Source organism: Hemiscyllium ocellatum, chromosome 39, assembly GCF_020745735.1.
Source record: "Hemiscyllium ocellatum isolate sHemOce1 chromosome 39, sHemOce1.pat.X.cur, whole genome shotgun sequence".
In the NCBI taxonomy this organism is placed as follows: Eukaryota; Metazoa; Chordata; class Chondrichthyes; order Orectolobiformes; family Hemiscylliidae; genus Hemiscyllium; species Hemiscyllium ocellatum.
This window is the reverse complement of record NC_083439.1, coordinates 1,114,185-1,247,500: the sequence shown is the minus strand read 5'-3', so window position 1 is coordinate 1,247,500 and position 133,316 is coordinate 1,114,185. Positions and strand designations below refer to the sequence as shown.

The following is a 133,316-nucleotide window of genomic DNA, read 5'->3' as shown; positions in this document are numbered from 1 at the left end:
CACCCCACCACACCCCCACCCACACACACCCCACCACACCCCCACCCACACACCCCCACCACACCCCCCCCCACACACATACCCCACCACACCCCCACCCACACACACCCCCCCCCCACACCCCCACCCACACACACCCTACACACACACACCCCTCACACACCCCCCCACACACACCCCACACACCCCCACCCCTCCCCACACACACCCCCCACCACACCCCCACCCACACACACCCCCACCACACCCCCACCCACACACCCCCCCACCACACCCCTCCCCACACACACCCCCCTCCACACCCCCACCCACACACACCCCACCACACCCCTCCCCACACACCCCCCCCCACACCCCCACCCACACACACCCCACACCACACCCCCACCCACACACCCCCCCCACCACACCCCCACCCACACACACCCCCACCACACCCCCCACACACACCCCCCCCACACACACACCCCTCACACACTCCCCCCCCACACACACACCCCACACACACCCCCCACCCCCCCCCACCCCACCCCCCCCCCCACACCCCCCCCACACACCCCACACACACACCCCACACACACACCCCACCACACCCCCCCCACCCCCACACACCCACCCACCACACCCCCACCCACACACCCCCCCACCCACACACACACCCCACACACACACACCCCACACACCCCACACCCCCCCACACCACCCCCCACCCCCCCCCACCCACACCCCCACCCCACACCCCCCCCCACCACACCCCCACACACACCCCCCCCCACACACACACACCCCACCCCTCCCCCACCCCACCCCCAGCCCCACACACACACACTCCCCCACCTCCACATTCACACCCACCACCCCCACCCCCACACTCATCCCACCCCCACACTCATCCCATCCCCACATTCACCAACACCCCCAACCCCATCCCACCCTCCACCCCACCCCCACCACCACACTCATCCCCACCCCACACTCACCCCACCCTCCACCCACTCAAATCCCCCACACACACCAACACCCCCACCCCCACCCCACCTTTCACCCCACACCCACACCCACATTCATCCCACTCCTACACTCACCAACACACCAACACCCCCACCCCCACCCCACACTCACCCCACCCTTCACCTCACCCCCATACTCACCAACACCCTCACCCCCACGCCACCTGCACCCCACCCTTCACCCCACCAACACCCCCACACTCACCAACACCCCCATGCTCACCCTATTCCCTCCCACACCCCCACACCCATACTCACCCCACCCCCAGGCACACCCCATCCCCACACTCACCCCAAATCCACCCCCACATTTCATGTACCTCATCTTTATTCCATTCAATTGGTTTTAATTTTCTTTTTAGTTTTAACTGTTTTTGTATTTTTGCTTATGCAAGTTGTAACCAATATATTAACAAGATTCAGATACAGCAAATGCCTTATGAGCCAATCAAATCACAGCCCTCCTGCGACAGCACTTTTCACTGTCCCCCTCAGAATCAGAAACTCTTTCCTTACTCTCCAGACTGCTCTATATTTGCTCCCACTCAGCTTCGTTCCCAATGTGCCTGACCCTGCCCCACACTCAGATCCTGACCCCAGCTCCACCTGACCCAATGCCCACTCTCTTTCGCCAAGGGCTACTATTGTGTCAGTAATGGCGGACAGTCTGCTCAAAATGCTTCCTTCACTTCAAATCCCTTCAATCAGATTAATCAGGATTCTGTTAAATGCAGCCAAGCTCACAATCATAAGAGTAAAATAGCAGCTGGGTAAACAGAGAGCTTGGTTGGTGTTGCTGTTTCTGAGAGCTCCCTCCTGGCCAGTGCCTGAGATAAACTCTGACTCTGCACACACTCTGACCTGGGTCCTGGGTTAATCTCTGCTGCTGGCCATTCCTCCTGAAAACATGATCGGACTGAAGAAGGCCATTCAGATTTTTTTTAATTTTCAAAAATATACTTTATTCATAAAATTATTTGGATCTCTGTACAATTGGTCATGCCATTCTTGTGCTTTACATACCGACATCAAAATTTATTTTTCCTCTATACAAGTCTTTACATTTACTATCCAGCTCTTCTGCTGAGGTGTCAGCGGAGCCCAAATGAGTGGGCCCACCGTGCCTTGGCGGCAGCAGCCCCAAGCTTCAGTGCGTCCCTCAACACGTAGACCTGGACCTTGGAACATGAAGACCTGAAGAAGGGCTTATGCCCGAAACGTCAAATCTCCTGTTCCTTGGATGCTGCCTGACCTGCTGCGCTTTTCCAGCAACACATTTTTAGCTCTGATCTTCAGCATCTGCAGTCCTCACTTTCTCCTTGGAATGTGCCCGTCTGCAACACTCAGTCGTGGTCAACTCCTTCAGCTGGAAGATCAACAGGTTTCGGACTACCTAGAGAGCGTCCTTTACCGAGTTGATGATCCTCCAGGCCATTCAGATCACTTATCTGAACCGTGTGAACCCAGCCAATTGATCCCACTCTACAACTCTTTCTGTATTTTACGCAAACATGTTTCTCTTGGAATGTCACTAATTCTCTTTTGAAAACACAACCACCCCAAGCAAAACTTTCCTGATCACAGCAACTGGAGCCAGGACAAGAACGAGATTACGAGAGCAGAGAGTAGATGATTTTAGTGCCCTCTCCTTGGCTCACGGGTCTGTCAATGAATACCTCCCACTACCTCATCTGGGATAGTATGGATATTATGGGAGATTGTGGATATTATGGAATATTATGGATAGTTTTTGGGAGGCACTATAATCCATGAGAGTCCCATAAAATCCTGGATGCAGTAGTATATTCCAGAGACAGGGATATCTCTTCTCCAGCAGTTCATTTATGGCACGAATTGACTTCCCACTGCTGGTCGCATGTTTCAAATTGACCTTAGGGTAGATGGTGCTAATTAAACTCAATAAAAACTGTAATCTAATGATGACCATATCATGATAGTCAACAAAACCCATCTGATTCACTAAGATGGACGTGTCTATGACTCTATATTCTGGGTATCTTTTCTCTCCATACTAAACATTTACACCACATAGAATCAGAGTCATGGAGATATACAGCATGGAAACAGACCCTTCAGTCCAACCCATCCATGCCGACCAGATATCCCAACCCAATCTAGTCCCACCTGCCAACACCCGGTCCATATCCTTCCAAACCCTTCCTATTCATATACCCATCCAAATGCCTTTTTAATGTTGCAATTGTACCAGCCTCCATCAAATCATCTGGCAGCTCATTCCATACACGTACCACCCTCTGTGTGAAAACGTTGCCCCTTAGGTCTCTTTTATATCTTTTCCCTCTCACCCTAAACCTATGCCCTCTAGTTCTGGACTCCCCGACCCCAGGGAAAAGTCTTTGTATATTTACCCTATCCATGCCCCTCATAATTTTGTAAACATGTATAAGGTCACCCCTCAGCCTCCGACACTCCAGGGAAAACAGCCCCAGCCTGTTCAGTCTCTCCCTATAGCTCAAATCCTCCAACCCTGACAACATCCTTGTAAATCTCCTGTACTCAGTACTCTGACCAATAAAGGAAAGCATACCAAACACCACCTTCACTATCCTATCTACCTGCGACTCCACTTTCAAGGAGCTATGAACTTGCACTCCAAGGTCTCTTTGTTCAGCAACACTCCCTAGGACCTTACCATTAAGTGTATAAGTCCTGCTAAGATTTGCTTTCCCAAAATGCAGCACCTTATATTTATCTGAATTAAACTCCATCTGCCATTTCTCAGCCCATTGGCCCATCTGATCATGATCCCATTGTAATCTGAGGTAACCTTCTTCACTGTCCACTACATCTCCAATTTTGGTGTCATCTGCAAACTTACTAACTGTACCTCTTATGCTCACATCTAAATCATTTATATAAATGATGAAAAGTAGAGGGCCCAGCACCAATCCTTGTGGCACTCCACTGGTCACAGGCCTCCAGTCTGAAAACCAACCATCCACGACCACCAGCTGTTTTCTACCTTTGAGCCAGTTCTGTATCCAAATGGCTAGTTCTCCCTGTATTCTGTGAGATCTAACCTTGCTAATCAGTCTCCCATAGGGAACCTTGTTGAATGCCTTACTGAAGTCCATATAGATCACATCTACCACTCTGTCCTCATTAATCCCCTTTGTTACTTCTTCAAAAAACTCAATCAAGTTTGTGAGACATGATTTCCCACGCAGAAAGCCATGTTGACTATCCCTAATCAGTCCTTGTCTTTCCAAATACATGTACATCCTGTCCCTCAGGATTCCCTCCAACAATTTGCCCACCACCGACGTCAGGCTCACTGGTCTATAGTTCCCTGGCTTGTCCTTACCACCCTTCTTAAACAGTGGCATCACTAGATGTACCTACCAGAGAAGGTGCAAAACTTGACCTACTCTTGGGAAGTAAGGCAGGGCAGTTGATTGAGGTGTCAATGGGGGAGCATTTTGGGGCCAGCGACCATAATTCTATTAGTTTTAAAATAGAAAGGCCAATTTTGATGGTATTAGGCAAGAACTTTCAAAAACTGACTGGGTGCAAACGTTCGCAGGTAAAGAGACGGCTGGAAAATGGGAAGTCTTCAGAAATGAGATAACAAGGATCCAGTGAAAGTATATTCCTGTCAGGATGAAAGGGAAGGCTGGTAGAGATAGGGAATGCTGGATGACTAAAGAAATTGAGGGTTTGGTTAAGAAAAAGAAGGAAGTATATGTCAGGTATAGACAGGATAGATCGAGTGAATCTTTAGAAGAGTATAAAGGCATTAGAAGTTTACTTAAGAGGGAAATCAGGAGGGCAAAAAGGGGACATGAGATAGCTTTGGCAAATAGAGTTAAGGAGAATCCAAAGGGTTTTTACAAATGCGTTAAGGACTAAAGGGTATCTAGGGAGAGAATAGGGCCCCTCAAAGATCAGCAAGGTGGCCTTTGTGTGGAGCCACAGGACATGGGAGAGATACTAAATGAGTATTTTGCATCAGTAGTTACTGTGGAAAAGGATATGGGAGATATGGAATGTAGGGAAATAGATTGTGACATCTTGCAAAATGTCCATATTACAGAGGAGGAAGTGGTGGATGTCTCTTTATATAGATAAAATGCAGAGCTGGGCTGAGAAGTGGCAAATGGTGTTTAATGTGGAACAGTGTGAGGTAGTTCACTTCACAAGAAGGGTTGTTAAGAAGGCATACGGTGTGTTGGCGTTTATTGTTGGGCCAATGGGGTTTCCAAGCCCCAAGGTCATGTTTCAGCTGTATAAGGTATGAGTAAGGCCGCACCTGGAGTATTGCATGCAGTTCTGGTCACTGCGTAATAGGAAGGATGTGGAAGATTTGGAAAGGGTTCTGAGGAGATTTACTAGGATGTTGCCTGGTATGGAGGGAAGGTCTTATGGGGAAAGGCTGAGCGAACTGAGGCTGATTTCGTTGGAGAGAAGAAGGTTGAGAGGTGACTTAATTGAGATGTATATGATAATCAGAGGGTTAGGTAGGGTGGACAGTAAGAGCCTTTATCCTCAGATGGTGAGGGCTAACACGATGGGACATAGCTTTAATTTGAGGGGTGATGGATTTAGGACAGAAAACAGGGGTAGTTTCTTTACTCAGAGAGTAATAGGGGCATAGAACGGCCTGCCTGCAACAGTAGTAGACTCGCCGACATTAAGGGCATTTAAATGGGTATTGGACATACATATGGACAATAATGGAATGGTGTAGGTTAGACGGGCATCAGATTAATTTCACAGGTTGGCACAACAACAAGGGCTGAAGGGCCTGTACTGCACTGTAGTGTTGTATGTTCTTTAAAGGTGAAGTTTTAATTTCACCACTGCAGAATCATTCTGCAAAAATTAATCAACTTCACACATAAAACATTTCTTAACTTGCCTGACTACTACTTGTCCTAACAAATGTCATTTTGATTCAATCTCATAGAATGGAATCAAGGTATACTCTCTATTAATCCCATTTACTAACACTTTGATTTTCATTGAACACTCTAAAAGGAAAAGTTTCTCCAGCAATAGAATGTCCCTTTGCACAGTTATGGACTTGGTTACATTGTTTAAAGAAAAAGGGGTTATTTCCCCTTTAGACAAAATCCTTTATAACTCTCACCAACCCTTTATATTTCATCCGCATGCAAGCAACGTCTACCTGCAGTCTCTTAGTTTTAATTAATGCTGCAGTTTGATCAAATGACATTTTCTTTTTGAATTCCTTTTTCAGATTTATTCTTACAGTGACCAATAATTCACACAAATTTCCCATTTAAACTCTAGTATTGCGGCATTCCCATTGTAATGCAGAGTGGGGAGGGGGTGAGTGCTTCTATTGGTTTTGAAGTTTTGAGGGTGATGGAAAAACGCCTAGTTTTATGGATTCGCTGACAATCACCAGCTGTTTCTGCTGCCTGTCTAGCAATTGCAACTCTTTGATCCTCAACATTGGTTGTTATATGGAAGAGGGTGAGTTTTTAAATTGCTGTAAGAGAATAATCTCTCTGGGGATGTCATATTTGATTTCAGCCTGCAATGTTTATATCCATCTGTCAAAGATTGCTGTGCTTAAACATTTCAAATTCAGTGCAGGTTTGCAAAAGTTAATTCATTAAATCCTGAAACCTTTTGCCTTTACACCTCAGACACCAACTCATATTCAGTCGGTATAACTCTTTTTACAGCATCATAATCCCTGGAAACAGTGAAGTATAAAATTCCTGTGCTTTACCTGTCAACTTCAGCTGCATACTCTGATAATGATTCTACTGTTGCTATTGACAACTCCTCTCGATCATATTTTTATAATTGGTTTCTCCTTTTGCTGAGCACCATTATCCTTTGGTCAGTTCATCCGTCCTCCTTTCCCAGAGTCTTTCACTCAGCTTTCCTTCTGGTCTTGCTCTACTTTCCTGGTCACTTGTTTAGAAATTGTTGCATTTCCAATGATTTCTAATTCTAAGGTATCATTGACTCAGACATAATTAATCCCATTTCTCCCTTCCCCACCTCCTAATGTAATTGCAGATTTACAGCACCTCTATTATTTGCTTTCATTTGCAGTCATGACCGGAAGCCAAAGTGACATTTGGAGAATTTGAAATTTCACAAACAAGTAAAACATTGTCAGCTTTCAGGAAACGTTCTGCATTCAGAGCGAATTCTCAAACTAGGCAACCAGGCAATGACCCTAATGTTCAGGGACAAATTTGATTTTTCATCCTAATCATAATCAGATACTTGCAGGCAAAAAAAAAAGAAAGAGTTAGGACAGCATTAACCTTACCCTGAATGCAACATCAGCTGCTACCAAATCCTTGGCATATCTAATTCTCCAAGGCTAGAAGGAATCCCTGACTGTTATACTCAGTAATCCTCCAGCAATTCAAAATATTACAATATACCCAGGGTCTGCAACCCCTCAGCCTCTGAAAGAAGGTTTCAATGCCATTGGACATATCAACATGTGTCAGCACAAAATATTTATAAAGTTCACCTTTGCATTAAAAATATCACGATACTGGCACATACTGGGACCAGATTCATAAAATTAATTTTGTATTTCTTACTAGTTGCAATCTGTTGTTTAAACATTGTATTCCTGTCTATCCAATAGATTAATGATCAATCTAGAATTGGAACTCACTGAAGTTAACTGATTTTCTTTGCAGAACCAAGTTGCTAACAGAAAGAAAAATGTTTGTAAATCTGTTGGAAGTGTTTGCCTGTAGCACCAGAACATAATGGAGGGAATAAACTCAGGGCACAGAATTCAGGCAATGGCATTCCCTGGCCGAGAAGTTGGTAAAAGGGAAGAAGTGTCTGAATGATGTCCACGGTCATTAACTTACAAATTGTTCAACAACTGGAGAAATCCTGTGGATTGCAAAACACCTCAATTTGAAAAACATTTCCTGCTTCTGTGGGTTTCTCAAAGTTATTGCATTAATTTGTCAATTGAAACAACACGACGGTTGGAGGAAGAGCGCCTCATCTTCCGCTTGGGAACCCTCAAACCACAAGGGATGAACTCAGATTTCTCCAGTTTCCTCATTTCCCCTCCCCCCACCTTGTCTCAGTCGATTCCCTTGAACTCAGCACCGCCCTCTAACCTACAATTTTCTTCCTGAACTCTCCGACCCCACCCCACTCCGGCCTATCACCCTCACCTTGACCTCCTTCCACCTATCACATCTCCATCGCCCCTCCCCCAAATCCCTCCTCCCTACCTTTTATCTTAGCCTGCTGGACACTCTCCTCATTCCTGATGAAGGGCTTGTGCCCGAAACGCAAATTTCCTGTTCCTTGGATGCTGCCTGACCTGCTGCGCTTTAACCAGCAACACATTTTCAGCTCTGATCTCCAGCATCTGCAGTCCTCACTTTTTACTTTTAATTGAAATACTATACCTAGTACATAATTGCAGAAGTACACTGAGAATCACAGCATAATTTTTGACACTTCTTATTTCACTCCTGGGATGTGGGTGTCACTGCTTGATCAGCATTTATTGCCTATCTCTATCTGCCGTTGAGAAGGTGGGCGTGGTTCCTCCCTGAACCACTGCAGTCCATTTGGTGTAGCAACACCAACAATGTTGTTAGGGAGGGACCTAGTGAAGGAACAGCAATATATTTCCAAGTCAAGATGGTGAGTGCTTTGGAGGGGAACTTTCAGGCTGTGGTGTTTCCATGTATCTGCTGCCCTTGTCTTTCTAGATGGAAGTGATCATGGGTTTGGAAGGTGCTGTCTCAGGAATCTTGGGGAATTTCTGAAATGAATCTTGTAGATAGTACACACTACTGCTACGAAGCTTTGGTGGTGGTAGGAATGGATGTTTACGGATGTGGTGCCAGTCAAGTGGGCTGCTTTGTGCTGGATGGTGTCAAGCTTCTTGAGAGTTGTTGGGGCTGCACTCATTCAAATGGGGAGTATTCCATCCCACCCCTGACTCGTGCCTTATAGATGGTGGACGGGCTGTAGAGAGTCTCAAATGGAGTTACTCATTGCAGTATTCCTCGCAACTGACCTGCTCTTGTAGCCATTGCATTTGTATGGTGAGTCCAGTTGAATAGTAATCCCCAGGATGTTGATAGTGGGGGATTCAGTGATGCTAATACTATTGAATCTCAAGCGGTGATGGCTATATTGTCCCTTGTAGGAGATGGTCATTGCCTGTGTAATCTTGCCTGATATTGTTACTTGTCAGCCAAAATGTGGATATTGTCCAGGTCATAGACTCATAGAGTTATAGAGATGTACAGCATGGAAACAGGCCCTCTGGTCCAACTTATTCATGCCAACCAGATATCCCAACCCAATCTAGTCCCACTTACCAGCACCCAGCCCATATCCCTCCAAACCCACCTATTCATACACCCATCAAAATGACTTTTAAATGTTGCAATTGTACCAGCCTCCACCACATCCTCTGGCAGCTCATTCCATACACATACCACCCTCTACGTGAAAAAGTTGCCCCTTAGGTCTCTCCTATATCTTTCCCCTCTCACCCTAAATCTATGCCCTCTAATTCTGGACTCCCCCACCCCAGGGAAGAGACTTTGTCTATCTATCTTGTCCCACAATCACCTGATGAAGGAGCAGCGCTCCAAAAGCTAGTGCTTCCAATTAAACCTGTTGGACTATAACCTGGTGTTGCGTGATTTTTAACTATGATTTTATAAACCTGTATAAGGTCACCCCTCAACCTCCGATGAAGGAAAACAGCCCCAGCCTGTTCAGCCTCTCCCTGTAGCTCAAATCCTTCAACCCTGGCAACATCCTTGTAAATCTTTTCTGAACCCTTTCAAGTTTCACAACATCTTTCTGATAGGAAGGAGACCAGAATTGCATGCAATATTCCAACAGTGGCTTAACCAATGTCCTGTACTGATCTATATGGACTTCAGTAAGGCGTCCTCAGATGCTGCCTGACCTCTTGTGCTTTTCCAGCACCACACTCTCGTCGGAGGCTGAGGGGGGACCTTATAGAGGTTTATAAAATCATGAGGGGCATGGATAGGGTAAATAGACAAAGTCTTTTCCCTGGAGTGTGGCAGTCCAGAACTAAAGGGCATAGGTTTAGGGTGAGAGGGGAAAAATGTAAAAGAGACCTGTGGGACAACGTTCTCACGCAGAGGGTGATATGTGTATGGAATGAGCTGCCAGAGGAAGTGGTGGAGGCTGGTATAATTGCAACATTTAAGAGGCATTTGGATGGGTATATGAATAGGAAGGGTTTGGAGGGATATGGGCTGGGTGCTGGCAGGTGGGACTAGATTGGGTTTGGATATCTGGTCGGCATGGACAGGTTGGACCGAAGGGTCTGTTTCCATGCTGTACATCTCTATGACTGTATGATTCTATAAAAGTAACCTCCCATGTCGTGATTGTATTTCATGCAGTTATTTATAAATAAATATTAATGTATGAATTTCACTGAGTACTTTACCATTAAGTGTGTATGTCCTGCTAAGATTTACTTTCCCAAAATGCAGCATCTTGCATTTATCTAAATTAAACTATTTAAAATGTGATCACTATTAGTCATAGTTCAGTTACCAATATTTGAAGCTCCTTGAAAGTGGAGTTGCAGGTAGATAGGATAGTGAAGGTGGTGTTTGGTATGCTTTCCTTCATTGGTCAGCATATTGAGTACAGTAGTTGGGAGGTCATGTGGCGGCTGTACAGGACATTGGTTAGGCCACTGTTGGAATATTGCGTGCAATTCTGGTCTCCTTCCTGTCGGAAAGATGTTATGAAACTTGTGAGGGTTCAGGAAAGTGGCCTAACCAACGTCCTGTACAGCGGCAACATGACCTCCCAATTCCTGTACTCAATACTCTGACCAATAAAGGAAAGCATACCAAACGCCACCTTCACTATCCTATCTACCTGCGACTCCACTTTCAAGGAGCTATGAACCTGCACTCCAAGGTCTCTTTGTTCAGCAACACTCCCTAGGACCTTACCATTAAGTGTATAAGTCCTGCTAAGGTTCACTTTCCCAAAATGCAGCACCTCACATTTATCTGAATTAAACTCCATCTGCCACTTCTCAGCCCATTGGCCCATCTGGTCCAGATCCTGTTGTAATCTGAGATAACCTTCTTTGCTATCCACTACACCTCCAATTTTGGTGTCATCTGCAAACTTACTAACTGTATCTCTTATGCTCGGATCAAAATCATTTATATAAAAGATGAAAAGTCGTGGACCCAGCACCAATCCTTGTGGCACTCCACTGGTCACAGGCCTCCAGTCTGAAAAACAACCCTCCACCACCACCCTCTGTCTTCTATCTTTGAGCCAGTCCTGTATCCAGATGGCTAATTCTCCCTGTATTCCACGAGATCTAACCTTGCTAACCAGTCTCCCATGGGGAACCTTGTCGAATGCCTTACTGAAGTGGGCGGCATGGTGGCACAGTGGTTAGCACTGCTGCCTCACAGGCGACTGACTATGTGGAGTTTGCACATTCTCCCCGTGTCTGTGTGGGTTTCCTTCGGGTGGTCCGGTTTCCTCCCACAGTCCAAAAATGTGCAGGTCAGGTGAATTGGCCATGCTAAATTGCCCGTAGTGTTAGGTAAGGGGTAAATGTAGGAGTATGGGTCTGAGTGGTGTACGCTTCGGTGGGTCGGTGTGGACTTGTTGGGCCGAAGGGCCTGTTTCCACACTGTAAGTAATCTAATCTAAAGTCCGTATAGATCACATCTACTGCTCTGCCCTCATCAATCTTCTTTGTTACTTCTTCAAAAAACTCAGTCAAGTTTGTGAGACATAATTTCCCATGTTGACTATCCTTAATCAGTCCTTGCCTTTCCAAATACATGTATATCCTATCCCTCAGGACTCCCTCCAACAACTTGCCCACCACCGTCGTCAGGCTCACTGGTCTATAGTTCCCTGGCTTGTCCTTACCGCCCTTCTTAAACAGTGGCACCCCGTTAGCCAACCTCCAGTCTTCAGCACCTCACCTGTGACTATTGATGATACAAATATCTCAGTAATATAGTAGCTTGGTAATAGATCAGCAAGGACAAAAATTTTAAACAAACAAAAATTTCTGCTTTCTACCACCTTCTGCAAGGTCTGCAGACTTGTAAATAAACAAACATATTACATAAATAACAATTACATTAAAAGTTTAGATTTTAAAATAGAAATTCACACCTTTATACTGAAACCTTATGCAATATTATATTCATGGTACTGTGATTCAGCACATTCTCAAGACCAGTAAGATATGGTATCTAAACAATAGCAGGGTGGAAATTAGTTTCCAACCCCCATTGGAGAACATTAGATAACCATCACAATGAATCTTTATTCACAAAATGAATGCCTAGTTTCTCCAGAGTTGTTCATGGCACGACTTTTGCCCAGAGCTGAAAATGTGTTGCTGGAAAAGCGCAGCATTTGCCCACCCACTATCTATTTTCAGTCATAATTTACTTGGAGAAATTTTGTTAGTCCTTTTCCTTCTGGGAATAGGCATTTTTGGAATGTAGGAATTACTGGGAAGAGGACCAAGGCCCATCCAGTTTGTTTTTCCCCAGTTTTCCTGACAGTATAATAAACATGCAGTTGATGACTGATCATAACAATAAATTTTGATCATCAAATCCAGATAAGAGGTGAAAAAAATGCTCCAGTAATAGAAGGCAGCAGATTCAACAAATAGCAGTGTACCATTTGTAGGATGAGGGCATCACTAGCTTGGGCAATTATCGCTTGTCCCTAATTGCCCTGGGACCTTAACAGTCAACCACATTGCTGAGGATCTGGAGTCACACAGATCAGCCAAGGATGGCAGTTACCCTCCCTAAAAGATACTTAGTGAACCAGATGTAGTTTTCCTGATAATGGATTCACAGTCAAACTTTTTTATAGAATCCAAATTCTACCATCTGCCATGGTGGGAGTTGAACCCAGGAACCAGAGCATTGCTGGGGGTCTCTGGATTTACAGTCCAGTCATAATACCAATAGGTCATTGCCTCCTTCAAATGATTTCAACCGATTAGGGATAATGTAGGCCCAGGATGCTAGGAAGAATGACAGTACACTGCTCTTCAAAATATTGCATTTTTAAACTTGGAATGCAAATGAGGTCTCAGTCTAATAGCTGATCAGCTTCCAACAATGCAGAGCTCCCTTAATACTGCATTAGCTGTTAGCCTAGATTTTGTGCTCAACTCAGGACTTGAACTTTCAATCCTTTATTCTGAAATGAATAGTGCTACTAACTGTACCATGCCAATGTCTTCATTTGATGTAAACTAGTTTATTCATGTAAGAAATGTTTATTCCTGTGCTTTGTCAAACTATTAGAAAAAAAATCACACTTTCTCCAATAGAACACTGATTAGCTTCATAACATTGCATTCGGGTTCGCTGATGCCCCAGTGCAATATGAGTAAAACAGGTGCAAAGATTCTGGGAAATTCAATCCAGAGCAATGAAACAGCAGTACGACAAAAACGAACCTTAATCTTGAACATCAGTGACAACTGAATGAGAAGCACAAATGCTGCAAAAAGATTATGCTTCTTGCAACAAATTATACAAACAGTAGTTCCAACACATTCCTAGCATTACAAATGGGGTGACAGCTTTACAATGCAAAAACGTCCAGATTTTTAAGAAAAAACATGGACTATAAAGTTAAACTTTGCAAGTGAACTAAGCTCTACTCGTACCCACCTTCTCAATTACACCCTGTTTTATAGACCTTGGACCCTTAAACAGCATCTTAAGTTGAAACAAACAGGGCCAAAAAAAGCAATGTCAGACAAATAATCTGAACCAAGAGGATCGGAGGGGTGCAGGGGAAAATACTAATTGAACAGCTTTTAATTGAAGAGATTTGGTTGGTTTATAGAATTATTCTCAAGAGCTATTCATTTTAGAAAAGATTTAGAAGGGGAACTGTTGTATTTTAGTATTCGATATTTCACTGTCACCTGGACAGTGGGATGCAGAGCTTTGCACAGCATTCAAGCACAAATGCAAAGGTCCCTTTTGTACCCCAATGAGATGGGGAAGCCTCACAAACAGTATTCGCAAATATCAGGGAGAAAATCCACAAGAGTACCGAAACCAAACCATTTCATAGCTGCCAGGCATGACTGATGTATTACAGAGCAAAAACTAAATGAGAGGGACTCTGAAATATTAACCAATCTTTCTGTTTCCTTTCATAAGTTGATGGGCCCCACTTACATATACATATTTCAAATTTAAGATTTTCAACACTTGAAGCATTTATCTCGTGTTATGAATTCCACTCTCACAATTTGACATTGAAACTCTGTCCTGCCTCTGCCCCACTCATAAAATGGGAACAATCCTTTTACTTGTTAACTCCCCTCCCCCTGCATGTTTATCGCTCCTCGCTACGTTATTCACACGTTGCAGGGTTATTCATTCACTTTGCTCTCTCACTGTTTATTTATACGCCCTCTCTCAACTGATTTTAGCTCCACCTGGTGGGTAAATTGTCTTCTCCTCCCCCCCCGCGCCCCCCCCCCCCCCCCAAGATGCTGGTTTAATTGAGATCGATCTCTCAGCTGGAGGCCTTGCTACGTTTGAACACACACTGCACTGCTTCTGTGTCTGAGAAGTCATGAATAGTGCTGAACATTGTGCAATCATTGGCAAACATCCCCATTTCTAACCTTGTGAAGAAGCTGAAGGTGTCTGGGCCTTGGACCCAAACCTGAGGAACTCCTGCAGAGATGTCCTGGAGCTGAGATGACTGACTTCAAACAAACACAATCATTTTCCTCTATGCCAGGTATGGCTCCAACCAGCAGAGAGTTTGACCCCGATACTCATTGATTCCAGTTTTGCCAGGGCTCCTTGATGCCACACTTGGTCGAATGCAGCCTTGACGTCAAGGACTCTCACTCTCCCCTCCCCTCTGGAATTCAGCTCTTTTGTCCATGTTTGAACCAAGGCTGTAATGAGGCCAGGAGCTGGGTGGCCCTGGCAGAACCTAAACTGGGCGTCACTGAGCAGGTTATTGCTGAGCAAGTGCTGCTTGATAGCACTGTCAGTGACCCCTTCCATCACTTTACTGATGATCGTGAATAGACTGATGGGACAGTAATTGGTCGGGTTGGATTTGTCCTGTTTTTTTGTGTGAAGGACATACCTGGACAATTTTCCACATTGTTGGGCAGATGCCAGTGTTGTAACTATATGGGAACAGCTTGGCTAGTAGCAGGTTCTGGAGCACATGTCTTATTGCTGGAATGTGCTATTGCTGGAATCTTATCAGGGCCAGTAGCCTTTGCAGTATCCAGTGTCTCCAACCCTTTCCTTGATATCACTTGGACTGAACCAAACTTACTGCGATCTGTCAACTGTGACGCTGGGGACCATTTGAGAAAGCCAGGATGGATCATCGACTCGGCACTGCTGGCTGAAGATTGCTGCGAAAGCTTCAGCCTCACCTTTTGCACTGACATGTTGGGCTCTTCCATCATTGAGGATGGGGATATTTGTGGAGCCTCCTCCTCCATTGAGATGTTTAATTGTCCATCACCATTCACGATTGGATGTGGCAGGACTGCAGGGCTTAGATCTGATCCGTTGTTTGTGGGATTGCTTAGCTTGGTCTATCCCTTGCTGCTTATGCTGTTTTCTAGGAGAAAGTGAGGACTGCAGATGCTGGAGATCAGAGCTGAAAATGTGTTGCTGGAAAAGCGCAGCAGGTCAGGCAGCATCCAAGGAGCAGAAGAATCGACGTTTCAGGCATGAGCTCTTCTTCAGGAATGAGGACGGTGTGCCAAGCAGGCTAAGATAAAAGGTAGGGAGGAGGGACTTGGGGGAGGGGCTTTGGAAATGCATTAGGTGGAAGGAGGTTAAGGTGAGGGTGAGAGGCCGGAGTGGGGTGGGGGCGGAGAGGTCAGGAAGAAGATTGCAGGTTAGGAAGGTGGTGCTGAGTTCGACAGTTGGGACTGAGACAAAGTGGGGGAGGGGAAATGAGGAAACTGGAGAAATCTGTGTTCATCCCTTGTGGTTGGAGGGTTCCTAGATGGAAGATGAGGCGCTCTTCCTCCAGCCGTTGTGTTGCTATGGTCTGGCGATGGAAGAGTCCAAGGACTTGCATGTCTTTGGTGGAGTGGGAGGGGGAGTTGAAGTGTTGAGCCACGGGGTGGTTGGGTTGGTTGGTCCGGGTGTCCCAGAGGTGTTCTCTGAAACGTTCCGCAAGTAAGCGGCCTGTCTCCCCAATATAGAGGAGGCCACATCGGGTGCAGCGGATGCAGTAAATGATGTGTGTGGAGGTGCAGGTGAATTTGTGGCAGATATAGAAGGATCCCTTGGGGCCTTGGAGGGAAGTGAGGGGGGAGGTGTCCCCTGCAACCGCAAGAAAGACCACTCCCTCTGTGACTCCCTCGCCAGGTCCACACCCCCCACCAACCCAACCTCCACTCCCGGCACCTTCCCCTGCAACCACAAGAAATGCAAACCTTGCACCCACACCTCCCCCTTACTTCCCTCCAAGGCCCCAAGGGATCCTTCCATATCCGCCACAAATTCACCTGCACCTCCACACACACCATTTACTGCACCCGCTGCACCCGATGTGGCCTCCTCTATATTGGGGAGACAGGCCGCCTACTTGCGGAACGTTTCAGAGAACACCTCTGGGACACCCGGACCAACCAACCCAACCACCCCGTGGCTCAACACTTCAACTCCCCCTCTCACTCCACCGAGGACATGCAGGTCCTTGGACTCCTCCATCGCCAGACCATAGCAACACGACGGCTGGAGGAAGAGCACCTCATCTTCCGCCTAGGAACCCTCCAACCACAAGGGATGAACACAGATTTCTCCAGTTTCCTCATTTCCCCTCCCCACACCTTGTCTCAGTCCCAACCCTTGAACTCAGCACCACCTTCCTAACCTGCAATCTTCTTCCTGACCTCTCCACCCCCACCCCAATCCGGCCTATCACCCTCACCTTGACCTCCTTCCACCTGTAGCATTTCTAAAGCCCCCCCCCCAAGTCCCTCCTCCCTACCTTTTATCTTAGCCTGCTTGGCACACTCTCCTCATTCCTGAAGAAGGGCTCATGCCCGAAACGTCGATTCTCCTGCTCCTTGGATGCTGCCTGACCTGCTTATGCTGTTTGCCATGCAAGTAGTCCTGTTTGGAGGCTTCACCAGGTTGACATCTTATCTTCAAGTATGGCTGGTGCTGCTCCCAGCATATCCTCCTGCACTCTCCAATGAACCAGGGTTGATCCCCTAGTTTGATGATAATGGTTGAGTGGGGGATATGCTGGGCTGTGAGGTTACAGATTGGGCTGGAGTACAATTTTGCTGTTGATGGCCCGCAGTGCCTCATGGATGCCCAATCTTGAGTTGCTTGATCTGTTCAAAGTCTGTCTCACTTAGCATGGCGATACTGCCACATAACACGATGGAGATTATACTCAGTGTGAAGTTGGGACTTTGTTTCTGCAACGACCTTGCAGTGGATGCTCTTACCAGAACTGTCATGGACAGATGCATCTATGTTTCCCTTATCTCCTACTGCAGACCCAGTCTAACAGCTATGTCCTTTAGGACCTGACCAGCTCAGTCAGTAGACCTGCTGCTGAGTCACTGTTGGAAATGGATATTGAAATTCCCCACCCAGGGTACATTTTGCACCCTTCCATTTTCAGAACTTCCTCTAAGTGTTTAATGTGGAAGAATATTGATTCATCAGCTGAGGGAGGACGGTACACGGTAATCAGCAGGAGGTTTCCCTGCCCATGTTTAACCTGAAGCCATGAGACTTCATGGGATCCAGATTCAATGTTGAGGACTCCCAGGACAACTCCCTCCACTTTGTATCCCACTGTACTGCCACCTCTGCTGGGTCTGTCCTGCTGGTGGGACAGGACATATCCAGGGATGGTGATAATGGGGTCTGGGACATTGTCTGTAAGGTATAATTCCATGAGGATGACTATGTCAGGCTTGACCAGTCTGTGAGACAACTCGCCCAATGTTGGCACTCGACCCCAGATGTTAGTGAGGACGTTGCAGGGTCGACAGGGCTGTTTCTGTCGTTGTCTTTTCCAGGGCCCAGGTCGATGCCAGGCGATCTGTCCAGTTTCATTTCCTTGAGACTATAGTGACTGATACAACTCAATGGTTTCATGTTCATGCTGGCTAGACTGGGTAAGGATGGCAAATTTCCTTCCCAAAAAGGCTTGAATTAATCAGCTGGGTTTTTCCTGAAAATTGACAATGATTTCAGGATCCTTATTAAATTGTAATTCCAGATTTTAATTGAACTCAAGTTCCATCATCTGCTATGGAAGAATTTGAACCAGCGTCCCCAGAATATTACATGTAGTGATCTTACCATGAGGTCATCATCTCCCGTAACTGATCTCTTGAATGACCTCATTCTAGCTCAAAAAGTGAAGAAATAATAGTGTAGAGTCTCTTTCCTTTCTTTTTCTTCAACTTTCTATTTCTTTCAGTTTCTTTTCTCTCATAACCCAGTTTACTTCTCTCTCCTTATGTAGTTGGTTTAACATTCATACACACCTTCTCAGCTTTTCCTCCATTCATTTCTCAAAACTTATACTCTGCGTCAGCAGAAACAATGTTTCCATGTTCTCCAAAGTCCTAGTGGGATTGTACTATAGGCCCTAATGGTTCACAGGAAATTGAGAAGCATATTTATAACGAGCGCTCAGATTTATATAAGAATAAAAGGGAGTTAATGGTAGGGGATTTTAATTTTCTCAACATAGACTGTGACTGCCCATAGTGTTAAGGCTTGGATGGACAGAAACTTGTTAAATGCATGCAAGAAAATGTTGTCATTCAGTACATGGATGCAGCTACGGGAGAAGCTGCAAAACTTGACCTTCTCTTGGGCAAAAGGCAGGACAAGTGACCCAGGCATCAGTGGGGGAGAACTTTGGGGCCAGAGACCATCATTCTATTAATTTTAAAATAGCGATTAGATTAGATTCTCTACAGTGTGGAAACAGGCCATTTGGCCCAACAAGTCCACACCGACCCTCCGAAGAGTAACCCACCCAGACCCACTTCCCTCTGACTAATGCACCTAACACTATGGGCAATTTAGCATGGCCAGTTCACCTGACCTGCACATCTTTGCGACTATGGGAGGAAACCCACACAAATACGGGGAGAATATACAAAATCCATACAGTCACCAAGGCTGGAATTGAACCCAGGGCCCCTGGCACTTTGAGGCAGTAGGACTAGCCACTGTACCACCCATAACAACAGAGAAGGATAAACCGGATCTAAAAGTTAGGAGAAAGTGAGGGCTGCAGATGCTGGAGATCAGAGCTGAAAATGTGTTGCTGGAGAAGCGCAGCAGGTCAGGCAGCATCCAAGGAGCAGGAGAATCGATGTTTCGGGCATGAGCCCTTCTTCATCATAACTGAAAGTTAAATTTCCAGACTGAAGGAAGGCAAATTTTGACGATGTTAGGTAAGAACTTTCAAAAGTTGATTGGGGGCAGATATTCACAGGTAAAGGGACAACTGGTAAATAGAAAACCTTTAAAAATGCGATAGCAAGAGTCCAAAGACAGTATGTTCGTGTTACGGTGAAGGGAAAGGCTGGTAGGTGTAGGGAATACTGGATGACTGAAGAAATTAAGGTTTTAGTCAAGAAAAAGAAGGAAGTATATGTGAGGTGTAGACAGGAGAGATTGAGTTAATCCTTAGAAGAGTATAAAGGAAGTAGGAGTATACTTAAGAGGGAAATCAGGAGGGCAAAAACAGGGACATGAGATAGCGTCGGCAAATAGAGTTAAGGAGAATCCAAAGGGTTCTTACAAATATATCAAGGACAAAAGGATAACTAGGGAGAGAATAGGGCCCCTCAAAGATCAGCAAAGTGGCCTTTGTGTGGAGCCGCAGGAGAAGGGGAGATATTGAATGAGTATTTTACATCAGTATTTACTGTGGAGAGGTATATGGAAGATAGAGAACTTGGGGAAATAAATATTGAAAACGTGAAAAGTGTTTATATTACAGAGGAGGAGGTGCCCCTCTGTAATATAAATGCATAGAGGTGGATAACTCCCCAGGACCTGATCAGGTGTACCCCAGAACTATGGGGGAAGCTATGGAAGTGATTGCTGGGCCCCTTGCTGAGATATTTGTATTATCGATAGTTACAGGTGAGGTGCTGGGAGACTGGAAGTTGGCTAATGTGGTGCCACTATTTAAGAAAGGTGGTAGGGACAAGGCAGAGAACTATAGGTCAGTGAACCTGATGTCAGTGATGGGCTAATTAGATTAGATTACTTACAGTGTGGAAACAGGCCCTTCGGCCCAACAAGTCCACACCAACCCTCCGAAGCACAACGCACCCATACCCCTACATTTACCCCTTACCTAACACTACGGGCAATTTAGCATGGCCAATTCACCTGACCCGCACATCTTTGGGCTGTGGGAGGAAACCGGAGCACCTGGAGGAAACCCACGTAGACACAGGGAGAACATGCAAACGCCACACAGTCAGTCACCTGAGGCAGGAATTGAACCCGGGTCTCTAGTGCTGTGAGGCAGCAGTGCTAACCACTGAGCCACCGTGCCACCCAATTGTTGGAGGGGATTCTGAGGGACAGGATTTACATGTATTTGGAAAGGCAAGGACTGATTAGAGATAGTCAACATGGCTTTGTGTGTGGGAAATCATGTCTCACAAACTTGATTGAGTTTTTGAAGAAGTAATGAAGAGGATTGACGAGGGCAGAGTGGTGGATGTGATCTATATGGACTTCAGTAAGGCGTTCAACAAGGGTCCCCATGGTAGACTGGTTAACAAAGTTAGTACAGATGTGATACAGGGAGAACTAGCCATGTGGATACAGAACTACCTTCGAAGGTAGAGACAGAGGGTGGAGGGTTGCTTTTCATACTGAAAGCTTGTAACCGGCAGTGTTACACAAGGATCGGTGCTGGGCTCACTACTTTTCATCATTCATACAAATGATTTGGATGTGAACGCTTCAGAAATGGTTAGTAGTTTGCAGATGACACCAAAATCAGAGGTGTAGTGGACAGCGAAGAAGGCTATCTCAGAGTACAACAGAATCCAGGTGGGCTAATGGGTTGACGAGTGGCAGATGGAGTTTAATTTCAATCAATGTGAGATGCTGCATTCTGGACAGGCAAATCAGGACTGGACTTTAATTTTTGGTAAGATCCTGGGGAGTGTTTCTGAACAAAGAGATCTTAGATTGCAGGAAAGTCATGCAAGTCAACAATGTGCGAAATTACGATGAGAAACCATTTAACAGTCATGATACGTGGAGTCACAGGTAGACAGGATAGTAAAGAAAGCATTTGGCATGTTTGCCTTTATTGGTCAGAGCACTGAGTACAGGAGTTGGGAGCTCATGTAGTGGCTGTACTGGACATTGGTTAGGCCACTTTGGAATATTGTGTGTAATTCTGGTCTCCCTCCTATAGGAAGGATGTTGTGAAACTTGAAAGGGTTCAGAAAAGATTTACAAGAATGTTGTCAGGGTTGGAGGGTTTGAGCTCCAGAGAGAGGCTGAACAGGCTGGGGCTGTTTTCTCTGGAGCATCGGAGGCTGAGGGGTGACCTTATAGAGGATTATAAAATCATGAGGGGTATGGATAGGATAAATAGGCAAAGTCTTTTCTCTGGGGCTGGGAAGTCCAGAACTAGAGGGCATAGGTATAGAGTGAGAGGTAAAAGATATAAAAGGAACCGAAAGGGCAACTTTTTCATGCAGAGGGTAGGATGTATATAGAATGAGCTGCCAGAGGAAGTGGTGGAGGCTGGTACAATTACAGCATTTAAAAGGCATCTGGATGGGTATATGAGAGGAAGGGTTTAGAGGGATGTGGATCAAGTGCTGGCTGATGGGACTAGATTAATTTGGGAAATCTGGTCTGCATAGGTGAGTCGAGCAGTTCCATCATATAGATCTCTATGACTGTATGAACTATTACTTTAGACGTAAGTGACTGCAGCAAAATACGTCTTGAGTTGAAGGATGCAGGAGGATAGTCAATTCACCACAAGGGCCAGAGATGTCCTAATTTGACAAATTCTGATCTATTAGATGTTAACTGTCCTCCTTTCTCAAACATTTGGTTTACTGAATGCAGTAATCTATTTTTTCCAACTTATCTTGGGCAGTAGCCAGGACTTTAGACTAACACTGGGTGGGGAGTGTTCAAGAAAGACAGTCTTTCTAAAGAGAAAGATGAAGGTTGTTGTAATTTGGCCAAAATCATGCAACTGTCAGTAGAACAGAATTTAGTGAAGGTAATAGGCTTTTGTAATTAAGCTAACATCCTGGACAAACTGTAAAAAGTTTAAATTAAAAGTGTTATAACTGCATGTGCAAAGCTTTTACAATAAGATAAATGAGCAGCACCAACACAATTGGTCACTATTAAGGGGACATAGTTGCAGAATAAGTTTTCAATCAAATCACAGATTCACCAAATTGTTACAGTATAGGAGGAGGCCATTCAGTCCATCGTGCCTGGTGTGGCTCAGTAAATGAGCATTATTACCAATTCCAATATTCCAAGGTAGGAAAGGGAGACAAAATGGAAAAGCTGTGGGGGAGGAGGAGAGAACAAGGATGGTATGAATAAAGAAGAAAGAAAAGATCTTATTTCCGAAAATCAGAACATGGAGCGAGCTCACATGGAGCTAAGAAATAACAAAATATAGAACATGTGAGTGGTATAGTTTATAGACCCCACTACAATAGCAATGTATTGATATAGATGGAGAAAATAAAATATTAGAGAAAATTAGAAAATCATATCAAAACAGATCATAAAATCTCCTCCAAGTCAGTGGAAGAAAATAAATAACAAAAGTTAACATGAGTGATTAAGAGAAAGAAATTCTAGTCAAGAAGAAGGACAAAGATATCAAATAAAATATTTTATAATGCTCAAAAAAAGACACAATTATTCCTGAGATTTTTATGGCTGAAGACATCAGGATAATTCACAAGAAATGCCAAAGGAAAGAATTAACACATTTTCTAAAATATATGAAAAGGAAAGCTGTTTATTGGCAAATGATTTTTTTCTCTCAATTCTCAAGTTCTTTACCACAATTTTTAAAAAGTATCTCTTTTCACAGTGGGAGACACAATAATCATACCATAAATAGTTAGGAACCAATCAGAATTGAGAAAGAAATTAGTACTAGAGAAATGAATGGGATAAAAGCCACAAACTCCTCCAAACTGAACTCTAGATTTTAGAATACTCCACATGGATTGTAAGATAAAAATATATCTTGCTGTCCATCAGACAAGTGTGAGAAATTAGAGGTTAGTTACCCTGCCATCAATAGTAGAGAAATGTCAAGAGTTTATTTCTAGGGACACTGTAACAGGGCACTCAGAAAATCTTAGTGTGATAAGGCAGAGTCAACAAAGATTTCTACAGGAAAGTTTGTTCAGCAAATCTTTTAGAAATGTTGTTGAGGGTGTAATTAACATGTTGAGTAAGGAGGTATCAGTGAATAGAATATATTTGGATTTCCAAAGGTTATTTGATAAGGTTTCATTGAAAGTTAGAGATCACGGTACTCAGAGTAACATACTCACTTAAAAAATGTTTACTAGTGGAGTGCTACAAAAATCAGGACTGGGTCTCAGCTGTTTACAAACCTCAACAATGATTTGAATGAGGATAATGTAACCAGACCTGCCATTGAAGCAAAGCATGGAGAGGAATGTAAGCTGTGTTGAGGACACAAAAAGCTGAATCTGATAGTGATCTAAATGACGTCAGTTATAGTGACAAGTATGGCAGAATAGTGAGACATAACTCAACATTGGAAACAACTTACTGCATCTTTTAACCAAGTTCTGAGTGTTGAGGTAAGATTCTCACTAGGCAGCAGCAAGTTGCATATAAGTGGTTGTTAATGACTTTATCTTGTACATGTTGCCTCATTAATAAGTAGCTTTCCTGAGCAAACTAGACAATAAGAATTCTCCAAGCGGTTGCCTGGTGATTTTAGTTCATTGCTGACTGCAAAGACCCTTCATGTTGGCCACTACTCAGCAGCATCTCAGGGCATAGCCCTTGGCACCAGCCACACAAACCCCTCATTCACAGATACTACCATCCAGCATTCACCAATCTTTCTTGACCATCAGAGCACCTTTCCCATAAGCTTACAGGCAGGGCACATTGAAAAGCTACAGCAAAGGCACTATATGCACATAGATACAGGCCTACCTCACTGATTGGACCAGGCTGCATTTCAGGGCTGCTCACTTGCTGTCAGTACCCATGCCCTGTTTACATTAGCAATGTCACACACCCAGGCAGCTTGCCTTTCTAGTCAAGCAAGAGTCCTCTGTCAAGGGATAATACATCTTGCTGTAGGCGTGTGTGCTGTATAAATCTCACACCTGCACCATATGCCAGCAGCTTACACAACAAACATACTCTACATGCAGCAAACGGACAGCCATCTTGTAAAGCCTTCGTATGAAGGCATCCAGTAGGCAGGGGGCTCACGCACATTTAGTCAAGGGCAGTCTCTCAGATCAGTCCAGGGGATTGGCCATTGTTAGACATCCAGTCAGGGTGCTCTTAGACAAGTAGTTGGTGTCCCTGCCATCTAAGGAGTGGGTCACAGTTGGTCCTGTGGATCCATACCTGCTAGTCCAAGGGTGCGCTATCGTGGTCAAGGAGATGCTACAGCTACTACTGAAGGGTCTAGATGCTTCCTGCCTGGGGCTGACAAGTTGGGTTGCTCAAGGTGGTGGGTCATGGTCAGTTTGTTGGTTTCATCCACAGAAACTAAGGGGAAAGGAGGGATGGGGGATAATGGGAAGAATGGGGGATGCAGCTGATTGACTGAGATTGGGGGCAGCAGGCAAGGGGGAAGGGCTTGATAATTGGGAAATGGTATTTGTGAGGGTGTGGAATGTGGTAAACATGGATGGGAATGGCATAAAATGGTAGGAAGTTTGCTGCATTCAAAATCACCTTGGCATGGGGGGGGGGGACAGCATCTGATATGGTGATCTCACGGGTTTGTGGGGAGAGAAAGGTGGGCAGGTGGAGACTCATGTTGGGTGGGAACCTGGCAAGGTGTGAAATCTGTGGGGTTCATAAGAAAGCCAATCAGGATAGAGGGTGCTGAGTGTTTAGGGCCTCAACTGGCAGAGGCTGAAAACCACGTTCTGAGGAGTGTTCATTGTCACCTTCCATTATGCTGGAAATCAAAACTCTGCAATGTGAAGAAAATTATTGCGACTGGACCTGGAGTATACATAGTAAGTGTCTTAACCTCTGAGGGAGAGGATTGCACAACCCACTGACATGAGGCCCTTTAGAAGGCAAGAATATTACACCTAGACTATACACTGTTTGGGAGGAAGACATGTGGGTTCCCTTATCCCTAATGTGTTCCCTTTGTGCTGCACATCTCCCTGCACCACATGTTTCTGACCACTTCATTCGGGACCAACACTATTACACACACAGACTAAAGAAGGAGCAGGGAGGAGAGCCAATAGGAATTGCAGCAGCCACTCAGCACTGCCCTGGTCCGTGGGGCATTCTGTGTGGACTGGCTAGTACAGGTACAGCTGGGGTTACACAGAGAATCAGACAAGCAAACAGAACTATTTCAAAGCTGTTAGCCTTTATCGAAACATGATTATTGTTATAGAATACAATGTTTCCTATGCCACTAACATGCGTCTTTTTGTCTCCCACCAAGTCTCAGTGTGGTCCCTGGTTCTGGGCTGGAGGGGCCTTGCTCAGTATTGGAGCCCTAGGCTTTGGAGGTTTGGTAAAAACAATGACTGCAGATGCTGGAAACCAGATTCTGGATCAGTGGTGCTGGAAGAGCACAGCAGTTCAGGCAGCATCCGAGGAGCAGCAAAATCGACGTTTCAGGCAAAAGCCCTTCATCAGGAATAAAGGCAGTGAGCCTGAAGCGTGGAGAGATAAGCTGGAGGAGGGTGGGGGTGGGGAGAAAGTAGCATAGAGTACAATGGGTGAGTGGGGGAGGGGATGAAGGTGATAGATCAGGGAGGAGAGGGTGGAGTGGATAGGTGGAAAAGGAGCTAGGCAGGTAGGACAAGTCCGGACAAGTCATGGGGACAGTGCTGAGCTGGAAGTTTGAAACTAGGATGAGGTGGGGGAAGGGGAAATGAGGAAACTGTTGAAGTCTACATTGATGCCCTGGAGTTGAAGTGTTCCGAGGCGGAAGATGAGGCGTTCTTCCTCCAGGCGTCTGGTGGTGAGGGAGCAGCGGTGAAGGAGGCCCAGGACCTCCATGTCCTTGGCAGAGTGGGAGGGGGAGTTGAAATGTTGGGCCACAGGGCGGTGTGGTTGATTGGTGCGGGTATCTCAGAGATGTTCCCTAAAGCGCTCTGCTACGAGGCGCCCAGTCTCCCCAATGTAGAGGAAATAGCATCGGAGGTTTGGTCATGTGACTCAGGGTCACTTGTTTCTGGGTGGCCCAGAGATGCAGAGGGTCTGCGTGTGAGGGGCAGGAATGTCTCCTTGGAGTGGGTGAGCACCATGACGTCAGCATCACCCCCCGCCTCCAGATCATTTCATTCAGCAGGATCTCCAGGGACATATCAGAGAATCACAGACGGTTTTCCTTTCTCCAAATTCTCGGAATCACTGTCCTTTGAATAGGCCGGCTTCAGAATGCCAGTGTTTGACAAAAAATGTTGTAGGTGCCAGAATCCTGGTCTTTCATTGGCTATTGGCTGGGTGGCAATTTCTTCTGGGAATGCTGGGTGGTAAATTGGTGAGAAGGGTACCATAGAGTTAGGGTGTGTACTTAATGAAGAGGGTTTAATAATATATGGTGAGAAATCTCACTCAACCTCACAGAGAGAAGCCTTTTGTGAAACTCAGTCAAGAAAAATTAAAATTCAGCTCAAAGAGTTCTCAGAGGGATACAGACAGATTAAATAAGTGGGAAAGGAGGTATCAGACAGTTTGAGATTATTCACCTGGATAGGAAGAATAAAACCACAGAATAATTTTTAAAAGTTGAAAGATCAGGTGGTATGCAGTTTGATCTGAGTGAATCAGAGAGAGTTACCTCACAGATGGAAGGAGAAGTTAGGAAGTCAAGTGTTACATAAATATTTATTCAAAGGATTGGAGTATTAGATTCAGTCATTCACAGCACTTACTGTTAGGTCATACCTGAAGAACTTTACACATTTGGTTCTAACTAAAGAATATTTCAGAGAGAGTCACCTGATTGATTCTGTAGATGGAAAGAATGCTGTGGAAGGAGAGGTTGAGGGCTAGAGCTTATTGTTTGAGTTTAGATAGATGAGGTGAACTCCTTGAAAGTATAAAATGAGAGAGATTTTGACAGGTTCAACACAGAAGACCACTCTGTTGCTCCCTCCTTCACATCCCTTGCTGGAATCCTCAACATGATGCATTGTTGTGGTATAATGGGGTGGCTTTGTCCTGAAGATGTGTCGATTCAAATGTGTTGGTCTGGTGACCTCCAGGGCAGGTGGAAGTCAGGACTGTTTCTGGGTGTCAGGGTCACTCCCTGGTGATATTCCTGGGACAGCTAATTTATTGTTCAGGGGCCAGTCAGAGGCTGTCCAATTTGAAAGGAGCAGCATACTACAATGAGAAGGGTCCATCTTCTAAATCTTTTATTCAGCAGTAGGCTGTGTAGTATAATGACTGTAGATTACTCTTCAACTGTGCATGCACCGTGAGATGTCTCTGCACTTCCCTTGGATACTGCCACACCCTGGCTGCTGTCAGTTACTTGCCTCCAGGCAGCGAAACTGACCCATGTCCATGTGAACCTGGTAGATGATCGTAAAGTTCAGTTTGGTGCCAATTTGCCTACATTAAGTTCTTAATGATCCTGATTGGCTATCTGCTGCATAATTGATCTATGTTCAGATGGAAATGTGAAATTGGCATGTGTAGCGGGTCCTTGTTCCTGCTTTACTCCGCGCTGAGTCGGTATCTGACAGGGTGGCCACCTGCACGTGTCTCGCACCAGCTGGTTCTAGGAACCGGGGAAATCCCACACTATGGGATTCCCTCTGGGGCGAGTGCTGAGTCAAAACTGCTGCAGGCTGCACAGCAAGTCTGACCCTTATATCACCCAGGTAACCCACTGCCACCAATACTCAGGCGATTCTCCCTTCCGTCAGTGGTTTAATGGCCACCCCGTTGTCTACCCACTCGGGCAGTTTCCCCGGAAGAGAGAAAAGGACTGGGCTGTTTATGCCTGACCAGACCCAGTCCTGAGTGGACGGCTTCGAGGTGTCCCAGGAAAAACCCTAGATTCTTGACTCCGGAATTATGGCAAGGCCTTTTGAAACACCGTGACTTTACCAGAGGTCCGTGGTGAGGGTGCAATGGAGCAAACAAGACGCAGAGCGACAGTCCAACACCATTTTATTCTCAACACCCACCAGAACCCGTAAGAAAGACAAACATTAGACACTATACAGTTTACTATGACTATGGGAACAAGATGCTAACGCACACAACGTAAGGCCTTACTTTACACAAGTTACCAATGCTTATAACTATGACAGTGGAGAACCCCCTTTCCCACAAAGCCTCAACCACTGATATGGTTCTAGGAAAACGCCACGCTTCTGGGTAAGAAACTTACAGCCAGGCTTGAAATTGAGTCGAGGGTGAACAGCAGACCTGTCCCAGCAGCCAGCGAAGAGAGAGGGAGAGAGAGATCTGTCCCAGCAGTCCGGAGAGCCCCCACAAGAGAGGCCAGGTACCTCTGCAGTTATAGTCTGGAAATGCCCCCAGGGCACTGGCCATGTCCGATGTGTTTTACACCTCCCTACTGTGCAGGTGAAATGACCTCCGTGGCTGTGTCCATTGTTTCATAATCTCTCCGTTTGCTAACATGGAGGTGCTAATGGCTCTCTTCTGTTGTCCTGAGCCAAGCCCAGACATCGTGACTCCAGGCTTTGTTGGCTTATCAGGCCTGTATAGTGGCCACTTCCCCCCTCCAATACACTTAGGTGTCTGGCCGATTCCTGCCAGAACACCTTGGGGGCTGGGCTCTCTTTTGTACAGGCACAGAGATAGCAGCCAGATGAGCCTGCTGGGAAATCATGTCAAGCTTTCAGAAAAAGGTGGCTGCTCTGTCCATTTTAGCTGCTTTTCCACTGCTTGCTCCCTGCTTCTGTGTTGCCCGAAATTGCTACACATGTTAGCTGGCAAAGCTAACTTTAGCTCCCACCTTCTGAATCTGGTCTCAATCCAGTAGGAAATGCAGATCACTGTGTTTATTAAAATGTCAGATCAAATGACTTTTAGATCCTAAAGGAATTGAGGGAATAGGACTGAGGTGAAATTGAAGTGAATGGTTGCTGTAACCTATTGAATGGCCTCCCGTTTCTCATTTCCTTCATTAACTTATTTTTCTAATCAACTTGTTAGAAATGTTATTACACACCCCTGAAGCAGGTGGGGCTTGAACCTAAGCTTTCTTGGTCCAGGGCAGTGTACAAAGTGAGGACTGCATATGCTGGAGATCAGAGTTGAAAAGTGTGGTGCTGGAAAAGCACAGCAGGTCAGGCAGCATCTGAGGAGCAGGAGAGTCGATGTTTCAGGCACAAGCCCTTCATCAGGAATGTGGGCTAGGCTGGATCTCAGGCAGGGACACTACCATTGTACCATGAGAGGGCTCTATTTCTTTATTGTCACATGTACCTAGGTACAGTGAAAAGTTTTGTTTTGCGAGCAGTATAGGAAGCCTATAACATGCAAAGTTTATAGGGTGATTGAACAGAGCGAGGAATACAATGTTAGAGCTGCAGAGAAGGTGCACAAAGCTACCAACATTCAATTTGAAATTTGAAAGCTCTATTCCACAGTCTAATACCAGCTGGAAAGAAACTGTTCTCAAACCTGTTGGTGATAGGTTTAAACTTCTGTCTCTTTTGCCTGATGGCAGAAAGTGGCAGGGATTATAACTGGGGGAGGGGATTATAACTGGGGGGGATTATAACTGGGGAGGGGAGATTATAACTGGGGGGGGGATTATAACTGGGGGGGATTATAACTGGGGAGGGGAGATTATAACTGGGGGGGGATTATAACTGGGGTGGGGGGTATTATAACTTGGCGGGGGGGGGTGGATTTAGATTAGATTCCCTACAGTGTGGAGCCAGGTCATTTGGCCCAACAAGTCCCCACCAACCCTCTGAAGAGTAACCCACCCAGATACATTCCCCTACATTTACCTCCGATGAATGGACCTAACACTACGGGCAATTTAGCGCGGCAAATTCACCTAACTTGCACATTTTGGACTGTAGGAGGAAACCGGAGCACCCGGAGGAAACCCACACAGACACGGGGAGAATATGCAAACTCCACACAGACAGTTGCCTGAGATGGGAATTGAACCCAGCTCTCTGGCGCTGTGAGGCAGCAGTGCTAACCATTGAGCCACCGTGCTGCCCTAATTTGATGATTTTGACTGCTTTTTCTATTTCTTATTCAGAACACATAATACACAACAACTTTAACAAGCATTTTGTTAACTCATCACATTTCAATCTGCTCACTGAGATAATGAGGTGATTGACGAGTCATCAACCACCTGACCAGTTTCTGAGGTTATGCAAAGATTTTCAAACTGAGGTTGGAACCATAGGGATTTAACCCTCTGTCAATTCCATTTCTTTTCGTCAATGGTTGGGGAACAACAACTGGATCCAACAACATTCCAAAAAAATTAAAATGATTACGTGAAGGTCATTTACTCTCCATTTTCTTCCTGCCTACAAGGTGAAATCTCTAGGTTGCTGTCAGTGCTGGCGACGTGATCAGCACAACTGGATCTTCCTTATTCCTCTTGATCATGTCTTTCAACAATCTCCTTCTTTATAATGTCCAGGCACACAAATACACATAGTGCCTGTGGGTGCTGTGCTCTAAATATCTTGATGTTCTCTAAGTGACTACATATAGAGTCACAGAGATGTACAGCACGGAAACGGACCCTTCGGTCCAACTATCCCAAACTTAATCTAGTCCCATTTGCCAGCACCTGGCCCATATCCCCCTAAACCCTTCCTATTCATATACCCATCCAGATGCCTTTTAAATATTGCAATTGTACCAGCCTCCACCACATCCTCTGGCAGCTCATTCCATACATGTACCACTCTCTGCATGAAAAAGTTGCCCCTTAGGTCTCTTTTATATCTTTCCCCTCTCACCCTAAACCTATGCCCTCTAGTTCTGGACTCCCCGACCCCAGGGAAAAGACTTTGCCTATTTATCGTATCCATGCTCCTCATAATTAAGGTCACCCCTCAACCTCTGACACTCCAGGGAAAACAGCCCCAGCCTGTTCAGCCTCTCCCTGTAGCTCAGATCCTCCAACCCTGGCAACATCCTTGTAAATAGTTTCTGAACGCTCTCAAGTTTCACAACATCTTTCCGATAGGAAGAAGACTAGAATTGCACACAATATTCCAACAGTGGCCTAACCAATGTCCTGTACAGCCGCAACATGATCTCCCAACTCCTACACTGAATACTCTGACCAATAAAGGAAAGCATACCAAATGCCACCTTCACTATCCTATCTACCTGCGACTCCACTTTCAAGGAGCTATGAACCTGCACTCCAAGGTCTCTTTGTTCAGCAACACTCCCAAGGACCTTACCATTAAGTGTATAAGTCCTGCTAAGATTTGCTTTCCCAAAATGCAGAACCTCACATTTATCCAAATTAAACTCCATCTGCCACTTCTCAGTCCATTGGCCCATCTGGTCAAGATCCTGTTGTAATCTGAGGTAACCCTCTTCGCTGTCCACTACACCTCCAATTTTGGTGTCATCTGCAAACTTACTAACTGTATCTCTTATGCTCACATCCAAATCATTTATGTAAATGACAAAAAGTAGAGGACCCAGCACCGATCCTTGTGGCACTCCACTGGTCACAGGCCTCCAGTCTGAAAAATAACCCTCCACCACCACCCTCTGTCTTCTGCCTTTGAGCCAGTTCTGTCTCCAAATGGCTAGTTCTCCCTGTACTCCGTGAGATCTAACCTTGCTAATCAGTCTCCCATGGGGAGCCTTTTCGAACGCCTTACTGAAGTCTATATGGCTCACATCTACTGCTCTGCCTTCATCAATCTTCTTTGTTACTTCTTCAAAAAACTCAATCAAGTTTGTGAGACATGGTTTCCCACGCACAAAGCCATGCTGACGATCCCGAATTAGTCTTTGCCTTTCCAAATACCTTTATATCCTGTCCCTCAGGATTCCCTCCAACAACTTGCCACCACCGAGGTCAGGCTCACTGGTCTATAGTTCCCTGGCTTGTCTTTACCGCCCTTCTTAAACAGTGTCACCATGTTTGCAATCTCCAGTGTTCCGACACCTCACCTGTGACTATCGATGATACAAATATCTCAGCAAGAGGCCCAGCAATCACTTCTCTAGCTTCCCACAGAGTTCTCGGGTACACCTGATCAAGTCCTGGGGATTTATCCACCTTTAACCGTTTCAAGACATCCAACACTTCCTTCTCTGTAATCTGGATATTTTGCAAAATGTCACCATCTATTTCCCGACAGTCTATATCTTCCATATCCTTTTCCACAGTAAATACTGATGCAAAATATTCATTTAGTATCTCCCCCATTTTCTGTGGCTCCACACAAAGGCTGCCTTGCTGATCTTTGAGGGGGCCCTTTTCTCTCCCTAGTTACCCTTTTGTCCTTAATATGTTTGTAAAACCTCTTTGGATTCTCCTTAATTCTATTTGCCAAAGCTATCTCATGTCCTCTTTTTCCCCTCCTGATTTCCCTCTTAAGTATACTCCTACTGCCTTTATACTCTTCGAAGGATGCACTCGATCTATCCTGTCTGTACCTGACATATGCTTCCTTCTTTTTCTTAGCCAAATCCTCAATTTCTTTAGTCATCCAGCATTCCCTATAGTTACCAGCCTTCCCTTTCACCCTGATAGGAATATACTTTCTCTGGATTCTTGTTATCTCATTTTTGAAGGCTTCCCATTTTCCAGCCATCCCTTTACCTGCGATCATCTGCCTCCAATCAGCTTTCGAAAGTTCTTGCCTAATACTGTCAAAATTGGCCTTTCTCCAATTTAGAACTTCAACCTTTAGATCTGGTCTATCCTTTTCAATCACTATTTTAAATCTAATGGAATTATGGTCGCTGGCCCCAAAGTGCTCCCCCACTGACACCTCAGGCACCTGCCCTGCCTTATTTCCCAAGAGTAGGTCAAGTTTTGCACTTTCTCTAGTAGGTACATCCACATACTGAATCAGAAAATTGTCTTGTACACACTTAAAAAATTCCTCTCCATCTAAATCCTTAACACCATGGCAGTCCCAGTCGATGTTTGGAAAGTTAAAATCCCCTACCATAACCACCCTATTATTCTTACAGATAGATGAGATCTCCTTACAAGATTGTTTCTCAATTTCCCTCTGACTATTGGGGGGTCTATAATATAATCTCAATAAGGTGATCATCCCTTTCTTATTTCTCAGTTCCACCCAAATAACTTCCCTGGATGTATTTCCAGGAATATCCTCCCTTAGCACAGCTGTAATGCTATCCCTTATCAAAAATGCTACTCCCCCTCCTCTTTTGCCTCCCTTTCTATCCTTCCTGTAGCATTTGTATCCTGGAACATTAAGCTGCCAGTCCTGCCTATCCCTGAGCCATGTTTCTGAAATTGCTATGATATCCCATTCCCATGTTCCTAACCATGACCTGAGTTCATCTGCCTTCCCTGTTAGGCCCCTTGCATTGAAATAAATGCAGTTAAATGTATTAGTCATACCTTGTCCCTGCCTGTCCTGACTGTTTGACTCACTTCTGCTCTCAGCGGTACCCGTCTCAAATCGATCTCTTTCCTCACTATCTCCCTGGATTTCCCCACCCTCCCCACCTTACTAGTTTAAATCCTCCCAAGCAGCTAGAGCAAATTTCCCTGCCAGTATTAGTCCCCTTCCAATTTAGGTGCAATCCGTCCTTCTTGTACAGGTCACTTCTGCCCCAAAAGAGATTCCAATGATCCAAAAATGTGAATCCTTCTCCCATACACCAGCCCCTCAGCCATGCATTCATCTGCTCTATCCTCCTATTCCTGCCCTCACTAGCTCGTAGCACCGGGAGTAATCCAGATATTACTACCCTTGAGGACCTCCTTTTTAAAATTCTACCTAACTCTCTGTAATCTCCCTTCAGAGTCTCAACCTTTTCCCTTCCAATGTCGTTGGTTCCAATGTGGACAATTACCTCCTGCTGGCCCCTCTCCCCCGTGAGAACATTCCGCACCCTCTCTGAGACAGCCTTGATCCTGGCACCAGGGAAACAACACAACATTCTGCGTTTTCTCTGCTGGCCACAGCAACGTCTGTCTGTACCTCTGACTACAGAATCCCCTAATACAATTGATCTCTTGGAACCCGACGTACCCCTTGTTGCATTAGAGCCAGTCTCAATACCAGAAACTTGGCTGTTCATGCTACACTCCCCTGAGAATCCATCACCCCCCTACATTTTCCAAAACAGCATACCTGTTTGAAATGGGTATATCCAGAAAAGACTCCTGCTCTAGGTGCCGACCTCTCTCACCCTTCCTGAGTTAACCCATCTCTGTGACAGTATCTGAGACTTCCCCCCTTCCTATAACTGCCATCCATCACATAATGTTGCTGTTGCAATTTCTTCATCGCTTCTATTTGTCTCTCCAACTGATCCACTCGATTCGATAAGATTCGCATCCAACAGCATTTATGGCAGATATAATCCGCAGTAACCCTTAAACTCTCTTTAAACTCCCACATCTGACATCTCCCACATATCACTGCAAAGGCCATTTTTGCTCCTTCATAATCTACAGACCCAGAAAATAACACCGTCTTCTTCCATTACAAACACTGCCCCAGGTTAAACTAATATCTATGGCTTATATTTTAAGTTTAATTAAGAGACTTATCTCCAAAAACATACAATCAAGAAAGAATCCACTGTACTCACTACTGCAGCCTTTCTCTTGGACAGACGTAAACAACAATTAACTTCTCTGATTTTGTGCTGTGAACTTCGCCCAACAGTTCCTCCAAGATTAGTTGTGAATTTCACTGTTTGCTCATTTTCCCAGATGCATTCCGATGTCCCAGCGATACATGAATTCAAACAGCAAAGGCAGTAACTGTGCAGGTTCTCTCTCTCTCCCTCCTGCACTGTCCTCACCATGTGCTTCCTTTGTCTGCTCTTCTCCCTTTTAAACTGCTGTTGATTTGACTTTTTTTCCCAAAGTTCCAAAACAAACAGTAATTGCTGCTCCTGGAATTTGAGGAAATCACCTCCAACACCTAAAATACCTCAATAAAAAGGAGCAGCTCTTACAGCCAGAAATTTTTCCCATCCTCCATCTTGGATTACCCAGATCCTCCTCACATTTCACCCTGCCGCCCAGCTTAGTATCATCAGCAAATTTGCTAATGTTATTACTAATACCATCTTCGATATCATTAATATACATTGTAAAAAGCTGCAGTCCCAGTACTGATCCCTGCGGTACCCCACTGGTCACTGCCTGTCATTCCGAAATGGAGCCGTTTATCACTACTCTTCATTTCCTATCAGCCAATCAACTTTCAATCCAAGTTAGTACTTTGCCCCCAATACCATGCGCCCTAATTTTGCTCACTAACCTCCTATGTGGGACTTTATCAAAAGCTTTCTGAAAGTCCAGGTACACTGCATCTACTGGATCTCCCTCGTCCATCTTCAGAGTTACATCCTCAAAAAATTCCAGAAGATTAGTCAAGTATGATTTCCCCTGCATAAATCCATGCTGACTCTGACCTATCCTGTTACTACTATCCAGATGTGTCGTAATTTCATCCTTTATAATAGACTCCAGCATCTTTCCCACCACTGAGGTCAGTCTAACTGGTCTATAATTTCCTGCTTTCTCTCTCCCACCTTTCTTAAAAAGTGGTATAACATTAGCCACCCTCCAATCCGCAGGAACTGATCCCAAATCTATTGAATTCTGGAAAATAATCACCAACGCATCCACGATTTCCCGAGCCACCTCCTTCAGTACCCTGGGATGTAGACCATCAGGCCCTGGGGACTTATCAGCCTTCAGACCTAACAGTCTCTCCAACACCAATTCCTGGCAAATATAAATTCCCTTCAGTTCAGGTCCTTCAGCCACTGTTACCTCAGGGAGATTGCTTGTGTCTTCCCCAGTGAACACAGATCTGAAGTACCAATTCAATTCTTCTGCCATTTCTTTGTTCCCCGTAATATATTCCCCTGTTTCTATCTTCAAGGGCCCAATTTTAGTCTTAACCATTTTTTTGCCTTTCACATATCTAAAAAAGCTTTTACTATCCTCCTTTATATTTTTGGCCAGTTTACCTTCGTACCTCATTTTTTCTCTGCGTATTTCCTTCTTAGTAATCCTCTGTTGTTCTTGAAAAGCTTCCCAGTCCTCCGTTTTCCCACTTATCTTTGCTATGTTATACTTTATCTCTTTTAACTTTATATGTTTCTTAACTTCCCTCGTCAGCCACGGCCACCCATGCCTCCTCCTAGGATCTTTCTTCCTTTTTGGAATGAACTGTTCTTGCAACTTCTGCATTACACACAGAAATATCCATCATTGTTCTTCCACTATCATCCCTGCTAAGGTATTGCACCATTGAACTTTGGCCAGCTCCTCCCTCATAGCTCCATAGTTCCTTTTATTCAATAGAAATATTGTCACTTCCGATTGTACCCTCTCCCTCTCAAATTGCAGATTGAAGCTTATTGTATTATGGTCACTACTTCCCAATGGCTCCTTCACTTCGAGGTCCCTGACCAATTCTGGTTCGTTGCACAACACCAGATCCAGAATTGCCTTCTCCCTGGTCGGCTCCAGCACCAGATGTTCTAAGAATCCCTCTCAGAGGCACTCTACAAAGTCTCTTTCTTGAGGTCCAATACCATCCTGATTCTCCTAATCTACCTGCATGTTGAAATTCCCCATAACAACTGTATTAATATCTTTGCGACAGGCCAATTTCAGCTCCTGACTTAACTTACATCCGACATCCAGACTACGTTTTGGGGGTCTGTAGATAACTCCCAGGAGGGTCTTTTTACCCTTAGAATTTCTCAGCTCTATCCACACTGACTCTACATGCCCTGATTCTAGGTCCTCCAGCGCAAGGGACTGAACATCTTCCCTTACCAACATGGCCACCCCACCCCCTCTGCCCGTCAGTCTGTCCTTACAATAGCACATGTAGCCTTGAATATTCATTTCCCAGGCCCTGTCCACTTGAAGCCATGTCTCAGTTATCCCCACAATATCGTATCTGCCAATTTCCAAAAAAGCCTCAAGTTCATCCACCTTATTTCTAATGCTTCGTGCATTCATATACAGTATTTTTAATTTGTTACTGCCCTCACCCTTCCCATCAACTCCTATTTCACTCAACCTTCCAGCATGATCCCTTTTTGAGTTTTCTGCCTCATTGATACAGTTGTCTTTCTTGATTTCACTTATCATTAAGTGTATAAGTCCTGCTAAGATTTGCTTTCCCAAAATGCAGCACCTCGCATTTATCTAAACTAAACTCCATCTTCCATGACTCAGACCATTGGCCCATCTGATCAAGATGCTGTTGTAATCTGAGGTAACCCTCTTCGCTGTCCACTACACCTCCAATTTTGGTGTCATGTGCAAACTTACTAACTATACCTCTTATGCTCACATCCAAATCATTTATATAAATGATGAAAAGCAGTGGACTCAGCACCAATCCATGTGGCACTCCACTGGTCACAGGCCTGCAGTCTGAAAAACAACTCTCCAACAGCACTATCTGTCTTCTACCTTCAGTAACCAAATGGCTAATCCTCCCTGTATTCCATGACATCTAACCTTGCGAATCAGTCTCCTGTGGGCAACTTGTCAAATGTCTCACTGAAGTGATAAAGAAAGGTATGTATTTATAAAATACATTTCAACTCCTAAAAAACTAAATACATGTTGGAGTGTCAGTATTTTTTAGGAACAGAAAAACCTAGTCCAAGGACCTCCTGATGCTGCCTGCCTTACTGTGTTCCCTCTCCCTCCTGATGCTGCCTGCCTTGCTGTGTCCCTCTCCCTCCTGATGCTGCCTGCCTTGCTGTGTTCCCCTCCCTCCAGATGCTGCCTGCCTCGCTGTGTCCCTCTCCCTCCTGATCCTGCCTGCCTTGCTGTGTCCCTCTCCCTCCTGATGCTGCCTGCCTTGCTGTGTTCCCCTCCCTCCAGATGCTGCCTGCCTTGCTGTGTCCCTCTCCCTCCTGTTCCTGCCTGCCTTGCTGTGTCCCTCTCCCTCCTGATACTGCCTGCCTTGCTGTGTTCCTTCTCCCTCCTGATGCTGCCTGCCTCGCTGTGTCCCTCTCCCTCCTGATCCTGCCTGCCTTGCTGTGTCCCTCTCCCTCCTGATGCTGCCTGCCTTGCTGTGTCCCTCTCCCTCCTGTTCCTGCCTGCCTTGCTGTGTTCCTTCTCCCTCCTGATGCTGCCTGCCTCGCTGTGTCCCTCTCCCTCCTGATCCTGCCTGCCTTGCTGTGTCCCTCTCCCTCCAGATGCTGCCTGCCTTGCTGTGTCCCCCTCCCTCCTGATCCTGCCTGCCTTGCTGTGTCCCTCTCCCTCCTGATACTGCCTGCCTTGCTGTGTCCCTCTCCCTCCTGTTCCTGCCTGCCTTGCTGTGTTCCTTCTCCCTCCTGATGCTGCCTGCCTCGCTGTGTCCCTCTCCCTCCTGATCCTGCCTGCCTTGCTGTGTCCCTCTCCCTCCAGATGCTGCCTGCCTTGCTGTGTCCCCCTCCCTCCTGATCCTGCCTGCCTTGCTGTGTCCCTCTCCCTCCTGATCCTGCCTGCCTTGCTGTGTCCCCCTCCCTCCTGATCCTGCCTGCCTTGCTGTGTCCCTCTCCCTCCTGATCCTGCCTGCCTTGCTGTGTCCCCCTCCCTCCTGATCCTGCCTGCCTTGCTGTGTCCCCCTCCCTCCTGATCCTGCCTGCCTTGCTGTGTCCCTCTCCCTCCAGATGCTGCCTGCCTTGCTGTGTCCCCCTCCCTCCTGATCCTGCCTGCCTTGCTGTGTCCCCCTCCCTCCTGATCCTGCCTGCCTTGCTGTGTCCCCCTCCCTCCTGATCCTGCCTGCCTTGCTGTGTCCCCCCCCTCCTGATCCTGCCTGCCTTGCTGTGTCCCTCTCCCTCCTGATCCTGCCTGCCTTGCTGTGTCCCCCTCCCTCCTGATCCTGCCTGCCTTGCTGTGTCCCCCTCCCTCCTGATCCTGCCTACCTTGCTGTGTCCCCCTCCCTCCTGATGCTGCCTGCCTTGCTGTGTCCCCCTCCCTCCTGATCCTGCCTGCCTTGCTGTGTCCCCCTCCCTCCTGATGCTGCCTGCCTCGCTGTGTCCCCCTCCCTCCTGATGCTGCCTGCCTTGCTGTGTCCCCCTCCCTCCTGATCCTGCCTGCCTTGCTGTGTCCCCCTCCCTCCTGATGCTGCCTGCCTTGCTGTGTCCCCCTCCCTCCTGACCCTGCCTGCCTTGCTGTGTCCCCCTCCCTCCTGATGCTGCCTGCCTTGCTGTGTCCCCCTCCCTCCTGACGCTGCCTGCCTTGCTGTGTCCCCCTCCCTCCTGACCCTGCCTGCCTTGCTGTGTCCCCCTCCCTCCTGACCCTGCCTGCCTGCTGCAGGCCTCTCACTGTCACCCTCTGAAGCAGGAGCATGACCCCCTGTAACTGCTCGCCCAGACAGTGACGCTCACATCCCGTAAAGCAAAAAAAAATCCAGATCTCTGCAAGAAGATGTAACAAAGGAATCAGTACAAAGATAAACTATATTTGGAAGAGAGTGTTTACTAACTGTAAACCGACAGAACTCAAAAAGTGACATGGAAAGATCTCGCTGATGAATATCATTATGAATGGATTTGAGATTTAGATCTTTCAGAAGGAGGGGGTCCACGGTGTTAAGGAGCAGTTTGTGAGTCTGGAGGAGAATATCCAAGGAGAGGGAACGAACATCCCAATGAGGAAAAGGCAGATTGTCGGCAGCACACACCCAGAGTCCTTCCTGATGAAGGGCTGATGCCCAGAAACGTCCACTCTCCTGCTCCTCAGATGTGACCTGAACTGCTGTGCTCTCCCAGGACCACACTATCAGGTCTCCGGCCTCTGCAGTCCTCACTTTCTCCAGCCTTACCCCGGGGAAGGTCTGACAGACACGGGGAAGAGAGTATGGATGTGCAAGTTCTGGGCGAATAAAAGAAATAGTCGAGGCGAAGCCAGATTTTGGAAAGACGGTGAGTTCTCCGGGGATGCTGGGGCAGAGACCCAGCCGGGTTTTTCCTTGGACCATCTGAGGAAGTCCAGCAGCTCGGGTAAAGATCACATTAAAAGACCCAGCTCCTGCTACCATGGTTTGAAGTGGAACTCGAGTCTTTAAGCTCGGGACTAGATTCTGTCTTAGTGCAGACCTGAGGCAGGCACTACATTGTCTGCAATGGAAGTGACCCAGAGTCAGGTTGTGGGTTCAATCCCCGCCTCCCCCCTCAGCACACTGGCCCCTGGCTGTTTAACTGCATTTTGGACTGAGCGTAATTTTCAATTTCCCAACGTTTGGATCGAAAGTGCAGTCATTCCAAAACAAAATTCGAGCATTTTCTAAGAGAAACAAGTGACAGAAGTCAGCACAGAGCTGCAGACTGAAGCTCAGCTGGTTGTCAGCCTGTGGAGGGAAATCTGTTCATATTTCAGGTTCAGCGACCCTTCCTCAGCGCTAGCTCCTTCAGTGTAGACTGGAGGACAGTCTCCAATCCCGAAGGAAATTCTAAAATGAGAGACCAGTGGCCCGAGCAGACACAGGATAAGGAACATTCTGGTGAGCTTCAGGGACCTGGTCCCAATAATGACCGCGGCAGCTGCTGCCGGAGACTTCCTGAGTCAGCACCATCTCATTCTCCAGAATGAACTCAGCTGTCCGTCTCCCATCATCACTGTCCTGGGGGTTTTGTTCGGACAGGCTGTTATCCATGTCCCTATGAGCGGGCAGTCCGCCCTCCTCTCACCCCCGGCACAAAGGGTCTCAGGTTTATCCTCTCTGAGCTCTGCAGATCGTTTCTTATTGCTCCTTCGATTTTCTTGTATATTTTTTCAATCCGAGAATTTGGGACATTTTCCTGGATGGAGCAGTATAATTATACAGCAAGATAAATTCTAGAGCTGAGTTATTTTCCAAAGATAGACACAACACTGCACCCAGAAGTTCCCAAGAACAGGAACAGACTGGGACACAGAGCGCGTCCGTTCCCGGCCAAAGGGTAGGAGCTGAATCTCAGGGAGTGGAGATTACCGTCAGAGAGCCACCCGTCCCAGAGGGGGTGGGGGTGGGGGAGATTCTGTCCCTAAACCTCTCCTTGTTCTTTCCCTCTGGCCTCTCATTTAAATTCTCGAGTACGACTTCCCGCCCAAATCCTCACTTTGGGATTGTAGATTGATGTGAATGGTTGGTTCCCAGGCGGCAGGCCTGACCGGATCAATACTTTTTTTAACCAAGTATTTGTTAGTGAGTTTGGATAGAGGTGAAATATAAAGCAGCCCTCCACCTCGGCATTACCCTTTAATGAGAAGGGCACTGCTTGTCACTGGCCACTCCTTCCTTCCAGGTAGCCCTTCCTTTGATGATAGCTGTCAGTCAGGAGGTGGAAGGAGAGAGGTTGATGAAATTACAATAAAACCTAGAAAAGTACAGCGGTGCCGAGGCTTAATCCTAATCTAAAATAAAATAACCTATGCACCCCTCAACTCACTGCTATCCAGGTGCATGTCCAGCAGTCACTTAAATGTCCCTAATGACTCTGCTTCCACCACCAGCGCTGGTAACGCATTCCACACATTCACAACTCACAGCGTAAAGAACCTACCTCTGACGTCTACTCTATACCTCCCTCCTAGTATCTTCAAACTGTGACTCCAGTCAATCCTGCCCTGGGGAAAAGTCTTTGGCTGCTGACTCTACCCATGCCTCTCATTACCTTGTACACCTCGATCAGGTCACCTCTCTTCCTCCTTCTCTCCAGAGAGAAAGGTCTGAGCTTATTCAACCCCTCTTCATAAGGCAAGCCCTCCAGTCCAGGCAGCATCCTGGTAAACCTTCTTTGCACCCCCTCCAAAGCCTCTGTATCTTTCCTATAGTAGGGCGACCAGAACTGGACACAGTATTCCAAGTGTAGTCTCACCAGGGACTTGTAGAGCTGCAGCAAAACCTCGCAGCTCTTAAACTTTATCCCCCTGTTAATGAAAGCCAAAACACCATATGCTTTCTTAACAACCCTACCCACTTGGGTGGCAACTTTGAGAGATCTATGTACTTGCACACCCAGATCCCGCTGATCCTCCACACTGCCAAGAATCCTGTCTTTAATCCTATATTCGAGTTCAGCCTTCCAAAATACATCACTTCGCATTTATCCAGGTTGAACTCCATCTGCCATTTTTCGGCCCAGCTCTGCATCCTGTCTATGTCGCGCTGTAGCCTGCAATAGTCCTCGATACTATCAACAACACCTCCAACCTTTGAGTCATCAGCAAATTTACGAACCCACCCTCAACCTCCTCATCTGAGTCATTTATAAAAACTACAAAGAGCAGAGGCCTAAGAACAGAGACCTGTGGGACCCCACTCAACACTGACCTCGATGCAGAATACTTTCCATCTACAACCACTCTCGGCCTTCTGTCAGCCAGCCAATTCTGAATCCAGAGAGTCAAATCTCCCTGTATCCCATACTTCCTGCCTTTATGAATGAGCCTACCATGGGGAACCTTATCAAATGCCTTGCTGAAGTCCATATAAAGTTTACTTTAGTGATGGAAAGGGATAGGTATACTCCACCGAGCAAGAGTTACAGCTGGGTGAAGGGAAATTACGATGCAATTAGGAAAGATTTAGGAAGCGTAGAATGGGGAAGGAAACTGCAGTGGATGAGCACATTAAAAATGTGGACCTTATTCAAGGAAAAGTTCCTGTGGGTCCTAGATAAGTATGTACCTGTCAGGCAGGGAGGAAGATATAGAACGCGTGAGCCGTGGTTGAAGAAAGAAGTGGAATCACTGGTCAGAAAGAAGAAGAAGGCTTATGTTAGGACAAAATGTGAAAACTCAGTTAGGCTGCTTGAGGGTTACAAGGAAGTCAGGAAAGACCTAAAAAGAGAGCTCAGAAGAGCCAGGAGGAGACATGAGAAATTGTTGGTGGATAGGATCAGGGTAAACCCTAAGGCTTTCCATAGGTATGTCAGGAATAAAAGAATGATGAGAGTTAAATTAGGGCCAATCAAGGATAGTAGTGGGAAGTTGTGTGTAGAGTCAGAGGAGCTAGGAAAAGCACTAAATGAATATTTTGCTACAGTGTTCATTTAGATTAGATTAGATTAGACTTACAGTGTGGAAACAGGCCCTTCGGCCCAACAAGTCCACACCGAACTGCCGAAGCGCAACCCACCCATACCCCTACATTTACCCCTTACCTAACACTACGGGCAATTTAGCATGGCCAATTCACTTGGCCCGCACATCTTTGGACTGTGGGAGGAAACCGGAGCACCCGGAGGAAACCCACGCAGACACGGGGAGAACGTGCAAACTCCACACAGTCAGTCGCCTGAGCCACTGTAGAAAATGAAAATGTTGGCGAGGAAGATACAGAGATACTTGCATCTGGGCTAGAAGAGATTGAGGTTCACAAGGAAGAGGTATTAGAAATACTTAAGAGTGTGAAAATAGACAAGTCCCCTGGGCTGGATGGGATCTATCCTAGGATCCTCTGGGAAGCAAGGGAAGAGATTGCCGAGACTTTGGCATTGATCTTCAAATCATCATTGTCTACAGGAATAGTGCCTGAGGACGGGAGGATAGCAAATGTGGTTCCCTTGTTCAAAAAGGGTAATAGAGACAACCCTGGTAATTACAGACCAGTGAGTCTCACTTCAGTTGTTGGTAAAGTGTTGGAAAAGGTTATAAGAGAGAGGATTTATAACCATCTAGAAAAGAATAATCTGATCAGGGACAGTCAGCACGGTTTTGTGAAGGCTAGGTCGTGCCTAATGAATCTTATTGACATTTTTGACAAAGTGACCAAACAGGTAGATGAGAGCAAACTGGTTGATGTGGTGTGTATGGATTTCAGCAAGGCGTTCGATAAGGTTCCCCACAGTAGGCTATTATACAAAATGCAGAGGAATAGAATTGTAGGAGACAATTTGGTAGGAGACAAATTTGCAATTTGGATCAGTAATTGTCTTGCTGAAAGAAAAAAACAGAGGGTTGTAGTTGATGGAACATGTTCATCTTGGTGTCCAGTTACTAGTGGCATACCAAAAGGTCAGTGTTGGGTCCACTGCTGTTTGTCACTTTTATAAATGACCTGGATAAGGGCTTAGAAGGGTGGGTTAGTAAATTTGCGGATGACACTAAGGTCGGTGGAGTTGTGGATAGTGACGAAGGATGTAGTACGTTGCAGAGAGACATAGATAGGATGTAGAGCTGGGCTGAGAGGTGGCAAATGGAGTTAATGTGGACAAGTGTGAGGTGATATACTTTGGATGGAGTAAGTGGAATGCAAAGTACTGGGCTAATGGTAAGAGAGTGGAGATGAGCAGAGAGATCTCGGTGTCCATGTACACAGATCCCTGAAAGTTGCCACCCAGATTGACAGGGTTGTTAAGAAGGCATACAGTGTTTTGGCCTTTATTAATAGAAGGATCGAGTTCCAGAACCATGAGGTTATACTATAGCTGTACAAAACTCTGGTGCAGCCGCACTTGGAGTATTGTGTACAGTTCTGGTCACCGCATTATAAGAAGGATGTGGAAGCTTTGGAAAGGGTGCAGAGGAGATTTACTAGGATGTTGTCTGGTATGGAGGGGAGGTCTTATGAGGAAAGGCTGAGGGCCTTGAGGCTGTTCTTGTCAGAGAGAAGAAGATTGAGAGGTGACTTAATAGAGACATATAAGAAAATCAGAGGGTTAGATAGAGTGGACAGGGAGAGCCTTTTTCCAAGTATGGGAACGGCAAACATGAGGGGACACAACTTTAAAGTGAGGGGAGATATGTATAAAACAGATTAGATTAGATTACTTACAGTGTGGAAACAGGCCCTTTGGCCCAACAAGTCCACACCGACCCGCCGAAGCACAACCCACCCATACCCCTACACTTACCCCTACCTAACACTACGGGCAATTTAGCATGGCCAATTCACCTGACCGGCACATCTTTGTGACTGTGGGAGGAAACCGGAGCACCCGGAGGAAACCCACGCAGACACGGGGAGAACGTGCAAACTCCACACAGTCAGTCGCCTGAGTCTGGAATTGAACCCGGGTCTCAGGCGCTGTGAGGCAGCAGTGCTAACCACTGTGCCACCGTGCCGCCCCAAATGCCAGAGGTAGTTTCTTTACTCAGAGAACAGTAAGGGTATGGAATGCTTTGCCTGCAACGGTAGTAGATTCACCAAGTTTAAGTACATTTAAGTCGTAATTGGACAGGCATGTGGACGTATATGGAATAGTGTAGGTGGGATGGGCTTCAGATCAGTATGACAGGGCAGCGCAACATCGAGGGCCGAAGGGCCTGTACTGTGCTGTAATGTTCTATGTTCTATGTTAAACCTGTATCATCACCTCATCAAAGAACTCAATAAGATTTGTGAGGCATGACCTGCCCCTTACAAAGCCATGTTGACTGCTTTTAATCACACTATGCTTTTCCAAATAGTCATAAATCCTATCCCTCAGAATTCTTTTCAAAATCTGGCTGGCCACATACCCAAGTCTGACTGGTCTGTAATTGCCAGGGATTTCCCTATTACCCTTCTTGAAAAGAGGAACAATATTCACCTCCTTCCAATCCTCTGGTACGGCTCCCGTGGAGAGTGAGGAGGCAAATATCCTTGCCAGCAGCTTAGCAACCTCCTGTCTCACTTCCCGGAGCAGCCTAGGATAAATCTGGTCTGGCCCTGGGGACCTATCAATCTTAATGTTTGTCAAAATTTCCAGCACATCAACCTCATCAATCTCGATCTGTTCAAGTCTGTTTCCCAGCTCCTCAAAGTTCTCATTCACAACAAGGTCCCTTTCCTTCGTGAAAGCAGAAGTAAAAAACTCATTTAGCACTTCCCTTACCTGTTCAGACTCCACGCACAAGTTCCCGACACTATCCTTGACTGGCCCTGCCTTCTCCCTGATCATTCTCTTATTCCTCATGTATGAGTAAAATGCCTTTGGGTTCTCCATAATCCTTCTTGCCAAGCCTTCCCATGCCCCCTCCTGGTTCTCCTCAGTCCATTTCTGAGCTCCTTTCTAGCATGCCTGTAATCCTCTAAAGCTGTGCTAGATCCTTGCTTCCTCCACCTTCCGTAAGCTGCCTTCTTCCTTTTGATGAGAAGCTCCTCTGGTCTCGTCATCCAAGGTTCCTTAATCTTACCCCTTCTTACCTGTCTCAGAGGAACAAATTTGTGCATCACTCGCAACAACTGCTCCTTAAACAATCTCCACATGCCTGCTGTGCCCTTTCTGTGGAACAATTGCTCCCAGTCTGTACTTCCCAACTGCTGCCTGATAGCGTCATAATTTCCTTTTCCCCAATTAAATACCTTCCCTCGGTAACTGCTCCTTCCCCTCTCCATGGCTATGGTAAATGTGAGGCAGTTGTGGTCACTGTCACCAAATTGCTCTCCCACCGCGAGATCTGACACCTGCCCTGGCTCGTTGCCGAACACCAAATCCAAAATGGCCTCTCCCCTCATCTGTCTGTTTACATACTGAATAAGGAAACCCTCCTGAACACACCTGACAAAAACGGCTCCAAACTATCTGTACTAAGGAGGTACCAGTCGATATTGGGAAAGTTGAAGTCACCCATAACAACAACCCTGCTACATCTGCGTTTTTCCAAAATCTGCCAGCCTATCAGTTCTTCAATCCCTCTACTGCTATTAAGTGGTCTGTAGAAAACCCCCAATGCAGTGACTGTTCCCTTGCTGTTCCTAACTTCCACCCATACTGACTCAGTAGACAAACCTTCCTCAACTACCTTCCTTTCTGTAGCTGTGATGCACTCTCTGATTGGCAATGCTACACCCCCTTCTCTTTTTCCACCCTCCCTGTTGGTTTTAAACATTCTAAACCCTGGATCATCAAGTAACCATTCCTACCCCTGTGAAACCCACATCTCCTTTATGGCCATAACATCGTAGCCCCAAGTACTGATCCATGCTCTAAGTTTGTCACTCTTATTCTGGGCACTCCCTGCATTAAAGCGGGCATGCTTTAACTGATCCCTTTGTTTCATCGCGTGAGAAACCTTCCTGATAGATTCACAACGTCCTGTCACTGCCCCATCTACAGCTACTCCCCTCTCAGACATGTAGCTCTGGTTCCCATCCCCCTGGGTATCTCCAGAGAATTGAGATGAAAAAACTAATGGGTCTAGATGAAAAGAAAACAGAACAATAGATGTTGGAAATCTGAAACAAAAACTCAGATTGCTTGAGAAACTCAGCAGGTCAGGCAGTATTTGTGGAGAGAAGGTAGACAAGCAGGAGGTTGGGAGAACACAGCAAGCCAGGCGGCATCAGGAGCTGGAGAAATCAACCCTGAAGGGTTACACCTGGAACATCAACGTCTCCACCTGATGCTGCCCGACTTTTTAGATTAGATTACATACAGTGTGGAAACAGGCCCTTCGGCCCAACAAGTCCACACCGACCCACCGAAGCGTAACCCACCCCAACCCATTCCCCTACATTTACCCCTTAACACTACGGGCCATTTAGCATGGCCAATTCACCTAACCTGCACATCTTTGGATTGTGGGAGGAAACCGGAGCACCCGGAAGAAACCCACGCAGACACGGGGAGAATGTGCAAACTCCACACAGTCAGCCGCCTGAGGCAGGAATTGAACCCAGGTCTCTGGCGCTGTGAGGCAGCAGTGCTAACCACTGTGCCACCGTGCCGCCCAACACTTGCTGTGTTCTCCCAGCTTCCCACTTGTCTACCTTGGATTCCAGCATCTGCAGGGTGTTTTTGGGTCTAGCTAAGTCTGTGGACAAAGTTAAAAATCACACAACACCAGGTTATAGTCAAACAGGTTTAATTGGAAGCACTAGCTTTTGGAGCGCTGCTCCTTCATCAAGTGGTTGTGGAGAGTAAGATCATGAGACACAGAATTTATGGCAAAAGATTACAGTGTCATGCAACTGAAATGATATATTGAACAAACCTAGACTTAACAACAATATATTAATACATCTATAATCCGAGCTCTATTCTTTCCCGTAAATATTTGGGGCCCTCCATGTGGTGGTGGATAAAACTACCTCCTCAGTCTACAAGGTTCTACTAGCCAGAGGAAATGTTGCAGGGTCCCATGTAAACCTGCTAAAAGCCTATGGCACACACACAGCCACTCTCGCCACCTCGGTATATGTATGGTCGATGAACTGCCCTAGAACAAAGGACAAGACCAAGAACACCCTCCTACACATCCTCACAGTCAGGCCGCACCCCTGATGGAGTCTATACCATTCCATCACTGCCACTGACTGCAGCTTCAACATCCAAGGGACTCCCCCCGAAGACTTTCAATGACTCAATGCCAGACTCTGTAACAACTTGAGATCTCTTGCTACTAACAATGTTAAACATCCCCCATGGTCTAAGCATGACAGGAGTCCACAATAACCCCCAGACAGAGAGGCTAACTGAGCATTCCGGACTTACTATAAGTCAAACCCCTAACGGCGTCCCCATCCCATGGACATGTGATACCATAAAGCATCTAGTATGGACTAAATGGACTAGCTCAGACTCCCAGAAGGTAATTCCAAATCTCTCCAATGGGAGGCATGACAGAACACAAACATGGGAACCTGGAGGATTCAATATAGCCACGCACCAGAGACAAAGGGTTTAGAACATATTGATAACTCCCTGTTGGGTGCCTACTTGACTAATGCACTTATCCAGTAATCCATGTGAGGAAACAGCTCCTGACACCCACCCGGTGCCACTGGGTCGGATTGTCCGAACTTGCATTCATCTCACACACATTCCAACTCTTATTCCTGTGCACACTGATAGGATTAACCAGGTTACAATTCTCAGGTTTCCTTCACTTTCATCTTCATTTCTGTTTAAATGATCTTTGGTGTCTTGAGATTGAGATATTAAAGAGTTAATTTGCTCTGCTGACCTGCAGGAAATTGGATATCCCGAGGGTAGGGTGATATGTCTCTGTTTTATTGGTAGAATGTAAGAAATTTACATTCAGTGCTATTTGCATCATCACCCAATTCAAAATCAATAAAAACATTGCGGTTGAAATTTTGACTACTCCCTGTAGTTTTAAAAAAAGACTCACAACAGAGTTGACCATTAAGGGACGATTTAAATTATATTGTTTCTGGAAATGATGTGGTCATTACATTGTGTCTTGAGTGGGGGAATGTGACAGAGGGGGCATGGCTGGGGGTTGTCTTGTGAGCATTACTGACTGCGATGTAAATATTTTGTATAAAGGAAGGCTGGTTTCCTTTGTTTGGAGAGGCCTCTGACAAACCCTGCGGAGTCTGTTAAAGGGTTTCTCCAAAAAGCTTGTACTGTAATGTGCTTAATCAAATTGTGGCTGTTCTCAGAAATTGATGCCTGCAATTGCATCAAGTGTGTAAGAATTTCAAGATAGAGGTTGTCATCATCTTCACTTAGATCCTTGTTTGTCATTGTTGTGGGGAAAATCACCAGTCTCGGAGTCAGAATCGGGATTCATCTACAGAGTTCATTGCACGGAGCTCCGGGGAGAGAGAGAGGGATAGCACGGTTCGTCCACACGCGGTCAGCTGTCAGCCTCCTCCCACTCTCGGAGCACGTGTCATGGTATTTTATATATTTTGTGGTAGGATAGTTCATGTATTGAGTCTTTGTTTGTACAGCAGAGTTTGTGACAGAAAACATGACAAAATCATTGTCAGCTTCAGTGATGGTGATGGTCCCTGCAGACCTGAACTACTATCACTTGTACACAAGCAGTCTCAGCTCGTTAACATTTCTATCGAAGGTAGTGGCTGCACTCAGACACTCAGGCGGCTAGTGGATGTTACTGATGTGTATTCTCTCCCCCCACCCACCTTACACTAATGATCTCTGCTCTGTGCCGAGTGAGCGGGAATCCTGTTAGCCTCAGGCGCTGTCTGTGTTGTTCCATGTTATGGCTCAGAGGCAATCTTGTGTCTGTGTGCCCCATGTCAACTCTCACTTCACTGCCCACTCTGTGGTCAAGGAGGCGGTTTGGAGATCTCCCGCAGACCACCCAACTCACATATTAAGGTCGGCCTTTGTAAAGGTCTCCCCACCCCGAGGGAGGGGTGCCAAGCGGTGTGTGTGTTTCGCTGGGGGCTCTCCTGTGGTGATAACTTGCTCCTGGCACAGCCCGCGTCAGGAGCACCTTCCGGCAAAGCTTTCAACAGCCGAGGCCTGGGCAGGGTACCCAGTCTGAGTGATAGAAGGAGAGCAACCCGGTGTGCCATCCCGGCCAGCTCCGTCCCGGTCAGCTCTGTCCCGGTCAGCTCCGTCCCGGTCAGCTCTGTCCCGGTCAGCTCTGTCCTGGCCAGCTCTGTCCCGGCCAGCTCCGTCCCGGTCAGCTCTGTCCCGGTCAGCTCTGTCCTGGCCAGCTCTGTCCCGGCCAGCTCCGTCCCGGTCAGCTCTGTCCTGGCCAGCTCTGTCCTGAAGTCATGCTCCCGAATGGTTTTGATCGCGTGTGTAATATTGTAAGGTGTGTCAATGTCACCAATGATTGTCCATCCCCCTCCCCCCTCTCTGGGTGAACAGGTCACCCACCGTGTAACGTGTCTGTTCAGCCGTTGATTGTCGGGTTGTTGGTGGATAGTTCCCGAGGATTGTCAGTCCACACACACAATGTCGTTGCCGTGTTTAGCCCCGGGAACCCCCGCTGCCCCTTCCATACCCCCCCTAACCCAATGATGCTCCCAGCGTGGTGGGGGTCTGCCACCCGGCTGATGGAGCGGGTCACTCTCCCCTGAACATGTCTCCCGCTGGGGGCAGGGTACAGTGCCGATCCCACCCTGAAAAGGTCTGGGTGGTTTGCTGTGTCAGCAGCAATTAATCCCCTTCAGTAAGAAAACGAATCCTTTCGCTGCACGGTCACACACAGGGTCCTGTTCCTGGGCTGTCTGTCTACCCACCTCGCCCTCCGACTCCCCGTTTGTTCCCCCCCCCCCCCCCCCTCACCCCCAGCCGGTCGGTATATCCCTGTGGCAGAGCTGAGGTGAGTGCCACTGCACTGTCCCCATATCACCCACCTTCCCGCCCGCCTGCTGGCTGCACCTGCAGGGAGGTTGCCCCCAGGAGACTGGACAAGCTGGTGGGTAGATTGTGTCTGCATGCAGGAACTGTTTCTAGGTGCCAGGTTTTAAACACATCCCCACCCCTGCCCCCCTGAAACAGAGCGGGTAATCAGCGATGTTTAAACAGGTCCTTCCCACCCCCTGGTGGACTGCCCGGCCCCAGGGGGGCTTGATCCATTCCACACACCGACCCTGTGATCCCCTTCTGTGTTTTCCGCTCGGTCCCTCACACTGCGCCCCTCAGGGATCTGTTGTGAAGTCGCGGAGGCTCCACACAGGGGTGACCGGTCCCTCCAGTGACTAACAGGCATTCAGGGGAGTTTTGTGAAAGAGGTTATCCACAAATCCCCACAGGATTTCCGTTATCGCAACATTTATAAACAGTAATACACACTCCAGCGTGTACATGATTAAAGTTACATGAGGTTAATAGTCAGTGTCCCTGTTTTGACCCTGGTCAGCAGTTTGATGCCGGTCTCTGGCTGGTTTGTTGGGTTGTAGTCTCGGTGCTCTCCCTCTCCCCTTGGTCTCTGTCTTGCTCACAGTTCGTGCCTGTGCCTGGGGGATGGTCAAACACGTTAGTTCACAGGAGGCCGTATATGGTTTGCTCCCACATGCCCCACCCATTCTATCTCCGTCCGGCCCATTCCATGTTGGGTCAAAGTCTGACTTGTCCGGCAGGGACACGGCTCCCAGCTGCTGGGACCTCACCGAAGGGTTCGAGTTCCCCTGCCTTGTCCTTCTGCTCCTGTCTCTCAGTTACCAGCTCAGGCAGCAACCGAGGAGCAGGAAAATTGACGTTCCGGGCAAAAGCCCTTCATCAGGAATAAAGGCAGAGAGCCTGAAGGGTGGAGAGATAAGCTAGAGGAGGGTGGGGGTGGGGAGAGAGTAGCATAGAGTACAATAGGTGAGTGGGGGAGGGAACTTTAGGGAACATCTCTGGGACACCCGCACCAATCAACCACACCGCCCTGTGGCCCAACATTTCAACTCCCCCTCCCACTCTGCCGAGGACATGGAGGTCCTGGGCCTCCTTCACCGCCGCTCCCTCACCACCAGATGCCTGGAGGAAGAACGCCTCATCTTCCGCCTCGGAACACTTCAACCCCAGGGCATCAATGTGGACTTCAACAGCTTCCTCATTTCCCCTTCCCACACCTCATCCTAGTTTCAAACTTCTAGCTCAGCACTGTCCCCAAGACTTGTCCAACCTGCCTAGCTCCTTTTCCACCTATCCACTCCACCCTCTCCTCCCTGACCTATCACCTTCATCCCCTCCCCCACTCACCTATTGTACTCCACCCCCCTCTAGCTTATCTCTCCATGCTTCAGGCTCACTGCCTGTATTCCTAATGAAGGGCTTTTGCCCGAAACATCAATTTTCCTGCTCCTCGGATGCTGCCTGAACTGCTGTGCTCTTCCAGCACCACTGATCCAGAAACTGGTTTCCAGCATCTGCAGTCATTGTTTTTACCTCGTTGATTTTAACCCGACTGCGAATCCTCTTGCAAGGATGCCTGCCTTGAAGAAGCTTTCCTCCTCTCTCTACAAGAATCTCAGGGAGTCCCTGTCCCACTGCAACTCCCAGGTCATTTCCTCTGCCCTGAAGCTCTTCAACCATGTCCTGAAACAAACTCGCTACCACAGCCACATTTGCTTCCTCAGTGCCTGCCTCCGTAACCAACTCATCCCACACGGACTCCGGACCACCTTTAAACCTGCATTCTGCTGACACCCCACCCCCCACAGATCCCACTGTCACTATCCCCACCCCCCAGAACCCTGAGGGGAACACCACCCCTGCTCATGACTCCACCCCCATTCCCCCACCACCAAACCCACTCCAGGTACTGGGTCCGACTCCACTCCCAGCCCCACACCCACACCAGATCCCAGCTCCCAGCCCTGCCGAGTTTTCACCATCCCCCCAGACCTCCCCCTCACTGAGGATGAAAGATCAGTCCTCAGCAAAGGACTCACCTTCACCCCTCTCCATCCACGCATCAATGAATTTAATACACACCGTGACGTCGAACAATTCTTCCGTCACCTCTTACTTTCACAATCAGGATTCCTGCCCACCTTCCGAGGACCCCTTCGCCCACCTCCAAGACACTGCATCCACCTGGACACCCCGTGCTGGTGTATTACTCACCCCGACCTCTTCATTTCCAACTGCCACTGGGACATTAACCACCTCAACCTGTCTACCCCCCTTCCCCACTCTAACCTCTCACCCTCACAACGCACAGCCCTCCAATCCCTCTGCTCCAATCCCAACCTCACCATCAAGCCAGCAGATAAAGGGGGTGCAGTGGTAGTCTGGCGCACTGACCTCTATACCGCTGAAGCCAAACGCCAACTCAAGGACACCACTTCCTACCGCCCCCTCGACCATGACCCCACCCCCCCATCACCAAACCATCATCTCCCAGACCATACAGAACCTCATCACCTCAGGAGATCTCCCACCCACAGCTTCCAACCTGATATTCTGGGAACCCCGCACCGCCCGGTTCTACCTCCTTCCCAAGATCCACAAGCCTGACCACCCTGGCCGACCCATTGTCTCAGCATGCTCCTGCCCCACTGAACTCATCTCTACCTACCTCGACACTGTCCTATTCCCCCCAGTCCAGGAACTCCCACATATATTCGAGACACCACCCACGCCCTCCACCTCCTCCAACACTTCCGTTTCCTCGGCCCCCAACACCTCATCTTCACCATGGATATCCAATCCCTCTACACCTCCATCCGCCATGACCAGGGCCTCCAAGCCCTCCGTTTTTTCCTCTCCTGACGTCCCCAACAGTACCCTTCCACCGACACTCTCATTCTCTGGCCGAACTGGTCCTTACTCTTAACAATTCTCCTTCGAATCCTCCGACTTCCTCCAGACCAAAGGGGTAGGCCATGGGCGCCCATATGGGCCCCAGCTATGCCTGTCTCTGTTGGCTACCTAGAACAGTTGATCTTCCGTAATTACACCGGCACCACTCCCCACCTCTCCCTCCTCCACATTGATGACTGCATTGGCGCCACCTCTTGCTCCCGCGAGGAGGCTGAGCAATTCTTCAACTTCACCAACACATTCCAGCACCACTAATCCAGAATCTGGTTTCCAGCATCTGCAGTCATTGTTTTACCTCTCTCAGTTACCAATTTACGCATCCCTTAATTCCAGCACGTATCTCCGAATTTTGTCTTTTAGCGAACCTACATTCGTCCCGCCCGTTATAATGGTCTCTGGTACTTGCATTGCTGGCCTGGTCATTAATTCGTCTGGTGTTAGCCCTTTGCGGCTCTTAACTTCATTAGTACGGCCCTTATCCTCCCTGATGTCTGTATGTCCTGAGATAAAGCCTTTGTAACGGTTCTGTTCATTCTCTTTCCCATCTCTGATCTCTGGGGATGATAGGGGATATGAATCTTTTGTTTTATCCCTAGTAGCTGCCTGTGAAATGTGTCCCTGGGTTGGAGTCGATCCGTCGGGGTACCCCCCACCTCAGGATCACCTCCGCTGCTAGAATCCTGGCCACAGTTGTAGCAGGACAGTTCTTGGTGGGGAATGCCTCTACCCACCGGGTGTACTGGCCTACGATGACCAGGCAGTATGTTTTCCCACGGGGAGGTGGTAGTGGCCCCGGGAAATCCATTTGGAGGTGTTCCCAGGGTCCCCTCGGCCATATCGCTTCCCATTCCCTTCCACCACCACACTCTCTCTCTCTCTCCCTTGAGTTGCTGTAGGAGTTTCCCTGTCTGTGTGTGAGTCGGTGGTGCAGCCAGAACAAGCTGTTTTGCCTGCTCCTGGTGCTCCCGCCTTGTCCGCCTTCCTGCAGACACCGTGCTCCCTGCATTCTCCATCTCTCTCTCTCTCTCTCTCTGTCTGCCTGTGGGGTGTCCTCCTGCAGCTGCTGAATGTGAATGACATCTTCCGCTAGATCAGCTGTTCCTATTGGACCCTCACGGACGGTTTCCTGCTGTCAGGCTGTCTGGGTTGCTCGGTTTGCCAGCCTGGGCGACCTGTCCCTGGCTCCTTTTGGGTGACTGTGATTTTTATTAGTGTCGCCTGTTTCGGCTGTTCACTGGAGCTTGGATTCTTGACTGGTGTTGGATGGGGGTCTCTCTCCTCCCCCATGGAACTATGTATCCCTGTACAACCCCAGAGGGATATTGGCTATCTGTATAAATGTTCACAATCCTCCCCTTGGACAGCTCAGCGTTACTGTCTCTGCTATTTGTGCAGACTGACGTCCGTCAATTCTTCCTGACATTAGTCACTAGTTTACTGTTTACAACAGCCCATCCTGGGCAGGGCGACCCTGCTGTATATTTCCATGTTGTGGATCAGAGTGATACTGGAAAAGCACAGCAGCTCAGGCAGCATCCGAGGAGCAGGAAAAATCAACGTTTCGGGCAAAGCCCTTCATCAGGAATCAGGCAGCGTGCCTGCAGGGTGGGGAGATGTCTTTACCGATATATTTCCATGACCCATCCATAAAGAGGGTCTAACCGGCTGTGTCTGGGGGGGGGGGGTATCCTTTACCCGACCCCATCTTCACCCCCATCCATGTGTCAGTAATTGTGTGGTTCCCCTGTGTCCCGGGTTTTCTCCCGGATCCCTAACTATTCCCAGGCACTGCCTTGGCCGGAGGACAGTGACCCCCCCCACTTTGCCCTCCTCATGTAGGAGACGGCCCCCATCTTCCCGGGGATTAACATTTCCAATTGGCTGTCTTTGGTCTGGGGGATGACATTCCCTGTCATTACTATGGGTTCACTGACCCTCACAGCCCAAGCAGCACAGTCTAAGGCCGCTCTGCATCTGGGCAGCCCGATTCCTGCTAGCCCTTGTGTGATACAGTGATACCCCGCAGGTTCTCCCCTGCCCCCGTGGTCCTGTGTGATCACTGCGGAGTGAAACCCTCCCTCATTATGACAGTGTATGTGGGGCAGTCTTTACTGGGAGCACAAGCCCGGGGCCGATATCAACAAGACATTGAGCTCAGTGGAAACCCCCTCCTGTCCTGGCCCCCAGCTCACGGCTTCCGAGACGGGTTTGCCCCTTGGATGAGTTTTTGAGTCGGTTCGGCCAATTTTGCCAACTCTGGTGTGAAGCCCCGGCTACAGTTCAGTAGCCCCAAGCCCTTTCTGACTCCCCTGAACAGTAACGGGGCGCGGCGTTTGCTGAATTGCCTTCTTTCGGTCTCTTGGCATTTTCTTGTGTCTCTGGGATAGTAGGTGTCCCAGGTATAGCACTGGTGCCTGTCCAACTTGTGCTTTTGTGGGGCTGACCTTTAACCCTGGGGCTGCCAGCTGGTGTAAAGCTTCCTGGTGTCCTGAGTCCGACTCCGAAGCAATCAGAATATCGTCCACGGATTAGGGACAGCAGTGCTCCCTTCTGGTAAATCTATTTTGTTGAGGGTGTCACTCATCACTCTGTGATAAATAATGGGGCTGTTGTGGAACCCCTCTGGCGTGTAGTCCCTGTCCCTTACTGTGAAGGTGATTTTATTCTGGGATCTAGGGTATAGTGGGATGGACCAGAATCTGTTGGCCATGTCTAACGCTGTGAAAATGTTGTGCTTGAGGGTCAATCTGTTTAGAATGGTGGAGGGGTCTGCTCCAATAGGATGCAATTTGGGGGTGATCTTGTTTAGCTCTGTATAGTCAATGGTGAATCTGGTACTGGCCATGTTGGGGTTGTGCTTGTGGTTTCTCTCAGGATTCCCTGTCTCACTGGTCCTTCCTTTAACCATCTCCACGACGGCTTCCTTTGCCTCAGGCTTGCTAGTGGCGCTTATGCTGTGGTCTGGACACCATTATAGGGTCTATCCTGACTAAACCTGTGTCTAACTTTGTCTCTGTCCATGCCTTGGGGATGCAGGTGCAGATGGCTCTGAATCCCCCCATTTCGAGGTTCCAGTTCCTCCTGGTGGCTGTAGCTACTTTAATCGTCTCAAGGTGACCTGTAAGTTTCCTGGTGTCGGTTTTTTGACCATCGTGTTTTGGTCAGATCAATTTTCCTTTTGCACAGTCAATCAAGACTTCATATTCCTTCATGAGATGGTTACCCATTATGATGCCTTCATTATTTTGGCGTACATAAAATCTCACAGGGAAATATATGTCATTCATTTCCACGAGGATAGTCTCGCTTAAGTAAGCGGGTGTCTTATCCCCTCCTACCCCGGTAAGGTGGATCATTTTGTTTGTGTGGGGTAAGGGTAAGTTGGTGATAGATATGGCCACTTCTGTGTCTACCAACCTCTCACACTTTCTACCTCCAACTGCAGTGGGCACGTAAACTCTCCCCTCTCCCTGACCCTTACAAACAGGAGCAGCTGGTTGTCAGCTGTGCGGATCTCAGGGGTCCTGTGTTTCTGCAGTATTCCGGATGTTGTTTGGAGGTCTCCCATGCTTTTGCCATCATCCTGCCTCTGTATGACCTGCTCTATTGCAGTGGCTGCAGTACTTTAGACTGTTTCTTGTCCTGTTCCATGCCTGTGGGGTCCTACAGTCTCTGGCAAAGTCTCCCTGTCAGTTGTGACAGGATAGTTTGGTTCTGCCTTCACCTCTGTTCTGATAGGCTGCTCTGTCAGGTCTTGTTTTTACTGCAAAAGCTTTTGCGTCCTGCACCCTGCAAGCCCCCTTTATCGGATTGTCATAACTTTAGGACATTATCATTCCTATTTTCAAGATGGATTGATGGACACGAGAGAGCCTGTCTCTAAAAGCCAGAATGACCGCCCGGTCCCCACAATCTGGGTTTGCTTGTCCTGAGCACTCCTGGTATACCCTAAATAATCGTTCCCCATACTCAGAGGCTCCTTCCCCTTTCAGCTGCTCCAATTCATGGGAGCATTTCCTAATATCCACTGGATCTCTTCTTTAAAATGGGTGAAGGGAGACTGTTGGGCATCTATCTCAGCTGCAAAGGCAATGGCATGTGTCCACCAACCAACCCCCCCCCCCCCCCCCCCCAATAGTCTCGGACTATGGATTTGGATTGGCCCAGGCTTGGAGGGCCAAAAGGCCTGTTCCTGGGCTGTAAATTTTCTTTATTCTTTGAACTATGTTCTTATGTCATCAATCTGTTCATATCACAGCATTTGGAAATTTAGTAAACATTGGGGAGGGTAACAACTGACTTCAGAAGGACACAGATTTTAGTGAAATACATGTACACAGCAGATGAAATGTTAATGCAGTGAAAAAGGAACAGACGCAGTACAGGTTTCTGCTACATTTAAACAAGAACCACACATATAAAATAGCAAAGTAAGTTCAGACAATTTAAAATTGTTGATGGCTTTATTAATTGAGGCAGAGAGCACTGAAGCAAGTGCATTTTACTAAAGTTACAGAAAAGACTGATGAGGCTTAGCTGACATTATCATGTTTAGCTCTTGGCCTCACACTTGAGGAAGGAGGTTGAGGTTTTGGAGTAGCATGAAGTTTGATGAGAATGGTTCTGGGATGAGAGACTCCAGTTCTGGGGAGAAGCCAGGATTGTTCTCTTTAAAGCTGAGAAGGTTAAAAGGAGACTAATGAAAATTGCTCTCCACTTCTTCCTGCATCATCCCCAACCCTCACCACCCTCCTCCACCTGGCCAAACTCAGCTTCACTCTGAACTAGTAAAAAATGAGGTCTGCAGATGCTGGAGATCACAGCTGAAAATGTGTTGCTGGTCAAAGCACAGCAGGCCAGGCAGCATCTCAGGAATAGAGAATTCGACATTTCATCAGAGCATTCCTGATGAAGGGCTTATGCTCGAAACGTCGAATTCTCTATTCCTGAGATGCTGCCTGGCCTGCTGTGCTTTGACCAGCAACACATTTTCAGCCTCACTCTGAACTACCTCTCTTTTAACTCCTATCACTTTTCTTTAGGTCAAAGGGCTAGGTCAAAGGGTTAAGCCCCAGTTATGCCTGTCCCTTCCCTTCTTTGACATTTGTTTCCACTTCTGGGAGTAGCCTGGCCACTATATCCAACACAAACCCATCGACCCCCACAGCTACCATAATTATACAGGGCAAAAGTGTAGACTGCAGATACTGGAGATTAGAGACAAGATTAGAGGAGTGCTGGAAAAGCACAGCAGGTCAGGCAGCATCCAAGGAGCACATCTTCACACCCTGCTTCTTGTAAAGACTCTATTCCATTCTTCCAGATCCTCCATCTCCATTGCAAATGTTCTGAGATTCCAACTTTGACAAGGGAGCATCTGAAATCTCCACCTTCTTCCTCAACCAAGGGTTCTTCAGCACCATTGCTGACCCTCAGCCAGATTAGTACCTCCTGTACTTTGGCCCTCACCCCCTCTCTTCCCTCCCACAACAGCAATAGGGTCCCCTTTGCCCTTACCTACCATCTCACCAGCAGCCACATCCACCTTCAGTGGGATGCCACCACCAGACACGCATTCCCACTCCTCCCTTGACAGCCTTCTGCAAGGACCATTCCCTCTGCATTGTCTTAGTCCACTCTGCCTCCACTGCCAATACGTCCCCACAGCACCCTGCCCTGCAATCACAGAATGTGGAACACCTGCCCAAGGTGCAAACCCACCTCTTGGGTGAAGCAGCAATTCACCTTCACTTCACTCAATCTAGAACACTGCATTTGCTGCTCACAGTGTGGTTTCCTGTACAATGGGGAAACAAAGCATAGACTGGGTAACTACTTTATATTCTGTTGCATTGTATTGGAACTTTGAGGGACAAAAGATCAAATCAATGGCACTTTAAAAAAGAGTAAGACGGACAAAGGCCACATTGTCAGGGAAAGAAACCTGTACAGTCTGACACAGCAGTGAATCGACACATTTTGAGTCCATGCATCTCTGGACATCGGAGTGTGGCAAGGGAAAATTAACAAACAGTGAAATTCACAGCTAACCTTGGGGAGAGTTCACAGCACAGGAACAGATAAGCGCACAGTTTTTAAGTGTAACCTTGTTGTAAATCTACAGTTGTGAGTAGAGTGGGTTCTTTCTTTATTATGTGTTTTTTTGAGATAAGACCATAAGACATAAGAGTGGAAGTAAGGCCATTCGGCTCATCGAGTCCACTCCGCCATTCAATCATGGCTGATGGGCATTTCAACTCCACTTACCCGCATTCTCCCCGTAGCCCTTAATTCCTCGTGACATCAAGAATCTATCAATCTCTGCCTTGAAGACATTTAGCGTCCCGGCCTCCACTGCTCTCTGCAGCAATGAATTCCACAGGCCCACCACTCTCTGGCTGAAGAAATGTCTCCGCATTTCTGTTCTGAATTGACCCCCTCTAATTCTAAGGCTGTGTTCACGGGTCCTAGTCTCCTCGCCTAACAGAAACAATTTCCTAGTGTCTACCCTTTCCAAGCCATGTATTATCTTGTAAGTTTCTATTAAGTCTCCCCTTAATCTTCTAAACTCCAATGAATACAATCCCAGGATACTCAGCCGTTCCTCGTATGTTAGACCAACCATTCCAGGGATCATCCGTGTGAATCTCCGCTGGACACGTTCCAGTGCCAGTATGTCCTTCCTCCAAATGGGGCCTAACCAGAGCTTTATAAAGTCTCAGTAGCACAACGGTGCTTTTATATTCCAACCCACTTGAGGTAAGTGATAACATTACATTCGCTTTCTTAATCATGGACACAACCTGCATGTTTACCTTTAGAGAATCCTCGACTAGCACTCCCAGATCCCTTTGCACTTTGGCTTTACGAATTTTCTCACCGTTTAGAAAGTAGTCCATGCTTGTATTCTTTTTTCCAAAATGCAAGACCTCGCATTTGCTCACGTTGAATTCCATCAGCCATTTCCTGGACCACTCTCCCAAACTGTCTAGATCCTTCTGCAGCCTCCCCACTTCCTCAGTACTACCTGCCTGTCCACCTAACTTCGCATCATTGGCAAACTTCGTTAGAATGCCCCCGGTCCCTTCATCCAGATCATTAATATATAACGTGAACAGCTGCAGCCCCAACACTGAACCCTGCGGGACACCGCTTGTCACCGGCTGCCATTCCGAAAAAGAACCTTTTATCCCAACTCGCTGCCTTCTGTCAGACAGCCAATTCTCAATCCATACCAGTAGCTCACCTCGAACACCATTGGCCCTCACCTTGTTCAGCAGCCTCCCGTGTGGCACCTTATCAAAGGCCTTTTGAAAGTTTAGATAGACCACATCCACTGGGTTTCCCTGGTCTAACCTACTTGTCACCTCTTCAAAGAATTCCAACAGGTTTGTCAGACATGACCTCCCCTTACTAAATCCATGATCTGTCTCTTGATTGAACTTTAAAACTATAAGCCATAAGTATTAAGTTAGCCTGGAGCAGTGTTTTGTAGAGCAATAAGATGATGTTATTTTCTGGGTCTATAGATTATGCATGAACAAAGATGGCTCTTAGTAGAGTGATGTACTCTTCCTGTTGGATGTGGGAGTTTATGGAGAGTTTCTATCCTACCCATTATTATATCTGCAGGAAGTGTCTTTGGTTGTGGATTCGATCAGATTGCATGGATCCGTTGGAGCAGCAGTTAGAGGCAATGAGGAATTTACAAAAATTAGGGGGTGTGATGGATTGCAGTTATAGGAAGGGAGAAATGTCACAGATAGATAGATCAGAAAAATAGGTTAACTCCAGGAAAGGTAGGAGGGCTAGGCAGGTAGTGCAGGAGTCTTCTGTGGCTATCTCCATCTCAAGCAAGTGTCCTGTTTTGGAAAATGTAGGGGGTGATGGACTCTCAGGGGAATGTAGCATGAACAGACAGGCTTCTGGTATCAACACAGGCTCAAATGTAATGAGGGGTAAGTCAGGTTCCAAGCGATCAATTGTGTTAGTGTTAATCTAGTCCAAAAGGTTTATTTAAAATCACAACTTTTTGACACGATTCCATGGGTCAGGTGAAGGGACAAAGGGGAAAGATTGTGATTTCAAAGAGACCTTCAGAACGGAATACTCTCTGGTTATTGATTATCAATCAGGAACTGATTGGAATGGATGGGATGAGGGGGTCTCATGCGGAACATTGAGCAACATGGAGCAGTGAAAAACGGGCCCTTCGGCCCAACAAGTCCACACCAACCCACCACCCACCCCTACACTTAAGACTATGGGTAATTTAACATGGCCAATTCACCTGACCTGCACATTTTGGACTGTGGGAGGAGAAACCCACGCAGACACGGGGAGAATGTGCAAACTCCACACAGACAGTCACCTGAGGCGGGAATTGAACCCGGGTCTCAGGCGCTGTGAGGCAGCAGTGCTAATCACTGTGCCAGCCATAAATTAAAGCAGGACGGTGCGGACTCTATTCAAATGCAGCCCTTGACAAGGGGAGCAGGTCAGTGAGGCTGTGGAAGATCTCTGGGCAAGATCTCCCCCTCCTCCCCCCACCCCCGGGGCAGGTCCGGGTGAACACACTGTCCCCCAGGGTCTCCCCCCCCCCCCCGGAGCCTCTCCCCACCCCCCACCCCCGTCTCTCCCCACCCAGAAGATCCCGCACCCCTCCCGGAGCGCACCGCCCCCCCCGGTCTCCCTCCCACCACCCCCGGGAGTTCTCCACCCCCCCCCCCGGGTCTCCCTCCCACCACCCCCGGGAGTTCTCCACCCCCCCCCCCCCCGGGTCTCCCTCCCACCACCCCCGGGAGTTCTCCACCCCCCGCGGTCTCCCCTCCCTGTTCCTCCCTCCCGGGAGGCTGGCCCTCGGTGCCCTGGGGGTGGGGAAGTCTCTCTCTCTCTCTCTGGGTTTGTACAAGTTCCCGATCCCGGCGGCTCCAGCTCCCCCGCCGCAATGCTCGCTCTCCTAGGCCTCCTGCTAGCCCTTGTGCTGAGTGGCCTCGTGGTGCGCTCCTGGTGCCCGTTCCTGGGCCACGACGTGCGGGTGTTTTGCCGGGCGGCGGGGCTGGCGCTGCGGACCTGGGGATACAGCAGGAGGCAGCCCCCGGTCACTCTGCTCGATGTGTTCCTGCAGAGAGTGAGGCAGCAGCCGGACAAGGCGCTGCTGCTGTTCCAGGGCCGGCCTTTCACCTACTCGGAGATGGACAGACACAGTAACCGGCTGGCCAGGGTCCTGCAGGGCCGGGCTCCCCTCCACCAGGGAGACTGTGTGGCGGTCCTCCTCAGTAACCAGCCCCTGTTTGTCTCTGTCTGGCTGGCTCTCGCTAAACTCGGCTGCTCCGTGGCTTTCCTGAACTTCAACATCAGGGCGAGGTCTCTGCTGCACTGCCTACAGTGCTGCACCCCGCGGGTGCTCATCGTCGGACAAGGTCAGTCAGCACCTTCTCAATCCTTTAGCCAGCTCCCAGCTCAGAGCAAACCCCCCCCAGGACAAAAAAACTCACACCATCTCTCTCTGTAGATTCACCGTCATGACCAGATTTAGTTTGGGGTATTCCAGGACAATCCGCGCTTGTCTGCCCCCCCCCCCCACCCCCCCAGGATCACAGTCACCACCCTCCTCCCCAGTTCGTACACAACCAACTGTCCACCACTCCCCCTACACACACCATCACAACAGCAACACGGAACAGACCCTGAGCGTGTTCACACCCAAGCACGGCAGGCATACTGGTATATTCCCCTCCCCCCAACACCAGCATCGCCCCCTCCCCCCAACACCAGCACCCCCCCAACACCAGCACCCCCTCCTCCCCCCAACACCAGCATCGCCCCCTCCCCCCCAACACCAGCACCCCCCTCCCCCTAACACCAGCATCCCCCCAACACCAGCACCCCCCTCCCCCCAACACCAGCATCGCCCCCTCCCCCCCAACACCAGCCCCCCTTCCCCCCAACATGAGCACCCCCTCCCCCCAACACCAGGATCTCCCCTTCCCCCCAACACCAGCATCTCCCCCTCCCCACCAACACCAGCAACTCCCCCTCCCACCAACACCAGCATCTGCACCTCCCCCACCAACACCAGCATCTCCCCCTCCCCCCAACACCAGCCCCCCTCCCCCCAACACCAGCTCCCCCTCCCCCAACACCAGCACCCACCTCCCCCCAACACCAGTATCAGCCCCTCCCACCAATACCAGCACGCCTTCCCCCAATACCAGCCCCCCTCCTCCCCCAACACCAGCCCCCACCCCCCAACACCAGCACCCCCTCCCCGCACCACCAGCACTAATTGCCTGTTCCCAGTTGCCCCTGAGACAGTGATGAGCTGCTTTTTGAACCGTTGCAGTCCATGTGGTGTGGATTGACCTACAGTGCCCTTCGGGAGGGAATTGCAAGATTGTAATCCAGCGACACTGAAGGAACAGTGATAAATTTCAAGGTCAGGATGGTAAGTGGACTAGAGGGGAACTTGCAGAGGGTGATCTTCTCATGTATCTGCTGCCTCAATCCTTCTAGATGGAAGTGGTCATAGATTTGGAAGGTGCTATCTGAGGATCTTTGGTGAAGTCCTGCACTGCATCATCTAAATAGTACTCGCTGAGTGTCAGTGGTGGAGTGAATGGGTTCTTGTGGATGTGGAGCCAATCCAGTGGGCTGCTTTGTCCTGGATGGTGTCAAGCTTCTTGAATGTTGTTGGAGTTGCACCCAGTTAGACATACACAGTGCATTCCATCATGGTCCTGGCTTGTGCCTTGTAGAAGGTGGACAGGATTTGGGAATCAGGGGGTGAGTTATTCTCCACAATATTCCTAGTGTTTGTCTTACTATCGTATCAACTGTGTTTGTATGACAAACTCAGTTAAGTCTCTGGTCAATGGTAACCCCAAGGATATTGCTAATGTGGGATTTGGTGATGGTAACACCATTGAATGTCAAGGGATGATGGGGAGACTAGCTCTTATTGGAGATGGTCATTGCCTGACATTTGTGTGGTGTGAGTGTTGCTTGCCACTTGTCAGTGCAAGCCTGGATATTGTTCAGATATTGTTGCATTTGGATAAAGATTGCGTCAGTTTCTGAGATAGTTGCGCATGGTGCTGAACATTGTGCAATCATCAGTGAACATCCTCATTTATAGGGTCGTAGAGATGTACAGCATGGAAACAGAACTTTCAGTCCGACTCATCCATGCTGACCAGTTATCCTAACCTAATCTAGTCCCATTTGCCAGCACTTTGCCCTTCCTATTCATATACCCATCCAGATGCCTTTTAAATGCTGTCGTTGTACCAACCTCCACCACTTCCTCTGGCCGTTCATTCCATACACATCCCACCCTCTGCATGAAAAAGTTACTCCTTAGGTCCCTTTTAATTTTTTCCCCTCTCACCCTAAACCTATAACCTCCAGCTTTGGACTTCTCCACTCCAGGGAAAATACTTTGTCTGTTTATGGTACCTATGCCCCTCATAATTTTATAAACCATCTATGAGGTCACCTCTCAACCTCTGACACTCCAGGGAAAACTTTCCCCTTGTATGTGATTTTTCAACATTACTTTGAATTTTTTTTTAAGAGAAAACTCTTTTAAACAACATACCTTGTTGTGATCTTTTCAATTGGTCACTAGAAATTCAAGCTTCTAAAAAAGGTTTTGGCATATACAGACATTTATAAGCTGTTATAAGATTGTGATGTGTACTCTCTGTCAGCATCATATTTCCCGTGTTACATTTGGAATAGGGTCATTATAGACAAACTGACCTGTACACAGTGAATGTTGATTTCTGTCTTTTGCAGACTTGAGATGCTTAGTGGAGGATGTGCTGCCCAGTCTAAGAGAAGAGAATGTCACTGTTTTAATTTTGGATGAAAAGTGTACCACAGAAAGCATTGGGAAAGATGAGATTCAAGCTGCATCTGACCAGCCATTACCTCTATCCCTCCGATCGCACGTTACCTTCAAAACCCCCTTTGTCTATATCTATACGTCTGGAACAACAGGTATCTCTACTTATTGTAAAATAGGCACATTTTCCCACTCTCTTATATTCTGTAATTATTACATTTTTATTAGGTATTTTGTGTCCTTATACCTGAGACAATTTTGCTACTGCAGGAAAATATGCCTGTTTTGAGTGATAATTTGATTTTGACTGCCTTACACTGACTGCTGTGACATACAAGAGGATAAATATCAAATCTTTTTAATGTCACAGTGTAATGGGTCTTCGAGATTGCCTTATGCTTCAGCTGTTTGTACTGAATTGGAGAATTTCAAATGATGGGTCTAATGTGATCCAACTCTTTTTTTTATTGTTTGGGTTTAAAGGTTTACCCAAAGCTGCAATCATCACTCACGCTCGGGTACACCGCATGGTCTCCTTCATTATAACTTGTGGCATCCAAAGCAATGATGTGATTTACACCACTCTGCCTCTTTACCACAGTGCTGGTTCTTTGATTGGAGTTTGTGGCAGCATTTACGCAGGTAGGTTCTCGAATTTAAATTTGCTCCTGTATGGTTTTCTACCCTGCTGCATGGCCTTGGGATGGTCTAAACTCCTTTGCTATTCTTTGTTCCCTCAGCTGTTTGAAATAAGGTTCTTGAAACTGCTGAGGAAAAGGTGACTGACTTTGGTTTAAAGTATAACATTTTATTAATAATCGACCTAGAGATCAGGATTAATGATTTCTCTTTATCTGTCCTCCCATTTGTTTATTTACCAGCCAATGGCTCTTTGGAATGTAGAACAAAAATCAATCTATTTGAATGATCTCATTAGAGTTGTTCTAGAAACAGTAAGAAATTCAGTAGAAAGGGTAGTGTGTGTGTGTGTGTGTGTGTGTGTGTGTGTGTGTGTGTGTGTGTGTGTGTGTGTGTGTGTGTGTGTGTGTGTGTGTGTGTGTGTGTGTGACGTCAAGAGGGACTTCAAGGAAGATGTTTAAAGAAGGGAGGAACTAGACAACTCGAACCACAGAGTGACAGGCAGTTCCAAGAGCAGAGAGGGAGAACGTGAAAAGATTTTCTTGTCTGAATTTAGAACATTCTGTGAAATGGCCATTAGGTTTCCCGAGTAATTTCAGCACTAGATTGGTGTAATCCTGGATATGAAAGGCTTAAAAAAAACTCTCCCAGTCTCTCATCTGCTAGAATGAGAGATGGCAGAATTCTCAAGGTGTTAACATTTTGAAAACTACCCTTTAATGCCAACTGCTTAAAATAATTTTGTAGTGGGCCTTGACATTTTTTAAAAAATCATACTGTCCTTTCATTTTACATTTTGCTTAAAAATCGTCTCCCGTATTCAGCAGAATTGAAGAAATGAGTCATGCTCCTGCAGTTCCCACCATGTTGAGTTGAGTTGAGTTGAGTTAAGGTCAAGAGCAGAACCTTCTGTTTCTGAAGGTGGTGGGAAGGGCACTTAATTCGACACAGTGTCGGTGGTGCATCCATTCCCTGCTGCCTTACAAACCTCCAACAGGACAGTCTGACTATTCCCTGTCACCACTTGAGACCCTAAAGTGTTTGATTAAGAAGCACTTACAGGCCTGAGCCTGCCCAGCTGGGGTTAAACAGCTGGGCAGGAGGGTCTGACACCGTGCAGCTTACCCAACAGTTGCTGCCCTCGGGGTAACTTGTCACCTTGTGCTGGGGTGGATGTCCCCTGACCTAAGGCAGTCAGTGATTTACCAACTGGACATTGTGTGTCAACTGGAAGCCAACTTTCTTCCCCTGTTCCTATGTTCCCTGCCCCCTTGCTCCTATGAACCCTACCCCTAACGCTGCCCTCAGTCCATGATGCTGGAGCTCTGGGGGCACACTGCCAGCAGGACCCACAGCTTCCTTGATGGTGGTCATTGATTTGCTGACTTCTGACTGATTGACAGCTATCACTGAGCAGGACTCTGCCCTGGGGCCATGACCCCAGCTGATGTTATTACTGGACGTGTTGAATCCCAGACTGAAGCCTGTTTGATCATGATCATATTTTGTTTTGGTTTGAGTTTAATGAAGTCAATTCTTACTGAAGTTGCACAATAAAACATAAGTTTGTAGAAATTAAGATAAAATAGAATAAATCAAATGATTGTCTCACAAATTTAAGAATGTAAAAGTATAATTCCATTAATCCCAAAATATACTGTTTTATGTTCCAAAGCAATCCCTGTACAATACAAAAAAGCGCCTTTTTACAGTACTCACACCAAAGAAAAAAATCCTAACATCTTGAGAGGCTTAAGGTAACTATTACCTTAACTCCTAAACATACCTAACTTCAAGTAAGCTCTTCAGGGCTTTTTCCCAACACTTCTGGTTTGGTACTATCACTAACTCTTCACTCTAAGGAATTTAGGTTTTTCTCTTTTCTCCCCTTCTCGGCAGCACTGCCCTATATAAACATCTCCATCGAGAGACGTTAGCGAACTGCCCAAAAGCAGAGTTAAAGCAACAAAAAAGCTCTGTCTCTCTATCTCTCTCTCTCTGTGGAAAAGTAACTCTCTCAAACTGTCTTAAAATAAATTACAATTTAATTAATTTCCAATCCACAGAAAATCCAACTGTGACTAACGCACAATCTAAAACAGACGCTTAAAATAAATGACTGTGTGAAGTTTGCATATTCTCCCCGTGTCTGCATGGGTTTCATCTGGGTGCTCCCGTTTCCTCCCACAATCCAAAAATGTGCAGGTTAGGTGAACTAGCCATGCTAAATTGCCCATAAGTGTTCAGGGATGTGTAGGTTATGTGCATTAGTCAGGGGTAAATGTAAAGTAATAGGGGAAGGGAATGGTCTGGGTGGGTTACCCTTTAGAGGTTCATTGTGGACTCTTGTAGAGCCAATGGCCTGTTTCTGCAGTGTTAGGATTCTATGAAAATATATTTAAATTAGACTGTTTGTGTCCCTCACTCAAAAGCCTATCAGAGACCTTGTGATTGATTGGGATGAGGGACAGTGGGTAATAAGATTCTGTGACAGAGATGGGCAGGGGCTTACACACCACGTTCTGCTTGAGACTGACGTCTTTAATCTTTGTTCATGTCCCTGTGGTTTAACTCATTGTTGGCCAGCCTCTGCTTGGTGTGGTCTGGAAACCCCACTGAGACTCTGCTCGGCCACTCTACAGCAATGCCCAGCATCCCGGAGGGAACTGCTACAATACATCCACCCCTAGGTCCTTGGAACCATTCCAGGAATGGGGATGGTGGCAGCATACTGCTCCAATCATGAGCTGGTAGGTGGTTGGTATATCAGCATATACAACAGTCGTAGCATTGAATAAACAGCTACTTTTGCTAGTGGGCAATAAATATTACTTACAATAATTGCTCCGATTTTATTGTGAGATAATCTGGGAACGCAGAAAATTGGAGAAGAATCTTGTTTCTATTTCATTCCTTTTCTCTGACAGGGGCAACTGTTGTCTTGCGCCAAAAGTTTTCTGCCAGCCAGTTCTGGGATGACTGCCGGAAGTATGATGTCACTGTTATCCAGTACATTGGGGAGGTGTTACGCTATCTCTGCAACAGTCCAAAGGTAAATGTAACCACAGATGTTGGTCATGTAACAGACCCCACACCTTCTGGTTGTCATTATCACTGGGAAAAATATTCCAGCAGCAAAGAGAATCCACGTGATTGGAGCAGGACATCCTTCCCCTCCACCATTGCTGTCATTGTGACCCTATCTGCACCAAGTGATTCCCAACCAAGAAATTCTGTTCTATGAAACCCCTTTACAATAAAGAATTGTTGGTGACTGTCATTATTTAATGTGGTGTTTCGAAGGCAGGACATTTTTAAAAAAAGACTTTTCCTCTTCTGTTCTAAGTCTTCAGTTAAAAGACTTCAGAATTTCTCTTGCTGTTTTTGGAGCTACTTTTGGACAACGGTGTCATCAAGTTTGAAAGGTTCAGAAAAGATTTACAAGGATGTTTCCAGGGGGTTGGAGGGTTTGAGCTTTAGGGAAAAGCTGAATAGGCTTGGGCTGTTTTCCCTGAAGCGTCGGAGGCTGAGGGGTGACCTTATAGAGTTTTCTCAAATCACGAGGGAACACAGAGAGGGTAAATAGACAAGGTGTTTTCCCCAGGCTCGGGGAGTCCAGAACTAGACAGTATAGATTTCAGGTGAGAGGGAAAAGATATAAAAGGGACCTAAGGGGCAACGTTTTCATGCAGAGGGTGGTGCCTGTATTGAGTGAGCTGCCAGAGCAAGTGGTGGATGCTGGTACAGTTACAACATTTAAAAGGCATCTGGATGGATACATGAATAGAATGGATTTAGATGGATATGGGCCAAATGCTTGCAAATGGGATTTGATTAATTTAAGATATCTGGCCAGCATGGATGAGTTGGATTGAAGGGTGAGTTTCCGTGTTGTACATCTCTGTGACTCTATAGTTTTGCACAATAGTCAGAAAGCCGAAGCTCTGGCAATGAGGCTGATGCTGAAATGAACGTATCATACAATTATAAAGAATGGAAAACAGACTCGTTGGTCCAACTCGTCCAGGCTGACCAAGTTTCCCCAAACTAAACTAGGAGAAAGTGAGGACTGCAGATGCTGGAGATCAGAGCTGAAAGTGTGTTGCTGGAAAAGCGCAGCAGGTCAGGCAGCATCCAAGGAGCAGGAGAGTCGATGTTTCGGGCATGAGCCCTTCTTTAGGAATCCTGAAGAAGGGATCATGCCCGTAACATCGACTCTCCTGCTCCTTGGATGCTGCCTGACCTGCTGTGCTTTTCCAAACTAAACTAATCCAACTCGCCTGCGTTTGGCCCATGTCCCTTTAAAGTTTCCTATTCATGTACCTGTCCAAATGTCTTTTAAAAATTGTAACTGTACCTGAATCTACCACCTCCTCGGGGAGTTTATTCCACATACAAACTATCCTCCTGTCCCTTTTAAATATTCTCCTCTCACCTTAAAAATCTGCCCTCTAGTTTTGAACTCCCCCACCCTAGGGAAAAGACCTTTGCTATTCACCTTAACCGTGCCCCTCATGATTTTATAAACATCTATAATGTTCTCCCTCAACCTCCTAAACTCCAGTGAATAAAGTTACAGCCTACCTAACGTCTCTTTATAACTCAAACCCTCCAGTACTGGCAACATTCTTGTAATTTTTTTCTAACCCTCTCCAATTTAATAATTTCCTTCCTATAGCAGGGCAACCAGAACTTGACACAGTGTTCCAGGAAAGGCCTTACCAACATCCTGTACAAGCTCAACATGATATCCCAACTCCAATACTCAATGGTCTGAGTTAAGTGTGCAGATAAGTTGGATAATGATCTAACTTATCCACTTTTTAAATTGAATTTGTTGGGTGCATTTAACACATTTCCCGGAGTCTGTGGCATCATCCTGTCAGGTGAAGACATGCACAAGTGGGGAATGTATCAGGATCTGGTCTGGTTATGATCTTTGAGGAGCACATTGTGGCTGGGAACTCCAGGTACGTTCCTGAGGAGCTGCCAGCCTGGAGTTTACTTCCTCCTCTTTTCAAAAGCGGGGTGGTGTTTGAGCGAAGCAAAAGGCTTCGTGTTCCAGGGCTATTTCACAGTTTGCAGCAATCCTGAAAGTAAATGGAATCAGCCTTTTATAAAAAGTACAAAGTGATGAATTTAAGTTTGTCCTTAATGTGGCTAGATGTTGCTGCTTCCCCCTCAGATGGGTGTGTGGAGTACAGGTGATAAATGTTGGCCACCCAGTGATGTCCACATTGTGCTAAAGAGTAGTTTTTTTTAAAGAGACCTAAAAATCTCAATCATTTTCCCTGGACTCTGTGGCAGCTCTGGAGAGTGAGCGAAGCAGAGACTTTTTTTTAGATTACTTACAGTGTGGAAACAGGCCCTTCGGCCCAACAAGTCCACACCGACCCGCCGAAGCGCAACCCACCCATACCCCTACATTTACCCCTTACCTAATACTACGGGCAACCTAGCATGGCCAATTCATCTGACCCGCACATCTTTGGACTGTGGGAGGAAACCGGAGCACCCGGAGGAAACCCACGCTGACACGGAGAGAACGTGCAAACTCCACACAGTCAGTTGCCTGAGTCGGGAATTGAACCCGGGTCTCAGGTGCTGTGAGGCAGCAGGGCTAACCACTGTGTCACCGTGCCGCCCACTTATCAAAGACTGCTGAATATTCAATTGTAATCGTCTATTTTTCTAGTCTATATTAAGAAGGTCTTTTAGTATTAACTATTCCCTTGTTTCTTTATCTTCCACTTATTCTATGAAGGTAACTTTAATTGTTTAACTCTGTTTCTCTTACTACTTTGTACCTGGATGTTTCTGTACCTATGGAACTCTGTATCTGAGATGGTGCTGTGTGTGGTGACATTACACACATTTCACTGTACTCTTGTCCTTGAGTATGTGTGACAATAAAATCTAAATGGGAAGCAGGTTTTCTGGAAGCTGTCAGGGGTGATTTGCCTGGAGTTGTACTGGCTACAGCACAGCTGGCCAGGCTGAATGGACCACCTCAGAAAATGCTCCCGAAGCTGCTGCCTGTTGCAGTCTCTCTGATTCATTAGAGCAAAGGCTCCTGACTCACACAAATGAACAAAAGACTGTCTGTCAGGACAGCTTCTGACTTAAAACTAAACTTGAAAATGTTCCCATAACATTACTGCTGTCCTTCTCATTACTGCAGATCATGGCACTAGAAAGAGGAACTTGCAAAATGTTCCAGCTTTCACAACCTACAATGTCACAAAGTGTTTGATGGCCAGTGCAGGTCTGTTACAATTGCAATGGGTAAAAAATGAGGTCTGCAGATGCTTGAAGGGCTTATGCCCGAAACGTCGAATTTCCTGTTCCTTGGATGCTGCCTAACCTGCTGTGCTTTAACCAGCAACACATTTTCAGCTGTTACAATCGCAATGTATGGAATGTGGCTCAAACAGGTTCCCCTTTTCACTGAATAGTGCTGGATTCTGGGTGAGCCAGTTACAGTTCCCTAGCTTTTGCAATTCCACATTTGAATGCAAAGTCTAGTTTTTCTTGTAAATTTTTTAAAAAATCTTTATTTGTTTTAATGATTGCAATTTGTTTGTAGAAAAGCAACGATAGGGATCACAAGGTGAGGATGGCTTTGGGGAATGGTGCACGGCCAGATGTCTGGAAAGAGTTTTTAAATCGTTTTGGAAATATCCAAGTTTGTGAGTTTTATGGTGCCACGGAAGGAAATGTTGGCTTTTTTAACAGTACGGGCAAAATCGGTGCGTCGGGGAGGATCAGCGTTTTGACCAGGGTAAGAAAACAAGTTATCCTTTTATCGAAATGTGTGGTTAATAGATACGCAGAAATTAGAAACAATTATTGGTGAAAATTAACATTTCCTGCGACTTAGTCCTTGTTTCATCAGCTATAGTTACACTGTTGAAGCGTGAAATGATTCTGTCACTCTCTGCAAGACCTCACTGGATCTAAGCCCCTCTTCAGTTCCGGACACAGTAGACCAAATGGCCTCCTCCTGTGCAGAAATTATTTTGAGAGTTCTCAGTCTTCGCAGGGCAACCTTCTTCCTTCCTTGTTTTGCATCCATTCTTCTGTCACTCATGCAGATCTCATCAGCACAACTTGAAAATGGTGCAGTGTTGCCTGTGTTCCTGTGGTAGGAGAGCTATTGGAAGGATGGTGCAGAGTAAAGCTCCTTCCATTCTCATCCACCAACTCTGCCTCGATTAAGTCCCATATTAATTGAATCGGGAGCAGAGTGTGCTGTAAAGTGCTCTTTGGCTGAGAAATTTGATTGCACCATTCCTATTTCACAGGCTTTAAACAGATACTAACAACAAACATAGAACATAAAACATTACAGCACAGTACGGGCCCTTTAGTCCTCAATGTTGTGCTGACCTGTGAAACCAATCTAAAGCTTCCCTCTAACACTGTGTATTGTTGTTCCCTTTGACGTTTGGCATTCTTCCATCTGTCCTGATGACTGCAAGGCAAAAAGCTTTGACATCTTGTCTCTTTTGTCATGCTGTGATTAAGAAACTCAGAAACTCAGTGTTGACACAGATCAAGGGCCTGGGGCAGTTGCATTCCTGAATCATTTTACTCCATTCGAATTGTGAATTCTGTGTGGTGCCCAGCACCATGTGAACAAGTACATGCTATACACCTGCCACTACCTCTCCCTCTCTCAATTACCCTTCCCCAAATCAGGCTTTTTCACCCTCACTGACTTGTGTGTTTGCCAAATCAAATTGCTCAGTATTGCATGGTCCTTAATCTCAGATTGACCCTCTGCTTCATCCATGTGGTATTTCCATTTGTCACAGTTAACCTTTGTGTATCTCAGTGACAGGCCATGTTGAGTTGTGGGCCCTCACTTTTCAAAGGCCAGGTTTTGGTGATTAGAGCTGAGCAAATTAATATTATGCAGTATGATACTTCGATCAGGCAGTTTGAGTTCTTTCCAAATCTTAATGGAATTTAGCAGTTATTTATTTATCTTTTTGGAAAAAGATTTTTATTTGTGATGGAAAAGATTATGCCTTGTACCCAGTGTCAAATGTTAATTGCATTTAATTGGGTATGAAATTATATCCTGTTGGAACTGTTTTAGGAATTGCCTGTGTTCAAAAGCAGGTTGTAAAAGGAAATGTTGATTGGAGGAGGACAATAAGTAATGGGTATCACTGAATAGAAGCTTCTAGGAAGAGTAGACTGAAATTTTAGGTTTATCCCTGGGGGTGAAGGGGTTTATCTGATGAAGGATGGGTAACAATTTCTGACCATGCCATGAGCAATATTTTAAACAGTTTTCTTGAACTGGAACATCAGCAACTTCCTGATTGACAGCGTGGACCATTTCCTGGGAATTTGGCCTCCTAAAAAAGTTATCCCTTTAAAAGCCATACCAAATTCATCTGACATTATCAACAATTTTATTCTTTATGGTTTTTCATACAAACCCATTCTTCAAATTCTTGTATTGACTCTTTATGTTGGAGTTCTGATTATCCTCTCAAATTTTAGTAAAAGCTATTGTGATTGGATGCTGAAGAATTAGGCTGGTTTTTGTGGTCATTGTACATTGTGTTTATGAGGGATGTTGATCCAATGATAAGTTCCAGTTAATAATTCACTGATATCCTACTGAAGTCTGATCTTTGTCCTAAACAATCTTGATTTTATCATGCAAGCTCTCCAGGATTCATGTCCAAAGTCTAAAGTCCTGCTGCTTCCATGTGTTTATCTGTGGGTGAAGAGGGGAACCAAAGAGAGAGGGAGGGGGGGGGGGGGGGGGTGGGGGGTAGGGGTGGGGTGCAGCATAGTGTGATGGGAATGTGGATAAGCCAGTGGGTCAATGTGGGTTGCTGTTCTGGGTCATCACAATCTGGAGGAGCCGGTGTTGGATTGGAGCCTACACAGTTAAAAATCACACAACACCAGGTTATAGTCCAACAGGTTTAATGGATGAAGGAGCAGTAGTCCGAAAGCTAATGTGCTTCCAAATAAACCTGTTGGACAGTAACCTGGCGTTGTGTGATTTTTAACTTTTTTCTGGATTGTGTAATCCTTCATGTGAGGGAAATGTTAATTTGTTTTGTAAAATCACCAATTCTGTCGTAAAATTTTCACTGCTTTTTGAGACTACCAAGATGTAAGAAATCTGTTGCGTTTCAGGGGCAGCTACAAGATCAATGCCCCCATCCCCTCATCCCTGATGAAGAGCTGCTTGACTGCTGTGCTTTTCCAGTGCCACACGTTTTGACTCAGTGCCCCCTCCCTCCACCAAGCTAACCAGGAGCTAAAAGGCACAGTTACACTTTGTCAGAAATATTAAACAATAACAGCTCCAACTTTCTCCACCAGATCATTTCCCACACTAGCCATCACTATGGGCTCAGGAAAGCGATTGGCCGTTTTATATTAGCTAAAGGGCCTTTAGTGCTGGATGGGTGTGGTCACCAGGAACTGAGTACAAGCTGTCCAGCTTCTGATTGAAGGTCATTGACCTGAAACAATAACTTTCTTTCTCTATCCACGGATGCTGCCTGATTCACTGAGTATTCCCGAGATTTTCTGCTTTTATTTAATATCTCCAGCATCTGGAATACTTGCTCTTGAACCCACCACTACCAGAGAAAAGTGAGATCTGTTGGGTCAAAACTTCTGCATTCTGCCCCCACTGACCATTTTGAAATGATGTTTTCCTAATTCCACTGTTTGGAAGAACTGATCTATTGTGTCTTTGGTTCCTCATTTTTAAGAATTTATCTCTTTAGTTGCTCCGTCCTGCATTCAAATCCTGTAACATGAGTGTAATCCTGTAACATGAATGTAATCCTGTGGCCTTGACACTAAGCCGATCCACTGGGGTTTTCTCCTCAGATGTTCATGCCGTTTCACCTGGTTAAATATGATGTTGACTGGGAAGCACCTGTACGAGATGCTAATGGTCATTGCATTGAAGTTGCTAAAGGTAATGGTTTGTTGGTGAGATATTCCTCTGTAATCTTCCTCACTCCACACAGAGCTTAAAGTTTAATTGATAAGAACCTGTCTCTACGTCTGGGAAAACTGAACAAATAGTAACAAAATTCTTCTGGTTAAATCTTGTTCAGTTGGAAATTAACATCTGCATGAGATTCAAATCATTGTTGCTCAGTAGCAGCAGTGTGTCCATCTACAAGATGTACTGCAGACATTCACCAAGGCTCCCTCGAGGGGTTCAGTGTGAAACCTCTGCCAACTTTTAAGGAGTCAGGCAGCAGATAAACAGGACCACCACAATCTGCAGGTTCCACTTCAAGCCACACACCATCCTGACTTCTGAATTATCCCAGTTTCTTTCAACATAAGTGAATTAGAATCCTGGAATTCCCTCCTCACTGGGTCTGTCTGTAGCACGTGGGCTGCAGCTGTTGAAGAAATCACCTCCCCACCACCTCCTCCAGGGACTATGGCTATTGGCCCCGTTGGTGACATCCACATCCTATTAACACTTTTTTTTAGATTCTGAGAGACTGAGAGCCTGGAGAATGAAGAGTAGTTGGTCTGATGGACTGAAAGTGAGAAAGTAATATTTCCTAATAACTTCAATGGTTTTACAGTTTTTATACACTGGCCTTTAATAAATACTGCAAAAGGTACTCTGAGTACCAGCCTGACTCCTACACAAGGTCCTTATTGCCAAGCATTGTGAATGTTTCTCTCCAAGATAGGTAGAAGACACAAAACGTAATCAGAAAACGGTTACGTTGAATTACATTGTTTTTTTGACCAAACCTGTTTGTAATTAGAATCCCTCTGACAAATTTTCTACGCGATTTCATGTTGCTTTTTGCCAGATCATCTGTGAAATTACTTTATAACAATACATTTTGTAATTTAGAAATAAATTAAACATAAAATGGTGATCATTTCACGGGAAGTCTTTCAATGTGTGTGAAGACAAAAGGCAGATTGCCCTCCCTCTGATCTGATCTCATGAATGCCACTCTTCCAGAACTCTCCTTTTCCAGGAGTTTGTGTTTCCAACTTAGTTTTGCTTTATGATTTTATTTTTACATCATTTGTTGTTTTAAAAATCTCTGCAAGTTTATGTGTTGTGCTAGAGATTTTGAATTATACTGAAAGATTGTAATGTTATGATATTAATAACTCAGGGAACATCGCGGAGCTTTTTTGACATTTGTGTCCCGGCAGGAGAAACTGGACTTCTCATCGCGAAAATCACAGCCAAATCCCCGTTCATTGGGTATGCAGGGAATAACGCCCTAACCAATCAGAAGCATCTGAGAGATGTGTTCTGCAAAGGAGATCTTTACTTCAACAGCGGAGATCTCATGATGCTTGACAATGACAATTTCATCTACTTCAAAGACAGAATTGGAGACACATTCAGGTCAGAGGCACATAGGGCTTTGCCCCAAACTGACGACCTGCATTTCTATATCCTCCAGATACTCTGCTTCAAATATTCATCAATGGAATTGTAATTATTTTAAAACTTTCCTTTGAAAGTGAAATTTAGTTTATATCCTAAATCCCTAACAATCAAAGTGAGTCCAGTATATGAACAGCTTGGAAACAAGAACTTTACCCCACTACACTGTGTCTTATGATTGTTCAAGTTGTTACATAGATAAAACTAAAGTTCTACAAGGATCTGTTTCTGATAGTGAGTGATTCATTTGCACAGACTGAGTCCTTTTAATACCTAGGTAGAAAGGGAAGGATTTTCTAACATTTTTGAGGGAACTCAGTTTTATCTCGGGTAATATATGGTGCTTCCTTGTCCTGTTTCCCACCAGGAATTATTAGGATTTCCCATTTTGGGAAATACAATCTCTGACCCTAATTCCTGACACCTGGAAGTGTGTTGCTTTGTAAAGCTTTTGAGATCCACGTGAAAATACAAAGAGAAATACAGTAACTGAATAGTTTTTCTAAGATAAAGGTTGGAAATGCTGGATTTCTCACTCCGAGATGATGCAAGGGTCAGATTGGGAAGGATTATTGAAGGGTGTTTATTTGTGTGTTTGAGGTCATTAGCAAGTTGAGGCAGCCCAGTCAAAACTGAACGAAAGTAACTTGAGTGAGTCCGTGGTTCTGAGTGTTTTAACTCATGTTTGTTTTAATCGCGGTTTTGTGTTTAGATGGAAAGGGGAGAATGTGTCCACCACTGAGGTGGCTGATATTCTGTCGGTGCTGGATTTTATTCAGGAAGTCTGTGTTTACGGAGTTACTGTTCCAGGTATGAGACATACTGTGTAACAGATATCTCAAATCATCTACTTTGTGAACAAACTAACCCTTCACCACTTTGTGTCCTTGCAAACATCCCAGCTCCAAGCTCCCTTCCCCCTCCGGTTTCTAGATGTGCCACTCCCTCCCAAATCCATTCCCATCCTTCCCAAAACTCTCATGTTTGAATTAGTCCAATCAGGTTTCTGCTCCTGCCACTTTACTGACCAACTTTGAACAAAGTCACAGATAATATCCTTCCATGATTGGTGAACTTTCCCTAATTTATCCTTCCAACTTTTCTGTAGTCTATCTCACAGGCTTCACTCAGTCCTCCTCCAACTCCTCTCCATTCTCATCTCTTTGTGTTCCCTGGGGTGGGGGAGTCCAGAATTAGAGGGCATAGGTTTAGAGTGAGAGGGGAAGATATAAAAGGGATCTAAAGGGCATCATTTTCACACAGAGGATGGTGCATGTATGGAATGAGCTGCTGGGCGGCACGGTGGCACAGTGGTTAGCACTACTGCCTCACAGCGCCAGGGACCTGGGTTCAATTCCCGACTCAGGCGACTGACTGTGTGGAGTTTGCACGTTCTCCCCGTGTCTGCATGGGTTTCCTCCGGGTGCTCCGGTTTCCTCCCACAGTCCAAAGATGTGCGGGTCAGGTGAATTGGCCATGCTAAATTGCCCATAGTGTTAGGTAAGGGGTATATGCAGGGGTATGGGTGGGTTGCGCTTCGGCGGGTCGGTGTGGACTTGTTGGGCCGAAGGGCCTGTTTCCACACTGTAAGGAATCTAATCTAAGGAAGTGGTGGAGGCTGGTACAATTACAGCATTTAAAAGACATCTGGATGGGTATATGAATAGGAAGGGTTTGGAGGGATATGGGCCAAATACTAACAAGCAACACTTTAAGAGGCATTTGGAGTGTATATGAATAGGAAGAGTTTGGAGGGATATGGGCCGTGGGATTAGATTCGGTTGGATCGAAGGGTCTGTTTCTGTGCTGTACATCTCTATGACTCTATAAATGGGGCTACATTAGTTTAGGATATCTGGTCAGCATGAATGAGTTGGACCGAAAGGTCTGTTTCCATGCTGTACATCTCTATGACTCTGCGAGTCTATGTGATCACAGCCATTGCTGGTCATTCTGTGAGTTGTCTTCCTGCTGCCACACTGTGCTCCCCCCACCAGGTCATTCCCCGGTGCCCCTCCTGTTTCCTGTCTACATCCTGTCCTTTGGCAAACCATCTGGAAACGCACTGTCAGCTTTCATATGTCCCCTGACAACACTGAGTTCTACCTCTCTCCCCCCCACTAACTTTCACCCCTTCCCATAGCAACAAATGAAAACAACATTGTCCTTTCTTGTAGCTGGTAGTTTCATACTTAAAACACAATCAGTGTCAGGGTAGACGATGAATAACTTAAATCAGTCTTTTACAATTTCTACAGGTGAGGTCTAATAACCAAAGATTTACGTTTGACTCTCTGCCTGTCTTTTAGGTCATGAAGGTAGGATAGGAATGGCTGCCATTCAGATGCGGAATGGGAGGGATTTGGATGGAGAACAACTGTATGAATATGTGAGAGCTCAACTCCCTAGTTATGCATGGCCCTGGTTTGTGAGAGAACAGGTTAGTGCTGAATAACCTGACACACCATCTCTGATCTTTTACTGGGGGGCTCAGTGATGTAGGTTCTATCCTGAAGGTCTTACCTGTAATATATATCAAATCAGTCTGTGTTATAAACTTCTCAGAACCTGCAGTCTCCCTTCCCACTGCTTCAGTCAGTTTTTGTCCCTCACTGGGACTGGATCCCTCCCCTCTCACTGGGACTGGGATTTCCCCCCCCCTCACTGGGACTTGATCCCCCCCCTCACTGGGACTGGGATCCCTCCCCCCTCACTGGGACTGGGATTTCCCCCCCCCCTCACTGGGACTGGGACTACCCCCCCCCCCCCCCCCCCTCACTGGGACTGGGATCCCTCCCCCCTCACTGGGACTGGATCCCTCCCCCCTCACTGGGACTGGGATCCCTCCCCCCTCACTGGGACTGGATCCCTCCCCCCTCACTGGGACTGGGATTTCCCCCCCCCTCACTGGGACTGGATCCCTCCCCCCTCACTGGGACTGGGATTTCCCCCCCCCTCACTGGGACTTGATCCCCCCCCTCACTGGGACTGGGATCCCTCCCCCCTCACTGGGACTGGGATTTCCCCCCCCCCTCACTGGGACTGGGACTACCCCCCCCTCACTGGGACTGGGATCCCTCCCCCCTCACTGGGACTGGATCCCTCCCCCCTCACTGGGACTGGGATTTCCCCCCCCCTCACTGGGACTGGATCCCTCCCCCCTCACTGGGACTGGGATTTCCCTCCCCTCACTGGGACTGGATCCCTCCCCCCTCACTGGGACTGGGATTTCCCTCCCCTCACTGGGACTGGATCCCTCCCCCCTCACTGGGACTGGGATTTCCCCCCCCCTCACTGGGACTGGATCCTCCCCCCCCCCCCCCCCCCCCCTCACTGGAAGTGGATCCTGCCCCCCTCACTAGGACTGGAGCTCCCTCTCGCTGGGGCTGGGACTGGGACTCGGGTTCCTACCCTCACTGGGACTGGGATCCCCCCCACTTCACTGGGGCTGGGGTCTGGAAACTGATTCAGTCTCAACTCTGAGAATGAAACAAGAGAAACCAATTCAAAAGCAGATCCTGATGATGAATTCTGTTTTGCAGAAATCACTTGAGACAACGGGAACCTTTAAATACTATAAAGTGGCGCTGATGAAGGAAGGTTTCAACCCAATGACTGTCCAAGAGCCACTCTATGTCCTTGATAAACAGAAAGGAACCTACATCCCATTGGACCAGGAACTCTACAACAGCATCATTGCTGGTCAAGTGAAACTGTGATGTAATGTCCCTGTCCTGCTCAAGTGCCTTGATTGGCTGTTGTAGAATTGAGAAGTTTAGAGGGAAAGTGTTTCATTCTAATGTTGTATTTTTGTACAATGTGAGAGATGGAGAGGGGTTGGGGAGTAATTACCTTCACTTGACACCTAGAGTCACAGAGAGGTACAGCATGGAAACAGATCCTTCAGTCCAACCCTTCCATGCTGACCAGATATCCCAACCTAAAGTAGTCCCATTTGCCAGCACTTGGCCCATATCCCTCCAAACCCTTCCTGTTCATATACCCATCCAATTGCCTCTTAAATGTTGTAATTGTACCAGCCTCCTCCACTTCCTCTGGCAGCACATTCCATACATGCACCACCCTCTGTGTGAAAAAATTGCCCGTTAGGTTCCTTTTCAAATTTTTCTCTTTTCACCCTAAGCTTACGCCCTCTAGTTCTGGACTCCCCCACCCCAGGGAAAATACCTTGTCTACTTATCCTATCTGTGCCTCTCATGATTTTGTAAACCTCTTTTGGTCACCCCTCAGCCTCCAGTGCTCCAGGGAAAACACCCCCAGCCTATTCAACCTTTCCCAACAGCTCAAATCCTCCAATCCTGGCAACATCCTTGGAAATCTTTTCTGAATCCTTTCAAGTTTCACAACATCTTTCCAATAGGAAGGAGACCAGAATTGCACGCAATATTCCAATAGTAGCCTAACCAATGTCCTGTACAGTTGCAACATGACCTCCCAACCCCTGTACTTATACTCTGACTAATAAAGGAAAGCCCCTGATTAATTATTAAATATTGACTGGCCTCTTGTTGACTCTTGCTAAGTTGAGTTGGTGAAATTGAAAAGGAAAAACACATTGATCAGGAGTTCATTATAGGCCGTCAGTAACAATATTGTCAGTTTAAATTGTTCCCTGGTCTGTCAGTGTCTCTCTCTGTCTTGCTGCTGTTTTGTATTTCTGAATGACCTGATGCAGGGATGTTGTGATGCTCTTCCAGGTCAGAGAGAATTTGAATCTTGACCACCTGATTGCCACAAGACCACTGCTCTGCCTTTTATACCCTTACTCATTTTAAGTCTTTATTTCCTTTGCAGCAATTTCTATCGTCACTATTCACCAGTTTAAACCAGCTGTCTAACCCACCATTCCCTCAAGGAGATATGAAAGGTTTGGGTGTCCTCCCCTTTCTCTAGCTTCTCTCCTTTCCCTCACAGGTTCAGGCTCTTTGTTTGATTACAGCTGCTTCATGAATGACTCTGGAATCTCCTGAGTGCAAACTTATGGGGGGCATTGGGATTCCAGGTTCTTGGACAGTTTGCACCAATCATTTTTCTGTCATTTTCAAATTATTCTTCAGTTCCCTCCTCGAGGGTGTTATAGTCACTGTCTTAACATTGTATATGTGTTCTGGCAGCAACTAAACAAGTGGACTGTCAGTAATGGTGAATCAGATGCACAGCTCTTGCTGCAGATTCTAGGAGAATCTGGGAAATGGGTAAAATGAAATCATAAATTACACAAAGCAAGTTGTGAATAAAATCTTCTGCATTTGCGATCAAGTTCAGAGTGAGAGACCAGCACTAACTGACCAATGCCATGTTAGTTACTTATCAAGTTCAGAATGAGATGGAAAATGGGTTTCAATTCATGGGACTTTGGCATCAGTCCTCGGGGAAGGAGGGAGTTGTTCCAATGGATCATGCTGGGATCAAAATCCTGGAAATCACATAGTGAGGGCTGTGGATAGGATTTTACACTAAATAGTGTGGGCTGGGTTCAGTTACATGGACAATTATGGAAAAGGAGGAGAGGGATCAGCAGAAGTTAGCATTTCCAGAGCAAATAGTAGGCCAGAGAGAATGGAAAGGGTTAGGAATCTAATTTCAGGGAGAGCAGATAAGAGGACAGCTTTGAAAAGGCAATGCAAGACTGAGGGTGTTGTACTTAAATACACACAGTGTATGAAACAAGGTAAATGAGCTTGTATTGCAGATTGACATTAGCAGGTACAATGTTGTGGCTGTCACAGAGACAGTGGCTACAAGGAGGCAGGGCTGAGAACTAAATCTCCAAGGATACGCATCTTACAATTACAATTGAGTAATGGTAACTGCAAAGACACAAGGGAGGAGCTGGCCAGAGTTAATTGGAAGGGGAGTGTAGCAGGGAAGGTGGTGAAGCAGGTTTGTCAGGAGTCAGAGTGAGAGTCAGACAGCACAGTAAGGGCAGGGTGAGGTAACCGTAGCTGACGAGGAATGTCTGGGGCAGCATAAAAACTAATGAAAAAGCAAACAATGTGGTGAAGATTATTGGGAAGCCTTTAAAAACCAGCAGATGATAATTGGAAAAGCAATAAAGGGGAGAAGATTGAAATATGAGAGCTAGTAATATAAAAGATTGAACGAGTTATTTTCGATATCTAAAAGGCAAAAGAGAGACAAGAATCAACATTGAATGTGCAAATGAGGCTGGAGAAGTACTAATGGGGAACAAAGAAATGGTGGAGGAACTAAATAAGTACTCTGCCTCAGTTACCAGCAGCATCCCAGCACGTCGAGAGTCGGGAACAGAGGTAGGTGTAGTGACCTTCACTAAGGAGAAGGTGCTGGGGAAGGTGAAAGGTCTCATGATGGATAAATGACCCTGGTCAGGTGGACTACACCCCAAAGTTCTGAAGAGATTGCTGAGGAGATTGTAGATGCATTGGTGATCTTTCAGGAATCATGGAGGGTCCCAGAGGAGTGGAAAATGGCTGTTGTAATATTTTGTTAAAGAAGGGAGGGAGGCAGAAAACAGAAACTATAAGCCGGTTTGCAAATGGACAAAGAAGTGGCAGCTGGAATACAATGTGGGAAAGTGTGAGGTTTTGTGCTTTGGTAGGAATAGAAGCAAAGACTATTTTCTAAATGGGGAATGGTCTTGGAAATCTGAAACACAAAGGGACTTAGATTTAGATTCTCTTAACATGAATGTTTAGTTAACAGTTAGGAAGGAAAATGCAACGTTGGCTTTCATTTCATGCGGCTAGAGTACAAGAGCTGGGATATACTCATGTGGGCTGCATAAGGCTCTTGTCAGACTATGTTTGGAATATTGTCAGTTTTTAGGCTGTGTAACTAAGGGAAGATGTGCTGGTCTAGGAGAGGGTTCAGAGGAGATTTACAAGAATGATCTCAGAAATGAAGGGCTTGTCATACGAGGAGCAGTTCAGGACTCTGGGTCTTTACCCAATGATTAGAAAGATGAGGGGGTGTCTCATAGAAACTTACAGGCCACTGAGAAGCTTGGAGAGAGCCACAGAGATGTACAGCATGGAAACAGACCCTTCGGTCCAATTCCTCCATGCTGATCAGATATCCTATCCTAATCTAGTCCCATTTGCCAGCACCTGGCCCATATCCCTCCAAACCCTTCCTATTCATATACCCATCCAGATGCCTTTTAACTGCTGTAATTGTACCAGCCTCCACCACTTCTTCTGGCAGCTCATTCCATACACGTACCACCCTCTGTGTGAAAAAGTTACCCCTTAGGTCCCTTTTAATTTTTTTTTCTCCTCTCACCCTAAATCTATGACCTCCAGCTTTGGACTTCTCCAGTCCACCGAAAATACTTTTGTCTGTTTATCCTACCCATGCCTCTTGTAATTTTATAAACTATCTATAAGGTCATCTGTCAGCCCCCAAAGTTTCTGGGAAAGTAGCCCCAGACTTTTCAGTCTCTCCCTATAGCTCAAACCTCCAACCCTGGCAATATCCTTGTAAATCTTTTCTGAACCCTTTCAAGTTTCACAACATCCTTCCCATAGGAGGGAGACCAGAATTGCAGCATTCCAGTAGTGGCCAATGTCCTGTACAGCCGCAACATGTCCTCCCAACTCCTGTACCCAATACACTGGCCAATAAAGGCAAGCTTACCAAATGCCTTCTTCAGTACCCTGTCTTCCTGCGATTCCTCTTGTAAGGAACCATGAACCTGCACTCCAAGGTCTCTTTGTACAGCAACACTCCCCAGGACCTTACCATTAAATCCTGCTCTGATTTGCTTTTCCAAAATGCAGCACCTCACATTTATCTAAATTAAACTCCATCTGCCACTCCTCAGTCCATTGGCTCATCTGATCAAGATCTTATTATATTCTGGATCAGTGGTGTTGGAAGAGCACAGCAGTTCAGGCAGCATCCAACGAGCAGCGAAATTGACGTTTCGGGCAAAAGCCCTTCATCAGGAATAATTACCTAGTTTTTACCAAGATCTTATTATACTCTGATGTAACCTCTGCTGTCCACAACACCTCCAATTCTGGTGTCATCTGCAAACTTACTAACCATACCTCCTATATTCACATCCAAATCATTTATATAAAGTGGACTCAATTATATTTTCACTAGTCAGAGAGACTCAGACCCCAGGGCACAGCCTCTGGGAGAATGGATGATCTTTTCGAACTGAGGTGAGGAGAAATTTCTTCAGCCAGAGTGTGGTGAATCTGTGGAAACCGTTGTCACAGTGAGCTGTGGAAGCCAAGTTGCTAAGTGTCCTTAAGACAGAAATAGTCAAGTTTTTGATTCGTCAGGGGATCAAGGGTTATAGGGAGAAGTAAGTGAGGACTGCAGATGCTGGAGATCAGAGCTGAAAATGTGTTGCTGGAAAAGGGCAGCAGGTCAGGCAGCATCCAAGGAACAGGAGATTCGACGTTTCGGACATAAGCCCTTCTTCAGGAATGAGAAAAGTGTGTCCAGCAGGCTAAGATAAAAGGTAGGGAGGAGGGACTTGGGGGAGGGGCGCTGGAGATGTGATAGGTGGAAGGAGGTCAAGGTGAGGGTGATAGGCCGGATTGGGGTGGGGGCGGAGAGGTCAGGAAGAAGATTGCAGGTTAGGAAGGCGGTGCTGAGTTCGAAGGATTTGACTGAGACCAGGTGGGGGGAGGGGAAATGAGGAAACTGGAGAAATCTGAGTTCATCCCTTGTAGTTGGAGGGTTCCTAGGCGGAAGATGAGGTGCTCTTCCTCCAACTGTCGTGTTGTTATGGTCTGGCGATGGAGGAGTCCAAGGACTTGCATGTCCTTGGTGGAGTGGGAGGGGGAGTTGAAGTGTTGAGCCACGGGGTTCTGGCGATGGAGGAGTCACAAGAATGAGCTTGAGAAATGTACTTGCCATGATCAAATGGCAGAACTGACATGATGGGCTGAATGGTCTATCTCTGCTCCTAAAACCTTCTATTATGGTCTGAATAGTTGATAGGATGGTGCCATAGAAAATAAAGGATTTTGATAAATGGAATGTTGTCTTTGAGTCAGTTGATATTTCCATGTCATCAACCAAACATTTACCTTTGGATGTGTTTGGAATGCTCTCCTTTTCATTTCCAGAATCCTTGCTGCATTCTGACTGGGACATACTTATTCCCTCGATTCAGATTGTACTTAGGCAGGAATTTTGGAAAATTGTCCTGTGCTTTGGTGACTGCACATGTCTTTCTGCTCTGAAGGAGGAATTTTTCTTACCCTGTTCAGAAATGTGATTACACACCTCAGGAGTCAGTGGGTCTTGAACCCAGGGCTCCTGGCTCAGACATAGGGACACTACCACAGAAGTCCCCTTCTGCTGTTGAAACGATAATGAGTGGATTGGGTGGCTGACTGCATTTGATCTTCCATTTAGACTCCCAGAAGCAGACTCCAGCTGTGACCAAACTTCCTCCAATGGCATCAAAGCATCACTTTTGGACAAATGTGCCAGGGTTACTGTCAGTTTGTGGCATGACTTCCTCCTCAGAATTACAGCAGAGTGGGTTCTGCCTTCACCCTCCAACTCGAGCCTGTTGATCTCAACTGAGGTTCCCTCATGTAGCACAGTGCTGGGTTATATTTCTTAGAATTCCTACAGTATGGAAACAGGCCCTTCAGCCCGACAGGTCCACACCGACTCTCCAAAGAGTATCCCACCAGCTTCATTCCCCTACCCTATTACTCTACATTTATCCCTGATTTATGGACCTAATCTACACATCCCTGAACACTATGGGCAATTTAGCATGGCCAATTCACCTAACCTACATATCTTTGGATTGTGGGAGGAAACCGGAGCACCCAGAGGAAATCCACCCAGACACTGGGGGAACATGCAAACTCCACCCAGACAGTCGCTGAGGTGGGAATCGAACCTGGGCCCCGGCGCTGTGAGGCAGCAGTGCTAACCACCGAGCCACCCCACTGAGAGTGAAATCATCACCTTGTAAATTGCTGCACTCTGTACAATGCACTTTGCAATTTGACTTCCTGAAATTTGATTAATATGTAGGAAATGATTGCCAAGTGTTTACTAGAACAGATTTGGGGAAGTGCAATTTGTTATTCAAAAATGTCATTTGGTCATGCCACTATTTTTGTTCAAAGTTTGGGAGAAGATTTGTAGCTCGGGTGCTTGTTGTGGTTCTGTTCGCTGAGCTGGGAATTTGTGTTGCAGACGTTTCGTCCCCTGTCTAGGTGACATCCTCAGTGCTTGGGAGCCTCCTGTGAAGTGCTTCTGTGATGTCTCCTCTGTCATTTATAGTGGTTTGTATCTGCTGCTTCTGGTTGTCAGTTCCAGTTGTCCGCTGCAGTAGTCGGTATATTGGGTCCAGGTCGATGTGTTGGTATACCGCCGCTGCCGCCCCCCCACCGACCCCCACCCCCACCCCGCGAGGCTCCCAGCTTCGTTCCTGATGAAGGGTGTTCGCCCGAAACATCCATTTTTCCTGCTACTCGGATGCTGCCTGACCTGTTGTGCTTTTCCAGCACCACTCTGATCTTGATAAAGAGAAGCCAACCTAAGCTGCTAATTCTACTGTGGGACTGTGCTCACTGAGATCAGAAGAGGCTTGGTCACTACGGGTGGCTGCTAGGAACCGGCCTGTGGCTGCGGAGATATAAATCTAGTTCCCCCAGAATCTCTGAGGTTGGCACAGGTTCGAGTCCTGTTCATGACACTGGGGCGTTGGGGGGTGAGTTGTAAAGTGAATCCCGAGAATGAGCAGGAATTGGTGAAGTCGTTTAACTTGGGAAGAGGGACTGGTCTCTGCTATTGGTTCTCTAGGGTCAAGTGAAGCTCAGAGATTTACTCCCATAATACCTTGTGGCATCTTTTTCTTGGATAAAGGAGATGCAGCAATGCAGATTCACAATGAGATTCTCCTCTAAGTGTGATTCACAGAAGAGATTCTATCCCACTGCCCTCATCATCGACCCCCCTCTCCCCCATCTCCATCTTCCCCAATAGAAATTCTCAGCACTAATTGGATATTTTTTGTTGTTTAAACCCATTTTATGTTTCTTGTTAGATGTGTTTAATAATTTCAGTTAACTGAAATTGAAATCTCATGTTTGAAATCACATAGCTGTATTTAACTGAATTGAAGCTGAAAATAAATGCAGTGTTTTTATTTATTAATTAAAAGTTACAGCACTGGGGAGAAATGAGAATCAATTAATTAGAATCTGATTATGAAACAGACAGAGATCGGAACTCAATAATTCCATGTTTTCCCTCTGATTGAGAGAAATAATCAAACCATTGGAGACTGCAAAATGAGGGAACAAAGCCGTAACTTTAATGAATTACACGTAACAGCAAAGCAAGGGAACTGTTCTATGCAGGAAATCTTGGGCAGGCACTTTCTAGATCTTATTTCTCAGTTTCACTTTTCTAGGATTTGAGAGCTGCTGTCAGTAGGACATTCGCATCTCAATGTCAGAATTGGGTTCAGGACTGCTGCTTCTCATGAGCTTCCTGTTTCTCTGGCATTGGGAAATGGCCAAGCAGCATCGAGGAAGAGGTGGATTCAGCTCTAGGTTTCACAGCTTCCACACTGAAAGTGTCTTCAAAAGGATCCGTTAGATCTCAAGGATTAAAACATCTTGTTGAATACCAAGCTCACCTGGGAGGCTGGGAGTGAGCATGGATTCAGCTGGTGAACACTGCGGGTTTTGACTATGTTGAGAGAACCAGAACTACAACATCATGCACCTTGATTGGACTCCCATAATGGCTCACTCTCCTGTCTCCTGCTCAAGGTTTGCAGGTTTGGAGTGCTCCAATAGAACTTTGATTGCATTTTGCTGGATTATGTTCCAATCGTGCAGGATGTCATCTCTGATTGTGAATGGGGACGTGACAGCAAATCGAATGATGAACTTCTTAGAGATGGTGGCAGGCACCAGGTAGATAGTCCCTGATTGGTTGAGTTCTGTCAGGAGCACTTCCGTCAGTCTGTTTGGTCCCTGTTTAGTTTGATAAAACTGCAACGTTACAATTGAAGTTTTGTCACAATGTGAATCTGTAAGCTTTAGCTGCACTCTCAACCTTCCTGCTCATTTATAAAACATTTTAACAGTAACTTACTTCCTTCTCCATATCTCCTCCAAACCCATAGTTCTAAGGAACAGTCTCAAACTGATTCCCAGCTCCAATCTAGGAAACTAAACCAATCAAAACTATGGACAATCCATAATGAATAGTCACACACATTATTTACCAAGGACCAACCATATTGAGCTGCTTCATTAATGACCATTCCACCATCATAACATCAGACATGGGGATATTTGCTGATAATTGCAAAATGCTCAACATCATTCATGATTCTTCAGATACTGAAGCAGTCCATATTCAAATGCAGTGAGACTTCACTGTCCAGGCTTGGGCTCACAAGTGGGTAGTGACATTCATCCCACACAATGACCACCTCCAACAAAACAGAACCTAACCAACATCCCTTGACTATGTTCAGAGAACCAGAACTACAACATCATAATTCTTACAACTTGACTGGACTCCCAGTCTCCTGTCTCCACGATTGAACTCTCCACCATGAACATTATGGGGGGTTATTGTTGACCAGAAACTGAACTGAACTAGCCATATAAATACTCTGGCTGCAAAAGCAGTTCAGAGACTGGGAACTCTGGTAAATAAATTACCCTAAACCCTCCCTAAATCCTGTTGGCCATGACAAGACACAAGTCAGGAATGTGATGGAATACTATCCACTTGTCCTGGACGAGTGCAGCTCCAACAACACTTCAGAAGCTTGACACCATCAGAACAAAGCAGCTGCTGGTTTGGCACCACATCCACTCCCTTCACATGATCAGGAGCAGATATGTGCACCATCTACAAGATTAGAGTGGTGCTGGTAAAGCACAGCAGGTCAGACAGCATCTGAGGAACAGGAAAATGGACATTTCGGTCAAAAGCCCTTCATCAGGATTCCTCATGCCTGATGAAAGACTTTTGCCCGAAACATCAATTTTCCTGCTCCTTGGATGCTGCCTGACCTGCTGTGCTTTTCCAGCACACTCTAATCTCCAGCATCTTCAGTACCCATTTCCACCTGCACCATCTACAAGTCAAGCTGCAGAAATTTATCAAGGCTCCTTACACAGCACCTTTAAGACCAACGGCCACATCCATCAAGAAGGACAAGGGCAACAGATACAAGGGACACCACCTCCTCCAGCAAGTGTTTCAATGTTCCTTCAGTGTCATTGGGTCAAAACCTAGCACTCCCTCCCAATTAGCATTGTGGCTCTACCTATGCAACAAAGGCTATAGAGGTTCAAGAAGGCAGCTCATCTTCTCAAGAGCAGTCGAGAATAGGCAGTGAATGTTAGCCCAGCTAGCAACGCCCATATCCCATTTCTCCTCACCTTCAGCCGGAAGGTCACCAGTCCAAGGTGCCTTTTTGCTGGGACTTCAAACTTGGAGTCACTTCGCACTAAGGTCTCAAAATATTTGGCCATCTTCGTGCCCTGGTCATTAAAACATGGAATGAAATGACAATAAATAACTGCAATGGGTTTCCATGAATTAAGTGAAGATGAAAAACATATAACAACATTAAGCATTGATGCATTTTGAAAGGGAGAGTGAAGAGACATAGGATAAACTCAATGGTACAACTTTAAAACTGGTGCAAGAACAGAGAGAACTGGCTGTACATCCCCAAATCACCGATGGTGATGGCATCAGTTGAGAAGAATGCCACAAGACATTTGGAATCCTTGTTTATAATCAGAACATGGTGCGCACAAATTGGCGCAAATCATTGTTTAGGTCTTGGATTTTTGGGAAGTATGCGATGACCCAAGAAAGAAGTCAGAAAGGAATCAATAGAATGACAACTGGGAAGAGGGATTCAACTAATCTGGTATTTTGCATCAATCTTCACTACAGAGTATACAAGTGATGTACAGTAAATGAGAAATAGACAGGAGGGATATGCTCAAGTCAATGACCACTATCAGAAAAGTAACACTGAGCTTGAGCTGAGTCTGATGGACCTCATCCAAGGATCTTAAAAGAAGTGGTCAGTGACTAATTTGATGATTTGATTCTAATTTTCCAAAACTCCATAAGTTCAGGAAGAATCTATTTTAATTGGAAAATAATTAATGTAATTCTGTTGTTCAAAATGAGAGGCAGATAGCAGGAAACTACGGTCCAGTTAGTTTAATATCTGTCAGAGGGAAAGCATTAAAAAGATTTTTCATGAATCACTTGGTTGGAATCCTTCTAGAAAGTAATATGCAGTGGGAAAGGGGAACTAGTGGATGTGCTTAATTTAGATTTCAAGAAGACATTTGATAAGGCGCCACATAGTTTTGATTTTAGATTTAGGCTTTGTTGTCACTTGCGCTCAAGTATAGGAGTACAGTGGAAAGTACATAATGTCACCACACGAAAAGGTTATTGTAGAAAATAAAAGCTCATGGTGTAGTGCTTATGTATTGAAATAAATAGAAGATAGCCTGACTAACAGGAAGCAGAGAATAGGCATAAATGGGTCATTGAGGGGACAAAAGGTACAATTGCTCCATTTGCTGATGATACAAAGATAGGCAGGAAAGTAAGTTATGGAGAGGACAAAGGGAGACAACAAATGTTAATTGAATGGGCGCATAATTATACAGAACATGGGCACATAATCATGCACAACATAGGCACATAATTATACACAACATGGGTACATAATCATACATAACATAAGCTCATAATTATACAGACCATAGGCACACAATTATACACAACATAGGCACATAATTATACAGAACATGGGCACACAATCATACACAACATGGGCACATAATTATACAGAACATGGGCACATAATTATGCAGAACATATCTGTATAATAAGTATAATTTGGGAAAATGTATCAAATGTCTTCTAGAAATCCATGTATATCACATCAGCACAATCCCCTCATCATCCCTCTTTGTTAGATCTTCAAAAAACTCCTGCAAGTTAGACATGATTTTCCCTCAACAAATCCATGCTGACTTTTCTTAATCAGTCCACGTTTTCCAATCTCCAATCCACTGGTACCTAGCCCAATTCCAAGGAAGACTGAAATACTGAAAACAATTCTCATCTTACTTCCTTCAATATTCTTGGATTCAGCTCAGCCAGACCTGTGTTTCATCTTTAACTGCACTGGTTAGCCAATTACCTCCTTTTTACCAATCTTAAACCCTTCCAGCGACTGAGTTTCCGCTTCTGTTGACAGCACCTGCTTCACTGCTCAAGGCAGCATTGAAGCCTCAACCAGGCCCCTTGCCTTCATGAAGAAATCCCCTTTCTGGTCCCTAATTGGCTGTACTCCTTATACTAACCTTTCACTGTTGATGTGCACTGGGATTTCTTTGTCATGAGAGCTGTCTATAGTTTTATTTTGCTTCTCGTATTTTCTTTTTCATTTATCTCTGAACCTTCTGTGTCCAGCTTTGTTTTCAACTGTGTTTACTTCCAGACACCTGTCATGAGCACACTTTTTAAAAAACTTCTGTTGCTTTTGTCACCCAGGGGCATCTGGATTTGTTTGTTCCCCTTTTGGGGAAATATTCCCCGACCATGCCCCATCTGTCTCTTCATCTTGAAACTTGCCATTGTTCAGTGACTGTTTATCCTGTCCACCTTCAGTCTCAGTCTGTCTTGCTGTTCTTGCTCCATTGAAATCTACTCTCCACTACTTGACTTGCTTACTCTTTGTTGACCAATATCATTTTCTACTGCCATTATGATACAAAGATCACTGTCCTGTAAAAATCCCCTACTGTCATATGATCCACTTCACCCTCGTATTTCCTGAGAATGAGGTCTAGCAGTGTATCCTTGCTTATTGAACTAGACACACCGTTGGATTCTGTTCTCCTGAACACAATCACAGCTCCTTGCATGACCACCATCCTGGCATGCATATGGATAATTAAAGTACCCCATAACAACTGCTTTGTGATGTTTATGCCTCTGCAGTTTCCTTGCAGCTTTGTTCCTCTATTTCCTTCCCACTAGCCAGCGGTCTATAAATTACACCAAACACATCATTAAACTTTCCTATTCCTGAGCTCAGGCCAAATTGCAGCAACATGCTGAGTGTGAAAGATCAGCTTCTGTGTTCGTTGAGCTTCTCTTTCTGCCATTTCAATTACTTCCCTAAAATATTCTGTTTCAGTTTTCAGCTCAACTGGCTGATTGAACAAGCAACAGAATCAGTGTTTCTTATTATTGCTTTATGTGGGACGGGTTGGGAAAAGACCCGTAGGGTAATTAAAATGCACGACAAGTAGCAAAGGGAACCTTTGTTTCGAAATTCTGATGTAAATCCGGCTGGAGAAATGGAGTGATGTTATCTGGCTTATAGCCAATTTGTAGTTCTGTTGATAAGAGCCCACATTCAGCCTACAGCACTCTCCCACACAAAGACCAATCAACTACATCTGTAACAAATATTTAAACAAATAATACACTCAACACTTACATGTCTGATGTGGTCCTGGAGTTTCTTCACACCAAAAGAGCGAATAACAAACCAGAGCTTTACAGATCTGAATCTACGGCTCAAAGGGATTTGCCAGTGCTGTGGAGAGAGAGAGAGAGAGAGGGAGAGAGAGAGGGAGAGGGAGAGAGAGAGAGGGAGAGAGAGAGAGAGAGAGAGAGAGAGAGAGTCCTGTCAACAAGAAAATCATATCTTCAAATCTGCACTGTCTTTGTCAGAAACATCTTACATTCTAACAAGTTCCAGAATTGTCTCTGTTCACCATCAGACATCAACAGTAGCCTAGCCAGAGTTGGTAACTTTCTGATAACATTTCTGTCAGATGGTGAATGTCACTTCGGCTCTGTCAGAGGGCTACATGCACAGGCAGGATACGGGAAAGACGATTCCAAAAGTGTTGATTGTCAGATGAGCAGGTAACCACAGAAACTTCAAAACCAAGACAGATCGTCTTTCATTACAAGTTAAATCCATAACTTAAATATTTTTAACAATAATTAATACTGTGATTGATTCAGTCATTGAATCCCCAACCAAAAAACTCTCTGTACAAGTTGTGAGACAGTAATCAGTGAGTGAGTCAGCATTGGTTCAATGAATGCTGGAGAAATTCAGCAAGTCTGGCAGTATTTGTGATAAGAGAAACAGTCAACATTTCAGATTTTAATGACTTTTGACTAGAATCTTTTAGACTGTTAGTAGCAGCAAAAGGTGTCAAACAAGGTTAAGATGTTGAGTTGATTAATCTTGGTCTGTCCTGTCTCTGGCTGGGCTGTCCACCATCCTCACTGGTTTTTGAGAATGGCCCTTCCCGAGTTGGAGATTAGAGTCACACTCATTAACCTTGATGATCAGGTGGAATCAAACTTTCAGAACCTCCTGCGCAGGGCCTTGGAACTACATTATGTTGGTTAGAACATAGAACATAGAACAATACAGCACAGAACAGGCCCTTTGGCCCACGATGTTGTGCCGAACATCTATCCTAGATTAAGCACCCATCCATGTACCTATCCAATTGCCGCTTAAAGGTCGCCAATGATTCTGACTCTACCACTCCCACAGGCAGCACATTCCATGCCCCCACCACTCTCTGGGTAAAGAACCCACTCCTGACATCTCCCCTATACCTTCCACCCTTCACCTTAAATTTATGTCCCCTTGTAACACTCTGTTGTACCCAGGGAAAAAGTTTCTGACTGTCTACTCTATCTATTCCTCTGATCATCTTATAAACCTCTATCAAGTCACCCCTCATCCTTCGCCGTTCCAACGAGAACTCTCAACCTATCCTCGTACGACCTATTCTCCATTCCAGGCAACATCCTGGTAAATCTTCTCTGCACCCTCTCCAAAGCTTCCACATCTTTCCTAAAGTGAGGCGACCAGAACTGCACACAGTACTCCAAATGTGGCCTAACCAAAGTCCTGTACAGCTGCAACATCACTTCACGACTCTTGAATTCAATCCCTCTGCTAATGAACGCTAATACACCATAGGCCTTCTTACAAGCTCTATCCACCTGAGTGGCAACTTTCAAAGATCTCTGTACATAGACCCCAAGATCCCTCTGTTCCTCCACCTAAGAACCCTACCGTTAACCCTGTATTCTGCATTCTTACTTGTTCTTCCAAAATGGACAACCTCACACTTGGCAGGGTTGAACTCCATCTGCCACTCCTCAGCCCAGCTCTGCATCATATCTAAGTCCCTTTGCAGCCGACAACAGCCCTCCTCACTGTCCACAACTCCACCAATCTTCGTATCATCTGCAAATTTACTGACCCACCCTTCGACTCCCTCATCCAAGTCATTAATAAAAATTACAAACAGCAGAGGACCCAGAACTGATCCCTGCGGAACTCCACTTGTAACTGGGCTCCAGGCTGAATATTTACCATCTACCACCACTCTCTGACTTTGACCGGTTAGCCAGTTTTCTATCCAATTGGCCAAATTTCCCTCTATCCCATGCCTCCTGACTTTCCGCATAATCCTACCATGGGGAACCTTATCAAATGCCTTACTAAAATCCATGTACACTACATCCACTGCTCTACCCTCATCCACATGCTTGGTCACCTCCTCAAAGAATTCAATAAGACTTGTGAGGCAAGACCTATCCTTCACAAATCCGTGCTGGCTGTCCCTAATTCATCAGTGTCTTTCCAGATACTCATAAATCCTATCCCTCAGTACCCTTTCCATTACTTTGCCTACCACAGAAGTAAGACTAACTGGCCTGTAATTCCCGGGGTTATCCCTATTCCCTTTTTTGAACAGGGGCACAACATTCGCCACTCTCCAGTCCCCTGGTACCACCCCCGTTGACAGTGAAGACGAAAAGATCATTGCCAACGGTACTGCAATTTCCTCTCTTGCTTCTCACATAATCCTAGGATATATCCCGTCAGGCCCAGGGGACTGGTCTATCCTCAAGTTGTTCAAAATGTCCAACACATCTTCCTTCCTAACAAGTATCTCTTCTAGCTTACCAGTCCGTTTCACACTTTCCTCTTCAACAATACGGTCCCTCTCGTTCGTAAATACTGAAGAAAAGTACTCATTCAAGACCTCTCCTATCTCTTCCGACTCAATACACAGTCTCCCACTACTGTCCTTGATCGGACCTACCCTCGTTCTTGTCATTCTCATGTTTCTCACATACGCATAAAATGCCTTGGGGTTATCCTTGATCCTATCTGCCAAGGATTTTTCATGCCCTCTCTTAGCTCTCCTAATCCCTTTCTTCAGGTCCCTTCTGGCTATCCTGTATCCCTCCACTGCTCTGTCTGAACCCTGTTTCCTCAACCTTATGTAAGCCTCCTTCTTCCTCTTTACTAGACATTCAACCTCCCTCGTCAACCAAGGCTCCCTCACACGACCATTTCTTTCCTGCCTGATAGGTACATACATATCAAGGACACGTCGTATCTGTTCCTTGAAAAAGTTCCACATTTCCACCACATCCTTCCCTGACAGCCTATGGTCCCAACTTATGCTCCTCAAATCCTGTCTTACAGCATCGTAATTTCCCTTCCCCCAATTGTAAAATCTACCCTGTTGTGCGCACCTATCTCTCTCCATAACCAAGGTGAAAGTCACAGAATTGTGGTCACCATCACCAAAATGTTCACCCACTAACAAGCCCATCACTTGTCCCGGTTCATTACCGAGTACCAAATCCAATATGGCCTCCCCTCTGGTTGGACAATCTACATACTGAGTTAGAAAAGCTTCCTGGACACATTGCACAATCACCGCCCCATCCAATCTACTTGATCTAAAGAGCTTCCAATCAGTATTTGGGAAGTTGAAGTCGCCCATGACTACGACCCTGTGGCTTCTGCACCGTTCCAAAATCTGTTTCCCAATCTGTTTCTCCACATCTCTGCTGCTATTGGGGGGCCTATAGTAAACACCCAACAAGGTGACTGCACCTTTCCTATTTCTGACTTCAGCCCATACTACCTCCAAAGGCAGATCCCCCTCAAACTTCCTTTCTGCAGCCGTTATACCATTTCTAATTAGCAATGCCACCCCCCTCTCCTTTTTTACCACCCTCCCTAATCTTACTGAAACATCTGTAACCAGGAACCTCCAACAACCATTCCAGTCCCTCATCTATCCACGTTTCCGTGATGGCCACAACATCGTAGTCCCAGGTACCGATCCACGCCTTACGTTCACCCACCTTATTTCTGATACTCCTTGCATTGAAGTATACGCACTTGAGCCCATCTCTGTGTCCGCAAGTATTCCCTGTCAGTGCTACCTTCTCCACAGCCTCCCTACATTCTTGGACATCCTGACAAACAGCTAGCTTACTTGCTGGACTACAAGTCCGGATCCCATCCCCCTGCCAAATTAGTTTAAACCCTCCCGAAGAGTGCTAGCAAACCTACCCCCCAGGATATTGGTGCCCTTCTGGTTCAGGTGCAACCCGTCCTGTTTGTACAGGTCCCACCTTCCCCAGAATGCAGTCCAATTGTCCAAATACCTGAAGCCCTCCCTCCTACACCATCCTTGCAGCCACGTGTTCAACTGCACTCTCTCCCTATTCCTTGCCTCACTGTCACGTTGCACCAGCAACAACCCAGAGATGACGACTCTGTCTGTCCTAGCTTTTAGCTTCCGGCCTAACTCCCTGAGCTCTTGAATGACCTCCCCACCCCTCTTCCTACCTATGTCGTTGGTGCCAATGTGTACCATGACTTCTGGCTGCACACTCTCCCCCTTAAGGATTCTGATGACACTGTCCGAGACGTCTTGGACCCTGGCACTCGGGAGGCAACAAACCATCTGAGAGTCTCGCCCATGTCCACAGAACCGCCTGTCCGTCCCTCTAACTAGAGAGTCTCCTATAACTAGCGCTCTCCTCCTCTCCCCCTTTCCCTTCTGAGTCTCAGAGCCAGACCTCACGCCACAGACCCGGTCACTGCAGCTTACCCCTGCAAGGCTGTCCCCCCCAACAGTTTCCAAAGCTGTATACTTATTGTTTAGGGGAACGACCACAGGGGATCCCTGCACTGCCTGCTTCTTCCCCTTCCCACCTCTAACTGTTACCCAGCTACCTCTGTTCTCCGGCGTAACTATGTCCCTGTAGCTTCCATCAATCACCCTCTCAGCCTCTCGAATAATCCTCAGTTCATCCAACTCCAGTTCCAGTTCCCTAAATTGTTCGGTGAGGAGCAGGATCTGACTGCATTTCCTGCAGACGAAGTCGGCAGGAGTATCGGTGGTCACCCCTACCTCAAACATCCTGCAGGAGGAACATTCCACTGCCTGCGTTGCCATGACTGTCCACTTTGTCTCCAAAACAAGAACACTGAGTCAATAACACTGAGTCGCTTACCTGTGGACATTAAAGTTAGGTTAGAGGAGGAGGATGGGAGGGAGGCCCTACGAAGTAGGGTCTGGGGTCTAGAACACACCCACTCAAATACCAATCACTTACCTTCCCGATCAGCTATTGGTTAATAGCAGAGGCCAAGAGATGCCAGCCAGTCATAAAGATGTACAGCATGGAAACAGATCCTTTGGTCCAATTTGTCCATGCTGATATTTTAAATTAATCTAGTCCCATTTGCCAGCACCCGGCCCATATCCCTCTAAACCCTTCTTGTTCATATACTCATCCAGATGCCTCTTAAATGCTGTAATTGTACCTGCCTCCACCACTTCCTCTGTCAGATCATCATTTAAAGATATAAAAGAGACCTAAGGGGTAACTTTTTCACACAGAGGGTGGTGCGTGTATGGAATGAGCTGCCAGAGGAAGTGGTGGAGGCTGGTACAATTAGATTCATATAAGGTTTTTATTTTCAAGGTTTGATTAAAGATTTGTTGCTCGGGTGCTGATTGTTGTGTATGTGGGTGTGTTTGCTGAGCTGGGAAGTTGATTTGCAGGCGTTTTGTCCTTTGTCTAGATGACACCTTCAATGCTTTGGATCTCATGAGACGCACTGCTGTACTGTGTCTTCAAGATCTAGAAGCCTGGCACTCAGCCATGGACTCCATCAACAGGCACATAGACCTAGACCCAATAGACCGGTCACTACAACAAACAACCAGAACTGGCAACTGGAAGCAGCCGAAATGGAACCAAATAAATTCCAGAAGACACAGTACATGCAGCCCATCACAGGAGGCTCCAAATCTCTGAAGATGTCGCCGAGACAGAGGACAAAACGTCTGCAAATCAACCTCCCAGCTCAGCGAACACACCCACAACCATGACAGGTTTTTATTTTGGATTCCGACCACAGAAGCAGTGTCATGTACAGCATGACGGGAGGACAGCTCGCCCATCAAGTCCTTGCAGGTCTCCACTGAGAACCCAGTCAGTTCCAATGCCCCACTCTCTCCCTCATTCAAGTACATTTCCCTCATTCACTCAGTCAATTTCCTTTAGAAACTGTTTCTGCTGTCAGCTGTCATAGACTGAGAGTTCCACGCCAAAACCTGTTGTTGTGTTACAAAAAACCCTCTTTGTGACAAACCATGCCACATCATTTTCCCAAAATGCTTAGTCTGCCTCCCCACCCCAATCAGTCAACAGCACCAGATTGCTTTCTTCTGATCTAGCTGCCAAATTAATCTTCTGCACCTCATACAAAATCTCCTGCTTCATCTCCTTTACTCCAAGGTACACAACACCAGCTTCTCCAAACCAACCTCATCATTAAAATCCCTCATCCCTGAAATGATTCTGGTAAACCTCCTCAAGGACCTTCCCATCTTCATGAAGTGTGGTGACCAGAATGAGACACATTATGTTACGCTTGGGTTGAACCAGAGCTGTACAAAGGTACAGCATGATTTGTGCACTCAGTGTTCACTCAGTGTTCACTCAATGTTCACTCAGTGTTCACTCAGTGTTCACTCAATGTTCACTCAGTGTTCACTCAATGTTCACTCAATGTTCACTCAGTGTTCACTCAGTGTTCACTCAATGTGCACTCAGTGTTCACTCAATGTTCACTCAGTGTTCACTCAATGTTCACTCAATGTTCACTCAGTGTTCACTCAATGTTCACTCAGTGTTCACTCAATGTTCACTCAATGTTCACTCAGTGTTCACTCAATGTTCACTCAATGTGCACTCAGTGTTCACTCAATGTTCACTCAATGTTCACTCAATGTGCACTCAGTGTTCACTCAATGTTCACTCAATGTTCAGTGCCTCAATTTAAGAAGCCTAAGATCCCTTCGGCCTGCTAAATATTCTCTCAAAGTTTCCTGAAACCGTCATAAATTATTGTTGATTTTGTAGTTATAGAGTCATAGAGATGTACAGCACAGAAACAGACCCTTCGGTCCAACCCATCCACGCCGACCAGATATCCCAACCCAATCTAGTCCCACCTGCCAGCACCTGGCCCATATCCGTCCAAACCCTTCCTATTCATATACCCATCCAGATGCCTTTTAAATGTTGCAATTGTACCAGCCTCCACCACTTCCTCTGGCAGCTCATTCCATACACGCACCACCCTCTGTGTGAAAAAGTTGCCCCTTAGGTCTCTTTTATATCTTTCCCCTCTCACACTAAACCTATGCCCTCTAGTTCTGGACTCCCCCACACCAAGGAAGAGATTTTGTCTACTTATCCTATTCATGCCCATCATGATTTTATAATCCTCTATAAGATCACCCCTCAGCCTCTGACGCTCCACAGAAAACATCCCCAGCCTGTTCAGCCTCTCCCCGTAGCTCAAAACCTCCAACCCTGGCAACATCCTTGTAAACCTTTTCTGAACCCTTTCAAGTTTCACAACATCTTTCCGATAGGAAGGAGACCAGAATTGCATGCAATATTCCAACAGTGGCCTAACCAATGTCCTGTACAGCCACAACATGACCTCCCAACTCCTGTACTCAATACTCTGACCAATAAAGGAAAGCATACCAAACGCTTTCTTCACTATCCTATCTACCTGTGACTCCACTTTCAAGGAGTTATGAACCTGCACTCCAAGGTCTCTTTTGTCAGCAACACTCCCTAGGACCTTACCATTAAGTGTATAAGTTCTGCTAAGATTTGCTTTCCCAAAATGCAGCATCTCGGGCTTATCTAAATTAAACTCGACCTGCCACTTCTCAGCCTATTGACCCATCTGATCAAGATCCTGTTGTACTCTGAGGTAACCCTCTTTGCTGTCCACTACGCCTCCAATTTTGGTGTCATCTGCAAATTTACTAATTATAACTTATGCTCACATCCAAATCATTCATATTAATAACGAAAAGTAGAGGACCCAGCACCGATCCTTGTGGCACTCCACTAGTCACAGGCCTCCAGTCTGAAAAACAACCCTCCAACACCACCTTCTGTCTTCTACCTTTGAGCCAGTTCTGTATCCAAATGGCTAGTTCTCCCTGTATTCCCTGAGATCTAACCTTGCTAATCAGTCTCCCATGGGGAACCTTGTCGAATGTCTTACTGAAGTCCATATAGATCACATCTACTGCTCTGCCCTCATGAATCCTCCTTGTAATTTCTTCAAAAAACTCAATCAAGTTTGTGAGACATGATTTCCCATGCACAAAACCATGTTGACTATCCCTAATCAGTCCCTGCCTTTCCAAATACATGTACATCCTGTCCCTCAGGATTCCCTCCAACAACTTGCCCACCACTGAGGTCAGGCTCACTGCTCTATAGTTCCCTGGCTTGTCTTTACCGTCCTTCTTAAATAGTGGCATCACATTAGCCAACCTCCAGTCTTCCGGCACCTCACCTGTGACTATCGATGATACAAATATCTCAGCAAGAGGCCCAGCAATCACTTTTCCAGTTTCCCACAGAGGTCTCGGGTACACCTGATCAGGTCCTGGGGATTTATCCACCTTTATGCGTTTCAAGACATCCAGCACTTCCTCCTCTGTAATATGGACATTTTCCAAGGTGTCACCATCTATTTCCCCACATTCTATATCTTCCAGATGCTTTTTCACAGTAAATACTGTTGCAAAACTTTCATTTTGTATCTGCTGCATCTCCTTCAGCTCCACACAAAGACTGCTTTGCTGATCTTTGAGGGGCCCTATTCTCTCCCTAGTTACCCTTTTGTCCTTAATGTATTTGTAAAAGTCCTTTGGATTCTCCTTAACTCTATTTGCCAAAGCTATCTCATGTCCCCTTTTGTCCTCCTGATATCCCTCTTAAGTATACTCCTACTGCCTTTATACTCTTCTAAGGATTCCCGCGATCTATCCTGTCTATACCTGACATATGCTTCCTTTTTCTTAACCAAACCCTCAATTTCTTTAGTCATCCAGCATTTCCTATACCTACCAGCCGTTCCTTTCACCCTGACAGGAATATACTTTCTCTGGATTCTCATTATCTCATTCCTGACGGCTTCCCATTTTCCAGTCGTCCCTTTACCTGCGAACATCTGCACCCAATCAGCTTTTGAAAGTTCTTGCCTAATACCGTCAAAATTAGCCTTCCTCCAATTTAGAGCTTCAACTGTTAGATCTGGTCTATCCTTTTCCAACACTATTTTAAAACAAATAGAATTATGATCACTGACCCAAAAGTGCTCCCCCTCTGTTACCTTATTTCACCTGCCCTGCCTTATTTCCCCAAGAGTAGGTTAATTTGTGTTGAGTCTTCTTGTCACTAATATGTATTTGGAAGTTGACCCTCAGCATCTACAAGCTGAAGCCTGACCTTATTAATCAACACAACTATCATCTCAGCAATGACTCTGTGTCCAAGCCAAATTCCTTTTCTCCAGTCCTTTCAATTCCCAGCTCTCTGCTGATCATGGAAAATTGATGTGTCCTGATGAAGGGCTTCTGCTCAAAACGTCGATTGTCCTGCTCCTCGGATGCTGCCTGACCTGCTGCGCTTTTCCAGCACCACTCTAATCTTGACTCTGATCTCCAGTATCTGTAGTCCTCACTTTCACCTCTCTGCTGATCATGCAGAGTGTGACATTGGAGACCAATAGCTCACCATGAAGTCTGTCGTTGCTCCAGAGTTGGCATGTTGGAGATACACAGGATTAACGCTGAAGGTTTCCTGCAGTTTCCACTTGTCTTTCACCCTGTGAATGAGAAACTTCAGTCAGATCATTAGCAAATTGTAGCTCACTGAGCTGCAAACAGCAAATTAAAAATGTTTAGGTCCAACATGGCTGGAGGGAACACACGGTTTAAAGATTTTAAAGTTCCAAGAACTTCATTTCATTCAAATGAAGCAGTTTTTATTTGATGCAGACCCCACTGCTAGTGTTCGCAGATGCTGTGCCTGTGCAAGTCTACACAGACACTTAGAGATTGGCTTCTATCATTAGGCTACTACCTGTCTTGGAATCTCAGTCCTAGTTCATCTTTATCCTGGGGTAAGTCTCCCTCGCTTTCACCTGCACTGTCACACAGACCTGCATCTATATGTGACAGGAGTACTCTCATGTCGAAACCTCCCTCTTTATTCAAAGTCTCTCATTTCTCTCCTTTTTGCCAGAATAACACCACCAGTTACATCATCCTTTGTATATTCCATTATTCTACAGGTTGAAGATTAAATGCTTGATGTTTGACTATAGTGAAGACAGAAATCCATAGATTCTGACATCAAGATACATGGGGATAGTTTGGGAAGTTGGATTGAGACAGGAGATCATTCTCATGTTGAATAGTGGAGTGGATTTGGAAGGGAATGGCCTGTCTGCTGTAAGACATGTCTGTCACAGGGTGGCTTCAGTCTCATCAGCATCACTTACCAAAACACCGTACAGTCAAAGTGAACCATCATCCACTTGGAAGGGTTAAAGACGAAGGAATCTGCATATTCAATACCCTTCAGGAAATTCCGAAACTCAGGACACAGGAAGGCAGATCCGGCATATGCTGCATCGATATGAAGCCACAGTCCCTCACTGGCACCTAGACAGCCACAGCAATAAAAACATTCTGAATTCGCCATGCGGAAACCATCCAACTATTTTACACAACATTGCAATTGGCTAAAGTTCACTGAACTGCTCAGGGCTCTGGTCAGTATATTTATGAAGGCACCTGGAATTTCCTGTGTCAGAAACTTCAAATCCTAAAACCTCAAATATTTGGAACTGCAAACAAACTTGCTAAAGCAGGCGAGTAGCCTATAACTGACCCCAGTCTCAGACACACACCTCTGAGCTCAAATTCTGAGCTCAATCTAAATGACATATTTTTCAGAAGTACCTTTTAGAAGATGCGTTGATTCTTTGCAAGATGCTTACTAAATTCTTTTGGGGGTTAGCGTAGACTCTGGCCTGAGGTTACAAATCTTATTGAGTTCTTTGAGGAGGTGTCAAGACAGGTCGTCGAAGGTCGAGCAGTGGATGTGGTGTATATGGACATCAGCAAGGCAATTGATAGGGTTCCCCATGGTAGGCTCATTCATAAAGTCAGGAAGTATGGGATACTGGGAGATTTTGCTCTGGATTCAGAATTGGCTGGCTGACAGAAGGCAGAGAGTGGTTGTAGATGGAAAGTATTCTGCCTGGAGGTCAGTGTTGAGTGGGGTCCCACAGGGCTCTGTACTTGGGCCTCTGCTCTTTGTAGTTTTTATAAATGACTTGGATGAGGAGGTTGAGAGGTGGGTTAGTAAATTTGCAGATGACACAAAGGTTGGAGGTGTCGTCGATAGTATCGAGGGCTATTGTAGACTGCAGCACGACATAGACAGGATGCAGAGCTGGGCTGAGAAATGGCAGATGGAGTTCAACCTGGATAAATACGAAGTGATGTATTTTGGAAGGTCGAACTGGAATGCTGAATATAGGATTAAAGACAGGATTCTTGGCAGTGTGGAGGAACAGAGGGATCTGGGTGTGCAAGTACATAGATCCCTCCAAAGTTACCACCCAAGTGGATAGGGTTGTTAAGAAAGCATATGGTGTTTAGGCTTTCATTAACAGGGGGATAAAGTTGAAGAGCCGCGAGGTTTTGCTGCAGCTCTACAAGTCCCTGGTGAGACCACACTTGGAATATTGTGTCCAGTTCTGGTCGCCCTACTATAGGAAAGATGCAGAGGCTTTGGAGAGGGTGCAAAGAAGGTTTACCAGGATGCTGCTTGGACTGGAGGGCTTGCCTTATGAAGAGGGGTTGAATAAGCTCAGACTTTTCTCTCTGGAGAGAAGGAGGAAGAGAGGAGACCTGATCGAGGTGTACAAGGTAATGAGAGGAATAGATAGAGTCAATAGCCAGAGACTTTTCCCCAGGGCAGGATGGACTAGTGTGAAAAGTCATAGTTTTAAGATATTAGGAGGAAGATATAAAGGAGACGTCAGAGGTAGGTTCTTTATGCAGAGTTGTAAATGCATGGGATGCGTTGCCAGCGCTGGTGGTGGAAGGAGAGTCATTGGGAACATTTAAGTGACTGCTGGACATGTATATGGATAGCAGTGAGTTGAGGGGTGGGTAGGTTATTACTATATTTCACATTAGGATTAAATCTCAGCACAACATTGTGGGCCAAAGGACCTGTTCTGTGCTGTACCTTTCTATGCTCTATGCTCTAAACACACAGCTTGCTCTACTAGTTAACGCAGTGTGGATATTAAAGTACAAGTCACTGTTAAAACATTGAGCTGGGTTTGGCTTTCACAAAGTGAACCTTCTCCTTGCTTCAATGTCCATTGTGCAGCTTGTCTGTTTCATTCTGTTCCCCCAAGAGATGGGCTGAGCCAGGGACTGGTCCTCAGGCCCTGGGGTGGGTTGAGGCTGGAGGATGATCCTCAGGACCCAGGCTCTGATTGTGGAACCACTTCCCTCTCTGTACAACAGGGAGAGAGAAAAGTTTCAAGGACATTCCCAGAGACCCCTGTAACCACTCATCCGACAGCTCAGCCATGATCATATCTCTAATCATTCAAGAGAGGAAAAAGCTGTAAGACTGTGGTCCAGAAATAATTCTATAAACTGCAACTTACAAATAGGTCCCAGTTCACACAAACAGTCAAAGGCACACACAGCAGTCGTACCAAGTGTAGCGCAGACCTAAAACACAGGACAGATTGTATCAGGCAAGAGAAACCGCAGACCACAAACATTCTTTAATACAACGCCACAGGTACTTTGAGACTTCAGACTCACAACAATGTGACTAACTCTCATCTGCCCTCTGTACAATTTGAGCTGGGCAATAAATGCAGGATTAGTGGTGCTGGAAGAGCACAGCAGGTCAGGCAGCATCCAAGGAGCAGTAAAATCGACGTTTCGGGCAAAAGCCCTTCATCAGGAATAAATGCTGGTCTAGTGAGCGATGCTCATATTCCATGATTGAGTAAAGGAAAGTAAACAAGGCATGAAGTCCTATGTTGATTTGTTGCTGTTATCAGGACAAAGCAGAGAAGCTACTTCTTGAATAATTCCAGGTATATTTTATTGTGTTTTCTGATCTGTCTGCCTTGTTACTGGACCCTGTGAGAAGTGCCCCATCTGCTGGATACATGAAGACACATGTAAGTCATGATTTGGAGATGCTGGTGTTGGACTCAGGTGTACAACGTTAAAAATCACACAACATCAGGTTATAGTCCAACAGGTTTAAATGGAAGCACTAGCTTTCAGAGCTTCGCTCCTTCATCAGGTGGTTATGTAAGTCATGTAAATCATATCACCTTAGAATCAGGTGGATTTATAATCGACAACAAAGAGATAGCAGACCAGTTGATCAAATACTTTGAATCTGTCTTCCTTAAGACTTCACACAAATAAACTTCTGGAAATACTAGGAGACAGAGGGTCCAGCATGAAGGAGGAACTGAAGTAATCCTTATCAGTCAGGAAATGGTACTGGGGAAGTTAATATGATTAAAACCCAAGAAATTCCCAGGGTTTGATGTTCTGCATCCCAAAGTGGCTATAGAAATAGCGGATGTTTTGGTGATCATTTTCCAACATTCTATAAACTCTGGAAGAGTTCCAATGGACTGGAGGGTAGCTAATGTAACCCCATCCTTTAAAAAGGAGGGAGAGAGAAAATGGAAATTTTAAGCTGATTAGCTACCTCGTGGTGGGAAAAATGCTGGAGCCAATCATTAAGAATGTAATAATTGAACATTTGGAAAGCAGCGACAGGATCAGTCCAAATCAGTGTGGATTTCACTAAAGGGAAAATATGCTTTACAAATCTTCTGGAATTTTTTGAGGATGTGACCAGTAGAGTGAACAAGGGTGAATCAATGGATGTTCCATTGACTTTCAAAAGGCTTTTGACAAGGTTCCACACAAGAGATTAGTAAGCAAAATTAAAACTAATGTTATGAGAGATAATGTATTGGTTGGCAGACAGGAAGCAGAGTTGTTGAATAAACGAGTCCTTTTCAGAGTGGTAGGTTGTGACGAATGGGACACCACAGGGTTCATAACTGCAATCCCAGCTGTTCACAATACACATTAACAATTTGGATGAAGGAATTGAATGCAATATCTCCAAATTTTAGCCAAAACATAGCTGGGGAGCAGGGTGTGCTGTGAGGAAGATGCTAAGAGGCTGCAGGGTGACTTGGACAGACTGGCTGCGTGGGCAAATATTTGGCAAATGCAATATAATGTGGATAAGTGTGAGCTTATCCACTTTGGTCACAAAAACAGGAAGGCAGATTATCTGAATGGTGGCAGTTTAGGAAAGGGTGAGGGGCAACAAGACCTTGGTGCCATGGTGGAACAGTCACTGAAGGTTGGTATGTAGGTGCAGCAGGCAGTGAGGGAAGCTAAAGGCATGCTGGCCTTGATAACGAGAGGATTGGAGTATCAGAGTAAGGATGTCTTGCTGCAGTTATACAGGGTCTTGGTGAGGCTACACCTTGAGTACCGTGTGTAGTTTTGGCCTCCTAGTCTGAGGAGGGACACTCTTGCTATTGAGGGAGTTCAGTCAAGGCTGATCCCCAGGATGGCAGGACTGACAGAGGAGGAAAGACTGGATCGACTGGGCTTGTATTTGCTGGAATTTAAAAGAATGAGGGGAGATCTCATAGAAACATTAAATTCTGATGGGACTGAAGGCCAATTTTGATAATATTAGGCAAGAACTTTCAAAAACTGATTGGGGGCAGATGTTTGCAGGTAAAGGGATGTCTGGAAAATGAAAAGCCTTCAAAAGTGAGATAACGAGAGTCCAGAGAAAGTGTATTCCTGTTAGAATGAAGGGCAAAGTTGGTAGGTGTAGGGAATTCTGGATGATTAAAGAAATTGAGGTTTTGGTCAAGAAAAAGAAGGAAGCATCTGTCAGGAATTGCCTGCAGAGATCGAGTGAATTCTTAGAAGAGTATAAAGGCAGTAGGAGTATACTTAAGAGGGAAATCAGCAGGTTAAAAGGGACATGAGATAGCTTTGGCAAATAGAGTTAAGGAGAATCCAAAGGATATTTACAAATACATTAAGGAGAAAAGGGTAACTAGCGAAAGAATAGGCCCCTCAAAGGCAGACAATGTGTGGAGCTGCAGGAGATGGGGGAGATACTAAACGTGTATTTTGCATCAGTGTTTACTGTAGAGAAGGACATGGAAGATATAGAATGTAGGGAAATAGATGGTGACATGTTGAAATATGTCCATATTTTAGAGGAGGAGGTGCTAAATGATATAAAACACATAAAAGTGGATAAATCTACAGGATCTGATCAGGTGTAACCTAGAACTCTGTGGGAAGTTAGGGAAATGATTGCTGGGCCCCTTGCTGAGATATTTGTATCAATAGTCACAGGTGAGATGCCGAAAGACTGGAGGCTAACGTGGTGCTACTGTTTAACAAAGGTGGTAAGGAAAAGCCAGGGAACTGTAGACCAGTGAGGCTGACCTCGGTGTTGGCCAAGTTGTTGGAGGGAATCCTGAGGGACATGTATTTGGCATGTCAAGGATTAATTAGGAAAAGTCAGCGTGGCTTTGTGCGTGAGAAATCATGTCTCATGAACTTGATTGAGTTTTTTGAGAAATATAACAAAGAGGATTGATATGGGCAGAGATCTATATGGACTTCAGTAAGGCATTCGACAAGGTTCCCCATGGGAGACTGATTAGCAAGGTTAGATTACATAAGAGAGAGGGAGAACTGAACATTTGGATACAGAACTGGCTCGATGGTAGAAGACAGATGCAGATGACACTAAAACTGAAGGTGTAGTGGACAGTGAAGAAGGTTACCTCAGAGTACAATGGGACCTTGATCAGATGGGCCAATGGGCTAAGGATTGTCAGATGGAGTTTAATTTAGATAAATGCGAGGTGCTGCATTTTGGAAAGGCAAATCGGGGCAGGAGTTTTACACTTAATGGTAAGGGGAGTGATTCTGAACAAAGAGACTTTGGAATTCAGGTTCATAGTTCCTTGAAAATGGAGTCACAGGTAGATAGGATAGTGAAGAAGACATTTGGTATGCTTTCCTTTATTGGTAGGTGTATAGGAGATGTCAGGTCATTTGTGGCTGTACAGAACATTGGTTGGATCATTATTGGAATGTTGTGTGCAATTCTGATCTACCTGCTGTAGGAAGGATGTTATGAGACTTGAAAGGGTTCAGAAAAAGATTTACAAAAATGTTGCCAGGGTTGAAGGGTTTGTGCTAATTGGAGAGGCTGAACAGGTTGGGAGCGTCGGAGGCTGAGGGCTGGCCTTATAGAGGTTTATAAAATCATGAGGGGCATGGATAGGATAAATAGACAAGATCTTTTCCCTGGGGGAGGGGAGTCCAAAACTAGAGGGCATAGTTTTAAGTTGAGAGGGGAAAGATATAAAAGAGACCTAAGGGTCAACAGAGGTTGATGCATGTATGGAATGAGCTGCCAGAGGAAGTAGTGGAAGCTGGTACAATTATGGCATTTAAAAGGCATCTGGGTGGGTATATGAATAGGAAGGGTTTAGAGGGATATGGACCAAATGCTGGCAAATGGGACTGGATTAGGTTAGGATATCTGCTTGGCATGGAGGAGTTGGACCGATGAGTTTATTTCTGTGTTGGACAGCTCTAAGCCTCTATGACTCTATGACTGGACAGACTAGATATTGGAAGAATGTTCCCGATGTTGGCGAAGTTCAGTACTAGGGGTCACAGTCTGAGAATAAGGGGTAAGCCATTAAGGACTGCTATGAGGAAGAATGTCTTCACTCAGAAAGCTGTGAGCCTGTGGAATTCTCTCACACAGGAAGCCGTGAGGCCAGTTCATTAGATATATTCAGGAGGGAGCTGGACATGGCCCTTGGGGCTAAAGGGATCAAGAGTAATGTAGGGCAAGTGGGAGTGGGATACTGAAATTTTATGATCAGCTTTGAACATGTTGAATGGTGGTGCAGTCTCAAGGCCTGATTGCCCTACTCCTGCGGCTATTTTCTATGTTTTTATGTAGATACATCTGCACCACAGAATCTGGTTCAGACAATAAACTGTTGACTTCAGACTCTGTCCCAAAAGTGATGTCACAGTGAACCAATATTGCACATCACACTAGATTTCAACAATATCTTGAAGACAATTTCAAATTTATTTCAAAATATATAGAATTCAAACTTCAATTTTCCTCAGTATTTAATACAATTCGACTTTTGTCCTTTTTTAAAAAATGAAAATTTACGATTAAAATCCTTTAATATTGTGAATGCTCGTAATCAAAATTAAAATCAGAAATTGCTGGAAATGCTCAGCAGGCCAAGCAGTATCTGTGAAGAGAGAAACCGAGTAAATGTTACAGGTCTGAGACTTTTCATTCTAAGACGTATGTAGCGAGTCTGCGTTTAAATCTGAGCAAGAATCATGTTCCAAACTCAGCAAAGACTGAGCTGGTTTTCTTAACAAGATTCCTCAGATGTTTCACTGAAGGAAGTGCACAGCAGTCGCTCAGCTCTTCCTCTTCCCACTGAAGACTGGACAGGGGCAGCTTCGGGGAAAGATAGAGATCGGAATCTGGAGAATCTGCTGATTAAAGTCATACTAGGAGACAGAATGAAAACCCATTCCATTCAGAAGAAAAGTGTTCTTACTGAGACTTACAAAGAATGGAACAAGTCCTAATCTTCTATCTTCTTCTAATGCTTGCTTCAGAGTCTCACCTCGAAGGGACCAATCTTCATCAGTTTCAAGGAACCGAATTTTAACAAAAGTGATCAGTCCAGCTTTCTCCACAGAGGAATGAGCCTGAGAAATCAGATTGGATTGAAAGATCATTTTAGAGACAAATGCCTGGGAACTTGTTTGATCAGCTTCGGAAGAAGGACAAAATCCTTGAGAATTAATTCAGGATCAATCTCAGATCTGAACGCTAATTCCAAAGAAATAATCCCCTGGAGAATGGCAAGTGCAAAATTTCACCAATTTCCATGGAGATGGGGGAAAGCAAGACCCTCCCCTGGGCTGAGGTTTATGGCAAGAAGGGAGCCCCCACCCTTGCCTTCCTGCCGAGGGCAGGTTGCTGGCAGTGCACTGGGAAAACACCCACTCCACCTCCCCCCCTCAAAAACACCCCCCAAAAAAAACCCACCTCATAAACATCATCCCCAACAAAAACAGCCCCACCCCACAAAAATAACACCCCTACACCCAAAAGAAAACCCCACCCCACAAAAATAACACCTCCATCCCCAGAAAAACACCACCACCACCCCCAAAGACAACACCAAAAAACCCCACCCCACCCACAAAAACATCACCCCCACCCCCAACAAAATCACCACCCCCACCCCACAAAAACAACCCCCCACCCCCCAATAACCCATATCCTGTCCTCCCTGTTCACCTGGTCAGAGGCATATGCAATCAGGCGGGAGTTGAGGACACAGTGATCGAGTTTGGGAACGGTCGATGTTATCTCGATGATCTTGGCTTTCCTTGCAGCTAATAGGGCGACTAATGTGGCCTCACTGGTTGTACTCTGCAACATTCCAACAACTTGGTCAGAAACACACAGTCTCTTATCTCATTTCTATTAACCACTGGATTCCATGAAATGAGAGGTCAGGTGGACATGACACTGAGGAAGTCAATTTGTGTTCTCACATCTTCAATAATATCGAATTGTTGGTGATTCGAGACTCTCACTGATCCTGGAATACTCTGGGCTGTTCTCAAATCGACTCAATTTTAATCAGAATCTGTCCGGGAGCCCCACTGCATGGTCAGGGATGCTCCAGTTTTCATTTTACACGTAAGATCATAAGGATACAGGAACAGAATTCGGTCATCCAGCTAATCAAGTCTACTCCACCATTCAATTATGGTCCCCTTGATCACCTTACTAATCAGGAACCTGTCTATCTGTGCCTTAAAGACACTCTCAATGATTCAGCCTCTGTAGTCTTCTGCGACAAGGCATTTCACAGAATCACCCCCTTCTGGCTGAAGAAATGCTTCCTTATCTCAATTCTAAAGGATCATCCCTTCACTCTGAGGCTGTGTCCTTGGGTTCTAGTCTCTCCTACTAGTGGAAACATCTTCTCCATGTCTATTTTATCAAGGCCTCTCAATATTCTGTAAGTTTAAATGAGATTTCCTCTCATCCTACTAAACCCCGGCAAGTACAGCCCAGGGTCCCTCATACGACAAGCCCCTCATCCCCAGGATCATTCTTGTAAATCTCTTCTGGATGCTCTCCAAAGCCAACACATCCTTCCTTCGATATAGAGCCCAGAACTGATCACAATTTTCACATTGTGGTCTGACCAGAGCCTTATACAGCCTCAGCAGTACATCTCCACCCTTGTATTCTAACCTTATTGAACTAAATGCAGACATTGCATTTGCCTTCCTGACCGTTAACTGGACCTTCATATTAACTTTAAGGGAATCTGAAACCAGGGCACCTAACACTCTTTGTGCTTCAGATTTCCGAAGCCTTTCCCGGTTTAGAAAAAAACCCATGCTGCAATTAGACTAGACTAGACTAGACTTACAGTGTGGAAACAGGCCCTTCGGCCCAACAAGTCCACACCGACCCGCTGAAGCGCAACCCACCCATACCCCTACATTTACCCCTTACCTAACACTACGGGCAATTTAGCATGGCCAATTCACCTGACCCGCACATCTTTGGACTGTGGGAGGAAACCGGAGCACCCGGAGGAAACCCACGCAGACACGAGGAGAACGTGCAAACTCCACACAGTCAGTCGCCTGAGTCGGGAATTGAACCCGGGTCTCAGGCGCTGTGAGGCAGCAGTGCTAACCACTGTGCCACCGTGCCACCAATTCTTCCTCCAAAACTGCATAACCCTACCCTTTCCCACGTTGTATTCCATCTGTCAGTTCTTTGCCCACTCTCCCAGCCTGTCATAGAATCCCATGTATGGTTATGCATGGAAGCAGGCCATTTAGTCCATCAAGTTCACACTGACCCTCTGAAGAGCACTGACCCTTCAGCCCCACCCCAACACTAACTCCACATTTCCTTTGGCAAACCCATCTAACCTGCACATCCCTGGACACTAGGGGTAATTTAGTATAATGGATGTAGGTTTGCTCGCTGAGCTGGAAGGTTCATTTTCAGACGTTTCGTCACCATACTAGGGAACATCCTCACTGAGCCTCTGGACAAAGCACTGCTGATGTTTCCTGCTTCCTATTTATATGTTTGGGTTTCCTTGGGTTACCCAAGGGCTCAGCAGGTGAGGTCTCTGATTGGGGCTGGAAATGGCACAGAGACTACAGCCCAGGTGTGCAGAGTTCAGGCCGATTGCATTAAAGAAGAACTTACATTAGATCCATCATCATCAAAATGGCAACAAATATCTAAGGACAAGGATTTGGGCTTGGAAATACTTGGCTGTTGTAAAGTTGTGAGGAATTCAAAGGCTCAAACTTGATAATTATCAGAAAGAGGATTCTCTAAATCCTGATAGCATCTCAACACGACCAATGCTGTACCTTCAGTGACACTGACTCTGATCTATCGATGGAATGAATGATGCTTTGACAACAAAAGCGATCAGGAACAGGAACATTGTAATGTATAGATACATGATAATTAAAACAGATATTCTCTGCATAATCCACTGAATCATTAGGAAGGATGTGTTAAAGAGGATTGGTTGTCCATGAAAGGTGTGGGTACCTGGAGAACGCCTCCTCCCTGACTCTCTGGGTGATGGTGCAAGAAATGGTCAGGAAGACCCAGCATTGCAGCCAACCAATCCAGTACGTTCATCTCCAGTTCGGTGCAGGCCGGGCTCGAAGCCTGGAATTGAAAACATCAAATTCACTTTCACACAAATATAATCGGAGTCTGACATTTATTCTGAAAGCCCAAAAATAATCAGATTATGCATGTCATACCAAAGTGGTTTTGGAGAGAATGGGGAAGAGTTTAACAGGATTCCAAAGAGAGAGAGAGAGAGAGAGAGAGAGACTGACAGATAGCGGAAGCTGCAAATGTTTTCCATGAAGCAATAAAGGTTAAAAGTTGTTTCAATTCGTTAGAGAATTTGATCGAGAAATAGAAAGACCAATCTCTTCTGGCAAGTGGATCCAAAAACTGAGTTAATGTCCTGTGGGCTGCACAGACTGTTGCTGCTGTCAGTGGTGGAGGGAGTGGACGTTTGTGATGTGGTACCAATCAAGTTTCATTCTGAATGGTGTCAAGCTTGAGTGTTATTGGAGCTGCACTCGTCTGGGAAAGTGGGGACTATTCCATCCAGAGGTATTGCTACCTGCAGTGTACACTCTACAGAGAAAGGGGGGATCAGGAGTAAGGGGGATCAGGAGTAAGGGGGATCAGGAGTAAGGGGGATCAGGAGAAAGGGGGATCAGGAGAAAGGGGGATCAGGAGTAAGGGGGATCAGGAGTAAGCCCTTTCAGAAAGGGAGCACAAGTACAATGTGTCACTCTCCATCATATCAAACTCTCTGATTCCTTTATCATGATAATGAACCTGTGATTGTCCCATCATAGTGACACTGTTAACGATCAGCCATTTCTACAGATCAGGTTGGTCACGATTCCTGACAGGAATGTTCTTCAGCTTTGTCACTGGGAGATTGAGAGGGAGCAATTCCAATTTTAGTGAAAAAGGTTTTGTTCTGACAAGTTTATAAACCAATGCTGTTAACTGCTCAGATCGTTGGGAAGAGCTAAACTTGGGAGACTTTCAACCAATTCATAAAGAAACCAACAATAATCATGATACAGGCGACAAGAGTCAGATTTACTGGCTGTGACCATTCCGACCTTTTAATCAGAACCAGACAAATGCAATGGTTATAAAACTCAACAAATATCTACAGACTCAATGATGTTCTCACAACCTTGACTGTACTTTATTACTGAACAGTATTACTGAAAGCTTCATTATACTTTTTGACAGTTCTTACCCAAGTGAATCCTAAACAGTTAATAGCATCTGCCAACATGTCCCCAAGTAAAGATGGCCATGATGTTAGAGCAGGGAAGTAGGCATGCATGTGAGGGCTCTGCCAGTGAACTACCTACAGGAACACAAAAACACACACACAAGGTTAAAGTTGATCTTGATTGTACAGAACTCCATGCCCTAGCATCCAAACGGAATCTGAATCTCACATGGCGTGTGGGTGACCCAGACTGAAGGGGAACCAGTATAGTCAAGACAGTCACTTCTGGGGAGAAGTTGAAAGTTTAGTTATATCCTGGATATACAAAACATATAAAAGAGAGACAGACATACTTTAGAACATACTTTAAAGAAAGAGAGGAATTTTCACAATAGGGATTTGAATTTTAATGCAAGGTTATTTTAAGAAACATATTCATTCAGAGCATTTCCAGGAGTGACTATATCCCCTTCAATTACAACAATCTCTGAAATATTGTTTATTTAATTTGTTGTAATTTCTGATGCATACAGTAGGTGGAACAAATGAAACTGATGTGTAGCTGGAGGATTTAATAGATTTTTACGTGTTGATTATATATTCAATGCCCTGTTTTCCAGGGGATCATTGAGGGAGTCTTTGGAGTGTAATTGTCAGAAATTTCAAGGGATATTGTGAGTGAGTGAGGTATTGCCTACTATGAACATTTTTTTAAATGTCATTTATAATCTACATTATAAAGATATCAGTTTCTTTAATATATGTTTGTATAAACAATAATTATAAATGTCATAGAGTCACTGCGGAAACAGACCCTTCGGTCCAACTCATCCATGCCAACCAGATATCCCAACCTAATCTAATCCCATTTCCCACTACATGGCCCATATCCATCTAAACCTTCCTATTCATATACCCATCCAGATACTATTTTACATATTGCAATTATACCAGCCTACATCCTTTTTATATCTTTGCCCTCCCACCATAAACTTATGCCCTCTAGTTCTGGACTCCGCCACCCCAGAGAAAAGACTTTTTCTATTTATCCTATCCATGCCCCTCATGATTTATAAACCTCTATAATGTCATACCTCAGCCTCTGACGCTCCAGGGAAAACAGCCCCAGCCTGTTCAGCCTCTCCCTGTAGCTCAGATCCTCCAACCCTGGCAACATCCTTGTAAATCTTTTCTGAACCCTTTCAAGTTTCACAACATCTGTCCGATAGGAAGGAGGTCAGAATTGCACACAATATTCCAACAGTGGCCTAACCAATGTCCTGTACAGCCACAACATGACCTCCCAACTCCTGTACTCAATACTCTGACCAATAAAGGAAAGCAAAGCAAACACCTTCTTCACTATCCTATCTACCTGTGACTCCACTTTCAAGGAGCTATGAACCTGCACTCCAAGGTCTCTTTGTTCAGCAACACTCCCTAGGACCTTATCATTTAAGTGTATAGGTCCTGCTAAGATTGACTTTCCCAAAATGCAGCACCTTGCAATTTATCTGCCACTTCTCAGCCCATTGGCCTATCTGATCAAGATTCCATTGTAATATGAGGTAACATTCCTCGCTGTCCACTACACCTTCAATTTTGGTGACATCTGCAAACTTACTAACTATACCTCCAATTTTCATATTCAAATCATTTATATAAATGATGAAATGTAGTGGACCCAGCACCATTCCTTGTGGCACTCCAGTGGTCACAGGCCTTCGTCTGAAAAGCTACCCTCCACCACCATCCTCTGTCTTCTAACTTTCAGCCAGGTCTGTATCCAAATGGCTAGTTCTCCCTATATTCCATGAGATCTAATCTTGCTAATCAGTCTCCCTTGGGGAATCTTGTCAAACACCTTACTGAAGTCCATATAGATCACATCCACCAATCTGCCCTCATCAATCCTCTTTGTTACTTCTTCAAAAAACTCAGCCAAGTTTGTGCGACATGATTTCCCACGCACAAAGCAGTGTTGACTATCCGTAATCAGTCCTTGCCTTTCCAAATATATGTAAATCCTGTCCCTCAGGATTCCCTCCAACACCCTGACCACCACTGACGTCAGGCTCAATAGTCTATAGTTCCCTGACTTGTCCTTACCACCCTTCTTAAATAGTGCCATCATGTTAGCCAACCTCAAGTCTCCCGGCACCTCACCTGTAACTATCGATGATACAAATATCTCAGCAAATGCTCAGAAATCACTTCTCTAGCTTCCCACGGAGTTCTAGGGTACACCTGATCAGGTCCTGGGGATTTATCCACCTTTATGCGTTTCAAGACATCCAGCACTTCCTCCTCTGTATTTATGGACATTTTTGAACTTTTAACCATCTATTTCCTTACATTCTATATCTTCCATGTCCTTCTCCACAGTAAACATTGATGCAAAATACTTTTTAGTATCTCCCTCATCCCCTGTGGCTCCACACAAAGGCCGCCTTGCTGATCTTTAATGGGCCCTATTTGCTCCCTAGTTACCTATTTGTCGTTAATATATTTGTAAAAAACCCTTTGATTCTCTTTAACTCTATTTGCCAAAGCTATCTCATGTTGCATTTTTGCCCTCCTGATTTCCCTCTTAAGTATACTCCTACTGCCTTTATACTCATCTAAAGATTCACTCGATCGATCCTGTCTATACCTGACATATACTTCCTTCTTTTTCTTAACCAAACCCTCAATTTCTTTAGTCATCCAGCGTTCCCTATCCCTACCAGCCTTCCCTTTCACCCTGACAGGAATATACTTTCTCTGGATTCTTGTTATCTCATTTCTGAAGGCTTCCCATTTTCCAGCCATCCCTTTACCTGCGAACATTTGCACCCAGTCAGCTTTTGAAAGTTCTTGACTAACACCGTCAAAATTATCCTTCCTCTAATTTAGAGCTTCAACTTTTAGATCTGGTCTATCCTTTTCCATCACTATTTTAAAACGAGTAGAATTATGGTCACTGGCCCCAAAGTGCTCCCCCACTGACACCTCAGTCACCTGCCCTGCCTTATTTCCCAAGAGTAGGTCAAGTTTTGCACATTGTCTAGTAGGTACATCCACATACTGAATCAGAAAATTGTCTTGTACACACTTAACAAATTCCTCTCCTACTAAAGTCTTAACACTATGGCAGTCCCAGTTGATGTTTGGAAAGTTAAAATCCCCAACCATAACCACCCTATTATTCTTACAGATAGTTGAGATTTCCTTACAAGTTTGTTTCTCAATTTCCCTCTGACTATTGGGGGGTCTATAATACAACCCAATAAGATAATCATTCCTTTCTTATTTCTCAGTTCCACCCAAATAACATCCCCGGATGTATTCCCAGGTATATCCTCCCTCAGCATAGCTGTAATGCTATCCCTGATCAAAAATGCCACTCCCCCTCCTCTCTTGCCTCCCTTTCTATCCTTCCTGTAGCATTTGTATCCTGGAACATTAAGCTGCCAGTCCTGCCCAACCCTGAGCCATGTTTCTGTAATTGCTATGATATCCCAGTCCCATGTTCCTAACCATGCCCTGAGATTCATCTGCCTTCCATGTTAGGCCCCTTGCATTGAAATAAATGTCCTTGTAAAATACAACCTTACATGTGATGAGGATGTATAAGAAAGTACTGAAATGAGAGGAATTAGTAGTTGTATTTGATGTGACAACTTGCACAGTCGAGCAAATCACACACTGACGTATGGTCCACCTGGAACTGAGAAAGAAGAGACTGACGACAGCCGGGCAGTGAAGCAACTTCCAGCATGTTAACGATAATCTGTGCTTTCTGTGTTTCTGTACCACCATCCCCTGCTCTTAACAAAAAGTAATTAAAAATATTTATTCTTATGGGTTTGATTGTCAGAACACAAGAGCCACAAGATTTCTCCAAATACAATGAACGGGAGAAACACAGGTTAAAGAAGGAAAACTGTGACTAAAAATGGTGACATGTTAAACATGAATAATTGTACCATTTATTGGGAATTTGTTTGTTCTTTATAATATTATAGAGCAAATAGCAAGATGTGCCTCACTGTCAGACTGTGAACATGGAAGTTGTGGAATGGGGGTGAGGGTGAGTGGGTTTGGGAGTAATGTGGGTGAGGGGAGAGTGAAGAGGGAGGGTGGGGGGCAAAGATGAAGGAGGATGGTGGAGGTGATGGGGTAGTGGGGATAAGGGGGTATTGGGGGTGAGGAAGAGGTGATGGGGTGGGGTGGAAGGTGAGACTATGAGGGAAGTGGGGATCAGGGTAGTGAGGGGAAGGTTAGGGGTGAGGGTGGACTGGAGTGAAGGTGGAGTGGGGTATTGGGGGTGAGGGGGTACTGGAGGGCGAGGGGGGAGTGGAGGTGAGGTGGGATGATGAGGGTGGGGTGGAGGGTGAGGCTGTGGGGAAAGTGGGGATGCGGGTGGTGAGGGAGGAGTGGGGAGTGAGGATGGGGATGAGTGGGGTAGAGAGGAGCAGCGTTACGGGCGTGTGGAGAGATATGCCCTACCCCAGGCATGATGACCCTTTCAATGTCCTCAAAGATGCTGCTCCAACTCTCGCCCTCCTGTGGGGCTCTGTCTGGGAGAAGGTCTCTCATGTAGCCAGGTTTAACATCAGGGGAAACACGGCGTTCCCTGACAGTGCTGAGATATTTCGCAATATAATCCACCAGCTCCTTCCCTGGGGGTAGACACAACAGCTTATATTAAAATATATCAGACACTTGAGAGCAAGAGACAGAGAAAACAGCTCAAGAACAATGAACAGCTTCAAAGGAGAAATGTAGTGGCAATCAGGCTCTTTTGAAAGCAGACAGACCTGTAGGAAAGCAGCAGGGTTACTGATCTCACTGAGCTGAACTAACCAGGAAGTAGATGCTGTGAACTTTCCCTCCAGCTCCATCGAGTGTGTCTTTAAGACAGCAGTACAGATACCAACCTCCTCAATGAAACGTCGAGTGTGTCTGGTCACAAGGCTGCCCAGTTGCAAACCCCAGGTCCGTTCAGCTTCAGTTGGGGTATCGTACTCAATTCTGAACACTCTGTTTTCTGGGAGTGGCAGCTTTTGAAAGGATTTCCAAGAATGGTTCCAGAGGTAGATTGGAGATGCTTGGCCTGTTCTGTATTGAGAAGGTGCAGCAGATTTAATCAAGATTTTCATATTTATGAGGGTTCTGGGCAGAGTGGATCGACAGAAGCTGTCCCCGTTGTTGGATAGATCAGAGAATCAGAGGCACAGATATAGGGCACTTGGGAAAAGAAACAGTGGGGAATACAAGAAAAAACTGGAAGGATCTGTATGGTAGTGTCAGAGGTTGTAATGGAGGCAGATTCAATCAAACCTTTCTAGAGGAATTGAACAACCTATCACCTGAAGAGAAAAGACACAGCAGGATTACAAGCATAAGGTGTGAGAGTATATCTGGGAGGGTTACTACTCGTGAGAGTGGTGAGGATATGACAGAATGAGTAACTTCCTTCTCCATTCAATGACCCTATGAATCTAGATACGTGACAGCAGCAATGTCAGGTTGGACAACAGTGACTTCAGTTGGGGAGCTTAGTGCTACAGACGGCTACATTCCTCAAGAGATTGTTATCAAATGTTAGAATATAGACAATCGACTAATATAGCACAATACAGGCCCTTCGGCCCTCAATGTTGTGCCGTATCTTATCACTCTAAGATCAGACTAACCTACATATCCTTCATTGTACTATCATGCATGTGCCTAACCAAGAGTAACTTAAATGTTTCTAATGTCTCTGACTCTACTACCACTGCTGGCAGTGCATTCCACACACCCACCACTCTCTGTGTAAAGAACCTACCTCTGACATCTCTCCTATACCTTCCTCCAATCACTTTAAAGTGATGCCACCTCTTGACCTATTTCTGCCCTGAGTAAAAAGGTTTCTGGCTATCTACTCTATCTTGTACATCTCTATCAAGTCACCTCTCATCCTTCTTCCCTCCAATGAAAAAAGCCCATTTTCCTCAATCTTTCTTCATAAGACATGCCCTCCAGTCCAGGCAGCATCCTGGTAAATCTCCTCTGCACTCTCTCTAAAGTTTCCATGTCTTTTCTATAATGAGGCAACAAGAACTGAACACAATGCTCCAAACGTGGTCTAATCTATAGAGCTGCAGCATAACCTCACAGCTCTTAAACTCAATCCCCCTGTTAACGAAAGGCAAAAAAACCTTACACGTTCTTAACAACCTGATCAACTTGGGTGGCAAATTTGAGGGATCTGTGGACATGGACCCCAAGATCCCTCTGTTCCTCCACATTGCCAAGAACCTTTAATCCTCTATTCTGCATTTAAATTATAACTTCCAAATTCAATCACTTCACGCTTTTCCAGATGGAACTCTATATGCCACTTATGGGCCCAGCTCTGCATCCTGTCAATGTCCCGTTGCAACTTAACCAGCCCTCCACACTATCCACCACTCCACCAACCATACTAACCCGCCCTTTCACTTCCTCATCCAAGTCATTTATAAAAATCACAAACAGCAGTGGTCCCAGAACTGATCCTTGGGGAACATCACTGGTCACCAAGGTCTTGGCTGAATACTTTCCATCTACCACCACCCTCTGTCTTCTGTGGGACAGCCAATTCTGTATCCAGAAGGACAGGTTTCCCTGTGTCCCATGCCTCCTTACTTTCTGAATGAGCCTACCATGGGGAACCTTATCAAATGCCTTGCTAACATCCATGTACACCAGATCCACTGCTCTACCTTCATCAATCTGTTTTGTCACATCCTCAAAGAATTCATCAAGGTTTGTGAGGCACAACCTGCCCCTCACAAAGCCATGCTGACTATCTCTAATCAAATTATGGTTTTCCAAGTAATCACAAATCCTGTCTCTCAGAGTCCACTCCAATACTTTACCCACCACTGACATAAGACTGATTGGTCTGTTATTCCCAGGATTGTCCAGATTCCCTTTCTTGAACAAGGGAGTAACATTTGCCGCCCTCCAGTCATCTGGCACTACTCCAGTGAACAGTGACAATGCAAAGATCATCACCAAAGCTGCAACAATCTCTTACTTACCTAACCTAACCCAACCTAACCTGCCCCCATTTGCCTGCACTTGGCCCATATCCCTTTAAGCCCTTTCTATTCATGTACCTCTCCTTACTTCCTGATGTTACCTAGGGTATATCCTGTCTAGCCCAACAGACTTAGCTGTCCCTATGTTTTTCAAAATTTTCAGCACATCCTCCTTCTTAACATTAACCTGTTTTAGAATTTCACGCTGTCCTCAGAAGCATCAAGGTGTCTCTCAGTAGTGAAAACTGAAGCCAAGTATTCATTAAGGACTTCCTTTACCTCCTCCGACTCCAGGCACAAGTTCCCTCCACTATCCCTGACTGACCCTACCCTCACTCTGGCCACCCTCTCGTTCCTCACATGAGTGTAGAATGCTTTGGGGTTTTCCTTTATCCTACCCATTAAAAATTTTTCCTGCCCCCTTCTAGCTCTCCTAAGTCCATTCTTCAGTTCCTTCCTGGCCACCTTGCAACCCTCTAGAGCCCTCAACCTTCTTCCTTTTTCTTCTTAACTGGATATTCCATACCCCTTGTTACCCAAGGTGCTTTCAATCTACCATCCTTTCCTTACCTCAGTGAGACAAACCTGTCCAACACTATCAACAGGAGCTTCCTAAACAACCTCCATATTTCTGTTGTGCATTTCCTGAGAACTAGGCAAAAGTGAGGACCGCAGATCCTGGAGATCAGAGTCAACAGTGTGTTGCTGGAAAAGCACAGCTGGTCAGGCAGCATCCGAGGAATTCCTGATGAAGGGCTTTTGCCTGAAACATTGATTCTCCTGCTCCTCAGATGCTGCCTGACCTGCTGTGCTTTTCCAGCACCACACTCTCATTTCCCTCAGAACATCTGTTCCCTATTTAGGTGTCTCAATTCATGCCTAATAGCATTGAAATTCACTCTCCCTCAATTAAATACTTTCCCATACCATCTGCTCCTATCCCCCTCCGTGAGTATAGTAAGGGTCAGGGAGTTGTGATCACTATCCCCGAAATGCTCTCCCACCGAGGGATCTGACAATTGGCATTGTTCATTGCCAAGCACCAAATCCAATGTGGCTTCGCCTCCAGTAAACTAATGTACAAATCACGTCTGGAAGCCTTGCTGGACACACCTGACAAAAACCACTCCATCCAAACTATTTGAACTACAGTCATGGAATCATAGAGATGTACACCACAGAAACAGACCCTTTGGTCCAACTCATTCCCGCCGAGCAGATATCCCAACCTAACCTGCCCCCATTTGCCTGCACTTGGCCCATATCCCTTTAAGCCCTTTCTATTCATGTACCTATCCAGATGCCTTTTAAATGCTGTAATTGTACCAGCCTCCACCACTTCCTCTGGCAGCTCATTCCATACACCCACCACCCTCTGCGTGAAAAAGTTGCCTCTTAGGTCTCTTTTAAATTATTCCCTCCTCACTCTAAACCAATGCCCTCTAGTTCTGGACTCCCCCACCCCAGGTAAGAGATCTTGTCTCTTTACTCAATTCATGCCCCTCATGATTTTATAAACTTCTATAAGGTCACCCCTCAGCTTCCAATGCTCCACAGAAAACAGCCCCAGCCTGTTCAGCCTCTCCCTGTAGCTCAAACCCAGCAACCCTGGCAACATCCTTGTAAATCTTTTATGAACCCTTTCAAGTTTCACAATATCCTTCCGATAGGAGGGAGACCAGAATTGCACACAATATACAAAAGTGGCCTAACCAGTGCCCTGTACAGCTGCAAAATAACCTCCCAACCCCTATACTCAGTGCTCTGACCAATAAAGGAAAGCATACCAAATGCCTTCTTCACTATCCTATCTACCTGCGATTGTACTTTCAAGGAGTTATGAACCTACACTCCAAGGTCTCTTTGATCAGCAACGCTCCCTAAGACCTTACCATTAAGTGTATACGTTCTGCTAAGATTTTCCCTTCCAAAATACAGTACCTTACATTTATCTAAATTAACCTCCATCTGCCACTTCTCAGCCCATTGGCCCATCTGATCAAGATCCTGTTGCACTCTTAAGTAACCTTCTTTGCTGTCCACTACACCTCCAATTTTGGTGCCATCTGCAAACTCACTAACTATAACCTCCTATGTTCACATCCAAATCATTTACATAAATGACAAAAGGTAGTGGACCCAGCACCGATCCTTGTGGCACTCCACTGGTCACAGGCCTCCAGTCTGAAAAACAACCCTCCACCACCACCTTCTGTCTTCTACCTTTGAGCCAATTCTGTATCCAAATGGCTAGTTCTCCCTGTATTCCATGAGATCTAACCTTGCTAATCAATCTCCCATAGGGAACCTTGTCGAATGCCTTCTGAAGTTCATATAGATTACGTCCACTGTTCTGCCATCATCAATCCTCTTTGTTATTTCTTCAAAAAAATTCAATCAAGTTCGTGAGACATTTTCAAAGTCATGTTGACTATCCCAAATCAGTCCTTGGCTCTTCAAATACATGTACATCCTGTTCCTCAGGAGTCCCTCCAACAACTTGCCCACCACCGAGGTCAGGCTCACTGGCCTATAGTTCCCTGGCTTGTCCTTACCACCCTCCTTAAACATGGCACCACATTAGCCAACCTCTAGTCTTCTGGCACCTTACCTGTGACTATCGATGATACAAATATCTCAGTAAGGGGACCAGCAATCACTTCTCTAGCTTCCCACAGAGTTCAAGGATACACCTGATCAGGTCCTGGGGATTTATCCACTTTTATGCGTTTCAAGACATCCAGCACTTCCTCTTCTGGCTATTCCCCTCAACAGTAAGTATACTGTTTTGGATACAGTTGGGGTGGGGGCGAATGACTTACCAGGGGAAAGCAGTGGGGTACAGGGCTCAGGCACAGAGTCTGTTCCTGCTGCTCAGAAGGGAAGGGGGAAGAAGAGCAGAACAGTAGTCATTGGGGACTCCATAGTTAGGGGGACAGAGAGGAGGTTCTGTAGGGATGAGAGAGACTCATGGTTGGTGTGTTGCCTCCCAGGTTCCAGGGTTTGTGATGTCTCTGATCGTGTTTTTGGGATCCTTAAGGGGGAGGGGGAGCAGCCCTAAGTCATGGTCCACATAGGCACCAATAACATAGGTAGGAAGAGAGATGGGGATTTAAGGCAGAAATTCAGGGAGCTAAGATGGAAGCTTAGAGCGAGGACAAACTGAGTTGTTGTCTCTGGTTTGTTGCCCGTGCCACGTGCTAGTGAGGCAAGGAATAGGGAGAGAGTGGAGTTGAACAGGTGGCTATAGGGATGTTGCAGGAGGGAGGGTTTTGGATTCTTGGATAACTGGGCTCTTTCTGGGGTAGGTGGGACCTCTACAAGCAGGATGGTCTTCATCTGAACCAGAGGGATACCAATATCCTGGGGGGGGAAATTCACTAAGGCTATTGAGGGGGGGGTTTAAACTAATCCAGCAGGGGGATGGGAACCAAAACTGTAGTCCGATTTTGAAAAGGTTGAGAGTAGGGAGGTCCAAAATCAAGTTTCAGGGACATAAGATGGCACCGGCAAGCAAGAAGTTGGTTTGAAGTGTGTCTACTTCAATGCCAGGAGCATCCGGAATAAAGTGGGTGAACGTGCAGCATGGGTTGGTACCTGGGACTTTGATGTTGTGGCCATTTCGGAGACATGGATAGAGCAGGGACAGGAATGGTTGTTGCAGGTTCCAGGATTTAGATGTTTCAGTAAGAACAGAGAAGATGGTAAAAGAGGGGGAGGTGTGGCATTGTTGGTCAAGGACAGTATTACAGTTGCAGAAAGGATGTTTGGGGACTCGTTAACTGAGGTAGTATGGACTGAAGTTAGAAACAGGAAAGGAGAGGTCACCCTGTTGGGAGTTTTCTATAGGCCTCCGAATAGTTCCAGAGATGTAGAGGAAAGGATAGCAAAGATGATTCTCGATAGGAATGAGAGAGGCAGGGGAGTTGTCATGGGGGACTTCAACTTTCCAAATATTGAATGGGAACACTACGAGTACTATAGATGGGTCAGGTTTTGTCCAGTGTGTGCAGGAGGGCTTCCTGACACAGTATGTAGACAGGCCAACAAGGGGCGAAGCCACATTAGATTTGGTACTGGGTAATGAGCCCGGCCAGGTGTTAGACTTGGAAGTAGGTGAGCGCTTTGGTGATAGCGATCACAATTCTGTTATGTTTAATTTAGTGATAGAAAGGGATAGGTGTATACCACTGGGCAAGAGTTACAGCTGGGGGAAAGGCAATTACGATGCAATTAGGCAAGATTTAGGAGGCATAGGATGGGGAAGGAAACTGCAGGGGATGGCACAATAGAAATGTGAAGCTTATTCAAGGAAAAGCTCCAGTGTGTCCTAGATAAGTATGTGCCTGTCAGGCAGGGAGGAAGCTGGAGAGCGCAGGAGCTGAGATTTATGAAGGAAGTGGAATCTCTGGTCAAGAGGAAGAAGAGGGCTTATGTTAGGATGAGATGTGAAGGTTCAGATAGAGTGCTTGAGGGTTACAAGGTAGCCAGGAAAGACCTAAAGAGAGAGCTCAGAAAAGCCAGGAGGAGACATGAGAAGTTGTTGGTGGATAGGATCAGGGTAAACCCTAAGGCTTTCTTTTGGTATTTAAGGAATAAAAGAATGACGAGAGTAAGATTAGGGCCAGTCAAGGATAGTCATGGGAAGTTGTGTGTGGAATCGGGGGAGATAGGGGAAGCACTAAATGAATATTTTTTGACAGTATTCACTCTAGAAAACGACAATGTTGTCAAGGAGAATACTGAGATACAGGCTACTAGACTGGGTGGGATTGAGGTTCACAAGGAAGAGGTATTAGAAATCCTGCAGAGTGTGAAAATAGATAAGTCCCCTGGGCCAGATGGGATTTATTCTAGGATCCTCTGGGAAGCCAGGGAGGAGATCGCCGAGCCTTTAACATTGATCTTTAAATCGTCATTGTCTACAGGAATAGTGCCAGAAGACTGGAGGATAGCAAATGTGGTTCCCTTGTTCAAAAAGAGGAGTGGAGACAACCCTTTAATTACAGACCAGTGAGCCTTACTTCAGTTGTTGGTAAAGTGTTGGAAAAGGTTATAAGAGATAGGATTTATAACCATCTCGAAAAGAATAATTTGATTAGGGATAGTCAGCACAGTTTTGTGAAGGGTAGGGCGTGCCTCACAAACCTTACTGAGTTCTTTGAGAAGGTGACCAAACAGGTAGATGAGAGTAAACCGGTTGATGTGGTGTATATGGATTTCAGCAAGGCGTTTGATAAGGTTCCCCACAGTAGGCTATTGTACAAAATGCGGAGGAATGGGATTGTGGGAGATACAGCAGTTTGGGTCAGTAATTGGCTTGCTGAAAGAAGATAAAGGGTGATGGTTGATGGGAAATGTTCATCCTGGAATCCAGTTACCAGTGGTATACCGCAAGGGTCGATGTTGAGTCCACTGCTGTTCGTCATTTTTATAAATGACCTGGATGAGGGTGTAGAAGGGTGGGTTAGTAAATTTTCAGATGACACTAAGGTCGGTGGAGTTGTGGATAATGACGAAGGATGTTGTAGGTTACAGAGAGACATAGATAAGCTGCAGAGCTGGGCTGAGAGGTGGCAAATGGAGTTTAATGCGGACAAGTGTGAAGAGATTCACTTTGGTCGGAGTAACCAGAATGCAAAGTACTGGGCTAATGGTAAGATTCTTGGCAGTGTAGATGAGCAGAGAGATCTCGGTGTCCAGGTACACAGATCCTTGAAAGTTATCACCCAGGTTGACAGGGTTGTTAAGAAGGCATACAGTGTTTTAGCTTTTATTAATAGAGTGATTGAGTTCCAGAAGCATGAGGTTATGCTGCAGCTGTACAAAGCTCTGGTGCGGCCGCACTTGGAGTATTGTGTACAGTTCTGGTCAGCGCATTATAAGAAGGATGTGGAAGCTTTGGAAAGGGTTCAGAGGAGATTTACTAGGATGTTGTCTGGTATGGAGGGAAGGTCTAATGAGGAAAGGCTGAGGGCCTTGAGGCTGTTTTCATTAGAGAGAAGAAGGTTGAGAGGTGACTTAATAGAGACATACAAGATAATCAGAGGGTTAGATAGGGTGGACAGGGACAGCCTTTTTCCAAGTATGGTGACAGTGAGCACGAGGGGGCGTAGCTTTAAATTGAGGGGTGATAGATATAGGACAGATGTCAGAGGTAGTTTCTTTACTCAGAGAGTAGTAAGGGTATGGAATGCTTTGCCTGCAACGGTAGTAGATTTGCCAACTTTAAGTACATTTAAGTCGTCATTGGACGAGCATATGGATGTACACGGAATAGTGTAGGTTAGATGGGCTTCAGATTGGTATGACAGGTCGGCGCAACATCGAGGGCCGAAGGGCCTGTACTGCGCTGTAATGTTCTAGGTTCTATGTTGTCCTTCAGAATCTCATCCTTTTCCCTTCCTATGTTGTTGGTTCCAATGTGAACAATGACCTCCTGCTGGTTTTCTCCCCTTTGAGAACATTCTGCACCCTCTCTGAGACATCCTTGATCCTGGCACCAGGAAGGCAACATACCATTCTGATTTTTCACTGCAGTCCACAGAAACGCCTGTCTCTGTCTCTGACTGGAGTATCCCCTATCACAATCGATCGCTTGGAGCCTGACGTACCCCTCAGTACATTAGAGCCATTTGCGGTACCAGAAACATGGCTGTTTGTGCTACATTCCCCCGAGTGTCTATCACACCCTACATTTTCTAAAACAGCATGCTTTGTTTGAGATGGGGCTAGCCACTATCTGCCTAGCTCTCTTACCTTTCCTGGAGTTAACCAACTATGTGACAGTATCTGCGACTTTTCCCCTTCCTATAATTGCATCCGTCACACCCCCTAGCTCTTGTAAATTCCTTATTGCCTCTAACTGCTGCTCCAACCGATCCATTCAATCTGATAGGATTCACAACCAAAGACATTACCATCAGTAACGCGTAAACTCTCTTGAAACTCCCACATCCGACTGGAAGAGCGCATTATTCTATTGAGGGCCATCTTTGTTCACAATCTACCAACCCAGAAAATAACATCATCTTATTGCTGTAAAAAAAATCTCTGCTCCAGGCTAACTTAATACTATGGATTTTATTTTTAAAATTTAATCAAGAGACAGATTTCAATAAAACATTTAATCAAGAACCGACTCTACTCACTATTGTAGATTTCCAGTAAGGCGACACTGAAAAACTATGTACTTATCTGTTCCTGTGCGGTGAGCTCTCCTACACAGGTTCCTCCTCTGAACTTTGCTGTTTGTTAATTTTCCCAGGCGCACTCCGATGTCCAGAGATATTTGAACTTAAACAGCACAAGCAGTAACTATGCAGATTCACTGCTGTGTTAGACAGCTGTATAGGTTTCTTTGAGATTCTGAAGGAAGATTACAGGGAGTTAGGCAGAAATTTAAAAAGGAGGCCCTCAAGGGTAGTAATATCTGGATTACTCCCAGTGCTACAAGTTAGCGAGGGCAGGAATAGGAGGATAGAGCAGATGAAAGCTACCAGGAGCAACTGAGGAGCTGGTGTATGGGAGAAGGATACACATTTTTGGATCATTGGAATCTCTTTTGGGGTAGAAGTGACCTGTACAACAAGGACGGATTGCACCTAAGTTGGAAGGGGACTAATATACTGACAGGGAAATTTGCTAGAGCTGCTTGGGAGGATTTAAACTAGTAAGGTGGGTGGGCGGGGGGAGGTGGGACCTAGGGAGATAGTGAGGAAAGAGATCGGTCTGAGACGGGTCCAGCTGAGAACAGAAGTGAGTCAGACAGGCAGGGACAAGGTAGGACTAATAAATTAAACTGCATTTTTTTCAATGCAAGGGGCCTAACAGGGAAGGCAGACAAACTCAGGGCATGGTTAGGAACATGGGACTGGAATGTCATAGCAATTACAGAAACATGGCTCAGGGATGGACAGGACTGGCAGCTTAATGTTCCAGGATACAAATGCTACAGGAAGGATAGAAAGGGAGGCAAGAGAGGGGGGGGAGGGGGGGCATTTTTGATAAGGGATACCATTACAGCTGTGCTGAGGGAGGATATTCCCGGAAATACATCCAGGGAAGTTATTTGGGTGAAACTGAAAAATAAGAAAGGGATGATCACCTTATTGGGTTTGTTTTATAGACCCCACAATAGTCAGAGGGAAATTGAGAAACAAACTTGTAAGGAGATCTCAGCTATCTGTAAGAATAATAGGGTGGTTATGGTCGGTGATTTTAACTTTCCAAACATCGACTGGGACTGCCATAGTGTTAAAGGTTTAGATGGAGAGGAATTTGCTAAGTGTGTACAAGACAATTTTCTGATTCAGTATGTGGATGTACCTACTAGAGAAGGTGCAAAACTTGACCTACTCTTGGGAAATAAGGCAGGGCAGGTGACTGAGGTGTCAGTGGGGGAGCACTTTGGAGCCAGCAACCATAATTCCATTAGATTTAAAATAGTGATGGAAAAGGATAGACCAGATCTAACAGTTGAAGCTCTAAACTGGAGAAAGGCCAATTTTGACAGTATTAGGCAAGAACTTTTGAAAGCTGATTGGGGGCACATGTTCGCAGGTAAAGGGACGGCTGGAAAATGGGAAGCCTTCAGAAATGAGATAACAAGAATCCAGAGAAATATATTCCTATCAGGGTGAAAGGAAAGGCTGGTAGGGAAAGAGGGAAATCAGGAGGGCAAAAAGGGGACATGAGATAGCTTTGGCAAATAGAATTAAGGAGAATCCAAAGGGTTTTTACAAATATATTAAGGACAAAAGGGTAACTAGGGAGAGAATAAGGCCCCTCAAAGATCAGCAAGGCAGCCTTTGTGTGGAGCCAGAAAAAATGGGGGAGATACTAAAAAATATTTTGCATCAGTATTTACTGTGGAAAAGGATATGGAAGATATAGACTGTAGGGAAATAGATGGTGACATCTTACAAAATGCCCAGATTACAGAGAAGGAAGTGCTGGATGTCTTGAAACGGTCAAAGGTGGATAAATCCCCCAGACCTGATCAGGTGTACCCTAGAACTCTGTGGGAAGCTAGAGAAGTGATTGCTGGGCCTCTTGCTGAGATATTTGTATCATCGATAGTCACAGGTGAGGTGCTGGAAGACTGGAGGTTGACAAACGTGGTGCCACTGTTTAAGAAGGGTGGTAAGGACAAGCCAGGGAACTATAAACCAGTGAGCCTGACCTCGGTGGTGGGCAAGTTGTTGGAGGGAATCCTGAGGGACAGGATGTACATGTACTTGGAAAGGCAAGGACTGATTAGGGATAGTCAACATGGCTTTCTGCATGGGAAATCATGTCTCACAAACTTGACTGAGATTTTTGATGAAGTAGCAAAGAAGATTGATGAGGGCAGAGCAGTAGATGTGATCTATATGGACTTCAGTAAGGCTTTCGACAAGTTTCCCCATGGGAGACTGATTAGCAAGGTTAGATCTCATGGAATACAGGGAGAACTAGCCATTTGGATACAGAACTGGCTCAAAGATAGAAGAGAGAGGGTGGTGATGGAGGGTTGTTTTTTCAGACTGGAGGCCTGTGACCAGTGGAGTGCCACAAGGATCGGTGCTGGGTCCTCTACTTTTAGTCATTTACATAAATGATTTGGATGTGAGCATAAGAGGTACAGTTAGTAAGTTTGCAGATGACACCAA

At 45.8% G+C, this 133,316-nt stretch overlaps 2 protein-coding genes across 2 annotated transcripts; one reads left to right on the top strand and one right to left on the bottom strand.

Moving 5' to 3' along the window:
- Positions 1-63,237: 63,237 nt before the first annotated feature.
- On the top strand, positions 63,238-82,809 carry LOC132834377 (long-chain fatty acid transport protein 2-like). The gene is made up of 10 exons (XM_060853221.1): positions 63,238-63,798; positions 66,176-66,379; positions 66,708-66,866; positions 69,791-69,915; positions 73,450-73,644; positions 76,740-76,830; positions 78,057-78,255; positions 79,010-79,107; positions 80,607-80,737; positions 81,840-82,809. Exons 1-10 carry the CDS (start codon positions 63,324-63,326, stop codon positions 82,014-82,016), a joined length of 1,854 nt encoding a protein of 617 aa, XP_060709204.1. The 5' UTR covers positions 63,238-63,323; the 3' UTR covers positions 82,017-82,809.
- Positions 82,810-89,477: 6,668 nt separating this feature from the next.
- On the bottom strand, positions 89,478-121,159 carry hdc (histidine decarboxylase). Its single transcript, XM_060852907.1, has 11 exons — positions 121,100-121,159; positions 116,630-116,743; positions 115,375-115,497; positions 113,065-113,199; positions 112,323-112,466; positions 107,270-107,336; positions 105,074-105,236; positions 104,305-104,395; positions 94,817-94,915; positions 91,707-91,808; positions 89,478-90,296 (listed from the first exon to the last, which is right to left on the bottom strand). Exons 1-11 carry the CDS (start codon positions 121,106-121,108, stop codon positions 90,048-90,050), a joined length of 1,296 nt encoding a protein of 431 aa, XP_060708890.1. The 5' UTR covers positions 121,109-121,159; the 3' UTR covers positions 89,478-90,047.
- Between the last annotated feature and the right edge of the window lie 12,157 nt (positions 121,160-133,316).

Coding starts and splice junctions, on each gene's coding strand:
- LOC132834377 (XM_060853221.1), top strand. CDS start 63,324: ATGCTCGCTCTCCTAGGCCTCCTGCTAGCCCTTGTGCTGAGTGGCCTC. Junction 66,380..66,707: donor CTATACGTCTGGAACAACAG/GTATCTCTACTT, acceptor TTGGGTTTAAAG/GTTTACCCAAAGCTGCAATC. Junction 69,916..73,449: donor ATCTCTGCAACAGTCCAAAG/GTAAATGTAACC, acceptor ATTTGTTTGTAG/AAAAGCAACGATAGGGATCA.
- hdc (XM_060852907.1), bottom strand. Junction 94,916..104,304: donor GAGCAACGACAGACTTCATG/GTGAGCTATTGG, acceptor CTCTCTCCACAG/CACTGGCAAATCCCTTTGAG. Junction 91,809..94,816: donor TCCAGGACCACATCAGACAT/GTAAGTGTTGAG, acceptor TTTAATGACCAG/GGCACGAAGATGGCCAAATA.